The following is a 141,095-nucleotide window of genomic DNA, read 5'->3' as shown; positions in this document are numbered from 1 at the left end:
CCAGGTGAATTAAAGAATGTGGGAATGAAGTCCAGGAATTGGGCCTTTTTCACAAGGTCCCCAGGTGAATCTAACAGGCAGCCAGGGTTGAGAACTACTGCTGGCACTTAAGGTTGAGCTGCTCTGAAAAGCACCTACACCTCTGTGATTATCTCACCTCCGTTCCTTCACCCACAATACTCCCTACCTGGAGTGTACCTCTGCCCTGATATTTGCAAACTAATTCCTCTTTATCCCTTAAGACTTGGCTTAGGCAATGTTAATTCCAGGGAGCTCTCTCACACTCCCTCCCACAGGCTGGGATTGGTCCACTCTCCGGGCTCCCGTAATACCAAGTGCATATCTCTAACATTGTAGTAAGTATTATTGTGTACATAACATAATCGTTTCTCTCTGTCTCCTCCAAATAAGTTTTGAGCTCTTTAAAGGCAAAGACCACAGCTCATGCATCTTTGCATCCTTTGAGCTTAGCAGCATCTGGCATATAGTAAGTACTGAATGAATGATTGTTGATTGAATAAATGAAAAAAATGAATGGCTTGATCTTCTTGATAAAATAGTAGGTGAGTCACCTCCTAGAGTAAGAGGACTAGGGTGAAGTTAGAATATCGGAAAGAAGACAATATTTGGGACTACGGTTGTGGATCACCGAGAGACGAATGAAAGAACTGAATTTTGCAAATATATTAAAGTAAAATATGGGAATAAATTTCTTCACTGTAGTTAAAATATTGTCTTAACCATGCATCTATTCTATGTGAAAGGTACTATAGGTGCCGCAGGGCTATAATTAATTAGCTAAGACTCAAAGAAGGTTTAGTAACTGTTGTAATGGATTATCAGCCCTTTACACCTTAGTGTAAATAAAAGCTTTGAAGGTATGAGAAGGGTGCCATCTACTGAGAAAATGGAGCATAACAGAGAAGTGAAAGCTTCAGATCTCTCATTTTTAAATGTTCTTAGGAATTGTCCTACCTAATTTCTTGTTCTGTACACTGCATATTTCATCATTTTTTCTAGATTATTTTAAAAGAATTAATATTCAGGAACACTTTACATCTCCTCAATAATATTCCATGCCCATTTTTAAATACATCACACTTTGTTCATATCTTCCTTAAAATTTGTAGTGTTTTTTTAAGGTGTTTAGTTAAAATTTTAAAAATAAAAATTTGTGGATAGCACAGCTCCAAAGTTCAGACTGTCATTCATTAACAGACAAAAAAACTATCATTTGTTTTGTTAATAAATTCAGGGAGGGGGAAGAATCTTTGACATAAGGCAAGGGCCAGATATGTTCACATTACTTACTACAAAATGCAAACAATGTGCAATTAAATGCATTTTTGGAACCTTTGCAAGAAGGCATTCCTGGCATTGCAGTACGTGTGGTAGAGAGGATGAAATCCCGCGAACCACAGATGAAAAGAGGGCCACCTTAGTTCCCCCTGAGTTAGAGGGCTTGTTTGTTCCTGTGGGCATAGTATGGCTAATACTCTGTAAGTTGCATAAGGTGTTTTCTCAAGATCCTTCCTTGTACACAAGAGATTTTGTTATTATTTAGACACAAGGCTGAACCACACAGAGTTGGTTCCATGGCATTCCTACTGAGAATTCCTAAAAGTTCAAACATACGTAGAAATAGCATTTATTGAACAGTTTCTACATACCAGTCACTGAGCTTTTTATCTTATCGATGATGTACAATTTAATCAAAATATTCATATAACGTGGGTTTTCTTTTCTTTCTTTTTTTGGATAAGATTAACATTTATTTATTTTTTTTATTGAGGTAACAATGGTTTATAACATTATATAAATTTCAGGTGTACATCATTATACTTTGATTTCTGTGTAGACTACATCATGTTCACCACCCAAAGACCAATTACCATCCATCAGGAGGTAGGTTTTTTATCGAGTTTAATGATCAAGAAAAAGAGACTCAAAGCAACTGAAGAAACATACCTGAGCTCATATATCTGGTAAGTAGTTGAAATTCTGAGGCCAAACTCTGACTCAAAAACCTAATTTTTCTCCACGTGCCCAGGCTGCATTGCGAGGGAAAAGTAGCCAATCTAAACAAGAAAAATAGTTGTGGGCAGCATCAAAAGAGAAACCAATTCTTAGATTGGGGATATACAGCTGAGTGAACCCCCATTAATTCAAATTCTTTGCAATATCTATAGGGAAGTGTTTCTCAAAACGGTTGATTGGAATCTTCATCGCTCACTCTGTCCCCAGGAAAAAAGGGTGCTGCATGTCCAGTTGGATTTGGGAAATCCTGTATCCCCTCTTAAAGAGTCAAAATGTTCATTAGTATATTAAGAGCGCTGAGAGGTAAAAAATTCTGTTTCAATTGGTTTATCCAAGGATTCATGCAGAATTTTTCTCATAGCACATCTAACATCCCAGTGAACACTAGTTAGAAAATGCTGCCCTGGCCAGTAAGGAGTTGTTGATGAGTTTTAAGCAGGGCAGAGACATAGTTAGATGTGCATTTTTGACACAGGTTTCTGGCAGGTGGGGTTTGGGACTGGGAGAGACTGAATATGAAGGGCACCAGAACCTGAAATAAGGTATGTGGGAGAATAAGGATGGAGAAAGAGGGACAAAAAAGGAAAAATATTTAGGAAGTAAAATTAATAGGTCTTGGAAATGGATTAGATGTGGGAGAGAAGTAAATAAGTAACCTATAGATTTCTAGCTTGAGTGAGTGGATAGATGTTGTACCATATGAGACAGAGAAATTGGTTTAACTTTTTTAATTCAGTGCTTTCCAAATTTATTTATCCCTAACTTTTTTTTTTTTTTTCCTGAGATATCCAGTGGAACTGATGTCCTGCAGAACATGCTTTCAGAAACACTGCTATGAGGGTCTTGTGCATCAGAAAGGCAAGTGGCCCAGGAAATCTTTTCAACATCATCAAACTTCTATGGGGAAAATCCTAAGAAAAATTTTATGGAGACAAACGAATTTTGCTGTACAAATTAAAAGTATGAACTTGATTTAAGGAACTTATAAATCTAACTTAAGAGAAAACCTAACACATTTTTTTGTGCCATTCTAAGATCCAGAGCAAAGGGTTGGCAAACTATAGCTCTCAGGTCAAATCCAGCCCATCGCCTGTTTTTGTAAATAAAGTTATATTGGAACATAGCTATACTCACCTATTTACATATTGTCAATGGCTCCTTTCATGCAACAATGGCAGCATTGCGTACTTGCAACAGAGACTGAATGGCCTGTGAAGGGGAGGAAGACTATCCTCTACCCACTCTGGGTCCTTTCTAGTTGGGCTACAAATTAAATTGACGTGAGACCAAATAGTAGGAGAAAATCAACCAAAGCTTTATAACATGTATACATGGGAGAAACCAGGGAAACAGTTTCTTGACAAATGGTGGAGGTTTTTCACCTTAAATAGCATATTCAGGTAGACAAAGGAGGATGTTGGGGATAGAGGAGTCAGCCATGGGAGACCACCAGAAAGCAAGCAATCAAGAACATGCAGATTTAAGTCCTTGCCTTCTGCACTGATAAGAGTTTCTAGAAATAATGTCATCCCCCGCTCTTCCCAGTACAGAGAGGGAGATACCTTTACAAATGGAGATTTCTCTTACAAATGTAAATGGTTGGTAAACAGAACTTTGATAAGAATGGGCTTAGCAAGGACCCTCCCAGTCTATCCACACCCAGAGTTAAATTCGTTTAGGCAGTTAGTGGGGGAGGTCAAATGTCCATCTGAGAAAATAATCAAGGTAAAGAGATGTATTTTGAGGTGGCCAGTTTTAATCTCCCACATCTGCACAGACTAAAATATTTATTATCTGCCCCTTTACAGAAAAGTTGGTAAAAACTTGATCCAGTGAACTGTCAAGCACATGGTAGATACTGTAAAAAGTCCACAAATTGATATATTGAAATCCATGAATACGAACACCAATACATTTGTAACCCAAGTTTCCTCAAGCTACCCCAGCTGATGAGTACAAAGGAATCACAACAAAGAAACCCATAGTGTAGTTCTCTAGAGCCACACACCCCGCTTCCAGAAATTTAGGAACTCCAGCCCCAGCACATACCTACCAAAGTTTATGTACACTTGGCATCCGTCAGCTCTCCCACCACCACTCCTGACAATGCCTCCCATATCCCTGGCTCCCACTTCCCAGAGTGGGCTAGTCCAGGTACCAACACCACCTTGACGTTTATCAGCTAGCACTTGTGCTTCTTGGAGCCTTTACCACTTAGGAATGCATTCAGTGGCAAATGGCAGAAATTCCTACTATGTAGAGGTTTAGAAAAAAATAGGCATTTATTTATCCACTCAAAAAGAAATCCAGCAGTAAGTGTCTAGAGCTGGTTCCAAGCAGGAAGTATAGAGAAGGAGAAAGGGCAAAGGGCTGAAGAAGCACTCCAGCCAAAATTGTCTTTTTCAAAAACTTTCCTGGTAGCCCAAACTAATGGCTTCCACTTACATCTCACTACCCAGAACTAGCTCACATGGCAACCTCTTCATGCAAGCGCATCTGGAGAGGTGAGCTTTCCAGCCCCTATGGTAGAGAAAGGGAAAGGACATTGGGAGTGGTCTTTGGAGTAACCAAACTACAGTATCTGATCCACTGCCTTTGCTCTGTTCCATCCTCCAAAGTGCTCTCACCATTGTTTGTCCAAGGGAAGACAATGCCCCCATTCTTACTGGTGCGGCACATCAGTGGGGGCCCCACACAGTCCTGTTGGCCAAGTTCAGCATCTCAGAGAGACATGGAAGCTGTGGCCTTGTCTGAGTGTCACAGCCTCCTTTCCTCATAACATTGAGCGTGGGAAATAGCATGCTATGGAACAATCTGAGCAATGCCACCTTACTATACTGACTTTACCATGGTCTCCCCTCCTTTCTTATTCTAAAGCTCAAAAGAAACCCGTAAGCGTCCCAGGCCTCTTCAAGAAAACTCTTTCCACTGCCCTCCCTAATAACTCTTGTTAATCTCTGGGTCTTCCAGATGTCTCTGTTGGCTGAATCTATAGCGTGTACACAGCTCGGGATCCCACTCTGGGATCCTCACAAACGAAAAAGACAGCGTGAGAAAAAGTAAATGGAAATAGGGTTTCAGGAACACCAGAGCTCAGGTGGGGCTACAGAAGGGAATATTTGTGGACTACCTACTGCTTGCCACAAGCTTTAAGAAGTCTATATTTTAATTATAAAATACTAAATATTAAATATATTTAACATAATACAAAATGTTAAAGTCTATACTTTAATTATAAATATTTTATGTATTTAAAAACTAGACCAGGGCTAGCCCCGTGGCGTAGCAGTTAAGTGCACACATTCCACTGCTGGCAGCCCGGGTTCGGATCCTGGGCGCGCACCAACACACCTCTTGTCAGGCCATGCTGTGGCGGTGTCCCATATAAAGTGGAGCAAGATGGGCACGGATGTTAGCCCAGGGCCAGTCTTCCTCACAAAAAGAGGAGGATTGGCATGGATGTTGGCTCAGGGCTGATCTTTCTCACAAAATAAATAAATAAAAAATGAAAACTAGACCAGAAAGAAATTCTTGGAACATGGTGTCATGTTCATAAGTTCAGAAGTTTAATAAGAATCTGCACTTAAGGGGCAGGCTTGGTGGCATAGTGGTTAAGTTCGTGTGCTCCGCTTCGGCGGCCTGGGTTCGCCAGTTCGGATCATGGGTGCGGACCTACCCACCCCTCATCAAGCCATGCTGAGGCGGTCTCCTAAATAGAGCAACTAGAATGATGTAAAACTATGGCATACAGCTATCTACTTGGGCTTCGGGGAGGGAAAAAAAGGGAAAGGAGTAAAGGAGGAAGATTAGCAACAGATGTTAGCTCAGGGCCAATCTTCCTCAAAAGAAAAAAAACAACACTAAAAAAAAAAGAATGCATGAAAGGTAAATAAAAACAATCTGCTTTTAGATGGTTGGATGAATGGTTGGCTGGTTGACTATTATTTTTGGTTAAAGTCTATGCTAAAAATAATACAATACATTTAATATTTATTGAGTAGTCTAAAAAATAATCTTGCTTTAAGTCAATCAGACAGACTTTTTATTCTCCAAATTAAAGAAATTGTACTCAACTCAAATGCATCACAAAATGAATATTTACCCCTTTACTGAATACATCGCCTGGGTCTTGTGTGAACGTTAATTAGGAATCTATCCAACAGTATGACATAACAATAATTCATTTTGGTATAGGATATCCAAATCTAATTCGTGTGCATTATGTCATTTGACTTTCACAATTCTTGAGTCACTCTGTTTTCTCCAGATTGGCTCACCCGCCTCAGAAACATAAGGGCAAATTTAAGGGTACCAGTTGTAAGGGTCCCTGTATCTCCCAAATGTTTTTGCAACCTGCTCACTAATGCTGGACATCTTTCCATAAGAGATAAACCTTTCATTTCCCAATCAGATGTAAAACCAAGCAAAGTGTCCATGGGATAGAGAATATTTTATTCAATTTCACACACAGGTGTGGAGGCAATGCAGTGATTATTAGTTCAGGCTCTACACAGACAGGCCAACAATCCAACATGGGCGCAGCCATTAGTAAATAGGTTCTCTTATCTGTAAAATGTCATAATAATTACCTCTCTGCAATGTGGCTTTTTCCGGGACTAAATAAAATAATATTTACAGAGCACTTAGTGAGCCTGGTAGCTAGGAAGGTCTTAATAAATGTCAGTTGTTCTTGGACTCATGGGAAGAGAAGAGACAGTACAAAGGGCACTAAGTTACCTAAAGGGAGGAGAGACATAGTCCACAGAGGAGAAAAGAACACCAAAAGAACAGAGAAGTTCCTGTGGCACGTAATAGACAAACAGGCCAAACTTTCCGGTTTTGTACGTTGACCTGTGGGCCAGTCAGGGGCCCTAACTCTCTGGGGGAGGCAGTGCAGCAGTCCACCACCAGATGGCAGCATAGAGCCACTGCCATTTTCACCCTTGGGCGGCACCGCATCTTCATCACGCTGAACTACGTGCAACGTTCCAAAGATTTGGGTTCACAGCGATGGAAATAGGAATTATCCCAGCCAGACTCCCTCTATTGGACCATCTAAACCCTGAGCGCTGGTGTTCCTGAAATCCTATTTCCATCCACTTTTCCTCATTCCACCTTTTCTTCTTACCGTTCTTGGGAATGTGAATAACTAGTAAATCTGATTTACCACAAAAGAGAGTCATTCTACACCCAAAGTAGAGAATTGCAGGGTCCACTTTGCAGCAAGCATTTTAGCTGTTCTTTCTAAACCCATGGTGGTTCAGCTACGGCTAAAACTTTTATTAAAACAAAACACCCTTTGCCACGCTTAACAGCACCAGCAGTGATGGGCAAATCACATTCTGATGAGAGTAGTTCAAAAACAAAGAAATCCAATTGCTTTATTGCAGAAAAGTCAAGTATTATTCCATTAACCTCTTTAAGATCAATTTTCAGATACGGAATAGTTTCTAAATGGATTCATACAAATATAGTATATCTCATCCAAAAACCCAAAGTCTTTTTGAACTTTCGTTGTTGATGTAAAGAAGCAAGTCATTTTCTTTTATAGCCACAAACAGGAATAACACTGCAGTGATCAATCATTGGTTAAATACTATAGGACCTTCATTCTGAATCAATTCGTTTTTAACTAGGACCAAGTAAGTCATTCCAGGAGAGGGTCACAGGTATATATAATGTCCCCCAAATGCTATAATTTACATTTGATGCATAGATTTAGTTAACAGATGTGAAAAAGTATACATATGCAGAAGCTGAAAACAACCAGGTATTTCCGCTTAGATGAACATTCACTTTTATGTGAAATTTTCCCCTAATCTGCATTTTTATTTTAATAGAACTCAGCCTGGTATTGCAGATATACTCACATCCCTTGTTTCTGTAGGTATGCCTGACTTTAATGTGGATTAAATGTGAGCCCGTGTTAACTTTAAAAATATTTCCAAAATTGTTTTTTAATAATGACACTACATTGAGCTACAACAAAAATATCCACTATTTGAAATACGTAGTCTTACCCTAAAGTTAATATCACCAGTAATTAACTTTATCAGCAATATTAACAAACCACATTCTGTGTTTCCTAAGACGATGGCCTGAGAAGCCACAGTAGCTCTTACAAAGGACTCCTCCCAAAAAACATAACCTGAATCCAATCATGGGGAAATTAAGGAATATTCTACAAATGGGGAAATTAAGGAATATTCTACAAATAAAAAACCTGTACTCTTCAAAAATATCAGTCATGAAAGACAAAAGAAGGAGGAGAAACTGACCCAGATTAAAGGAAAACTAAGTGCAACATGATCCTGGATTGGACTCGGAACAGAAAGAAAAAATTGCTGTATAGGACATTATTGGGACAATTGGTGATATTTGCATAAGGTCTACAGATTAGATAATAATAATGTATCCATGTAAAGTTTCCTGATTTTGATAATTGTACATGGTTGTATAAGTGGATGTCCCTGTTCTTAAGAAGTATACACTTAAAGTATTTAGGGGAAAAAGCAATGTACTTTCAAGTGATCCAGAAAGAATACATAATTTTTATGTGTAGGGTGAGAGAGAGAAAAAGAATGTGCAAACACAGCATATATTAACAATTGGTGGATCTGAGTGGAGTATATCAAAATCTTTTAAACTATTCTTGTAACTTTTCTATAAGTTTGAAATTGCTTCAAAATAAAAGGTAATCCATTCAAAAAAGGTAGCCAGAAAGTCACTCCAGGCTAAAATCCAGTAAAGCAATTTTTACTTCATTCTTTCCTTAAGAAAACATGTACCAAGAAAAAAAGGAAAATTTAAAAAGAAAATAAAATCACCCACAAGCCAACTGCCTATCCTACAGATGTTCCCATGTCTACAGGTTTCCTCAGGCCTCCATCATGTCTTGACTTGAGGTTGGGCTCCTGCCTCTACCTGTCCCCCTCCCTGTCTATTCTCACCAGAGCAGCTAACATGTGCCTTTTGTGTTTGGTACTTTCAACGAAGTTTTACACATTCACCAAAACACCTCACAGAAGTAGAGATTTTGGCAAAATACACAATGAAGTGTCTGGCTGAATATTTTAGCATTTAAAGACATCTAAACTTTGTCTAATCCCATTAAAATCCTTACTACTCTCACTCATCCCTAGAGTTCACCTTCTGCCAAATTGAAAAGGAGACCAAATGCCCTCAACTTCACTTTTATTCTCCCCTCTCCACTCCTGTCTTTAGCAGGCTACCCAAGTGCTCTCTGACATTATGGCCCTCGACCTGGGCATTTCTGAGGCCAGGTGGCTGTATCCAAATCTCTCAGATCAGATCAGATTGGTCTCTGCCCTCTGGTCAAGCCAGAGCTTCCTGGGTCTCACTAAAACCTGCAGGTCAAGGGTTAGGCACCTGATACTTAGCATAACTCTGCCACTAACGAGCTGTAGGCCTTTGGCAAATTGTGTCATCTTTCCTGTTCTTAATGTTCAATTAAGTAAAACAGAGGCAGGATTAAATAATTTCTAAAATCACTTTTAGTCCTGAAAACTATGCTTCTATGGCCCAGAAAAATAGAAATAATCATCTAGAAAATCAGCAGCACAAAAATTTTGAAATACAACAGAATGTAAGATGATCGTGAATGTCATAAGTTTATTTTAGGGCTTAGATGCAGAGGGTAGACAAATAAGCCTCCCCTCACACAAACTGGTGGAATAGAATTAGGTAATTAGAGACTGCTCATTGTAGAATGAGATGATAAATGACTTAATAAAACAGTTGACCATGACTCTTACCAACTATGGATGAATGACACATCTCCAGTGCTGTAATTAAATATCTCTGAAACCAAATTCTAGCAGCGAGTAAGCTTTTCTTCCTTTATACTTTCTACAGCTTGGGAAGTAAAGTACAGCCAGTTTTTTAGGTTACCAGATCAATGGTTCTCAAAGCATGGTCTACAAGCCTAGCCTAGAGATCAGAGCATTTCAGAGCGAGAAGGGAAGGGTTGATGAACAACAAGTCCAGCTTTTTATTTAGTACATGAGGAAAGTAAAGACCAGGCCGGCTGAGTGACTCGTCAAAGGTCACACAGAATGGTGGCTCACTCTCAAAACACCTGACTGGGTGTCTCACTGCCACGCGTCCTCATCCATGGAACACTTCTAACCAGTCAGTATTGGCTGGTCTCTGGTGCTGTTATTGAGGCCATGGCCATACTTCACTTCAGGCATTGATTCATGTGCTTCATCCCTCTTCATCCTTCTGGGACTGCCTGTCAGCTTAGGTAGGTCAGGTACAAGGAGACCTTCTGTAGTATTGCAGTCATTTTCCCCGTCTGGGATGGGGTCCAAGAAGCACACCCCCTACCTCTCTGATATGGGTCCCTCTCTAAAGTGGGCCCCATGAATACCGTCATAGGCAACACTTCAGACTCTTCAGAAAACACATTCACGCGTTTTCTTTCTTACAACGGCAGTAAGAAAACACAGCTACATAGTGCTCCAGGGGCTTATGTCTCCATCAAAACATCCTCCAGAAATTTGGAAAATTAGAAAGCCATTGCCTTATAGCAAGTTTTGGGTGTTCTAAATTCAAACTAACATGCCAAAGAAAAAAGCCAATCCACTTATAGGAACACTCAACAACATGGCTCTTCTCCAGAAAGAGAAGATAGAGGTAAGAGGAACTCCATGGTAGAAGATAATTCCCTTCATTATAGCTATCGGCAACAATAAAGATAGCCTTCGTTACCTGAGATGGTCGTGGTGGTTTCCAATTTACCATGTGAAGGAACAGAACACACAAGCATCATGCCTTTAGCTTTGCAGCGAGCCTTCTACAGCGCTTCTTGGGTTAATCGCTAGACCGTGCCCAGGCTAGATGAGCTCGCCCTCCTCTGTGCAGGGACCACGCCAAAGCCTTGGGATCCAGAGAGAGAGCAGCAGAACCTGCTATCACACAATCCCTTGCAATATTTTCTCAGGAAAACAGATTTTTAAAATCAGGTAGAAAGCATCTTCAGGACAAACAAGAATGTAATTTCTTGAATCTCAAGGTCTCAGGCCTCTACACCGTCAATAAAAACATCCCTAATCATCTGGAAGGTTTTTTAAAATGTAACTCTACACTCAGCCAGGTCTCTCAAGCTCTTTTGTAATCCATAATATTCCAGAGGAATGAAAGTGATTCCTTGTCAATTCAAAAGTTTGAGAATTCCTAACCTAGAAATTTGAATTTAGAAGGACACCAGGTCTGGGCTCTCATTCTAGAGAATCTAGACCTACAATTTTTTTTTTTCCTGAGGAAGATTCACCCTGAGCTAACATCTGTTGCCAATCTTCCTCTTTTTTGCTTGAGGAAGATTTGCCCTGAGCTAACATCTGTCCCAATCTTCCTTATTTTGGCTATGGGTCGCTGCCACAGAATGGCTAACAAGTGGTATAAGTTCGCGCCCGGGATTGGAACCTGCGAACCCAGGCCGCTGAAGTGGAGTGCGCCAAACTTAACCACTACCCCATGGGCCAGCCACTAGACCTACAATTTAATTTGTGAGCTCATTCACAGGAAGAGAAATCGTGGCATTCAGTTTCCCTTTTTAGAAAATCAGACTGTCTGAATCTGAATCTTTGTTCTTTAACTTACTAGCCGTGAAACTTGGGTGAATCCCTTCACCTCTTCAAATCTCATTGAGATCATTTGTAAAAACAAGTTTGATAATAAACAATCAACACGTTTCAGCTGTTACGATGATTATTATTATAAGCAGCTGCTGACAAGGCAATGTCACATAACATTTAGGCTTGTGGGATCTGAAATCGTACTGCCTAAGTTAAAATCCTGGCTCCAACCCACACTAATTATGTGACTATGGGCAAATTATTTACCTCAAGTCGCAGGTTTTTCTTCTGTAATATGAGGATGAAGGTGGTCCTGAGGAATAAATGAGAAAGAAAAGCAATGTATCCACAGAAAGTGCACAGTACAGCGCTTGGTGCACAGTAAGAATTTTTAAAATATGAGTTATTGTTATATTAATGGAAATGTAGCAGCAGCAATGGCAGCAGGGGTAGTAACATTGCTTTATTTGGGAGACAACTTGTAATTATTAACAGTGGAATATCTCTGAAAAATGTCCTTGGCAGAATTAATGTTTCCATCTTTGACTGGAGTCATTACAAATACCTATCTTCTCTGAACAGTGCAAGGACCTTTGAAAGAATGTTCTGGATGAACTGGGAGTGCATGGCATCCAGTAATATTCTAGACGGGGAAACATTTTTTTCCCTTCTGAGCTGTTCCATTTGATTTATTAAAAATCTTTCTTGTGCTACTTTAATAGTTGGGATACTAATAAAAATAACAATTCCTGCCAATATTTCTAATATAAAAGTTTTCACTGGCCTAATATTATGAACTTGAAGTATTTACCTGAAGTCAGTTTATTCTCAGGAGGCACTGTTATATAATAGATGTGCACTGGATTTGCAGTTGGTACAAAACCAAACAAATTGTATGTTAAATGCTCCTCCGTCTACTGTCTTGGATAGAATACTGTGGCCCTGGACCATCACTGAATATTTTTTCATCTGTTTCCTCATCTATGAAAATAGGAACCTTAGTAGCTGCCCTGCCTGTTTTCCAAGGTTGTTATTGGAGATCAGATGAGGAAAAACTTGGATCGAATTGTAATTGAAGTCGTTGTACAAATTTAAGTTGTTCTTATTACAAAATGTGAGCTCACTCACCCACACAAACACAGTTCTTGGATTTTGTTTGTGCTAACTGAAAAACAACTTATTTGGTTGGTACATTTACCCCGTCGTCGGGGCCTGAATTTGGCTCTCAAAAAGGAGGGTCAGGCAGTTTCAGAATAGGCTTTAAGGTATTCAGAGGCAGATCTATCTTCTCTGGAAACAGGGAGGCCGTGCTTCTGCTGGAGGAGACTTTCACAGACTCCTTTAAGGAATTTTACCAGGCCTTCTCAGAGCTGTGCATGAGCCAAAATATATATTGACATGATAAACCACAATGGATTTAAGTGTTTAAAGTCAAAAATACACTTTTAAAAATAAGTACTTAAGTTGGCTGATTGAGCGATAATACCTGGATGCTGAATTGAATTTGTTTAGAATAAACCACAGAGTAAATTTTTTCTTAACATTTTGCACCGAAGCAAGGAACACCAAAGGGGAAAAACACAATTCCATGGAAAATTTCCTTATTTCTACATTATGGAACAATTGCAATTTGTAGCAGGGTTACATAGCTAAGCCAACAAACTCTGACAGTCTCTGTGAAAATGTTTAGGTTCAAATTAAAATTAAATATGCTTCCTATGCCCCTGGCTCTGTCTGCTTCTTTCTGTCTTACACTTGTCTCTTACACCTCCTGTAATCCCCTTTCTGATGTCCAGAAAATCTGCTCCAAAAGAATTCCCCAAACTTGAAAAAAAAATTGCAAAAAATGTTAGGTGACTATTTTGCATTTACAAGTTCTGTGTTTGCCTACTGGTGTCAAGAACAGATGCATACAGACTCTATTCTCTCGTCCTTTGATTATGTACAGTTCCTATTACACTTTCCAGTTGTCTGCATTGTTTTAATTTGGGTGGAATACAGTGTTGTGAAATATTTTGACTTGAGCAACTTGTTGTGTGGGTGGGATATCTAGGCTGTTCCGAAGTGTAGAGGTAATTTTGTCTCATTCAGTTCATTCTGGGAAACATCACTGCCTCCAGTATATTCTGAGAAGTGATGTATTATTTTATTATTTTGTGAGATTTCAAGCACCAACATGAAGCATCAGAGGGGAGAAGCCCTGTTTAACTAGATACGTTGTTCAGAGATTTTTTTTTTTCAGTGAGGAAGATTGGCCCCTGAGCTAACATCCATTGCCAATCTTCCTCTTTTTGCTGAGGAAGATTAGCCCTGAGCTAACAGCTGTGCCCATCGTCCTCTATTTTGTATGTGGGACACTGCCACAGCATGGCTTGATGAGTAGTGTGGGTCCGCACCCAGAATCCGAACCTGTGAACCCTGGGCCACTGAAGCGGAGCACGCCAACTCAACCACTATGCCACCGGGCCAGGACCCCAAAGAATTCTTGCTCATATCATTTCCTGCGATACGCAGACATCTGGTGCGATCACACTGGGGGTGGCCCTGGGAAGGTCTCAGAATTTTCCACCAGGGCTCTTGCTCTGCCACTTCTCCCAAACTGGTTCTCTAGTCAAGGGTGAGAATCGGAGAGCAGTACCCCACTGTGGATAAATGTATCGCGTAGATCAGAGGTTGACAAATTCTCCCTATGGCTTAGAAGGACCCTCCACATACTGAGACGTGGATTCATTAGGTTTGCTTGCCTCTGTCCGAGATGGAGATCCAGTAAACAATGTGTTATCATAACACGGCCTCGGGCAGCAAGGATAACGCACCCCACATTTCCTGAAAGGGGAAAAAGTGTTTCTTCCTTCTACCCGAGACTACATTACTCCAATCTCAAATTAGTATCTTCATCATTTTATTCTAGCCCCCTGATCAAAGCTCCGAGCTTGACCGTGAGTACACAGTGCAACGTCCTGGAGAAAAGTGAGAAACCGAGGCAATCTTCTAGGTGCTTGGCATCACATCAGCAGATCTTGGAATCCCCTGTGGGAAGGAATTTTTCTTCAAAGGTGTTTAGCATTCTTTAGATTCAAAATTAAAAGTGTTTTTGAATCCGAAAACTTCATGCACAGCCTTTGTTCACTTTATGTAGGACAACAGCACCTGCTCGCTCCTTGCTACACGTGGTTTTCAAGCCCATTGACTTACTCGTCCTGCCTTCCCTGTTGTCCTTCGCAGCCTGGGCCCTGGAAAGCGTTGACACTGCTTTGCAGTGGTGCATTTTCATTAGCTTGATAAATACGATTTCCAAGCTCTCTAAATGCCTACTTCTCTCTCACAGGGACACTCATGTGACCTCTTTTACTTTCACATCCTAAAACCCAGGAGATGGTCATTAGAAAAGCAAAGTCAGAATAGCAAGAAGCCAAGTCCCCATATGAGTGGTGGCCCCAACACTGCCAGGGAGGAATGAGCTTTGTTGCCCCTGACCCTTGCCACACTGGGTACATCCACACCCTCCCCTCCCTGATATTCCTTTACTCCTTGCCCCTCTTCTCTTGCCTTGAGGGCCCTTTTGTTCACAGCACTTACAACGTTTTAGTATGCTGTCTATCCGTTTATTGTGTTTATTGCTAATCATCTCTCTCTCTCTCCAATCACATACGTCCCATGAAGGCAGGGGTCTTTGCCTATTTTTTCACTAATGAATCTCAAATTCCAATGACAATGTAGCACATAGCAAGTATCGAATAAATATTTGTTCTACAAATGAATGAACGCTGAAAGACAGGTACTTCTCTAATGCTTAGGTCACAAAGCATCCCCTACTGACTGCTAAATCTTTTTCTTGCTTGTTTTCTTCATCTCTAGGAACAAAACTTGAGCAAAGTTTTAAACTTTGTCCATATATTTCTTCTACTCTCTTTCTTTATCTTCCTCCCACATTCCCCGTGGCCCAGAACTTTTACTTAATCTAAACACATCCACTTACTTGGTCACTCTGACTGATATTATTCAAAGGGCCCCACGTTTAATATAGAATGCACTCTCTCTCAGTTATTCACTCCTTCTAAGTAATCCATCCCATCATTTGTTTCATTGTTTAGAGAAGTATTCAGAACCTCAGAGCCATAAACATTTCAGGAGAAAGGTCTCCTGAAGGTCTTAAATTAACGTAATGTTCTGACTCTCTTTGTAAATATGCTTCTGTCTTCTTGAAGATAATTGAGTTGCTAAACCATACAATCTTATGCAGCTGGCCCTCCCGTAGAGATACCCAGATAGTAAAATTACTATAATTAGTTTTGTAATCACTCAGCACTAAAGAATTTTTACTCAAGACCAGGATGCTATTTTGAGAATATGAGGAGTTCAACAACATGGAAGTAGGTAGTATTGATCTATTATTCCAGCAAATGAAAAACAAAAGGTAAGATCCCTGATTTTCAAACTTTAAACCCCATTACCTGAGTGGAGATTGCATGAGTATCTTTTTACTTTGTCTTCTCCTCAAAAGCTGGGAATAGAGAATAAAAATAGCAAATATTTATTGGTGCTTCCTATGGTCCAGTCACTGTGCTAAGCTTTTTATAGACATCATCCTACTTAATGCCCACAACCACTCTCTGAGGTTGGCATTTTATAGTTGCAGAACTTGAAACTTTTATGTCTAATTAATTTACCCAAAGCCCACAGCTTAGGATAGCTTAGGACAGTTGGAAAGAAGTGGGGTTATAAATTTACTCAGTACAAAGCAGAGCCCACACCTGCTACCACCAACTGCACACCTCCCAAACTACACTTTATTTCCTCAGCTTTTCACCTTTCTATACACCCCCATACCAAAATAATAAGTCAATAAAGGGATTTTTAAAAAGAGATTATAGGTAACTGACCCAAACACTACTCTAAACACTCTTGTGCTAGATATCAGGCTGTCAGGGCTGGAGATGTACACCCCATGGTTAACAGGCCCACAGAAGAATTAACCAGTCTGGGTTTTGCTGTTGTTGTCATTGTTTGGTTGTATTTTCCAAGAGGTAGAGAAATGTAGTCTACTGGGTTGTGAAAGACCTTCTTCAAAAGTAGGAATTATATACAGAAGCTGTCAAGGGTTTGGAATGCTGTTCCACAAGATGACATATACATTTGAGGTGAAAGAAACAGGGAGACAAGATGACACTCCAGTTGCCAAGTATATGAGCTATAAAGTGGAAACACTCCCATCCCAGCCCACAATTCCCTTAGTCTTTAAGAAGCCTACATACATGTCAGGAAACTCTTCAGTACAACGAAATGACAAAACCAACCCTTTTGTCCAGGAAAAAAAATCCACTCTGCAGATAACCCAGGCCTTTTGCCTTACTCTTCTTGCTATCTCTTGACAAAGAGCGCTGTCATCTCTCACTAATGTCGCGTCTCACAATTACTTCAAGAGCAGAAGATGGAGACAGGGCTGACAGCACAGAATCAAACATTTTGAAAGACTTCTTCGAGTCAATGAAAAGTTTTGGTAGAGAATCAGTTATACAGTCAATGATGGTGATTAATTTGTAAATTTCCTCCTAAAGTCTCATTTCTCTCATTCACTTTTACATCCCCTATAGAAACTTTTATTTATGTACAGACTCAATATGTACTAAATGGTGAAATGAATGATAATTTGAATACTAGCCACAGTCAAGAGCTGCACAGGAAATGAAAGACGCTGAGAAGGCAGAGTCCACACAGAGGAAACGGGAGTGGGTCGGGGGAGGCAACATGGCAACCGCGCTCAATCGCAGGTTACTTAAGCTGCAAGAGTCTTAATCTTGCATCTGCAAGCCAGGAAGAATACCGACCTCACAGGGTTGGAGTGAGTTTTCAATATCATCATGTTTCTGATGACACCCTGTAAACCACAAGATGCTGTACAAATGTGAAGTATCATAATGGTCTCTGCTTTTGCAATTTAGTGCAGGACATGATACATACAACCTATGTATACAATGCAGGGACAAAATGATAGGCACCAACATATAATCATGGACAGGGTCAACTAGGGCTGCACTTAGCACTAAGGCACAGGGAAGGTGCAAAGAGGGGAAGCTATATGTGAGATTGAAGGGTCGCTTTGGGAATAGGAGTGTGAGGTAGAATTGAGGCACAAAGATTTTAGGGGTTGAAAAGAGGCTAGAGGTGACTCCTGAAGAGAATGGAGGACAGCTTTTGAAGACAAGAGAAAGGATAGGGCCCCTGTTCATGGGCAGAGGGACAAAATAACCTACAGTCAGTTTTATTTATACATGTCATGCCCTGAACATTGATGGATAATATTAAGTTTCTTCTGAGTGACTTGGTAAATATTTCCAGTTATTTTTATAATCCCCCCCAAAATGAATTTTTTTGTACTTATTCTTGCTTATTGGAGACTTCAGGTATATATGAAGCAACTACAATAGTGGTAGGGTGTAAGTGAGAAGAAAATGATAAGGAGAGAACATTATCGGCCAAATTATATAATAAAACTAGAAGTGAAGGAGTGAAATAAAACAATCAATTTGGCTTTTTGTAACCTCTTCTGGCAGAGATGGAGTTGGGGGGAGTTTTTTAGGGGGGACTTTGACGGAGGGGGTCAAGTGAGAAGGTTATAGTAGTGATATTACAGCTCTACCACAGTCGACCAAGAACTAGATAGGCTTTCACTTGCTACAAATAAATCCAGTATCTATTTTTATAAATGCCTTTCAAATATTAATATCTACTTGCACAACACGAGAAACCTTCTGTGGGTTCCACAACAACCTATAGGACAGTTAGAGCACTTTTTAAAATACATCTTCACAGTAGGAAAGGCTCTAAAAGATTAAGGAATTTAGGGCTAGCCCGGTGGCTTAGCGGTTGAGTGGGCGCGCTCTGCTGCTGGCAGCCCCGGTTGGGATCCCGGGGGCACACCCACGCACCGCCTCTCCAGCCATGCTGAGGCCGTGTCCCACATACAGGAACTAGAAGGATGTGCAACTATGACCTGCAACTATCTACTGGGGCTTTGGGGAAAAACAAAAAAAAAAGGAGGAGGATTGGCAATAAACGTTAGCTCAGAGCTGGTCTTCCTCAGCAAAAAGAGGAGGATGAGCACGGATGTTAGCTCAGGGCTGATCTTCCTCACAAAAAAAAAAAAAAAAGATTAAGCAATTTACTCAAGACTGTATAGGCAATAAGTGGCAGATCCAGAACTCAAACCCAGATATTTTGAATCCAAATGTAACGCTATTTCCATATCATGTCATGTTTTACTTTTATGTATCAAATGGAATTTTTTAGTTTAGGTTCTGGCGCTGGAACCTTTATTTTCATTGTGAATGATCTTTTAGTTTTTATTCTTCAGGACTCATTGCAATCCATAGCTAGTGCCCTGCACTCATGGACTCGATCTCCTCTTTTCCCTCAGAGTCTCATTGCCTCTGTCAGTTCCTCTCTCTTCCCCTCGCCTAAGCTTCCTTGCAACTTGCCCCCTTTCCCTCACCCCGACAAGACAGCAGTACGATGCTTTGAAATGATCCTTGCTTTATTTAGTTTCTTTGGGAGGACTCTTAGGACTGGCGAAGGAATCTGTTGGTCTCCAGCCAATTTATTTGTGGTCTCTAAACATAGTGATAAAAGAAACAGAAAAATTGAGTGCATAGACCTAGGTAACTTTTGTAGACTGGTGACAGTTTTTGTAGGCGAATAGATTTTTAAATGTAATTTAAGAGTTTCCCTAGAAGAAAGCAGGTGTTCCGAAACAGACTGCATTTAATAGTGCAACAGCTCCATCCAGTTGTCAGAAGAGCCCAGCTTCCCTGAGAGAAATCCGACGGGCGTGCGGAGCGTGAGGGAGCGGGCGGCAGACCGCACACTCACCGACAACAGAATCCTGTCACTGAAAATCCTTCCTGTGTGCATAACAGACAAGCAAAGCAAGTCCTCCTCTTTTAGTCTCCTTTTCAGAATAAAACCTTTGACACTTAAGCAACATTTTTCTTATTCTTTCTCTGCAAAATAAAAACAGAAGGTGAAAAATTAAAAGAATGTTTAGATGACTTTATTTGCCTAATTGTACCACATCCAACAACGTACCCGGCCACCCAGGGTACACAAAGTGAACGCCACGGCGGGAGACGGGAGGGGAATGGAGAGGAGGCGAGATGCGCTCTGACTAGGGGTACCAGAAGGGCTTCGGAGAGATCACATAGGAGCTGACCCTGAAAGGACAGGTGATACTTCCAGGGCAGCACTTGAGGGCGGGCCATCCAAGCTGAGGAAATAGCGTGTGTTCGGGGAATGGTGAGTGTGGCAGGAAGACACTGTACACGGAAGGGATACAGTCAGTTTACCTCTGTCTCCCTCACTGAAATGTAAGGTCCTTCAGGACAGAGCCTGGATCTTCCCAACTTCCTCAAGCCTGCACTCTTGTAAATGTCCCCAGATCTTAGAGGATCTTGTAAACCAAGGGAAGGAATTTGGACGTTTATCCTGAGGCAAAGGGCAGGTCTTGGGAATTTTAAGCAGGGAAATTACTGTATTTGCATTTTAGAAAGATTTCCCTGGCTGTGGTACAGAGAAGGAATCAGAGTTGGGCAAGAATTTATGGGGGAAAACAGTTCAGATAGTTGCTTGATCCAGGATCATTGTTATAACCTCTCAGTGGCAACACAAACTGGGTTTGACCCTCTCCATCTCAAAACCTGTTGTAGCTTTCCTTTATGTATAGAACCAAGTTTAAAGTCCCAAGCCCAGCATTCAAGGCCCTTCACAAAGTGAACTGTTCTTCCTGTCTAGCTGTTTCTCCTGCTACCTCCCTTCACATACTTTGGTTTCAGTCAGTAGGACCAGTCCCCAAATACACCAGGTGTACGTGCCTCTTTGTGTTTATTAAGGCTATTCACCCTCTTAGAAGTTCGCCCTTGTTCCTGCTTGGTGCTCACGTCATTCCCTTGTGCAGCGGAGAGCCCTGTGCAGGCTCTCTTCGAGAGCCAGATGGTGACATATTCACCCATGTTCTCCCACACCGGTTAGCCTAGCACTCTGCACATTATAGGCACTTGGCAAATATTTGTAGAGCAGAATTGAACTGTAATAGCAGTACTTGTCCCTGGATTCATTTAATATTTATTGAGCACCAGAAACCATAAACAAAAAGATTGATGCATTCAATTACATTAAAATGTAAAGCAGTGCACAGAAATAAAAACACAAAGTTAAAAGACAAACTAGGAAAAATATACAGAATACATGTGATGAGGGGTAATTTCCTTAGTATACAAAGTTCCCCAAATCTTTCATACCAATAATCTAAAAAAAATGGGCAAAGGAAATAAATATACCCATTCCATTTTTCACCCATCAATTTTAAGGATGAGTTTTCAAGTACCCAGTGAGACTGAGGGTGTAAAGAAAGAAATACTCACAGGCTTTGTCTATGGGAGTATAAATTGGCATGCTTGTCATGGAAGGGTGATTTGTCAATATCTACAAAATTTTAAATGCAGAAACCTTTAAGCTAGAAACTCCACTCTTAACAAATTTATCATATAGATAAAAACAGAATAAGCAAAGAGTCATACACATAAGGATGCTTGTTGCAACCTTGTTTCTAATAGCAAACCCATCAGTGGGAGACGGTTCAATGATGGTATAAATACACAATGGAAAACCATAGCCATTGAAAGAAATGGAATAAATCTACAGTCACTGATGGAGAATTATTCCAAACTATATCGCTAAGTGAAAAAAGGTACCTCCAGGTCATGTACTATGATCTTCCTTTTGTGCAAAACAAATATACAGATACGCTTGTATATGCATGGAAAACCTTGAAAACTCTTGACATTGGCTGCTTCTGGGCAGATTTATTTACATTGTATACCCTTTTGCATTGTTTGAACCTACGTGTTTCAATGTGTTCAATTTTAAAAGCCACCTCTCCCCAAACACATACACATTTGTTGATCATTTATTACACATTAGAATTTTACCAGGCATCATGGATATAACCATGAATGATATTGCTTATATCCCCCAGGAGCTTTCAAATAAGATACAGTGATTCTCAAAAGATTTGTTTTTACATACTATACATACAGTGTGCTACCCTCCCCCATCATGTGGAGAATCTGTAATGAGATGCTTCCTATGAGAGATGCACATGAACACAGTAAAATGCCTTCTACATACTACAAAAAAACTCTTACAACTCAGTAATAAAGATACACAACCCAATTTAAAAATGTGCAACAGATCTGAATGAACATTTCTCCAAAGAAGATATACAAGAAGCCAATATACACATAAAAATATGCTCAACATCATTAGCCATCAGGGAAATGCAAATCAAAACCACAAGGTGATACCAGCTCACACCCATTAGGATGGCTGTAATCAAAGGCAGATAGTAAGTGTTAACAATGATGTGGCGAAATTGGAACACTCATACATTGTAAAATGGTGCTGCCACTTTAAAAAATAGTTCCTCGAAAGGTTAAACATAGTTACCACACTACCCAGCAATTCAACTCCTAGGTATATATCCAAAAAGAAATGAACGCCCACATAAAAATTTGTACACAAATGTTCAAGAAACAGCATGGCGTGTAATAGCTCAAAGGTGGAAACAACCCAAATACCCAACCACCAACTGATGAATGAATGAATAAAAAGTGGTATATCCATACAATGGAATGATATTCAGCAATAAAAAGGAATGAAGTACTGATACACGCAACATGAACCTTGAGAACATTAGGCTAAATGAAAGAAGCCAGTTGCAAAAGACCACATATTGTATGAGTTCATTTATATAAATGCCCAGAACAGGCAATTCTAGAGACAAAAGTAGACTGGTAGTTGTCTAAGTGTTGGGGAGGTGGGGAGAAAGGGTGGTGTTAGGAGGAAATGGAGAATGTGTGCTAATGGACACAAGGTTTCTTTCTGGGGTGATGAGGGTGTTCTAAAATCAGTTGTGGTGATGGCTGCACAACTTTGTCAATATACTAAAAACCACTGTATTGTACATTTTAAATCGATGATCTATATGGTATATGAATTGTATCTCAACAAAGTTACTATTTAAAAAAAAAGCTAGGCCAGGAGTTACTGGATGAATGCTGATCTTGGTATGTACATTTAAAGAGGTGACAGTAAAATTCCAAGCACACTTACAAGTACTGAAATGCTTCTCACATAAGTATGTATTAATTTCTTGTCAGGTCCTATTTTAATCCACCATTTTTAGAGCGAGCAATACAAGTCAAAGAATTTCTGAAACGATCCATCTTTCATTCAAATAGAATCACAATTAATAATCAAGGTCATATGGCTTAAAAACGTCTGACCTGGGTTTGGGACTCAGACAAATGAGATGGATAGTCTGTTGTCAGCAGCCATTAAAATAATACTCTTGATCCAGGACCAGATGAAGAAAAGAGACACAAGCTATTTGTTTTCATTGATTTTCAAGTACATTAAATTTTATTCATGTCTTTTATAAAACTATTCTGTAAATGAAACAAACTGGATTTAAAAGGGTGGTGGGTATGAGAGCTGCTACACAACCCCCAATCACCATACTGAATATTCTTTTTTATTTCATAAAATGAGGTTAAGCTCTAGTTTCACCCTACTGTTGAGTCCACCTGCTGAACGACCATACCCTTCCTTGCCAGTATCATCCCGTGAATAGAAATAAAAGAACCGCTTCTAAGATTACCATGATTCAAGAACTAATACTATGCCTTCAGGTTATCCAAAATTTATGGATTTTAGTCACAGAATCCTTTAACTAAGTCTTTCCTTAGAGGAAGAAAATAAAGAAAACCAGTTCTTTTGCTGCCATTTATTTAAGACAACCTTCCCACACCCCTGCCCCACCACCTAGTGAATATACTAAGCTAATTAAACAAGGATAAGTGAGGTAAGGAAAGAGATCTCAGTAATGAGCCTGGGATTTGAGGTCCACTACACATCTACCTTCCCAGTCTTCTCTTCCTCCACTCCTCCACCCACCTTAAAGCCTAGGCGGAACAGTCTACAGACTACTCTCCCGAGGTGGCTCGAGCTTTCCTTCCACCATGTTGTTGCCCACATCATTTCCCTTCCTTAGGAACACTGCCTTCCTTTCACCCCCATTAAGTCCTTACTTGCTCACATCTTTTCTTTTGAGACCCAGCAGAACTCCTCATGTAGCCTTTCCCAACGCTCCCTTTCCTTCAGCAAGTAATATAAACTCAGTGACACAGCACAGCCAGCAGTGGCATACCCTCATCACGGCACTGAGAGCAAACACAAAGGACACAGGGCTAACGTAATTTTGTCTCCCCTGTAGAACTGAAGATCTGTCTGGGTAACGCCTGTAAGGTCTTAAAAGATTACAGTAATCGTTTATTTAAAATATTCATCTGCTTCTAAGTTAAATAAACAATTTTAATGCAAACATTCAATAGGGCATCTTTCCCATTGCTCCCAAGATTTCGTCTCTTTCTGCTGCTGTAGGCATAGATGGCTTCACTCCATTCTGTCTTCTCTGGACCATGATAGAATTCTGTGTGTAGGTATAAACAAAGAAGAAACCAAAATCAGCCATGTATTAAATTCTAATCATTTGCCAGCAATTTGCTATTGCTTCCTCAAAAAGGAAATTCTAAAAACCAAGTTTTAAAAAAACAAGAAACCTAATTCCAGGACTCCAGATAATGTTTTCAAACTATTAACAGTTAAATAGACGAGATTATTCCCATGGGAATATGTTAACAGTAATTGGGACGGGGATATATTGTTTAACTACAAGAGCATGAAAGTACAGTCCATCAAGAGGAGCCACTGAGTAACTGCTAAACAAAACCAACAGTTAATTTAGCAGAGGGAAAGGAAATAGCTGGATCCAGTGCTCAGAGAAACAGAAATTACAAAGTAATGTCTCAAGAAACATGGGACCATTTTAACTACCATGGATGGCAGTGGGAGAGGAGAAGGAAGAAATGAAAGCCCACTACAGGTTATGACACAGCAAGTTATCCATTCTGTTCACCTCCAGGAAAACTAAAATTATAACCAAGTTATTGTTTTAGGGCTGCAGATAGTTCTATACCCAGGAAGACCCAACTATGCTAGAACTGCACTCTTATACCTCGGAGTAGGATGAAGCAGCTAACAAGAGCTCTCAAGGATCCTTTAAGGCACACAGAGGATGAAGTGAAAAGTGAAGTTCCCTAGAGCCATCCCAAAGGAAGGATTGTGGGTACTGACTAATTTCAGGCTTCGGATTCAAGCCTAAGTTTTAACACAAAGCTAAACAAGCTAGGCTTACCCAGAATTTCCGGCAGTTTTTGTACTTCAAGAAGTAAGTGGAACAGCTTTCCTTGTCATAGTTATTTTCATTCATACATCTGGTAGAAGCATCAGATTCCTTAAATATGTAAGATAGACATCATTTAAGAGGTGGAATGAGATCTAAAAAAAAAACAAACTTCTGAAGCTATTTCCCCCCAAAGCAGATAATATGCAAGTTCCTTTTTGTTCATTTTAATGAACATATAATGAACAAAAATTGAATTATCTTTCCAACTACCCCAGCATTCATTCTCCTCAGTGCAGACATCTTCCTTTTCATAATCTGGGTCAGTTTTCTGAATATCTGATCCCAGGAATGTGAGCCGAAGCACTGAGATCATTTATCCCAGTAATCATGTAACAAAGAAGCTGAGGCAAGGTGCACTGTGCTCAAAATCATTGCTGCTCAATGAGAGTCAGGACCCGTCCCCAACTCACAGCGCAGCACGCCTGCTCCCCCAAGTTCTCACTGTGACTGCAATGTTTGATGTTAAGCTGGTTTCGAGATCCTCAGTAAGTCACTCATAACCGGTCTACATCAAGGCAACTTAAATTAACACCATTCATCTCCATGTAGTTTTGGCTATCATCCACTCCCTAACGCAAGTAAATACACTATTATGTAAGCCATTTTAATAGATATCACTAATACCACTTAAAAACCAAAGTGAGTAACACAGGGCTATGAGTTCAAAGGACGGTAGCTGCCATTGGGGAGTTAAATTTAACCTGTCTGAACTGGAAGTAGATTGGATAACAAACTTCAAAGGGAAAGGTATGATTCTGAGGGGTCATCTAAAGGAAAGCTTTAACTGGAGGGGTAAGTAATTTGCTTCATAGATCTAACATGGTCTACCTAAAGAGACTTAATAAAGCTGTCAAAAATGGATTTAATACACAGAACAAAGCTAAATTCCTATGACAAATATCTAATGAGCGTGTAAATTTGGAAAATGCATATAGGATCAGGGACAATAATTTTCATAGCACCAGTCAGATGACTGCACTGTTCAAGGGTGACAAAGCCACAAGTATTGATAGTCATACCAAATAAATGCCAATAAGAGCTTATTATTACAACAAAATATTTTGTTTATATTTGTGAAAACCTTTAGGCTTTAAATAGGCTAATTCTATTATGAGACCCTTATCCTCAGCCAAGTTGTCTCAAAGACATGATGAAATTATTGCTATTAAAACACAAATTTCAGTGACAGTTTAAAAATATCATACTTCCCAACTTGCCATGTTTCGACTAAAGATTTTCCTCAGCGATTCGTATGCCTGTCTAGTATTACAGTGACAACTAAATGCTTGCATATTATACAAATAAGGGAAACTTAAAAGAGGTGAATCTTTGTTAGCTAAATTATGAATATCTAAAAATGCTCTAGTGAAATAAGGATACGCTGGCCAGGAATATTTTTTGTAAGAAATAACTTTATTCAAGAACTGCAGAAAACAGATGACCACAAAATCAGAAGCAGCCTGTTTTTCCAACTTAACACTCATGAAAATTAAAAGTAAACCACCTTACCAACAAGCAAGGATTTATGTCAGGATCTCTCAGCTTCCGTGTGACCACGGGCATCCTAACAGTCTTCTTACTGCAGGCAGATGTTGGGGAAAAGAGTTATACAGTGCATGATAGAAAATAAATCAATAAATCTCATTAGCCCCCTAAGTACCTGAAAAATTAATTTTGGCATAATGATTATCTAGTGAGGAACTTCATGTTTCCTCTGTATTTTGAGAATAAAGACTCGGATGTGTTTTTCCTTTGCACTGCCATGGTCCCTCAGCACAAAGACCATATTTAATGCAGCTACTAAAATTTGATTATAATGTCCAGAAAGAAAGATAATTCAGCTATAATTCAGTTTTAGTTTATTCTTATTTCTAAAGGTCAAATACATTTAGTGCTAAAACAAAACCTAAGAAAACAGCATGCAGTCTAAGGATTACTTCCTTATTATCCATTGATTGGCATACAAAATAAGCGTGGAATAACTTAGTACAACCTAACTTGAGCAAAAACATTTGTTAACTAAAGTATCTGAATGCCTACTCTGTGGCCAGCACTGGGGTGGCCAATATACCAAATAACCAAGTTTTGCTTAGTTAACATTTCGAAAAGTTAAAAAAAAAAATTTGAAAGTTTACTTCCAGTGGCAGGTTCTATTTAATTGATACTTCCCTGGGTTGAAGGAAGTGAGGGAATGCTACCGTGGTTCATTAATCTTCCAACTCAAGCCTTATAGATATAGCTCTATAGAAGTCTTTATTGATTAAAGATGATCACAGTTCCCTAAAAGCCAATTAGTGATTCCAAGTCAAGTCATATACTCATACAATAGGTATGTCAACTACATCCCAGGACAACTGCTCTCTCTAACAGAGTTTAACTGAAATCAGTATGCATATTATCTTCAAAGACATGTCATAGAAAGGAACTAAAAGAGAAAATAAAAAAACCAAGAGTCAACTAACTGTTAATTATTTCAAAGTGATTTTTTTGTTTCTGTATTGCTATACAATTGATGAGCCACCCACAAATATTTTTAAATGGTCTGCACTAAGTTTGCGGAGTCGATTTAACTTGTACTCTCAAAGCCTGTTCTAGCTTAATCATCTTCCACCTGAAGAGGGAAGAAGCCAGCAAATAAGGTAGTGTGACCTACAAAATGCCACTGAATAAAAAACAGTATCAGTCAGTATAACTAGACAGAGGTCAGAACTTTTGTATGAAATGGTTTCTACTTTCCTTGCCCAAGATAGGACCATCAAAAAAGTATCAGTCACGTTAAAAGAAATAAAGTACAGGGCCAGCCCGTGGTGTAGTGGTTAAGTGCACACACTCCGCCGCTGGCAGCCGGGGTTCGGATCCCGGGAGCGCACTGATGCACCGCTTGTCAGGCCATGTTGGTGGCGGCGCCGCCCCACATAAAGTGGAGGAAGATCAGCTGGCTCAGGGTGAGTCTTCCTCAGCAGAGAGAGGAGGATTGGCATGGATGTTAGCTCGGGGCTGATCTCCTCACACACACACAAAAAAAGAAATAAAGTACATTCAGGAAAAACAATCAAATCCCACAAGCTCCTGAAAAGTGAAAGTATTCTCAGTCAAGAGTCACCTAGTTCAGTTTCTCTTATGGGAAAGATCAGGATGTTCAGGCTAAAGGAGATCCACCTTTGCAAAGACAGATGGAAAAAAGTTTAGGCATTCTGGAGTCCTTTAACTTTTAGCACCCACTAAGCAATCCTTTTATTTTATGATTTTTATTGAACAATATATGAATATACCTATCTAACAGAAACATCTTAACAAAAAGGAAATTCAAGATGCTATTTAATTCTAATCTAAAAGCTTCTTCCTCTCCTGAACACAATTCTTTTGCAGGCCTGACTTCTTCCTAAGAGAGATGATGGCACTCAGTAAACTCACAGTCTTCTCTTTCACATGTATCCTGTGATGTGAGAACACAGAATCCTGCTTAGCTGTTCACATTCCTTGCATATAATCTCAACAATGATCAGACACAGACAAAACTCAGGTTGCATGCCTTACATGAAAGTATTCTACTCTGCATTTTATTAGCATCATCAGCCACGAATTTTTGAAAAATAACACCTGTAACATCACATATACCCGAATCAGATTTGCAGCATGAGTTTATCCACATTTGATTTCCTTTCCCTTTCGGATTCTAAAAACAAGTCAGTCTAAGTTTGAATTTCCGAATGTCACCTTCTTCACATAAATCCTCACATATTAACTGGAAATGAAGAGGAAATGTCAATTTGCAGTGAGGACCGAGGCTGAAGGGCAAGATCGAGTGTTCCGCTAGAGAGGCCTTATCTACTACTTTCTGAAGGTACTAAACAAATATTACAAAGCTCTACTTGCAGAGGACGGCCAGGAAGCCTTGAAGGAAGGCCCGCAAAAGCACAGCACGTTTGAGAAACAACTCTAAAATCTCATCCAAAGGGCAAACTGCTTAAAAAAGTATTTCTTGATTTCCCATCCCGTTGTTCACGTCCTCACTCTCCAAGTAGCTTTGAAAGGGAAGGGGGAAGGGAACGTTACTGAACACGTCCGTGTCCACTTGCTGGTCAGAGCCGAGGCAGTCTGGGGCTCTCATAAAACGCAGATGCAACTATCGGGAAGCTGAAACACGTCATGCGAGAACCTCAAGCCCTTAACCCACTGCTGGGTGCAGAGAGGCAGGGTCAGGAAGTCAGGGTGGCACACCGGAGGGGTGCGGGGAAGCCCAGTGGAGAAACCGGAGAGATGCGAGTCCGAGGCCTGGCCGCCCGCCGCGATGCTGCCTGTCCGTCTAACGGTGGACGGCGGGCACAGGTGAACACACCTTGCTTCGACCTTCTGCGGTGCCAAGAGGATCGGGGGCGAAGAAAATGCAGGAAACTGGGTACGCGCAGGCAATTAGGCTTCAAAGGCTGGGAAGGAGAGTGAAGGAAGACGTAGGGGTGCCCTGGCAGAGGTCATCTTCCACGCCCCCGGCCCGAATAAACCCGTGTCGCGGGGAGGAGGAGCGACGGGAAGGGGCCCGCACGGAGACAAGGCCTGGTGGAAGCGACTCCACGCCGAAGAGGTGGATTCGGGCCCCGCGGCGGCCCGGCTGAGCCCCTCTCTTCCCGCAACCCCGCAGAAGCCGCTGAGGGAGGGGCGAGGGACCACTCACCTCCAGCGACCGCTTCTCCCGTGCCCAGGCCGTCTCCAGCTCCAAACACGTCAATGGCTCACGCAGCTGGACCTTAAGTAGCGCGCATCCCAACGTGCTGCCCCCGCTCCCCGGCGGCGGCCGGCCCAATCGGCGCGCACCGCCGCCAGACTGACAGCCGAGCTAGGCCTTGCGCGGCGGCGGCGGGCGGGTCTCGCCCCGCCCCCAGCTGGCGGGAGGAGGGCCGAGGCGAGAGGAGTGGGCGGAGCGGCGCGCGCGGCCACGCCCCCTCCCCCCGCCCCGCCGCGCCCCCCGCGCCGCGGCCCGCCTCTTAACACTTTGGCTTGACGGGCGGCGCTGCGGGCCAATCGACGGGCCCGTCCCTGGCGGCGGCCGCGCCTAGTGGCCGGCCCCGGGGCGGAGCGCGCGCGGGGGGCGGGCGCAGCGGCGGGCGGGGACCGGGGGCGGGCCGGCGGCAGGCGGGGGCGGCGGCCGAGGAGGCCGGGGGAGGCGGCGGTGGGCGCGACGTCGGCGGCGGCGGCGGCGGCGGCGGCGGCAGCTGCAAGTTGGGCTGCAGGGGCAGCGCATACACTACAATGGCTGCTGGAAAGAGGCGTAAGGAAACAATTTCCAGGCCCGCCGCGTCCAGCCCGAAATATGAGAAAAAAATTATTAGAAATTCCGCGGGCGGTGTAAAGGCGGCGGACGGGCCGGAGGGAGGATGTTAAAGCCCCGCGGTGAGTTCTCCCGGGGTCCGGGGCGGCGGAGAGGCGTTTAGCGGGAGAAATATCAGGGTTATTTAAATTATGGGACTAGCCGAGGGGGCAGAGGAGCAGCGGCGGCGGCAGGAGGAGGAAAAGTTTGTGCTACTCTCAGCCCCTGCTCAGGACCCCAGAGAGAAAAATAATAATAAAAAATAAAATAAAATAATTAAGCGGGGGTGTGAGGACTCCCGAAGTCGCTTCTGACAGGGCAGGGGGCGATGCGGCTGGAGACCCGAAGGTGAGGTCGGTGGGAAAAAAAAAAAACCCTTTATTCAGGGTCTGGAAAGTTTGAAAAGTTTTCCTCCTCCTCCTCCTCCTCCTCTCTGGTGCTGTGAATATTGTGACAGCGGCAGCGGCAGCAGCGAGAGCGGAAGACATTAGAGACCCGAAAAATAAGGGAAAAATTAATATAAATTCAGTTTTGAGAGTAAACTCTCCGCATTTTCCACCAAAACATCCCGGGGGAAGGTCGCTTCCCAAAGGGCCTGGCGGAAACCCGCAGTCGGCAATATTTGGGGGGCACTTTGAGTGACTTGGGGTAACTTTGCCCCTTTTTCAAAAGAGGTTTTTCTTTTTTGGAGAAATGAATTTGTTTTTGCCCTTTCCTCAGGTGGGCGAGTCGGGGTCGGGGTGCGGGGTCTGCGGGGAGGTGTGAGCCCTGGATGTGTGGCTGCGAGGGGGGGTAGGGGGAGGGGGTGCTAAATGAAAGCAGGAGATCTGCACAGAGCAGGGACAGCTTGTTGTCAGTATCATAAACAACCAAAATGGAGGGAGAACTCAGGCATATAACCAAATAAAAATTTTTAAAAAATCGCAAAAAATCCCTAAAAATCCGGGATGCTCCCCCTTTTCTCGCTAAAGGTAAAAGTATGAACCGCCTTTCCCCTGAAGTCCATTTTGACTTTGCAGGGACCAAGGAGTTAATATTTATTTATTTTTTAAAACTTTCGAAGGGCAAAAGCCTTTTATAACTCAACCGACAATGAGAAAACGTGAAAATCCGATGCAAGAGGAGGAGGGGGAGGGAGGGGGGAGGTGGTAGTGCAGAAACTGCTAAACTTATTGGTAATGTGGACTGATCTGAGATAAGATAAACACTATATTTGCTATTTTATAACTCTCTTTTAATGATCTTTGCGGTTTTTCTTTTTTTTTTTTTGGTGGAAAAAAAGTGATGCCATTTTCTTAATAGAGTTAATATGTGTGATTGGAAGAATAAACCTTTCCGGCTTTAGATTGCATTTTCGTCGCATTTATGCTTCAGGTTTTGTTAGTGGCTCCCTCCTTTCTTTAAAGTAGGCTCTACAGAGGAGGGGTAGAGAGGTGATGTTGCACAGAGAGGCTGGAGTGCAAGACTGGCGCACCTTTTGGGGAGGGGTGGGGAGTTGCTTGGTTTCTCCCTTCCTGACCCGTTTGCTTCACCTGTTCATCCTCAGTAAAGAATGTTAGGCTGACGTTTTCTGGTTTTACGTATATAAAAGGATGGTGCCTCTTGCATCACATTGAAGTTAATGGGAAAGTGCTGCTGATGTTGGTTCCACGTGGGATATGGGACAGAGCAGGGCATTTTAAAGGGACAGCTTCTCTTTTCTTAAGATTTTCATCACCTACACAGAATCACTGTCTGAGGACCAAAAGCAGAGGTGCTGGGAGGGTGTGGTGATGGAAGAGCCTTCTCTTTCCATTACTCAAGTGCACCCACCTTTAGGAGTGATGGAGGGAGAGGAGGAATAAACAAGCTCAACAGAAGATGGATATTGTGTAGATTAGTTTGTATCCAAGCTGTTCTTTTGTGTAACAAGCTCTCCCAGGAACTTTTCATGTTACATTGCTTTGCTTTGGAAGCTGATTTTGGAAGGAATTGTGGAAAAATGGAAATAGTTTAAGGTGTGTGGTGTAATGGTATAGCATTATTGAACAGTTATGAATTCTGTGCAGTGAGATCAAAGAGCTGTGTATGCCCATAATGTGATTTTACAGCCATTTTGTAAAAGCTGTAAAATACCTAATATTCAATTTGGCTTAAGGTACATTGAGGACTTCTGGTTGAAAACTGCAGACAGAGTGGTGCAGATTCTTTTACACTGTAAGCAGTAGGCATTTCTTTAAGGGGAAAAAAGCACATACACCAACACCATGGAAAAGTTTACGTATACCCATTTTTAAAGCCCATCCTATACATCTGCTGTAACTCTGTGCCTTTGAAATTAAAAGATTTTAAAATCCTGAGACCTATCAGTTTGCATCTTTTAAGTTGAATTTGTGTTATTTAATAGGAAATGTTTACTGATCATAAACTACTGTCAACTCTAATGGTTTAGATTTTCACAATATTTTCAAAGTTTAAAATATGTAAGTTGTTAGCTGTTCTCTATTTGAGATTAAGGTTAATTCTGAATAGGATTTACTTGTGTTCCATTTTCCACAGGTATATGGAGTTTCTGAAATAAATGCCTATTTTCCTTTGTTTTTTTGATTTATAGAAATGGATTAAAATTAGAGCTGGATTTTTAGACTTCTTATACAGAATATTTTCCTTGCCATACTGTACAAACATATTATTATTTTGAAATCTATTGTACGTTAACATGTGTGCACAGCTGAGCTCTTATCTGCACCTTCCTGTAAATACCTCCATAACAGCATTGTGGCGGTGTAGTGTTTGAGTACATCATCTCGTGGTTTCTGATTTTGGAAGCAATTACATCTTTCTAAGAACTCATTAAAAAAATTAATCCCATGAACCACTGTTAAATCAAAATTGATTGGAAAGTGATTAAACTATCAGTGGAGAAGAGAAACTTCCCCCCTCCCCAAAATAATCTTCTGTCCAGGTTTCAGAATGCCATTAATATTGATAAACCTTTAAAATTTATCTTACATTTTCATTCTATTTTGGCTCAAGACAGTTACATTGACTGTAAGTAGTCAGAATTAGGCTATGTGTTTAAAATAAATGAGACTTTTTAATCTTGAATAGCTGCCACTTTGACAAGCCAGAGATACTAATATCAATAAATTCAATTTCTGTAAAAGTGAAGGAAAAGTATTTCTTCCAGTTATATTAGACCCTTGAGTTGTTCAGGTTATTTGGACACTTCAAGTTATGATGAGGTTATTGTCAACATAAATAAAAGTGCTGGTATTGTGATTTTTTTTCTCTCTCACAAAGAGTGGTATAAAGCTTTCTTCATGTTTGGGTTTTAGACAACTAGGTACTTGTCTGAATTAGAAAATGCACTTTGAGTATACAAGTATAAAACCTATAATTCCTTAGAGAGTCTTATTTAGATAGGGCACAGCGCAATACCTGATTTGGATTGGTTGTATTGAGCTTTTTTTAATGCCTTAGAAATACTACCTGTTGAACCTCCTTTTTCTGAAGCTACTATTAAATTATACCAATTTACAGAAATAATCTAACGATATTGTGTACTCAAAATGTTTATTTCAGTTAAAATTAGAGAAACCTCATAGATTGAGATTTCTTACTTGAAATTTATATGCCTAATTTTGTTATTTGAAATTCTATAAGGAATTTAGCTGCTGTGGAAGATGATTTATAAATGTGAGCTAATACTGATAAAATTCTATATCTGTATATTTATTATAACCAAAATATTTTAATAAACACACATCTTACAGCTAAATAAATTAGTGAATTTGCTTTTATCAATATAGTTTAAAAATTTTAAAGGTACTCTTTGTTTTAATATCATACAAAGGTGAGATTTTTTTCCCATCATTTTTAACTTAATTCTGGTTGTTACTATATACATTTTGGTTAACTATTCTGGAAATTTTCCTTTCTAAGGTTTAAATTGTTATTTGCTAAATTAAATGTAATGCTCCTGTGTTTGAGATTTGAAAAGCCAGATAACTGAAACATATATCTATAGCTATCTTTGAAATTTTGTTTTAGTAATCATTTGCCTCTTGAGCTGTGTAATCAAAATATTGGTTCCTTGTAGGAATGTTTCAATATTTTTTATTTAGAATCCTGTTCTTTGGAAAATTAAGATATATGAAAAAATTACCTGTTACACATACATACACACGCGTGCACAGACACACACACAGACACACACACACACACAAAGGAAAAAAGAAATTTTACTGAATAACTTTACTTACACTGCCTGGAATACTTGTTGTTCTTGATGTGTTTCCAAGTGTATAGGAAATAAATATAAATTTTTTCTCTTTACGTTGATAACATCTTAGATTCTTTAGTTAAGTTATTTCAGTAAGGGAAGAGTTTCAGGAGAAGGAAAGAACAACTTAATCTGTTCAGCAGAATCCAAGATAGTGAATATGTTAAAGGTAAAAGGGCTATAAATTGTCCCTTGAGCCATTTTTTAAATGTTTTAAGAACCTGATAAACACCTTTTCTGAAACATCAAATACTTTGAAAATGTATCAGTCACTGCAGAAAAACAAAAGTGGACCTTTAATTTCTTTAATTTTAACAGGAATTAATATGGGCAGCATATTTAACCAATTAGTAAGTGTTTAGGTAGCCTTGGAAAAGTATTTACAAATAAGTTAAATGTGAGGCCAGGGTACATCAGATTGATGAACTGTAAAGTTAACTATGATTTTAGAATTCATGCATGGGAATTCTTTTCCATTTTATGATAAGACCACTTTGAAGATAACTAATTTTTACTTTTTGTGTTTATTTCAGTGCCTAATTGTTTTTGAAAGCCTGAACCTGACATCTGCTCTGTTACTACTTTTCATTTATAACAGGACAACTTTGATATCTCATTAGCAAATTTAACTTTTAAATTTAATTTGAGAAATTAAATGAGACTTTTTAGGTCATTATATTTTATAAAAGTATTGGTGTATATTAACATTTGAGGTTATGAGAAATATACATGTCTGAAAGCCTAGGAGAAATTATTATAAAGGCATAATTTGATTTTTACTTTTAAATCACTTGGCCTGCTGCCCAGTGGTTTGCATTCTACTCAGTGTGTACACCTGTCCCTGCCTCCTCTGTCCAGGGTGGTATTGACAAGGATAGGGTGGTATGAAACTACCAAGGATGCTTTGGTGTTTTTGTTTTCTGATTTTGTGTATGTCTTGGTGTTTGTTTTTGTTAAGGTATTAAGGTTTTTGCTCTTTTCTTTTTTTAATGCTTATCAGAAAACAAAAACCTATTTTTATAAAACAGGAATGATATCTCATTTTTTAAAAGTGAAGTAGTGTGATACTGCATTAAAATTGTTAGTATTTAAAAGTCCCTGGATGTCTTGTAAACAGAGTTACTGGAGGATCATGGTATTAAAACTAACCACAGTGTGTGTTGGGAATTTGAGATGACTACCTAAGAAATGTGTGTGCATGTGGAGAATGAGTGAACTTAGGCAGTTATGTCCTAGGTTAATAGGATAAGCAATTTGCTTGAAATGTTTCCTTGCATTTTCTTTTAAGTGAAAACTTTTCCTAATCTAAAAACATAGAAAACCCAGAAATGTGAGGGTGTTAAGAGGCAAAAACGTTCTTTTTGGATGCCTTTTAAAAATCAGAGTTTTAAATAATGAAAAGGTATAAAAATAACATAAGTATGGACTAAGATGTCCAAAATTGATGGGAAAGAATTAGGTAGATGAGAATTTTAGAATAAATTAATAATCATGGTAAATTTAAAGTTTGATTATGTGAATAAAGAATAACTAACTACAAAGCAAAAATAATAAATTTACCCCCCAAAATAAGAGTGATAATTGGGGGAATCTGTAAGAGAGTATTTTTAATACAAATTGCTGTTTTTATAATAACTTTTTAAAAATAGATTCCCTCAAAGCCTTTCCTCCAAACTTCTTAGATTTAAATTAAACTAAATTAAATTCTAAGAATAATTTGTAGTGGTTATTTGGAATTCTTTATTTTCAGATAAGGAAAAATGATTTTCTGCTACTTTTTAAAAGATTTTAAAGACTATTTTAAATGTGTACCTGAGTGAAGTGTTCTGAAAAATATCAGAACCTAATGAAAACTATTCTTCATTCTTCATCAGAAGGTTTAAAACTTTCTGTTAAGTTAATGAAATAAATTTTAAAACCTTAGTCTAAGAACAATGTACTTGGTGGACTTTTTTAGGGCAATTTAAATCATTTCTTACAGACTTAATAACATTTAAAAAGTCTTTCACAAGGTAATGATAAGAACATCCACCAACAAAGTGCTTAATTTCTGGAATGTTTTTAGGTGTATGCTGACAGTTAAAGGAATTTTCTTTCCCATTTATTAATTAGCAATTGATTTTCTGAAGGAGAATCTAGAGCTATTATAGTATTATGTTTGGGGGTAGAAGTTTCCTTTAGTTTAGAAAATATTTTGAGGGTAGAGGAGGCATCTTTTCTTAAAGGGCGACCAAATCCTGTGCAGACTGTAAATGATCTGCCATTGCAGAGTCTAGAACTCTACCTTTTTTGAGAGAGACTCATTTTAGACTTTCAGTTATTAAATATTTAAATTATCTCAAACCAATATTGGGGTGGCACAAGTGCATACTGATTATGATAGCCTATCTTTTAGTTTTTGAGTATGGGAATATTAATTCTCAGATTAAATCCTACAGCTAAAGGGCTACCATCTGACTTTTAAAAAATTATATCTTTTTAATCAGTAGTTAGACATTAGAGCCTTTAATGTTGAGATATTATTTTGGAGACTGTTAAACTAGAAATCAAGTAGAGAATGAAGAATTTAGCCCCTTTGGCTGAAAAGCAAAATTAGAAAATGTTTTAATCAATTTTGTTCACTTGAAGAACATTAGTAAAAAGTTGATTGAATTGTTGTGGATCAGGAGAATTTTAAAAAATTGAACCTGGAAGCTTAAGGTGGTTCAAATGTGCAGGTTCAAAATAGCACCAGTTGAATTTTAATCTGCTAGATTTTCTCAGTGGCTTGATTTTATTTTCTTGTATTGTCTTAATGCTGGAATTACACAGAGCCCACATCACTTTTCATCATATCCTAAAAGAGGTATAATAATAGGTTTTATTTTTATCAGCTTTAGGCAATGAAATAAAAATACTGTTTTATATAAGAGTACATTATCTTTCTCAGCTCCCTTTTGCATTTCCTAAATAGAATTTCTTTAACTATTCCCTTCCAAAGAAGGGAAATTAGCTTCTTTACTTTACAATTAAATTTGTTCTAAATTTGCAGTTTATGAGAGAGTTGTCACTTTATATATTTGGCTAAGATCTATTATAACCTTAAAAATAAATGTTAATATGATCAGCATATCTGATTGTAAGCTACATCTTAAACGTTAATTTACTTTCCTTGTACTTCTAAAATTATTTTCTAAATAAATCTGAGAAATTGTTTTTCAAATTTGTTGTCTGAGGTGATTTAATTGGGTAAAATTTCAATCTCAATAATGTTTCTCTTCTAATGTTAATAGTATTATTTGAAAGTCACAACTCAAATGCATAGGATTTCAGCACTAAAATAGAATGAGAAATATAATAAAATAGGTAGGTTAATTATACCAAGAGTGGTAGAAGCAGCCCTAGTAGTTCTTATTTGGAAGAGTTTAAAGTGTTTCAAAGAAAGAAAGTGCCTATGACTGTAGGGCACACCTCTAACAGCAGTGATATTTTATGCTTTTCTTTTTCTGCTTCATAAAATTTGAGCATCTTTAGGGCTACTGTCATGAAAACACATAACTGATTTCATTATGCCCTGTGTAAAGTACATTTATCAGATTTAGCTTTTAATGTAATTTGCTGTAGTTTAATTTTAAGAAAAAGGTACAAAACAGATATTCCTTAGCAATAATTTGGTGTCCATCAATTTTAGAAGATATTACATGTAAAATATATTATAATTGTTTACTCAAATCAAAATGAAAGTAAACTATCAAGTAATAGATTTAATTAGATAGAGAAGGAAGGTTTTAAATATTTAACTGGATAACTTGATGTACTACTGAAATATAGGGAGTTTTAATTGAACATTGTTTTTGTACATGAATCTAGTTTTGTATGCCTAGAAGTTTGTAAACAAAGGGAATACATATAAAAGTCTGGTAGTTTGTAGAAGTTCCTAAACATCTATCCTTTGACAATTAATGAAAATATATTTTTCAAATACGTGGGCAAAATTACTTTGAAGATCATAATATTTTCAATTATTGCAGTTACTTTTCAAAGAAAAATGGTAATGAATGAGTTATTACTGTTTTTATCTACATCAGTTGAATATCTATTGTATTTGAAATTTTTAATCATTAAGCATTTAATACTCTTAGGGGTATTCTAGGTTTTTTAAGTAGTGTTGCACATATTTTCCTTAAAAGCCTTTCTTTTTGGACATTATAACCTAATTAAGACAGTTATTTTAAAACTTTTAACTGCTTTTATTTCATAAGAGCATTCCTGTTTCCAGGATCATGTTATTCTTAAAAGAAATTCCTATCTTGAAGCACTTTTAATCATAGCTTGGGTTATCCTTTTAAATATCTACTAGACTTTTCTCGTTTCTTGAGGGTCGTCATTTATCGCTATGAACTTCCCTCTTAAAACTGCTTTTGCTGCATCCCATAAATTTTGGTATGTTCCATTTCCATTTTCCTTTGTCTCAAGGTATTTCTTGATTTCTTCTTTGACCCAATGGTTGTTCAGTAGCGTGTTGTTTAATCTCCACATGTTTGTGAATTTTCCCGTTTTCTTCATAGAATTAGTTTCTAGTTTCCTATCATTGTGGTTGGAAAAGATGCTTCATATGATTTCAGTCCTCTTCAATTTATTAAGACTTGTCTTGTGGCCTAACATATGATCTATCTTGGAAAGTGTTCTATGTGCACTTAAGAAGATTGGGTATTCTGTTGCTTTTGGATGGAATGCTCTGTACCTATCCATTAAGTCTATCTGGTTGTACATGTTATTTAAGGCCGATGTTTCCTTCTTGATTTTCTGTCTGGATGATCTGTCTATTGATGTTAAGTGGGGTATTAAAGTCCCCTACTATTATTGTATTGCTGTCTGTTTCTCCCTTTAGGTCTGTTAATATTTGCTTTATATATTAAAGTGCTCCTATGTTGGGTGCATAAATATTTACAAATGTTATATCTTCTTGTTCAAGTAAAACAACCTAACTTTACACCTCAAGGAACTAGAAAAAGAACAAATGAAGTCCAAAGTTAGTAGAAGGAAGAAAATAACAAAGATTAGAGCAGAAATAAATGAAATAGAGACTAAAAAGACAATAGAAGTGATCAATGAAACTAAGAACTGGTCTTTGAAAAGAGAAATAAAATTGATAAACCTTTAGCTAGACTTACCGAGAAAAAAAGAGAGAGGACTCAAATAAATAAAATCAGAAATGAAAGAGGACGTCTTACAAATGATACCACAGAAATACAAAGGATAAGAGACTACTATGAACAATCATATGCCAACAAATTGGACAAGCAAAAGAAATGGATAAGTTCTTAGAAACTTACAACCTAGACAGTATCATATGAAATAGAAAATCTAAATAGACCAATTTCTAGTAAGGAGATTGAGTCAGTAATCAAAAACTTCCCAACAAAGAAAAGTGCAGGACCAGATGGCTTCACTGGTGAATTCTACCAAACATTCAAAGAAGAATTAATACCAGTCCTTCTCAAACTCTTACAAAAAAATGAAAGAGGAGGGAACTTTTCCAAACTCAATTTACAAGGCCAGCATTACCCCGATACCAAAACCAGACAAGGATGCCACAAGAAAAGAAAATTACAGGCCAATATCCTTGATGAACCTAGATGCAACGATCCTCAACAATGTATTAGCGGACTGAATTCAGCAATACATTAAAAGGATTATACACCATGATCAAGTGGGATTTATTCCAGGGATGCAAGGATGGTTCAACATCAGCAAATCAGTGAATTTGATACATCACATTAACAAAAGGATAAAAATCATGATCTCTCAATAGATGCAGAAAAAACATCTGACAAAATTCGACATCCACTTATGATAAAAACTCTTAACAAGCGGATATAAAGGGAATGTACCTCAACATAATAAAGGCCATGTAGGACAAGCCCGCAGCTAACATCATCCTCAACAGGGAAAAGCCGAAAGCTTTTCCTGTAAGATAAGGAACATGACAAAGATGCCCACTTTCGCCACTTTTATTCAACGTAGTATTGGAAGTCCTAGCCAGAGCAATTAGGCAAGAAAAAGAAACATAGGCATACCTTGGAGATATTGTGGGTTTGGTTCCAGACCACCACAATAAAGCAAATACTGCAATAAATTGAGTCACACGAATTTTTTGCTTTTCTAGTGCAAATAAAAGTTATGTTTCCACTATACTGTACTCTACTGTATGCAATAATAGCATTATGTCTAAAAAACAAATGTACGTACCTTAATTTAAAAACACTTTATTCTAAAAATGTCATCATCTGAGCCTTCAATGAGTCATAATCTTTTTGCTAGTGGAGGGTCTTGTAAAAAATGCAGCATCTGTGAAGCACAATAAAGCAAAGCACAAAATAACAAGGTGTGCCTGGACACAAAAATCTGTTGCATTTCTGTACACTAATAATGAACTATCAGAGAAATTAAGAAAACAATCCTATTTACAATTGCATCAAAAAGAATAATACCTAGGAAGAAATTTAACCAAGGAAGTGAAAGACATGTATTTTGAAAACTACAAGACATAAAGAAATTGAAGAAGATGCAAATAAATGGAAAGATATTTTGTGCTTATGGATTGGAAGAATTAATATTGCTAAAATGTGCATACTACCCAAAGCAGTATACAGATTCAATGCAATCCCTATCAAAATTCCAAAGGCATTTTTTCCCAGAAATAGAACAATCCTAAAATTTTTATGAACCTGTACAAGACCCCACATAGCCAAAGCAATCTTGAGAAAGAAGAACAAAACTGGAGGCATCACACTCTCTGCTTTCAAGCTATGTTATGAGGCTATAGTAATTAAAACAGTATGGTATTGGCATAAAAACAGATACATAGATCAATGGAACAGAATAGAGAGCCCAGAAATAAACTCACACATATATTGGTCACTTAATTTATGAGAAAGGAGCCAAAAATATACAATGGGGAAAAGGACATCTCTTCAATAAATGGTACTGGGAAAACTGGACAGCCACATGCAACAGAATGAAACTGGATCACTATCTTACACTATACACAAAAATTAACTCAAAATGGCTTAAAGATTTGAACATAAGACCTGAAACCGTAAAATTCCTAGAAGAAAACATAGGCAGTAAGCTCCTTGACCTAGGTCTTGGTGATGATTTTTTGAATCTGACACCAAAAGCAAAAATGAACAAGTGGGACCACATCAAACTAAAAAGCTTCTGCACAGCAAAAGAAACCATCAACAAAATGAAAAGGCAACCTACTGAATGAGAGAAAAGATTTGCAAATCATATATCTGGTAAGAGGCTAATATCCAAAATATATAAAGATCTCATACAACTCAATAGCAAAAAAATAAGCAATCCAGTTGAAAAATGGGCAGAAGATCTGAATAGACATTTTTCCAAAGAAGATATATAGATGACCAACAAGTACATAGAAAGATGCTCTAAATCATTAATCAACAGGGAAATGCAAATAAAACCACAATGAGCTATCACCTCACACCTGTTAGAATGGCTATTATCAAAAAGGCTAGAAATTCCAAGTGTTGGCGAGGATGTGGAGAAAAGGAACTCGTGTGCACTGTTGGTGGGAATGTAAACTGGTGCAGCCAGTATGGAAAACAGTATAGAGGTTCCTCAAAAAATTAAAAGTAGAACTACCATATGTTCCAGCAATTCCGCTTCTGGGTATTTATCTAAAGAAAATGAAAACACTAACTCAAAAAAAAAATATGCACCTCCATGTTCATTGCAGCATTATTTACCAAGATATGGTAGTAGCCAAGTAGCATTAGTAGCCAAGTATGGACGTAGCCAAGATATGGAAACAACCTAAGTGTCCATCAATGGATGAATGGATAAAGAAACTGTGGTATATTATATGTAATGGAATATTAACAGCCATAAAAAAGAATGAAATCTTGCCATTTGTGACAGCATGGATGGACCTCAAGAACATTATGCTAAGTGAAATAAGTCAGAGAAAGACAGATACTGTATGATCTCTCTTGTGTGTGGAATCTATAAATAAATAAATAAATAAATAACAAGTTCATAGATACAGAGAATGATTGGTGTTCCAGAGGTGGGGGGTGGGAGGGTGGGAGAAATGGGTGGACTCTTTTTTGGTTTTTTGTTGTTTTAGTGTAAATAAATTGGAAAAAACAACAACATACACACAAACTCTCAAAAGTATATATATATGTACTAGAGATACAATTGCTCTACCTAAACATTGGGTCTGATGTGGTCCTTAAATTTAATCATACTCCGTTGACTTTATTAGGCAGTGCAGGAAGAGGAGGAGAAAGTAATTTGTTTTGAGACAAGTGCAATTGATCACATTCAGCTGCTGACTCATAAGAGCTTTTCTAAAATGCATGATACCTCTGCCAGAATTAAAAGGAATTTCTTAATTAAAACCAAAATACCCGTGTGTCTAAGCAGTGTTTTGATAATCAGATTTCAGGTACTCTTGTGTGCCGGCATTGGCCATTCCCAGTGTTCTGCTGTTTGCATGTGTTTTGCTCTCAGTGCTGCCACCCTGTGTATGGCAGTGCCTCTGTACTGTATGCACTAATTTTATGTGCTTTTTATCAAGCGATAATGTCCAAAACCACTTCTGGAAAATAAGCATACGTATTACAGTAAACTTTCTAAGATACTTTAGTATCCTCTGCTTCTGTGACTAATGCTGTACTAAATCTAGATTTTTAAAAGTTACACAGTTCAGAAGTATGGTATTCAACTGCCAAAAATGAAATTTGGGAATTTTTAAAGGTAAAGACCTTTATCTGTTTTATCTGTCACTTCACTAAAATAAGGTGGAATTGAACTAGTATTTTAAATATAGCTTGAAATTGATCAAATAAGAAAGCAGAGGTTTTGATCCTTTAAAGATGAGAGATATTTTAAGATTTTTTATTTTAGCCAAGTTTTAGTTAAAAGTTCTTCCTAGTAAAAGCAAAACCAAAAATGAACACAAAAAAGATACTGTTTCTGTTTAAAAGAAAAAGAAACTTAACTTGATTGGTTATTCCCTGAATGATTAGCCAACATGACTTTTAAATTATATCACCCAAAATATTTTGAGTATTAATCCTGTGCATCAACCATAAAATACTGTGGCTGGATAGCAGTCTTTGCATTTACCTGTATTATCTCATTTAATTTTCACAGCAATCTTGTGAGAGAGGAAGTACAGGCATAATGTGTATGCAGGGAGCAATAATGATTTCAGAAACTGGAATTCTGTTACTTTTATAAGGAAGTCTTTAGAATGGACAAGCCGTAGAAGCTAATTTTTTTTACATTAGTTTGCTAGTGTCAACCTAAATTATATCTATATTGAAGTTAATATATTTATTTAAAAGTCAATTTGTTGTAAAAATAAAATTTTCAGTCATAAAGTTGATACTGAGTAACTCAAGTTAGAAAATGCTACGTGTCTACTTATTTTTAAACTATACATAAGAAATTGGGGGAAAATTTGTAAATTTACTAAGTTAAAGGAGATTTTTAAAGATACAAACCTAAACCTTGTTTTACAGGATTTAATTATCTTAAATAGGTGTAGTTTTATCAATTTTTGCTTTAAAGTATATTTATAGCAATGCCATCTGATTTCAGAATAATGAGCATCTCTTTTTGAATTTTTGAATAGTTTTAGTTCAATAAACAATGTAATTCTATATCGTGACAATTGAAAATATTGTTTAGTTTGGTTAATTTTAAGATGTTAGGCTTCCAAGATAGAAATGTCACTGATGATCTTACCACTTGGGAGAATTGAAAGAATTTAATACAGTATATGATATCATCCCATTTACTCCAGAATTCCAAGTTAAGTTCAAAATCTCTGTTTTGTTATTCATGTACTTATCTCCATAGGTTTTGGGAATTTAGAGAGACACCCACATTTGACTGTGGATGCCTTTGGCTTTGTCCAGTCTCCCTGGAATGTTTTTCTCACATGCCTGTCCACATCTTACCTGTCCTTTAAGTCCCATCTCAAACCATCTTCTTTCTGAAGTTTCTTTATTCTTACTCCAAATAGGAGCCAGAAGTGGGGAAAGTACTTCCTGTCCCTCTTAGGATACTTAGATTTGCCTTCTGCTTTTTCCTTGTCTTTCTTTTATGTCTTTTGGATGATGGCTTGATGTATGAAAGAGATCACAAAGCAGTATACTTTAAAATGCCAAATGAATGGTACAGACAGTAAAAATTATAGGCATTCAAGGGAGGGAGAGGTGGAACTTGGGGTGGGCTTTGAACAAGGCATGAGTTAGGAATAGGCAGAAAGAAGGGAGGACGTTCAGGTGAAATGAATGGTTTCAGCAGAGATTAGGAGACAGAAATGTGCTTATGGTCCATGACCACCGAGAAGACCAGTCTGACTGGAGAGGATGGTTTGTTAGGGACCAGTGCAAGGTGAGACTAGAAAGGTATGCTGAGGCCTGATTGTGAACAACCTTGATTGTCAGCCTGAGGAATTTGCACTGTGCTGTAGATGGCATTGTAACTTTTTGAGCAGGGAAAGATGAGTTAGGAAAATTAAGTCAATTCAGTGTCCAGAGTAAATTGAGCCCATGGGTGTGAGACTAGAGTTACAGAAATGTTAATATAATCCAGATTTGAAGGGGTGGTCCACTGCTATGCAAATGACTCAGATCTTTATCACTAGACCCATTCTCACCAGCAAGTTCTAGACGTACATTTTCAAGGGCCTCTTTGATATAGCCACCTGGATGGATGATTGACACCTCAAACTCAGCATCCCTAAAACTAGCAATTCAGGGTTCAGTACTTTTATTAATGGCCTAACCTTCTTTCAGGCCCCTGATCCCAAAACCACCTTTTCTACATTCAGTTGGAACTTCTGTAGTAGGTTTAGTACTTCTATTGTAGGGATGTAAAACAAAGTGGACACATAGAGGAAGGAGTAGTTAATACCAATAAGTCAATTCCATTTGCCGAGGAGGTGGTCCTCCAGCAGGGAATGGGAGGGGAAAGCTAAGAACGAGGGAAGGATGAAGGTTCTCAGCAAATAGCCCATGCTGGCTCCTCTCCTGTAACTGAAATGTAGGATTTTAGGAGTGAGCAGAGTGATGGTAGATGAGGCTAGAAAGGGAGACTGGCGCCAGAAGGTATCACATCTTGAATACCACACTGAGGGTTTTTAAGCTGTTGAGAGGGCAACCCACTGAGATTCCGAGTTGGCTCTTGAGTGATATAAAGCCACTCTTTTAGCTGTGTCTCCATTCTCAGTCCTCTTGCTCAGTCCTCTCATCACTGATTCTCATCATTTAACCTTCTCCTCAAACCCTCCTTTCCATACCCTCTCACCAGATGAGTTATCTAGTCACAGAAAAGACTAGTTATCTAGTCAGCACAGCTCCCTGCCCGGCTCGTCTTTACCTCTTGTGTCTCCTGTCATGGTGGTCAGCCCTCCTGTGGGGAAGACAGGGCCTTCATCTTAGCCTCAGGGAGAGTCAGTCTGGTTGGGGAGGCTGGGCCCCATGGCCTCCAGAGGCATACATTGCAGTGGGGCTGCTGGAGGCAGCCGGTTACTCCCACCCACTCACCCCTCCCATCCTGGTATTTCCCATCTCTTCTTCACCACGTGCAAAGGATGCTCAAGTCTTCCTCTGTCAAAAGCAAAATATCATAGGGGCTGGCCTGGTGGTGTAGTGGTTAAGTTCGCATGCTCTGCTTCAGCAGCCTGGGGTTCGCAGGTTCAGATCCTGGGTGTGGACCTACACACTGCTTATCAAGCCATGCTGTGGCAGGCGTCCCACATATAAAGTAGAGAAAGATGGACACGGATGTTAGCCCAGGGCCAGTCTTCTTCAGCAAAAGGAGGAGGATTGGCAACAGATGTTAGCTCACCAAAAAAAAAAAAAAATCATAGAAGACCTTTGTCTTCATCCCACCCCCTCCTCATGTATCTTTCTTCCCATTGGTGCCAAACTCCCTGAAAGAGTGGTCTCTGTCCAGGTTATTTCCTTCATCTCCTCTTTCTCTTTAACCCGTCCTGCCCCACCATTTTGAGTCTGTGTTTGAAGAGAACGTCCATCAATAGCCCCCAGGTACCATATCTAGTGGCGTGTGTCCTTTTCATTCCCACTTGGCCTTCCTGCAGTATTTGATGCGTTTCTGAAAATTCCCTCCTCTCCTGCTCTTCTGGGCCTGCTTCTCTCCTTCTCTGGCACCTCCTTTGCACTTTCCTTTGATGATGCCGAATCTTCCGCCTGTCTCTAATCACCAACATTTTGGCATTTCCCAGGATTCCCTGGCCTCTCCCTCTCAGTGTTTGCTCTTCCTGAGCACTGGTTTCCACTCCTTTGCCTAGCAGTTCTGTTCTAAGAAAGCCTCGGTCTTTACCCCTCTTCTGGGCCTCCGTGCCTGTTTATCTGTTTACTCAGACATTTCTACATCTGTGTACAGAACACCTTTCCTCCCCTCTCTTATTCAGTCAGCAAACTTGAGAGTGCCTGCCATGGCCCAGGTACTCTGCCAGACACCAGGCCAGATTGAACGAAGGAGACAGACAGTAAACAGAGTTCTCCCAGCTCATGACAGGTGGTGTGAAGAAAATAAGAAGGAATACAAGGATGAAGAGTCTTAGGGGACTGGGGGAGAAAGGACCCTTAGAGATAGTGATGAGGGAAGACTTTCTGATAAAGGAAGCTTTATGTAGAGGCCTAACTGATGAGAAGGAGGAAGCCAGGAACAATCTGGGGAGGCACTGCCCAACAGAAGACCCTGACAGAGGAGGAGGCCAGCCAGGCAGAGGGAGCGAGGTAAGGGATGAGGCCAGAGAGCCACTCTGCTGGCCTGTCTTGTGCCCTCTTTGGGGATGGCCAGCCCAGACTGTGGTTAGAACTCCTGAGCGCAGCCTGGGTCACCCTTTTGCAGGCTGGCTGTCACCTTGGGCCTCATCCTCGTCCGTGACTGCCCTTTTCGTGTGGCGGAGGCCAGGGGTGCAGTGAAGTCATCCCTTCCCAGACATGGCACCCTTGAGAGTGCAGCTCCCTGGGACTAGTGATCTTCCAGCTCACACCTTTGTCACCTCCTCCCTCCCCTGCTCCTTTGGAGCTCAGTTGCTGGGCGTGTCCCTAGCCTGCCTGTCTCTCAGTTGGGGTGACACCTCTATGCTTGCACAGCCATCTCCACTCACTGCTCTGGGGCACTGCTCCCATCCTTTGCACATTCAGCTTCCTCGCTGGGCCAGGTCCTCAACTCCTGCCCTCTTTTTCTCTCTGGAACGGGGCATACAGTAAATATCCGGGGAGGAGTGCTCTGTTCTCAGGGGCAGACTGGAGGGTCGACAGTGGTGGAAGGAAGCTGGAGGAAGCCTGGAGCAGCAGTTAGGGGCTGTGTGATGAGAGTTGTCTAGGAGGGTGTCCTGGGAGAGTGTCAAGGAGAGGAATGGCAGGTGGCACTGACCCCATAGAGAAGTCAGCAAGAAGAGGCCTGGATTTGGCCTTCAGGAGTTGCAGCCAGCCTCCAGTTAACTGTGAAGTGCAAGAGAGTCAGGTTGGGAGCTAGGGAGGTGGCTCATTTCATCCCTGCTGCCCTTCCACCTACCCCACGCCCTCCTCCCTTCATGGCCTGAGCACTCCTCAGCACGTGTAGACCCCTCTCACCACGACCAGGCAGGCTGGCCCTCACCCACAGCAAGCCTTGCGGTGGGGCTGCGGAGACAAGTACACATACTCAAAGACAGACAGACACAGACAGCCATGCATGTGGTGGGGAGAGGATGCCCACACACCCATAGCACCCAGAGCCAGGAGAGACCCTGCAGTGGGGAGGGATACTCACATGGTCCCACAGGATGGGCTGGGGGGAGAAGCCAACACCTGGGTGAGGGGGAGAGCATGACACACATCTAGGAGGTGGAAGGTAGGAGAGACCAGAATGGGGAGGAGGAAACACATACCCAGAAGGCAGGGGCAGTAGACATACACATGCTGGAATGGGGTAGAGACACTCACCTTGGGACAGGAAGGAAACACACACACACCCAGAAGGTGGGAGAGTTGCACACACTCGCCCTGGGCACACTGGAATGGGGAGGGAGAGGCAGCTTCATACCTAGAAGGGGTAGACACACACAGGCCTCCAGAGAGTGGGAGAGACACCACATACACACACCCTCAGCAGGAGAGACCCGGACTCCCAGAGGGGAAGAGAAAGACACACACACACATTCCTAGAGGAGAGTAAGAGACACACACACCCAGAGTGGGGAGGGGAGACGCATACACACACACAGGGATATACGTAAACACATGTACCCAGAGGGAGAGAGAGGAGCGCACACACACATCAGGAGCAGGGAGAGAGATGTATACACTCCCAATTGGGAAAGCAAGACAGCAGAGAAACTCAGAAGGGAGTTGGCACATGTGTGCACACACATGTAGGTGGGGTGGGCGAGAGATACATACAGACACCCATATAGGAAGATGCACATACATCTACACACACCAGGAGGGGAAAGAGGCAGACATGCAGAACGGAGGGAGGCCTACACAGAGCAGAGCCATGAGCAAAGCGAGGGCTAGCTAGCAGGTGGGGCAGTGAGAGGAGACCCCGCACACAAAGCTCGGCCACACCTGTGGTGTCTGCACTTCCACACCAGGGACTCAGGGCTGGGAAATACTCGTGGTGCTTCTCAGTCCCGGGGAGTGATGTGTTCTGACACCCGTGTGGCTCTTCCCAGAGAGAGCATCTGTACGTGGAAGTTACCACCTGACCACTGAAGGTCCCTTACACCCCAGTCTATCCTCTTCACGTCACAGATCTCCAGACAGAAGTCATACTGCATTCCTTTTACCCTAATTAAAATACCAAAAGTTGTCATACGTTCACATAGAAGTTTTTTTTTCCTCTGAGTAGAATGTACATGTTAATCACAACCATCTTAAAAATCTGACAGTAGATTTAAGAATCCTCTGGTTTAACTGGCACCATAGGTTGTTACCTGAAACACTACGTTTAACCCACCACGCCTTTGGTTCCCCAGCATCCTTTTGCTTGGGATTCTCTTTCCCCACTTCTCACCAGCCAGCGTCCTTTCAGGCCCGACTCAGTCGTACTTCTGTGCCCCAAAGTCCCGTGTTAGTACCTGTATTCTAGCCCTGAGCACACCACCTGCTTTCACTTATGGTTTGGGATATCCTTCTCCCCCATCCGTGGAACTAGGTCTTATTTATCTTATATCACCCTTCACCTTCACACCGCAAGCACTAGGGAGGCTTTGTGAGACTTAAGCCTCCTGAGCTGTACCTGTTAAAACCGAGTCTGGGGTCCAGTCTTCTCACCTACCCAGAGCTCCTTGGGGGCTGGCTCCCTCCCAGCTCGCACTGTCTACTGTTCCCCCACGAGACGCCAGGCCCACCGAACTTCAGGACCCCTTGCATCCTTGGAGTTGGGCCAAGATCGCTTCAGGCAGGGGAACCTGCACACGCTTTCTCCAGCTGCTGGGAACAGACTTCGGGCCTCCTTGAGGCTGTCTCACCACCTTCAGCCTTCCCCAGACCTTGTAGCTGGCACCTCTGTCCTGGCTCCGCTAGCACGCTATTGCCGGCCTCTCTGGCCACGTGTCTCCCGGCATGTTCTCACCCCTGTGCTGCTCATCATAGGTGGTCCAAGGAGGGGGGTTAGCTTCTGTGGAGAGTGTGGTGGTAAGCCTGGCAGCACTATTGTGCACCCTGTGAATTGGAACAACAGTATCACCTGACATTATGAAGTTCTTACTCTGTGCTTGCTGTCCAGCACACTTACACATAGGGACTCCTTTCATCCTTGTAACAACTCCATAAGATGCCTGCTATGCTTATCCTCCATTCACAGAGGAAGAAAATGAGGCTCAGAGAAGTTAAGTAACTAAGTATTAAATGAGAGAATGCATGAAAAAAAGTCTCAGCTTAGTACCTGGTTCATGTATGGGCTCAGATGGTTTTTGTTTTCTAAACAACCCTGTCCACTCTGTTCTGTGACATTCTAGCTAGTATGATAACGATAATGATAGTTCTCCTGTAGAACTAGGATCTCTAAGAGTCTAATAGTCTATTAATAAACTAATATTAATCTATTAAGTAATTAATATTTCCCTTTTATATTCTACTCTAATATTTAATAAAATAGAAATAGCTAATGTTTATGTTCTAATACTAATCTTTTAATAGCTAATTGTCTAATAGAGATTCTAATTAGAATCTGTAATAGATGTTAGGTAACTTTGCCCCAAGTTCACTGAGAAAATTGAGTCTATCAGATATCCCTGTCAGCAGTCTGCTGCCTGACTGCCAACCTTATTTGCACCCTAACCCCTTATTTTCTTGGTAGCTGAGAAGCTCTGCTCTCCTGCTCAAGGCTCGCCATCTTTTTTCCTGTCCCATTGACTATGGGAATGTGTTCACCCATTGACACTTTTCTTCAGCCAGTGGAGATGTTCAGGATTCTGCAGACCAAAACAGTTCAAAGCCTTCACTTGACTCTGCCACCTCCATCCATCCATCCTCTTTCTCCTGCAGACGTTCACATCTTCACCTCCTTTCCCAAACCTCACCAATTCAGGCTTCCACATGAGTGCACACACACACCTACCCCATCACCAAGTCCAGCAGATGCTTTCCCCTGGTGCCTGGTCCGTCTGCTCTGTGACTAGGGGCCCTTCCAGTGTGGTGCGCCCATTGCCTCCATGAGCCACCATATTCATCCACCTCCCAGCCTGACACAGTTCTTTGATCTTGCTGGACTAATTTATTCTCCACCCTTATTAGAGTTAAAAATTACCCTGTCATTGTATGCTAAATGATGGTTGGAAAGCCTAAGTGTTAAAAACCCCTCTCCCAGAATGTTTATTTCTAAAAAATAATTTATATAATTGAAAGGCCATGATAGCTAAAGATGTTTGTTGCTGTGTTACTTTTACACCCTCTCAAACACTAAGCTTAAAGTAACTGCTTGGCTTCCGTAGAGTAGTGTAGATCGATTGATTGGCCTGTGATCTTTGTGGCAGGAGCAGAGTTTCAGGAATGACCGTGTGCATTCCGTAGTTCACAGAAATTATAAGCGTCATAAATTTCATGTAACTAATTCCCGACTTGGTCATTATCAACCAGTTTTTATCAAGCTCTCACAGTTGTAGTACATCCCGTAGTTTTACCGTGTAGGTTAAAGTGTAGTGCTGCCTTTGCAGATTTTTTCAAAAACTTTTTATTATAGAATATTTCAAAGATATGCAAAAGTAGAATAGTAGAATGCATCCTCATATACCCATAACGAGTTTCAACAGTTATCACCTCACTGGTCAATCTTATCTCGTGTCTCCCTAACCACACCCATCCCTTCTCCTGCAGATGATCTTGATGCAAAATTATTTCATGTCATTTGTATACTTTTTGGTATGTATTTCCAAAACGTACAGATTCTTTTTAAAGTATAATCGCGATATGATTATCACACCCCAAAAGAGCAATAATGCTTTAATATCATGAAGTATTTAGTGTTCACATCTCCACACTTGTCTCTTAATTTTTTTTTTTTTTTATAATTTGCATGATCCAAATCCAGTAAGGCCTGTACCTACAGTTGGTTGATATACCTCTTATGTCTTTTTTGACCTACAGGTTACCCCTTCCCTTTTTTCCCCCTTAAAATTTATTTGTTGAAGAAATGGGGTTTTTTGGTTTGATTTGGTTTTGGTTTTGCCCTGTAGAGTTGCCCACAAATCTGGATTTTGCTAATTGCATCCCTGTAGGATTGTTTGACGTGCTCCTGTGGCCCGTCATTTTATGTAAGATTCCGTTTCTGCTTTTTGCCTCTAAACATAATTAAGTCTTCTAGAAAGAAAAGTTGTAAAGATTGAATGTGGAAGAAGTAAATATGGAATTGAGTGCTATAAGCAAGAAGAATAATGCTGATATACATAGAGTGAATATAGATATATGCTATCTTATTTCTGGTGTAGTATTAATGTTCACCTCATTAAAAATGTGTTAAATACTAACATATTTCCTCCTGGTATTATTTTCTTTGAACCTTTGTAATACTTTTGTAAACTGAATTGGGATCTCTGTTTTGTATCCTACTTTTTGAAAACCCAACATTGCGTAAAGGTTATTTCCCATGTACTTTCATGTTACTTCTACATGTTCCTCAGCAGTTAGACTCTTTGGGAATGGGCACTATGGTTTAATTAGCCTTCCCCCGTTGTTGGCTGTGTAGCTTATTTCCAGTCTTTAAATCTCTATGTGCATCTGGGGTTATTTTCTTCAGATAAATTCTTAGGTGTGAAATGAGTGGAGAAAATGATAAATGCCTCCTTTTGCCTGGTAATTGCATGGCCAGTTTGACCTGTGGGAGGACTTCCAGTCACCAGTAGTATGTGGGAGTGCCCATTTCTTAACCCTCGCCAACGTGGGCCATGCCCACTTAAAGAACCCTTGCTACTGTCCATGTTTTTTGATTTCTCTTATATGGATTTGTCTTCTGCGTTTTCCTTCTTAGCAGTCACTTCCTGCTACAATTGTTATGTTTGCCTTTGACACCTGAGGCTGCTAAGCTTCCCTGCACCAGAAATCTCAGTAACCCACTTATCATTTTGCCTGAGAGATTGGCACTGAGGGAGGGAGGGCACGTGGCACTCACCTCCATAATAAAGAGCATGATGAGTATGTGTTTGTAACATCTGCTTTGGCTCTTCAGAACCTGTGTTCCTCCCAACTGCTTTTCCCCCTATATTTTAGATCACTGATGTTGCAGGATAAGTGAAAGATCATAGTAATACTACAAGTTCACGTTAAGGTGAGCAGAAAAACCTCAACTGCCAAATTTTGAATTAATTGGAATTTGCAAAGCAAATAAATTAAAGGAATAATTCATATTACCCGATAATTCCTTTTTTAAAAAATAAAGATTCAAATTGGCACCTCTTTTGGTACCTTTAAGTATTAACTATCTAAGGGGATGTCAGTTGAGAAATCTAAAGTATAAGGAATATTCAAATGTCATAATCAGAATTCTCTGAAATTACAATACATACTAAAAATACATCACCTTTGCATAATGCTTTGCAGCGTGTCATCGTCACTTGAAAGTGCTCACCTCTGTGAATGTGAACCCTAGAACGGGCCTTGCTGACAGCAGCCTTATGTCCTTGAACTCCCCTTGCTCCCTTGCTCCTGCTGAACCTGTTCTCCCTCTCACTGTTGACTCCTTCAGCGTCTCCTTTTCTCCTGGTCCGTCCATCCTCTTCTGGTTTCACTTGCTCCCTGCCACCACAGCTTGCTCTTGCTAGTGCTCCAGAACATTCCACCCCGTCGACTGCTCCCTGTACCCTTCTTACTATACTCCCCACCCTGGAAGAATCCTCTCTCCTTTTTCTTTTCTTGGGCTTCCAGATGACTGGAGACAGTCGTCTTACTAGGTAACTTAGAATTAGCATGTGTGAAGTAGGCCTGAAATGACAGCTGGAGTCCAAGGCTTTCGTGATTTGGTCCCAGGTCACTCTCCAGCTCTGCCTTGAGGATGTTCCCTCCCTTCCCATTTACACCCCATAGCACCAAACTACTTACATTCCTCAGGCACGGCAGTCTGGGTTTCATATGCCTGCCCTCACCCGTGCCATTTCCTCTGCTGGAATGTTCTTACCTCCTTTTGTTTCCTTGGCCAACACCTTTTCCTCCTTGAAAACTGTGCTCAGGTGTCACCTCCTCTGTGAAGCAACATTTAATTTCTGTCTTCTCTGTCCTTCGCCTGTGCCGTGTGTGGTCTTTGGTTCAGCGTCTGTGCACACCTGTCCTCCTTTCTTGTCCTCTGGGTCCCATACCCACTAATCCATTATCCTTTCTCTCAGCCTTTCTTTGTCTACCTGGTCCTTCCTATCAGCATGTAGACGTGCCAAACCTCTACCATCTTAAAAATAAGCAAACAAACAAACAACAAACGGTGACAAAAAGCTCTCTCCTTTCTCTGCCTTCCCCTTCAGCTGATCCCATTTCTCCAAAGAGTGACATGTACGTAGAGCCACAGATTTCTCACATCACGCTCCTTCGACCTCAGCATTCCATCCGCTTCATCCATCCCCTGAAATAGTTCTTTCCAACATTACTAAAAACCTACATGTCACTAAATCAAAACAGGGAGTAGGATTTAGTCCTTATCTTGAGCACTGTCTCCATGAAACAGTCTCCTCCTTTTGCTTTTATGCCAGCACAGCTTCCTGGTTTTCCCCCCTGTTCAGTGGCAATCCTTCTACTTGTCTGCTAGTCATCGTCCTCTGTCCATTCTGTGAATGGTAGCGTTCCTCCTTTGCCCCACTCCACGCTCCTTCCCCAGAACACCTGTGTGTGGTAAGTGGCCTCCCTCCTGCGTCTCAGCCACAGGCCATCTTCCCCTCTGGTCCTTATACTCTTTAAAACCTTTGCTGGTTCTCCCTTGTCTGTAAATCAGCCGCCATTCAAGGTCTTTGTGTTATTGGCTGTTCCTTAACATTAGTAAAACTCGTACTGAGTGCTGATCACTGTGGCATATGCTTTACATATGGTATCAGTTATTCCTCAAACAACCCTGTAGGATTTAATTATCTTACTTTTCAGCTGAGGAAACCCCAGCTGAAAAAAGGTAAGTCATTTACCCAAGGCTTCACAGCTGGTCCACTTGACGCCCATAATCACCAGACAAGATTGCTCCACCAACACAACTGAGTCTAACCTGGCCCACAAAACGGCCTTCTCCCTCTACTGTTCACCTTCCTAAAGCAGAAGCCTCCTGGTTTCACAGCCTCCTGGTCTACTTCCAGCCTTGCCTTGCTACAAGCTCATTGCCCACTCCTTTCCTTAAGGTACCATCAGCTCCAGCCAAGGAAGTAATAGCTATGCCTCCCATGGTCCACACACTCCTCAGGCCTGGCTCTAGGCCACACTCCCCACCTCTGTAGCCCCACTTGGCAGACCCACATCTTACCTCTCTCCACTCTCAGTTCAGTCAGCTCTTCCTTCCCAAATTCTCATCTCCAAAACTTGGAAGAATCTTTTCTTTCTAAGCATTCCCGTTGTTCTTAATCTATACTTATGGTGTTTTCCGCCTTCTATTTTGTGTTATCAGTAATTATAAATATCCTTTTGAGATACCTTCCCTACTGGATTACACACTTCTTGATGGTAGAACTGGTGACTGATTAATTTTTGTGTTTTCCATGATACCTTGATAGTTAAATAACAGAGATTTGTTTATCCAAAAGTTTGTTCTTATAGCCCATTCGAAAGCCTCTGTGCAGGTAGGGGGACTATATTTATCTTTAGAGGAAGACGAACTTTCTAGAGATGGCCACAAGATGGCACAGTGACTGCAGCATCCTGGTATCTGTTGAGGGTGGGCCAAGTCAAGAAAGAGAACAAGGTGTTTGTGTCTTGATTGCTGGATACTCAAGGAAGTCTAAGAGACTTTTCAAATTTAAAGTAGTCAATCAGTTCCTAATCATTTACAGAGGTAATCAGGTTGGGCAACTGTTTGCTTCTGCAGATCCATTTGGCCAACAGAATGGAAAGCTTTTCTCCTTCCCTTCTTCTCTTCCTCCTCCTATTCATTGAACAAATATTTGAGCACCTCCCTTTGCAGCCACTGTTCTAGAGATTAGGGATGCAGAAATGGACAATGAAAGGCAAGAGCTCTGCTCAGCTGGAGCTTGTTCTTCCACCTTCACTGGGACCCAACTGAAGATACTGGAGACAGACCCAAGAGTTTTCTGTTACTCCTGAAGTCAGTTTTTCCCATCTCCCCTAGCACGGATTGATCCGTGGTTTTATATCATCCAAATGGGTTTCAGTTTAAAAAACAAAAAGATCACCAGTCGGTGTATTGCTGTGACTTCATGTTGTATTGTCATGATTTTCTGTGGCCTTCCATCTTACTTCCCACTTCTCCCACTTAATCAAGAATTGCTTGTGTTCTCTTTACAGTGAGAGATATTGAGGTTCAGAAAGGCCAGAAAGCGTGTCCAGTATTGCATAGGTAAATACATGGAAAAATACATACTCAGATCTTTGTGTCATTCATCATATTATCAAGGTCAATGCCAGTAAAATTTTTTCATTATATGTTCATCACGATCAATGCCAGTAAAATTTTTAGAAACAAAAGAAGATAAGCAAGTCCAGTATTGTGGTAGGTACTTATAGATAAATTTGACATACACTGTGTTGTTGCTGAAGGTAATTGTTTGGTAGGTGGACCTAATATAAATTTATTTAGTTAAAATTACATCTAGTGTTTAGAAACATTTCTTCTGCAAGGGGTAAGCTAAGTATTACTTATGAAGTGTAAAAATAATATAAGTATGATCATTTAGAAACCTCAAAAATCACACATTGCTTGTTTGAAAACTGGGAGAAGTTACTATCTGTTAGAGCAGTCCCCTTTGTGGTATGAGTCTTGGTTGACTATTCATTTTTCTCTAGCATTGGATCCCCATCTCCTCCCTGTGCCCTCCCTGTGTACCTAATCCCTCCACCAGGCGGGCTCTGCAAGACGGGATTCAGTTCCACACCCTCTTGCCAACCCTTGCTTCAGTTTCAGTTCGGGATTAATGTGAGATGCTGTGTGAAAGAGATGTTCCCATGTTGAGTAATTCACAGTGTGGAGTTTTTGTTTACTGTGTACTTAGATAGAATACATTTTTTTCTAATATGTAGCTGTTTTCTCTGATTTTTATTAATTTTAAAATATTAGTCTTAATATTTTCACAGGTGCGTTATAATCTTTTACCACAGTTAAGCCACAGGCAGGGGTCAGTCCATCCCTGCATGGTCAGTAGTCACGTATTACCCAAATTACCGTTCAATTCAACACGCAAAATGACTGCTGGCTCCACAGGGACCGGTTTTATTTTAGCTGTGATTTGGGATTATCTTTGACCATGACCGCCATAAAATTTAAGGTGTGCCCCACCTGTGTCACAGAGATGAGATCAAAAGTATACTGCTTCACTGAATATCACTTTTAATATAAATCTGACATTACATATGAGTACGTAGTCTTCTTTACATTCCAATTGTTTGTACTTCAAAGATTCTGTTGGCTCTGATTCTATTTAGGAGCCTGTGACGGAAAAAAAAAAAGAACCCTTATTTTTAAGTGCACATCAGGCCATTTTCGGGCAGCACTCATTTCTGAGTAAGGCACTGAACATAATAGCTTTGCATTTTGAACCCTCAGAAGTATGCTAGAGACTTTACATGCATCACTGTTTAATTCTCACAGTATTGCAAGGTAAGTATTTATTCCCATCCTGCAGAGGAAAATGTTGAAGAGAGATTAAATTGTCCAAAGTTACACTTATGGTAAGGGTCAGGCAGGATTCAAACCCAGTTCTGATTCCCTAGGAACAAGTCCTTTGCCTCTATGCCACTGTTCCCTTGAACTGCTCTAGGCTCTATGAATCCATGTAAAGATTTGTGTTTTGAGGCCCTCTCCATGCCAGAGTTTTAAAGGAGCAGTGTAAAGACAATTGCCAGAACTGTACTGGTTAAGATTATGGAAAGATTCTGTAGGGGCTGGCCTGGTGGCATAGTGGTTAAGTTTGCATGCTCAGCTTCTGTGTCCCAGGGTTCATGGGTTCGGATCCCGGGCGTGGACCTACACACTGCTTGTCAAGCCATGCTGTGGTGGTGTCCCACATAGAAAATAGAGGAAGATTGGCACAGATGTTGGCTCAGGGCCAATCTTCCTCACCCCCCCCCCCCCCAAAAAAAGATTCTGTAACACATCTCCTTATGAAAGTGGGGAGTTGGGAAGCAAACTGGGGGGTGTGTCCTGCAGTGGAGAAAGGGCTGCCCCAGGTCCTGGATGAGGCTTCAAGAAAGAGGACCCTGAGGCCTCACAGTGACGGGTTTAAACTCCTTTTTGTTAATTATCTGTCAGCAAGCACTGCAAAGGCCTAAGTGAGTTCGTAATTGAGGAAGGTCAAATTTCTCTGAAAAAATGCTAACCTAAATAAAAATTGAAAAGAGTATCACCACTTAATTCTGTTTCAGAAAGCAACAAAAGCACACAAAGATTGGTTGTTTTCTGAATAATCTAAAAACATGGCTGGAGGTGGGAGGGGGGGTAGCAAATTGTGCAGGTACCTACATTTAGGATAATTTGCAAATTATCAGAATAATTTAAAAATTTTCAGCCCTTGGTAACATGACTTACACAAGGCTCCTCCACCCATCTCCAGTCTCATAGTTCCATTCTGTCTCTTTCACTCTTGGCCTGAAAAATAACAAATTGCCTGAAGTTACTAAGAGCCACCATACAGTTTCTGACTCTCTCTACCTGGATTACCTGCCCATGCTTGGCTACTACTTACTTAGTCTTTTGTTACCTTGGCTTAAGTGTTACTTCGGGGTTTTTTTTTTTTTTTTTTTAATTACTCAAAGGCCTACCAATTAGCATGGTACTTCTGTCTTTTAAGGCTACTACTAATTAACATATTTAAAAGGTCTGTACAGAGGCTGAATTGAAATGCTTCAGTGGGTTCTTCCTTTGGTATTTGATAAATGGAACCTATCCCAGAACTATTTATTATTTGTAGCTCTCAGTTCCAGTTAGAGTATATTCCTGGAGTCTTTAAATCATGTAGTATGATGTGCCAGTCTGGAAAGCAACAGGTGAACTTTACTGGCTTCCTCCAAGGGTGACAGCTGAGAATGTGGCTCTAAAAACTGCCTACACGTGTATCCTTTCTAGTAAGGACTGAATGTCACTCTTACATTTAAGCCAATATTCCTCTCATTTTTTTTCCCCCTCTGAGTGGGAAGGAAAGATTTTAGTCATTTTGAGTCAGTGCCCTTGTAAAGGATTTTAGTTTATCAGTTCGCAGAAGGTATTTTTTTTTTATTTGGCAAACTTCAGTAAATTCATATGAAGATTTGTTTCTCATCCTCCTTAATTTTGTTTTTCTCAATATGAATAGTTGGTCTTTTTCATAGCTTTATTGAGGTACAATTGATATTTAGCAAACTGCATACATTTAAAGTGTACAGTTGCCAAGTTGTGATGTATGCCTACATCCCTGAAACCATCACCACTACCAACATAGTGAACATAGCCATCATTCCCAGAAGCTTGCTCATGTCCTTTCATGAGGGATCCCTCCCAGTCTCACCCCGCCTCCAGATAACCAGTGAGCTGCTTCCTGTCACTATAGATTAGTTTGCATTGCCTAGAATTTTATGTAAATGGAATCATATAATATGTACTGTCTTTTCTGTCTGACTTCTTTCATTCAGCATAATTATTTTGAGGTTATCCACATTACCATGTGTATCAATAGTTCATTCCTTTTTACTGCTGATGAGTAGTCCATTATATGAATCTGCTACAACTTGTTTATCCATTCACACATTGATGGACATTTGGGTTGTATCTAGTTTTTTACTATTACAAATAAAGCTGTTATGAATATTCACGTACAAGTCTTTGTATAGACATATGTTTTCATATCTCTTGGGTAAATACTTCGGTGTGAAATGGCTGTGTCCATATGGTAGGCACATTTTTAACTTTTTCAGAAACTGCAAAACTTTTAAAAAGTAATTGTAACATTTTACCTTCTTGCGAGTGGCAGGAGTTCCATTTGCTTCACTTCCTCACCAGCACCTGATACAGTCAGATGGTCAATTTTTAAAATTTCAGTCATTCTAGTGGTAGATAGTGGTATCTCATTGTGGTATTAATTTGCATTTTACCTAATGACCAGTGATGTTGGGCATCTTTTAACGTGCTTATTTGCCATCTGTATATCTTCATCGATGAAATGTCTATTCAGCTATCTTGTGTATTTTTTAATTGTGTTCTTTTCTTATTGTTGAGTTTTTCAAGTTTTTTGTATATTCTGGACACAAGTTCTTTATCAGATATATGCTTTGCAGAGATTTTCTCTAGTATTCTAGTGGCTTGTCTTTTCATTCTCTTAACATTGTCTTTTGAACAGCAGTTTTAAATTTTGATGAAATCCAGTTTATCAGTTTGTTATTTTATGGGTTGTGTTTTCAGTGTTAGAGCCAAGAAATCTTTGACTAACTGAATGGCACAAGATTTTTGTCTGTGTTTTCTTCTAGAACTTTTATAATTTTAGGTTTTACATTTGTATCTATGATCCATTTAGAGTTAAGTTTGTATATGGTATGGATCCAAGTTCATTTTTTTTTTTTAATATGGACAACAAACTTTCCCAGCACCAATATTTGGAAAACCATTCTTTTTGGTAAAATGATTTTTTTCTAATTATAAAAGTAAGACATTTGTAAAATACAGAAGATATAAAGCCTATATCTTGCTTTTTTTTTTTTTTTTATAACTTACCTGGGTACCTTTAAGGGTATTGTGTGTAGGGGCATAATTCTAAGTGTTTACTTTACAAAATTTAGATTATAGTAATATTCTGTGTTCTGCTTTTAAAATTTTAGCATTGTGTCAGTGTTTTCCCATGTGATTTAATATTCTTTAAATGCATGATTTTAATGGCTGCATAGTTATTCTATCATATAGACATATCATACTTTACCCCTTTTATTAGACATTATCAATTTTTATTCTTAAAATATACTTTGAACATGCTTATATTTCAATCTTTGTTTCTCATCTTTTTTTTCTTTGCTTACATTTTTAGAAATAAAATATCAAGTAACGTACATGAACATTTAAAAACATACATATTTCCACAATGTATTCCAGAAAAGTTGCAACAGTTTACACCCACTCCACCAGCAATAACTAGGAAATTTCATTCTTTATGGCAAGTTTTGTTTATTTGTTATGGTAAAACCCTCAAAGATGCTCCTGGACACCCCTCTCTCATTCTCTGCAGTGTCTTTCTGACCTTCACTGCTGTCTTGCTCCTCCCTCCTTCTTACCCGACATGTGACCCTGCTACTTAGCACTGATGAAGTTGAGCGAACTCCTTGCATCCCTTGCCTCTTTGACCAAAAAACTTACCAGGATGAATATACTCCCTCCCAAGTTGGTAAAGAAGCCCCTTTTCTTAACTAAGATGAAAACCTCTCCCTTTTCTCAGGCTCCTATTATTCCTTGTCTCCTAGAACGATCCATTTGCTTCCCTGCCTCTTTATCCTCAGCACATAAACTTTCTCTTGTCTCTCCCTCCTGGCATCCTGAGTTCCCCTTTAGCTGACCACCCTACCTTTTTTCTTTTCTTTCGGTGCATAGCTCTTTGAAAGAAGCATCCTCTTTCTAGAAGTCATTTCCTGTCACTTAATTAGCAGTCCTCATTTATATGTTCCTCCCTCTTCCTCCTCCCCCCATTCTCTCACTCCCTCCCACCCCACCCTACCCCACCCCACCCCGCCCTCTTGCTGAAGTTCAGTGTCTTCATGCCTAAGTGGTGAACTCTGTGCAAGAATTGGGGGGTAGGTTTTCTAACTCTTATCTTTTTGTGAGTTTTGCCACCTTTTGCTTCCTTCTCCTTGAAGCTCTGTCTCTGCCCCTCCCTTCTTTAAGTTACTTGGTTTTGTCTTATAGTGGTGGCCATTAGGTTCCAACATGAGTTAACCAGTGATTTGGCGTGAATCTGTCTGTAAGAGAGTAAGCTATACAACTATCTTTGTCCACCTTCCTCTTACCTCCTTTGTTAATATTGTCGGGCACATAACTGACCTTTCTTCTAAGAAATGCTTGTTTTAGCTGGTTTTCAGCTTTCTGCTTTGGACTACTCCAGCACCTGTCTTCTGTTTCTCATTCGAACAAGCACTCCCTGTCCCCTTCTGCCCTCTCCTCTTTTTACTTGCCCCCCCCCCCGCCCCCACCCCAAGGACTTGTTCTTAGTGCTTTTGACCCATTCGGTGTTTTATAATTGTCCCACTTCTCATCATTAGTGCCTGAATGTACAGTGTCCTGGCCATTTGGGCCTCTGCACTTTTCTCATTTGAATCCTTACCATGTCTATAAACTACACTACACTCCAGCCAGAGGGTTGTCTTAGAATCTATAATAATCCGCAGTTCTAACCTTTGAGTTTTTCTGGCTAACCAGCGTGCCCTCCCCTCACATACACCCCTTTCCCCCCTTTTCTTTATTGTACATTCTTCAAGGCAAAAATCATCAAAAATCCATACTATACTTTTCCTTTTCTGACCTTCTGTGGTGCTTGCTTATACCATATATGTGCTTTACTGTTGAATTGTCCCTCTGATACTGCTTTACGGCAGCTTTTGTTTTATTTAAGTCATGTTGCTTAACTTGACGTAAGGTACCTATCTCATGGCCACAACTAGCTTGTGAGCTCCTAGAGAACAGGGGCTTTGTCTGTTTGCATCCCTGGTAATTCGAATTGGTGCCATATGTAATAGGTGTTGGTAATATTTATTACATCGGTGTCAGCTATTTATCTTAATAGAGTGGGAGCCACATACAGTCATGCGTTGATTAAGTGACAGGGATATATTCTGAGAAATTGCATCATCAGGCAGTTTCGTCGTTGTACGAACATCGTAGAGTGTATTTACACAAACCTAGAAGGTATAGCCTACTACACACCTAGGCTGTATGATAGTAATCCTATGGGACCACCGTCATATATGCAGTTCAGCATTGACCAAAACATCGTCATGCAGCACGTACCAGTATAATTGAGCATTGACTCTCTGGTCTAGGGAAGTGAAGCAGATGATTTCTGCATGGAACTCCTGGTATCCCTTTTCTCTCTTGGCTAATGCCCATAGAGGTAGGTCTTCATTACCTGCACCAACAGAATGAAACTGAGGATAACCCAAAACACTTGAATACAGTAGTCCCCCTTATCCACAGTCAACCATGATCAGAAAATATTAAATGGAAAATTCCAGAAATAATTCATAAGTTTTAAATTGTGCACTTTTTGGAGTAGCGTGATGAAATCTCGCTCTGTCCTTCCCGGGGACATGAATCATCCCTTCGTCCAGCGGATCCACGCTGTATACGCTGCCCACCCGTTAGTCACTTAGTAGCCGTCTTGGTTATCAGATCAACTGTCACGGTATCACAGTGCTTTTGTTCAAGTAACCCTTATTTTACTTACTAATGGCCCCAAAACGCAAGAGTAGTGATGCTGGCAAATTCGGATGTGCCCAAGAGAAGCCATGAAGTGCTTCCTTTAAGTGAAAAGGTGAAAATTTCTTACTTAATAAGGAAAGAAAAAAGTCATATGCTGAGGTTCTTAAGTTCTGGAATAAGAAAGAATCTTCTATCCATGAAATTGTGAAGAACAGGGCCGGCCCGGTGGCTTGGCGGTTAAGTGCGCGAGCTCTGCTACTGGCGGCCCGGGTTCGGATCCTGGGCGCGCACCGACGCACCGCTTCTCCAGCCATGCTGAGGCCGCGTCCCACATACAGCAACTAGAAGAATGTGCAACTATGACATACAACTATCTACTGGGGCTTTGGGGGAAAAAAAAGGAGGAGGATTGGCAATAGATGTTAGCTCAGAGCTGGTCTCCCTCAGCAAAAAGAGGAGGATTAGCAGGGATGTTAGCTCAGGGCTGATCTCCCTCACAAAAAAAAAAAATTGTGGAGAACGAAAAATAAATTCGTGCTAGTTTTTCTGCCGCACCTCAAATATGTATGTATAGGGAAAAACACGGTATACATAGGGTTCAGTACTATCCTTGGTCTCAGGCATCCACTGGGGGTCTTGGAACGTGTCCCCCACCGATAAGGGGAACTACTGTACCTCGAAATACATTTTGGTTTTTCTTTGCATGTTGTTGAAGATGGACTTGCCACCTGCGAATTCACTTTAAAATGAACAATGGTCTCGTCCTAAAGACTAGCTCAGGAGCTGAGCAGTTGTTGTCTCCTTGTTCCGCCTCTCCTTTAGGCGCTTGTGGTTCATACCCTTCCCTGTGAACACATGGCCTGAGGGAACCACTCCTCAGGCAGGATTTTGCCCTCAAAAGGTTTTTCTGAAAACCGTGTTACAGAGAAAACAGTGGATGTGTTTAGAGTATGAATGAAGAAAATAAGCAGCAATTTGGAGAAATGGCAGTAAACTTGGAATAATATTTTACCGAATAAAAATATGAACAATCTAGATAACTTAATTGTGATTCGGGGGAAAATATATAAATCAGGGATATTGATTTGTTTACTTCTCAATGTACTATAAATATTTTGTTTCACATTTGTTTCTAACAGAATTTGAGATAGATTTTCCAATAAAGATAAAGTATAAAGAATATGTTTAAGTGATAATGAATGAAAAACAGTTTGGTTCATATGCCATTAACCAGATTGGGTCTGACTTTTGGAATCCCAAACTAACTCTTCTTTTCTTTTTAGGTTGCCTCTTGGTGCTGCATTGGCCGTATTTGGCACCCAGAATGCTTCATTCTGTGATGGTCTATTAATAAGGTTACCTTGCTAGAGTTTGGAGCAGGGCCTCAGGTAGGTGGCTTTTATCATTATATGGCATGGCTTTCAAAGTGATCAATTATTCCAGTTTCTAAACAATATAAGATATAATATTAAAAGCTTTGAAAAGCATGCCACATAATAAGCATGCCACTTACTATTTTAAGGTCTATCAATATGTATTGTGTTCAGCAGGACTTTATTAATAGTTATGGTCTAATGGAAGGATTGGAATACTGGCAAGGAGCAGTCTTCCTTACTTTGTGCACAAAATGCATAGCTGCTGTAAAAGCTTGTTTGTTCATGTTCCCCAAATAGCCCACAGATGAACTCTTAAGCTCTTCCTTCTGTGAATCTTGCTCAGAGTGATAGACTATCCCATGTTACCACTACATCTCTTTCTGTCTACCGGGAAGGATCTGATTAACTATGGGCAGGTGGGGAGGGAGGCTAGCTCTGCTTGTTGGGATAGCTCAGATGCTAGAATAAGGAACTTAGTGGGACAACAGCAATTTGCTAGCCTTGTTGAACAGAGGACTCACGCAGGCATCTAGATTTCTCAACCTGTAGATCCAGCTCAGTGGCACAGAATCAAGGTATAGTGGTACTTGGAAATCCAGGCATACATGGATTTGGTGCCAGGTAAGTCTGTTGGCAGGACCTCAAACACAGGGTTGGGGTTTAGAGGCCAGGACCCTCAGCCCTAGGGTAGGAAGACTGGTTAAAACAAAGACGGCTGTGCCAAGTGCAGAGAAGGGACTCAAGCTCCTGAACTCCACCAATGGCACGCAGGCCCAGCCGTGGGGAGAGGAGGACGGAGGCTGAGAGCCTGGCAGCTTCTCCCCATATACATGAACAGAGCTTTATAATCAAATAAAAGGAACATAAATTAATCTGGCTAAAATTCTCTAATCACAGCAGTCTATGGAGATTAAGCATTAAAATCAAGTTAGCATAAATTTCTAGTCATTTGTATATTATAAATATTTTTTATATATTATATAAAAATATATATTTTTTATTTTATATGAAAAGGTGTTAATGGTTTTTTAGTGTTATGGGTTATGGATTTTTTTCTTTTTCTACTTTATTACAGTTTTAAAACTTTATTTAATGAAGCTATTTTTAAGTGGCCAGAAAAAGAAAAAATTTTTTATTTTACTTAGCCAACTACATTTACACAGATTTTCTCCTTTTTGATTTGTCTTGTATCTGTAATCATTCAAAAATTTTCTCTATTTTCAACATCATCCTCACATTTTAATTTCACATTGAAGAACATCCTCCTTAAAGATCTTGAATTTTACTCTGTTCCTTTTTCTTTTCCTTAAAGCTTCATTGGCTATTTCCAAATGATAAATCATAATCGGTACAGGTTACTTGTGCTTAGGGAGCTATGGAATAGAACATTTGAAAGCAGAAATGTTCTGAAATCCAGGCCTACTGAGTGCTGCCCAGGTGTGTCTCTGTGCCTGTCGAGTCACCTGGGGGCCTCTGAGTAGCATGTGCCCGAGTCTGCCTAGCTTTCAACACCCACTGACAGAAAGAGGGCACCTCCCGAGTGATTGTGATGCTCCCCAAGTTTCCACCCCTCCGCCAAAACAAACTAACAACTTCCCTCTATGGGGTTTGTCTTCTGAGCTTGCTTTAAGCTGATTTGAGATTTCAGGAATGCCAAAACATGTTTACCTGCTTGTTTTGATTCCTGAAATTCCTTAAAGGGACTATAGTTAAGTTCAGCACATATTTATCGAATGTCTACTACGTACCAGGGCACTGACCAGGTGCTGGGGCTATAAGGATGAATAATAGTCTGCCCTGTAGATGAATTTATGGTCCCAGGGGAGAGACAGTAATTTCAAGAAGAGCTTTACAGTCTGTGTTAGGGCTAAAAGGCTCAGAGAGGTAAAATTCTGCAGTTTATTCTTCCGCAAGTAAAATCAGTCAAGGAATGTAATTACTAAATCTCTTCTAATTGTGACAGCTAGGGAAGTGCACGGGCCCTCTGGAGGTGGAGGAGTCAGTGGCCACCCCTGACTTGACGGTTTTGCCTAGAACTGATTCTGTTTATTCAACGATGGAGGAATAGAGAGAAGTGGTTGTTTCCAGAAGTGGTTTTGTCCTGGACAGCCACATGGGCATAACTTAGGGAAGACAGAGCAGTGGCACGTATAGGGCCTTACCTGGATGTGGGTTCTATTTTCATTACATTGTTTCTGCTACTCAAGATTTTGCGCACACCCTTATCAACATTTATGCCTCATTGTTCCATAGCACAAGCCTATATTTAAAGTGACTTTACTTTGAGATGGCTTAAAACTAATTCTCTGCATGAGCTTTTATAACTAAGTAAAACTTTCTTCCCTCATCACTTTTGTTTTAATGTGTACAATTTCTGCCTTCCCATCTGAGTTTATAGACAGATCAGTACGAGTGCTTGGAGAGTTCAAACGTGAAACCTAGATGATGCTGTAGTTGTAATTTTAATAGCATTAACCATAAATGAATGGAAGCATGTCCTCCAAATGTTCGAGGTCCTTCAGTGTGCACATTTTTATAGTTGGTGTCAAGCATTTTTGTTGAAGCTCCCGGAATTGAAGGGGTCAGTGGTAATAAAAACATGAACAACTCATCACAGTTTGGGAGATACGCAATTTTCAGATTGAGCTGACCTATGAGTTACCTACTTTATAATCCTAGCCAGAGCACCAATATTTTGGAAATGCTTTATACCAAAAAACTAAACAAAATCGGGAAAACCTCTAAAAATAAAGTTTTGATTAAGTGGTCTCACTTTATATGCAGATATAATTGTGATTCTTTACTTTCTCCTGGGCATCATTGCTTCCCTTTTGCACAATTCCTCTCTCATCTCCTGTTTGCAAATACTGCCTAATTGCTCTATGTGAAGAAAATGAAAATACCCTGCTGTACCACCCATGTATATTTTTTAGTTTTTCACTTTGGTAAGAATATACAAATATATGGGGAAAAATCTCCCACACAATAGTTAAAATGAAATGCTAACTTCTAAGTTATGGATCATTAAAAGAGAGCTTTTAAAAGAGAAGAAAAACTTCTTAACCTAACATGATATTTTTGCTCCATAAAATAATTAACCAAGGAAAATATTGCTGAATTGTAAGATAAAATGTATTTGAATATTCCATCTTCATCAGATTCTCTATTTGTTCTCTCTGGGTGCTCTAGAAAACGAAATAAACAGCCATACCCAGGTTCAAGGTGGCCCAAAACGGAACATCCTAATTGTACAGATAAGAGAATTGACATTGAATTTGCTGGTTCCACTTTGGAATTCATTGACTTTTTCCTATTGGTTTTTAAAAACAAATGGGTCAGGGCCGGCCCTGTGGCTTAGTGGTTATGTGCTCTCGCTCCGCTACTGGCGGCCCAGGTGCGGATCCCGGGCACGCACTGACCCACCGCTTGTCGAACCATGCTGAGGCGGCGTCCCACATACAGCAACTAGCAGGATGTGCAGCTGTAACTTACAACTATCTACTGGGGCTTTGGGGAGAAAAAAAAAAAAGGAGGAGGATTGGCGATAGATGTTAGCTCAGGGCTGGTCTTCCTCAGCAAAAAGAGGAGGATTGGCATGGATGTTAGCTCAGGGCTGATCTTCCTCACAAAAAAACAACAAAAAAAACCCACAAATGGGTCTGCTACTTCCCTTCACTTCTCTGTTGGCTTTTATTATGTGTATATTAAATATGGGGCTTTCTAAATATCACTAAGGCTAAACTGTATGGTAAATTTCAAAAAAGGGTTGTCCTAGAACTGTATTTTAATAAATTGCTCAAAAGTTAAAAATATCAAATACAGTAATTCAAAAAAGGCATCCTTATTTTTAATTAATTTTAGTTAACTATGACATCTCCTATAGGAAAATAAATACTGTAATTTTCGGTATTCCGGGTATAAAATGAGTTATTTGGGAACCTAATTACAACTTAGGCGAGTCAGGCACCATCCAAGCCCTTTGTTATGTCTCCTTCTCAGTCGGCTCTCCTGCTCCTTTCTCTTCTTCTCTTAAGGCAGCAGCAGCCCCATGTAACCGTCCAGCCATTCTTCCTGCTCCATGCCAGGCATGGATACAGGTACCAGGCACATTTTCACTTTAGAAATTTTTATTAGGAATGAGGACCGAATTGATATTATCTACATATACTAATTGATTCCTTAGCAATAAGATCAATCAGAATGTTTTTCTGAAACAAGTATTTTAGACAGCTTTTTATTGCAGTTGCTATTGTTTTAATCTACGACTTTACAAATAGCTGCTAAGTTTCAAAAATACCTTTCTAGTGGCTTATTTAGTTTGTTGAACCAAATTGTATCCACGCTGTATTATTTTTTGCTTGAACATAGATATGTATATTCTGTCTTATGTCCACTATGGTGATTGAGCAAGCCTAAGTTCATTTTGTTGCTGGAAAGCACTTGCCCTGCTTTAATTATTTTTGTTCATTCTGCAAAAATTTTACTTCCTTTTATGGGAAACAGCAGTGAATAAAAAACTGACACAGCTCCTGCCCCAATGCTGCCTATAGTCTATTTTAAATTCTGTCTTAGGTTTTATAGTTGCAAGATATTTTTTTTCCTTTTATTATTCTTTAATAAGTGATTTTACAGACCTATAGAAATTGAATGCTGTAAAAATTTCCACGTTATCATACAGGATCAAAAAATGTTCTAAGTATGCTGTTGCCCTTACCTCAAAATTGACTGTCTTCAATTATGTTATCTTGTTAATAATTTCTTTCACATTTTTCAAAGCTCTATTCTGTTTTATACACATAAATTAAAGTATTAACTACTGGTAAGTTTCCTTTTGCTGCCTACCTATGTACTCCATATGAAAAACATGTTTTAAGCAAGTGTTGACATTTTCTGAATTGTTTACTAATGGCGTTTTATGATTAGCATAAGGGAGAATAAAAGTTTATCGATGGCATTTGCCCTTAATTAGCAAAGTATATATTTGACTTTTAACTTAAATATAAAAGAATTATTGATACAGGTAAGTGTTGTAAAAGTTCACAGCTGTTAGAGAAATGACTCTCAGAACTGTGGCGTTTGAAGCGTAGAAACAGTTGCAGTACATTTTCTTTAGCCGGCATCCTCATAGGAATTTAATAGACCTTCTGATGTAAGATTCATTTTTGCTTGTTATTTTTCTGTGTGAGTCACTGTTTTAGAATGTAAAACATAGGAAGATAGACCTGTGTGTGTGCACACACACACAATGTTCCCTTTAATTATTGTTTTTATGTATGCAAAGTTGCCCTAGAAGGAAACATCTGTTCTGGTACCAGCAAAAACTGGAAGGGTATTCTGAAGTGTTATTTCATCTTAGGGCTATTTGAAATGGGTATATGTACATTTTCTACCTGCTTCGAAATTCTTCAGATCAAGGAAAGAACTTGAACCATTTGAAAAGTAGTAACGTATCTTTGATATGTTAAAAGGAGTACAAATTTTGTTGCAGACTCTTCAGAATAGTAGTCACAATGCTTTTTAAAAGTTTTTCTTAATCCTATAAAAGAGAATACACAGATAATTTTAGTTGACATTTTAGTTAGGATTACGTAAATGCAAAAACTGTATTTTTTTTAATGTTTATTATATCAAGCCAAATAATAATGAACTCTAACAAGTTCCTGGTTTCCTTGGCTTTGGGAAATAATTAGCAGGCCTTTGAATTATTTGGTCACTGGTAAGAACTCAAAATAGGTTGAATTTAGGGAAATTAACCGTGACTTTGGAATTATATCTTATGATAAAATGAATGAAAATGATGGCTTTATTATTTTTTTCAGACTATAAATATGTAACAGGGTAATTTGTAGACTATTGTAATATTTAAAATCAAGATACATAATTTTAAACTATAATGAAATACTTTTGACTCTAAAGGATTTTTATTATAAATGCCGTTGAACAGTAAGCATAAATAAAATTTTTATGAATGTATTTGAGATGCAGTAAAATTTGTATTGGTCGGGAAAGGAAGGAAAAAATATGTAAATTTATTGTTTACTAGTCAACTTAGGTTTAAAATATTTTTTCTACCCAAATCACTATCTACTCAGACAGATATACCAGTTATTTTTTAACTGTTACTTAAATTATTTAAAATTTATTTTGCAAACTGTCTTTATTAAAAGAAGCTTTTTAAATCTTAAATTTGCTTCCTTTTAGGGATCATATTAGCAGCTCTGATAGAGAAAATAGGCACTGTCCCCTATTCTTGTCTTTGAAGTGCAATGACAGGATTTATCCACTTGTAAACTGGTTTGCCAACCTAGAATGCAGTAGAATAACAAATAGGAATTTCTTGAGCACGTATATGCTGTCAAGATGTTCAGCTTCTGTGGGCCTCTCACCTTAAAATGGCAATGATGATAAATGTGTCCACCTCTCAGGTCCATTGAATTCCAGGGAGGTAATAGAGATGAAAACACTCTACACTTGTAAGGTATTTATATTATTAAAATAACATAATACACAACACAAGCTTTCATATTCTTAATTACCCTACCAAAAATTCAGTATGTGCCCTGGGCAAGTAAGTATTTTCAAAGTTAATTTTATTGTTTTGCAATTATGATGTGCAGAATTCAGTTCTTCCATTTATGCATGTCCTGTGCTTTACAAAAGAATGGAGCTTTTGCTTTAACTTTTTAAATGTCTTTTATGAGTCTAAATTTTTATTTTTCTTGTCTTTTAAACTGTGAGAATAATGCTGCTTTCAAATGTACCCTTAGTATTTTTGTAATGATGCTTGAATGTCCTCTATTAAATATTTTATTTACACATCATCAAATTAAAAGTATGTGAAAATTTGATTTCAGGGAAAATTAATTAGATTTGTGTTTAGAACGTTAAGTAAAATTCTTTTCATTTAACCTGTCATTTGTGAATCCTTTTGTTACTGTATTTTAACTATTTGATTTATATCATCCCTTTCAAGGTGTTATAATCATGATTTCTGAACGTTCATCTTTAAAATATCCAGAGCTTACTAATCTCTCTGTGCCCTGTACTCTCTGTAATAGATAATTCTAGGTTTTTCTGCCTTTTGACCCTCATTCTTTTCACATTTACTTGTACAATCAAGAATTATTAACAGATTTTTTTTCTGTGTGTTAGTTTTACTGAAGATCATAGGCATTTTAAAAATATTTTAAGATTTTTTAACAATAATCTCTTAAAACCAAATGATACTTTCTTCCTGACACCCCCTTCTCTTGTAGCAAACCTATATTTAACTTCCCTTGCATGCTTTTGAAATCTAAAGAGCACAGAGTTATTGCTACATTTCATCAATCCTTGCAGCATCCTGAGAAATAAATTGGCAGGTATTGCAGGTGACAGAAGTGTAGCTCAGAGAAGCCCAAGTTGCACAAGGTGTGCAGTGTGGGCACATGAGGTGCTTTCATCAGGAGTCTGCTGTTCTTTGGTGAGGGTCCGGGTGCACTCTCTCCAAGAGAGAACTGAGTTTGTCTCTTCCATAACGTTATTAAGCTTAATGAAATTTCATTCAGTTTGGTTTACAAATAGTAACCCTAATATCCATTTCTCTCAGTAGGCAAGTTAGATTAAAAAAAATTAAATTGAATTTGGGAAAGAAGTGGGGAGTCATTCAGCATCACAAAATGCCATTTATATAGGTAATACTATTTTACTTTTTGTTTCTGCATTTATTTGGTCATGTAAATGTGCTTAGAACTAATAAAAATTTGCAACTGGTGAAATTAATGCATGACTCATCAGCAGAGTATGGAATGTAAGCATGTGCCATGAAATTGCAATTCTTTTATCCTTTATTTTCCATCGTTTACATACTGATTCCATGTAGAGTGTAGTCCATTCTTATTTTTTGTTTCATAGATTGGCCAAAATGGGAAGGATTGGATTCCGCTCTCTTCCACGAAGAGTCAATGGGACTGGCTAAGATCAAGGTCTGAGGCTTTTTCCATCTGTCATCAGGTATGCATTGAACAAAAATCACCACAGTTCTATGCATGTATCTTTAAAGTGTTTGATTGATATGCATATTATGAATGTGGACTTTTATTTGATGTTGAGCTCACAACCTTATATTTATCCTATAGTTTTAAATGCACCTATAACTAATTTGATTTTTGTAATATATTGAGATAAAAAGATATTATTAGCCATGAAAAAATTTCAGCTGGTCTTAGAAAAGTGTAATATTTGAAATCTGCAATTCTTCATTGCTCAGTATGTACATCAAAAGCTAACATAATTCATTTGTTACTCCATATTGAGTATCACCAATTTTAATATAATCAAAAGTTTGTATATTGTTTTATGGTGCACTTTTAATATATTTTTTTCTATAATTTAGACGTTATCATTTTTCTCAACTTGAATTTTCTGCCCATTATGGTTGTATCTCATAACACAATAATGACACATGACCAGTCTTTGAAATATTTTCAAATATTAGTTATATTCAAGGATTTAGATACTTTGCATTCCATGTTGATTTTACAGTTGAAAAATTTATCAGCTTATTTCCCACAGTGTTCTAAACAGGTGCATAAAAGCATCATGTTAGGAAATGAATTAGTCAGAATTACTCTTTTTTCCTGCCTTCGAAGAATGCTTTATACCAATTTGCAGTGTCATTACTGGTTACAGCAGAATAGTTGTTGAGATATTTCTGAGAGAGGCAGAGAAGCTGTCTCTTGAATGAGAATATAACAGGAAAAAAACAAGTACTTGAGGTTCTGAAAATCTAAAACCACAGGGAACACATTGTGTTAGCATTAGTAACGTCAGTTGCATTAATTGTGTTAATGTCACTTTTAAACTGCAAAGGAGTCTTAGACAATTTGAACGGCGTGAAGGAAGGCCTTGCCTGTATGTCCCTACTGGTGAAGAAAGGAAACATGAACCCAACAATGATTAACTTACCCATATGCTTTACATTTTAATCAAAGGAGTGGATAATTGCTCTATCTTGCCTGTTTCATAACAGCCTCTACATTAAAATACAATAGGACCTATTGTAATATACACAATTTTACGAAAATGTGGGTTAAATTTAGAGCTCCTGCAAAGGTGTACCTGGAATCTGCGAAAGTCAGTATCATACCTCTAGCTTGTGAAGGCAAGTGTCAGTCTGATGCCAAAACACAAGTGATTTAAGAAATTGGTTTTCGTTTTTTTCTGAATATATAACAGGATGAAAAATCCAATTGATTAGTAGTTGATAACAGTCATTTAGCCACAGTTTTCAATTTAAAAATCAGATCTTTTTAAAAGAGGTTGCAGGTATAATCATTTCTGTGTCTCTTAAAAGTACATTGCTAGACTAGCATTCATGATCCTTGAAGAATCGTTTAACTCTTATATCACTTGGATCTTTGAGGAGTTGGTTTCTTACTCTGAGAAATACAGTTGATAATATTTACTATCTGTTGTCCACGAGTTTTCAAAGGTTTCAATCAATTTAAGAATTTTTGTTTAACCAGACATACTCTTTGCCGTACAATATGTACATTTCATTCTTTCTCAAAGCGCCGATAATGAATTGAGACTCTGACACACCTTTTCACAACCTGAAACACCTCTATAATGTTTCCTTGCACAGGTATTGTGCTCCAAGCCAAAAGTCCCATTGGTGTGCTGCACACGGGTTACAGGTGTGTCCGAGACTGATCCCCTTAGCTCTTGGGGAGGCCTGATGACTGGCTCTAACCTCAGTGTGCCCAACAAACAGAATCATTTTCTATGATGTGGAAAATGGTGAGGAAAATTACTTCAACCACATCCTTCCCCCAAATGACAAGGAGCCATGATCCTCACCTAATATAACATCAAAAGGTTTTACCATTTCAGGGATACATATTTGATATGAAGATAAGCCATTTGTACTCTTGACTCAGAAACCCCTCTGCGTGTGATGACACTGCTGTAAAGAGTAAATTTTCACTTTGGGTGGTGCATTCAACTCTTTCAGGCCTCTGGTGTCTGTGCATTAAGTATTCTTCCATGGATTAAGGGTTCACAAGGTGCCTAAAAGAGTGTTCAGTTGCCTCTCTATATTGTCTTATAATACAGAGTGTGACTAGAGCCAGCTTGCACAAATTAAAATGATTTTTAGACATTAAAATATTTGAGGGAACATTTTTATGTTCTAGGTCAGATTTATGTTCTCCAGTCTCTTGTAAAAAATGAAGCTTATAATTCCACTTTTAGTGTCATGTTTTGTTGCTTCCTGAGAGCTCCCAAAGTCACTGCTGCTTTCCCTAAGTACAACATTTGTCAGGTGGAATTTCAGTGGATGTGTGAACTGTTCATTCTGAGCAATGCATTAATATGTATTTTGACAAATATAAAGAAACCTACAGATATTACATTAGACCAGCTGAATCCATTTTATGGTTTCTTTTTTAATTCAAAAGCATCACATAGCAAATAAAATTTTTAAAAATTAAATTTAGTTACAAACTAGTTGTTTCTTATTTTTTTTTCCAGTCCCTTTTTGCTTTCTTTTACGACCACATGAAACTTGAGAAGCCACCTAAAGCTAAATCATTTAGTGGAGTTGGGCAGTTCCCAAGTGTCCAACAAGAAGGCCTGGTTTAGGCTGCGATGGCCACTGTCATTCCTGGTGATTTGTCAGAAGTAAGAGATACCCAGAAAGTCCCTTCAGGGAAACGTAAGCGTGGTGAAACCAAACCAAGAAAAAACTTTCCTTGCCAACTGTGTGACAAGGCCTTTAACAGTGTTGAGAAATTAAAGGTTCACTCCTACTCTCACACAGGAGAGAGGCCCTACAAGTGCATACAACAAGACTGCACCAAGGCCTTTGTTTCTAAGTACAAATTACAAAGGTATTAAACTCTATTTGTCTTTCAGATTATATTTTCTATTATGTTGGCCATTTGAAGCCATTGTAAACGTATATATTTGTATACACATTTTTTAGCTGATTTGCAGAGAGGAAATGTTAAGTAGATTAGACATTGGCTAGTTTTAGTATTCTAAATCACATACTTTTACGTGTTAGTGTCTTTGGATTTTTTAAAATGAAATGTGTAATGAGAGTAGAATTTCCATTTGTACAAAGAAATTACAAGAAAAGGGTATGGACATTTACGTGAGTATGCTCAGTCTTGCTCATTTGCTTTTGTAATAATAGCTAAAAACCAGCGAAAATTGAAGTGGCAACTTAAATGGCTCAAGTTCTGCAGTATTTAGGTATAATAACTATCCTTGTAGTGTGTATTAAGTTAAAAAGTGTCCATTATTAGGGAAATTCTGTTTTAGCATAGTAGTTTAGCTTCCATTTGAAAAGTGAATACATACCATTTTTGTCACGATACTTACAGAATATGTCTGTGTTTAAAGGCACATGGCTACTCATTCTCCTGAGAAAACCCACAAGTGTAATTATTGTGAGAAAATGTTTCACCGAAAAGATCATCTGAAGAATCACCTACATACACATGACCCTAACAAAGAGACGTTTAAGTGTGAAGAATGTGGCAAGAACTACAATACCAAGCTTGGGTTCAAACGTCACTTGGCGTTGCATGCTGCAACAAGTGGTGACCTCACCTGCAAGGTCTGTTTGCAGACTTTCGAAAGCACAGGAGTGCTTCTGGAGCACCTTAAATCTCATGCAGGCAAGTCGTCCGGTGGGGTTAAAGAAAAAAAGCACCAGTGCGAGCATTGTGATCGCCGTTTCTACACCCGGAAAGACGTCCGGAGACACATGGTGGTGCACACTGGAAGAAAGGACTTCCTCTGTCAGTATTGTGCACAGAGATTTGGGCGAAAGGATCACCTGACTCGACATATGAAGAAGAGTCACAATCAAGAACTTCTGAAGGTCAAAACAGAACCAGTGGATTTTCTGGACCCATTTACCTGCAATGTTTCTGTGCCTATAAAAGATGAGCTCCTTCCGGTGATGTCCTTACCTTCCAGTGAACTGTTATCAAAGCCATTCACAAACACTTTGCAGTTAAACCTCTATAACACTCCATTTCAGTCCATGCAGAGCTCGGGATCTGCCCACCAAATGATCACAACTTTACCTTTGGGAATGACGTGCCCAATAGATATGGATGCTGTTCATCCTTCTCACCACCTTTCTTTCAAATACCCATTCAGTTCTACCTCATATGCAATTTCTATTCCTGAAAAAGAACAGCCATTAAAGGGGGAAATTGAGAGTTATCTGATGGAGCTGCAAGGTGGCGTGCCCTCTTCGTCCCAGGATTCTCAAGCATCGTCATCTAAACTAGGGTTGGATCCTCAACTTGGGTCCCTAGATGATGGTGCAGGGGAACTCTCCCTGTCAAAAAGCTCTATTTCTATCAGTGACCCCCTAAACACACCAGCATTGGATTTTTCTCAGTTGTTTAATTTCATCCCATTAAATGGTCCTCCCTATAACCCTATATCAGTGGGGAGCCTGGGAATGAGCTATTCCCAAGAAGAGGCACATTCTTCTGTGTCTCAGCTCCCCCAACAAACACAGGATCTGCAGGATCCTGCAAACACTATAGGTCTTGGGTCTCTGCACTCGCTGTCGGCAGCTTTCACCAGTAGTTTAAGTACAAGCACCACCCTACCCCGTTTCCATCAGGCTTTCCAGTAGGGTTCCAAGACGTGGGTTCATTACAGAAATGTATGTGTAGCCCTGCCTTAGGTGCCCGTTTTTATTTTAGTGCCTACTTTAACAGTATAAAAATTTCTGCTTCTGTATAGTACCAATTTTCATTAAGCCAGTATAAAATAGAAACTAGCTTTTTAAATGAGCTTTGGAACCATTTGTGTTCAGTTATGTTTACCTGGGTATTTTGTCCTGATTCACTGCCAATTGTCATATTTTAAGATTACTTTTCATATAGGAAAGCCGCTATTTTTAGTAAAGTCTTACAAATCTCATGTTCAAATTACTTTTAAACCTTAAAATTTTCATTTTTGTCCAGTAACAATGGCTCTACCTTTTGACATTTGGCTCATTAAAAAATTTTGCAATAGAGTATAAATTTTCTAAACTGTATATGAATAACCTGAGAGTTTTAAATTTTTACTAGCCTCTAAATGGATTCATAGTCAAATGTTTCAAACGCATTAAGAATCCAGTTTGGAGAGAGAACAGATGTTGCTTAGATATACCATAATTTCAAGTCAGTATATTTTGAAGACTTGCTATTGTCTGGCTCAAGTGTTTGCATCTTTATTATGCACATATAAGGAAAACAAAACCTAAACACACAGCACCAGTATTTATAGCAGAAAGAGACTCCTACTGAGGTGACACGGCATTCCATATTACTTAATAGTGGGCCTTAAATTAGTACAGAGGATAATTTGCCACGTTTCAAACTTCTTAACTTGCTCTCTTTCCATTTAATAATGCTGTGATAGTGTATGGCATCAGAGTCTTCAGAGTCAGTATATAGATAGATCTCTTTAATCTTTTCCACCTTTCATGGCCAGAGGGTGGGTCAAGTGCCGCCAGCAATTCTCTTTTGATTGTCAGTCCACAGTTAGTCCAGAATCTAGAGCCTTTGTGGCACACAGGTGTTAGGTGTGTGCGTCCCCGAGTGGACTGTCTCAGCGTATGTGGTGTCATAGACTCCTAAGCAGGAAGATAACATGTGAAGCACACTGTTGAGCCTGGGGACTTGTCTAGAGATCACATCCCCTGTTGCCAGGGTTGGAAACCAGACTCTAGGAGTAAGGTAAAAGCATATCGCTTACATCACTTCTTGCTGAATTTGATACAGTTTTCTTTCCTTTAAGAGCCAAAAGCAGAAAACAGAACAACAGTCCTGCCCCCATGGTATCTTTCTTATTCAGTGTTAATTCATCTTTTCTTTCCGTTTTCGGATGGAGACTTTAAAGTTAAATGCATTAGAAAACTATTTAAGGAATGACCACAAAGTTTTAAGTGACTAAAAATATATACAGTAAAACCCCACTTTTACACGTCTCTGGGAAATGGGGAGAATGTTGCAAATAAGTTGAATTTGTAGATGGGGGAAAAAAGAAAAGCAAAACAAGCACTATCTTAGTTAATGTGAAAATAACAATCAAGAATATTGTGTTCACTGAATAAAATAGTTATTATGGGCTTTCCTCATGTTAGACAACCACCATAATCTTCTCAAAGGTCAAATTATATTTTTTAAGTATTAGTTGGGACATCAACCTAAGAAACTTATCTATTAAGCACTTGTTAACACCTTATTTTGGGACCCTGTCTGTTGGGGCGGGTATGAGGGGAGAAGGTTTATAGAAGAGTATATATCTCTTTAAAAAAAAAAAAAAAGAAAAATATTTCCGAGCACTCATTAGCCCTGTATGGAAGCTTCTTCGCTTTTTTATAGGGCCAGTTATCACTGCAGATTGCAATGTTTACCAAGAATTTCTAAAAATGAGTGCAGATTACTGAATATAATAATACATTATTTAAAATATTTGGGAATAGTATAATTTGTGCAGAAATGTAAATTGTGATAATGTAAGTGGGGGTTTCACTATATATATTATATATGTATGTACACACACACACACACACATCGCACTTCATAGATTCAGAGTTGCTCTCTTAAGGAGCTTTGGCTCCTGATATTTTATTATGCTCCTATTTTTTTTTAAATCTTAGGAGCAGTAGTTTTTATACTTATGTATTTAAATTTTATTATTAAAAATTACATTTTATAAAAAAGTGTGTTCCAAAGGCATTAAAATTATATATGTTAATAAGGAAATACATTTTAAAATTTTTCAAACTGCTCCTAAGCTTTTGATTAGGAGGATATTTGCTCGGAAAGTAGGCTGTTAGCTCTGCTTTATTAACTGCTTCCTTTAGTTTCTATGAAACAGATTGCTTACCTAAATCATTAGTTGAATGATTAGTGTTCAATATTGCTTTAATCACCATTAAAAAAAAAAAAAGAAATTTGGTGACAGAGCACAGATAAATAGAAAACCTATTTTTAAATAGAAATCACAAATACGAGTGTGGAAGCACTACTTTATTTTGTCTAAAATTTGCTTAAGGAGAAGTCAATTTAAGGAACTGAGACGTCGGCCTTAGTAGGCTGTATTTCACTACTAATAAAAAATTAAAAAGGGAGTATCAGGATTTATTAAAGAAAGCATTTTGGAAATGGGGAATGGCGCCATATACGTATATATATTTTTAGCCTAATTCTCGCCCTGCATGGAATTCAGATACATGGAGGCACATCTTTCAGGGCACCAGTGTTAAAATTGTGGATCTTCATTTTCATATGTACACCTCTTTGCCTGTTGCTGCCCCACTGACTTGAAATAACACTTCCAAGTAAGAGGGAATTCAGCTAATTTGTCTTTAAAATTGACTGTAGTGGTCACTAAACCCTTTTTGAGAGAATTTCTATTAAACATGAGGCAAACTCACTTATTTTAATTGCACAATGATCTAACAAGGATGTAACACAGAACTGGCTCTTTTTTTTTTTTTCTAGAAAAAAGTTGACATTTGTTTTTATGTCAAACGGATGTGATTTAAAATAATTATTGCCAATACTGTTTTCATTCTCCAGCAGCCAGAATCATCATCCTTGAAATGTGTAGTAGTGCCTTTGCTTGGTTAAAAAAAAAAAAAAAAGGGATTATCATTAAGTAAAAATATTTCAGTTTAGAGTTTGGACCTCAGACAAGATATTGAACCTCATTCAGTTTGAACTTCCACATGTGTGTACAAATTAGATCACCAGACACAGAAGCATGAGTATGGAAGGATCTTGGCACTGTAAGCAATATTATCCATTGATGTATGCAAATATCACCTTTATAGTTATTGATCACTGTTAAAATTTGCATTTTAAAATCTTATTACCAAGTTCATTTTTTCAAAACTTCAGTTGTCCTGGCTGATCATGCACCACTCTTTGTGCAACTGTTTAATTTCATTTAGAGTTTCTTCCAAGCTATGTATTTTTGCCTACTTGTTGCTCATCCTTTATTATTCGTAGTCATTTGTGGAATATAGTGATATATTGTGTTAATTTGGACAGTAGCGGTTTTTAAAAACCATATACTGACTGAAACATGAGCCAGAGCTGATTGCTTTATTAAGCTAATAATGAATGTTAAAAAGTACATATTTTCAGGATCATTCATTTAGTAAGCAATACACATATATAGGCCAATATTTTTTTAAAAAATAGAGCTTGGTCAACCTCTATACTACACATATTACAAGATATAGCACTTTCAAAATGAATCTAAACCTTTACAGAAACTTTCTTATAGGTTATGCCTTTTATTTTAAGACTTATTATAATGTGTTTCAAGTGCCATTAGATGATATATATGTAGGCCTTTGATATATAATGCTTTGTGTTCAAAAATGGTAGTTGGTATTTTAAACAGGTACATTTTTACAGTGTTTTCTTATCAATTTGCTGTTATTGCACAGAATCAGTGTGTCTTTTCATAAGGTTTTACAATGGTTTATTTTTTTACAAGGTTTACGTGTCTCAAAACACACTGTCTTCCCAGTATGTAAATTAAAAAATACCAGTTCACCCAAGTTGCTTCTAGCCTACTGAGATCCATGTGACATTGGAGGAGATCTTTTAAATGTTGAGTATTCTTCATTAGCAATGGCAGACTGTTATCTCCGACAAATGAGTGCCTAAGTTGACTTTGTCTTGTTTTTCTCACACTGTGTCAGCAGCCATGTCTACAACACAGGTAGTCTGTTGTGATCGCATAGATCCATATAAGTTGTGTTGTATAGTTTTGTACTGAAAACCCATACAGAGCTCCTTTTTGATCATATAAAACAAGATGATACTACCAAGATTGGTGAAGGCATGCTTAGATTACCCCAGGCCCTTCTACAACCTTATCGACCCTCTGAGGATGGAAGGCAGTGTCTTTTGATAAGTTATCTAGCTCTAGAAATGACAGAACTATTGCTAATGTATAGAACACTTCATTGTATAAGCTTCAGTGGTACAGATGAACCAGAATGAATGTTTATCTTCTCAGAAACACTCCTTCAATATTATGTTGGATCATGCTGCTAATGTAACTTGGGATACAACTCTTCATGGTGCTACAAACTTCTCTGTCTCGTTCAGTCGTATTTTTTTATCCATAGGAGAAAAGGACTACATTAGGTGTAAAGGTGTACAATATATTTTTATACTGTGACTTAATTTGTCATTAACAAACTTTTACACCACCCACCACAATGTATTCATATGCACTTGCAAAAGGAAATCTTGGACATGCAAATGTTACCAGAACAAACCCAGCTTTTGTCCACAAGGTGACTGTAACGCAGAAGGAGCAGAGGGCTTTATAATATGGTGTGGAGTGAAGAACATGCTGTCTGTTACTAACAGCCCTCTGAATTTAACAAAAACTGGGAATCCATTATAAAATGGATTGCATCATGCCTGAACATAAGCTGGACTGCTGAAATTGTATTTTTAGCTGATGAAAACGTGTTTGGACTAGTACTCTAAAAATGTTCTAATGATAAAGTTTTGAGTCAAAATAGAAAAGAAAAAAATCTGCATTCCAGGCTGAATTTTGTATATTTTTATTGCATTTAAAATCGCTGTTCTGTGATATTGGGAAATCAAGTGGCTTATCATGTATATCATGTACTTAAAATGTATTCACAAACTACTGTTGTATTTGTATAAAATATAGACAAAGACCGTATTTTCTGTGTGTGTATAAGCTCTGTAAAATAGCAATCACATTATGAAGCTGCAGTGATACTACAGTTTAAACATCCACATCCAAAGAAGCAGGCTATTTATTGTCCAGTTACCCAGATATAAAATATTAATTTGCTGCTAATTAAACAATAGTACTGCAGCTTCTTGTGGCCTACAGTGTTATGTTTGCTGTAAGAAAAAGATATGTGAACTCCACAAAATATATGAATAAAATTATAGAACGGCTTTAGATAATGTAGATCTTCCTGAAATTTTAATAGATGATAAATTTCTATTTGGTATAACATTTTTTTCTTCACTTTGAATTTTAAATATTTTCTCATTTGATAAATATAAGATTCTACTATCTGGCTCTAGGACAATACTTTGTTGTTGAAATGTAAAGTTCTAGGGTTTCTTTTTTCTTGTTTTGTTTTAAAACTTTTGTACCTTTAAAGGAAGGATAGAAATTGTAAATAAAAAAGTGAAAACATGATGCATCAAAACTTAATCCAGGTGAGAATTCAAAAAAGAACTCCAAAAAGGCTATTAGAATGTATAAATTGATCATGTTTCTTGTTCCTGTGAGATAAAATTGGCATTAAGTATTCCTTTAACGCTCTTGTCTGTCAATACTATAAATTACCCTTTTAGAAGTTCCCCTGGGCTATTTGTCTAAAATTTGCTGAAAACCCTCCCTTGACAATTCATCTGGACCAAAACAGTGAGCACACACATATCATTTCATCTAAAACTCATCAGTTAAACAGTAATGCAGCTTCAAAAAGATACATTAATTCTGAAAATTCAGTTAATAATCTGTCCAGGAACCAACATAGAAATAGTGTTTTATGCGTCTCATAGCACCTCTTTCGTATGATAGGGAAAATTCCTACTTCACCTTTGGCTTTCCTGTTTTAGGGCTGTCCTACTTTCAGGAAGGTAAAGAAAAGGAATGGTGATTACAATGTCAGCAGTTCCTCTCTCCACGTGCTTAATTCCAGCAAATCTAAAAACATTTCTTTGTTAATTCTTAGCATTAACACTAAATACATTTTTATTTAAATTCATGCATATGAAATATTCCAAGGACTGTTTATAGAAGGAATATCTTTTTTGCCTTTTATAGTTAGAATACTTTGAAGAGTATGTTTGGGATTAATTCACTTAAGGTATAATCTCCCTTATGGAAAAGTAATTAGAAATGCAGTTTGTTTATTGCATCATAGACCCAGTGGGGCTAAAAGACTTGCATGTTATTGTTAAATGGAAAGTCCATATTGACAGTTTACCATTAAGGGGAAGAAAAAGCTCCATCTGGCTATAGATAGCTTGAGTTTCACCATCACTTTTCCTTAATTGAACATTTATTCAACCAACATTTCTTAAGCCAAAGGCACATTTTGTGCTACTAGACTTCTTTGGTGTTCCAAAGAAGTCAGCTTTATGGGAAGAAGGATCTTTCCTGATCAAGCATCTTCTGAGTGAAGATGGCAGCATCCGTGCAACTGCAGGAAAGCCTAAATATTGTATTGAGCCGTTCCCACTTACACTTTTTTGTAGATCAGAAATGGTCAAATATTAGCAATTTCAGCCTAAAACTAAAATAAACCATCAAAATTCAGAATGTCTTGACTTCACCCACGTTCTGTTCAACACACGGGTCAATAATCTTTGTACTCTGAAGATGTTTGACTCTTGGCTAGTGTGATAGTTAATTTTATGTGTCAAATTGGCTGGGCCACAGTACCCAGAATAGATGTCTAGTCTAGTCAAACACCAGTCTAGATGTTGCTATGGAGGTATTTTTTAGATGTTATTAACATTTACCATCAGTTGACATTAAAAAAACAGATTACCCTCCATAATGTGGATGGGCTTCATCCAATCAGTTGAAGGCCTTAAGAGAAAAAATTGAGTTCTCCCCAGCAAGAGGGAATTCTGCCTCCAGACTGCCTTCGGACTCAAGCTGTAACATCACCTCTTTGCTGGGTGTCCCGCCTGCTGGCCTGCCCTGCAGATTTTGGACTTGTCAACCTCCACGATCACGTGAGCCAGTTTCTTAGAATAAATCTCTCTCTATATATATTTATATACACATCCTATTGGTTCTGTTCCTCTGGAGAACCCTGACTACAGCTAGTTTCGGTTGTCATTCTGTAGAGGTGCTGGTTTACCTTGAAGGAAGTGGAAACAGTTTCTCTCTGATATACTGTTATGGCAGAAAACATAAATTCCCAGGTTCTGACTGCTTTAGAAATGAAACAGAAAAAGAGCACAGTGCTTAATGGAGATTGTATCCATAAAGGAGTTCTCAGTACTGTTGTATCCATACAGGAGTTTTCTGTACTGTTATTTAGGCTGCCTTTGTTGCAGATGAAAATGGATTTCTCCTAATGAACAAGTTTTCTTTTTAAAAAATGTAAACAGTCTAATCTTGCTTTACTCAATAGAGGCATACTTGAAATGTAAACCAATGTTTATTATAAATGGTCAAGTGGAAAGGTTTGTAAATTGAATCTTTTTTGAAAACAGGCAGATAGTCCTTTTATAATAATACTAACGTCAAATCCCTGGGATTCTGAGGTATGGAAGTTTTCTGTTTTATAATAGAATTTTTGGAAAGGCTTAACTTTCGGTTTATTCTATTTGTAATTAGAGAACTTTAATCTTTTTCTTGAGGCTCCTTTGAAAGTGGTGTTGGTGTAGTCAGCAGTCTTGTTGGAATGATGTTGGTAAACTGCTCTGTTTTTAAAAATAATAAATGATCTGTTATTAGTATTTACACACACACAGCTGATGACATTTCTAAGAAGTCTCCTGTAACCAGATTGTCATGCCCTAGGAATGTTCATTGTGTAAGTAGGTTAATAGCCTAAGCCATGCCCTATTTAAGATTTTAAGGTATGTCAGCATTTCCCACCCCAGCATTAATGCTGATCAATGGCTGTAACAAATATACACCCTTATAAGCATCCTGAAGACCATTTTGTTTAAAAACTTCAGGCAGATGAGTTCAATTCATTCCCAGTTTTCTAAGTTAAATTACCTTTTGCAGTGGTAAAGTGCTAGTTGCTGTTGTATTTTCTTTCATAAATTCTTTCATATAATACTTCCATATTTATTCCAAAATTGTACGTGTACTAAGGGAGCTTCAGATTAGTACTAGTCAGTGATTTGAAGGACCCTGACAATTCTCTTCCAATCTTAACAATGTCTGCCCATTTTCCCCTCTTCCTAGTATTTCCACATGAAGTTACTCACTGTTCCTTGTGCGGATCCATCCCTTTGCCTTCAGTTGTCCTGTTCTCCATCCCTGGAATGCTTGCTTTCTCTGGTCCTCCCCATGAATTCCACATGCCAAAATCTGACCCATCCTCCAGCCCTTTCTTAATAGCTCTTCCATTCAGAATACCGTCTGTGGTCTCACCCACTGAAAGGTAACTTATTTTCCCTATGAACATTTATTACAGCTTATTAGATCTTCTCCAAGATGTGTGTATTTTTTTTTAACTCTTCTAAGCACCTGAGGGCAAAACCCTGTCCACATAGTTTGCACATGGCATATATTTGTTGACTAAAGGGCAAGGATGGCTCTTACCTTTCTCAACCAGCTTAATAATTAGGACACATTTTTTTTTCAAATGCCCTTTCAAAGAGCTTCTGCATGGCAAAGGAAACCAGGAACAAAACGAAAAGACAACCCACCAACTGGGAGGAAATATTTGCAAGTCATATATCCAACAAGGGGTTAATCTCCAAAATATATAAAGAACTCATAGAATTCAACAACAAAAAAACAACCTGATCAAAAAATGGGCAGAGGATATGAATGGACATTTTTCCAAAGAAGATATTCAGATGGCCAATAGGCACATGAAAGATGTTCAACATCACTAATCATCAGGGAAGTGCAAATCAAAACTACAACGAGATATCACCTTACACCTGTTAGAATGGCTATAATTACCAAAACAAGAAACAACAAGTGTTGGAGAGGATGTGGAGAAAAGGGAACCCTCATACACCGCTGGGGGGAATGCAAACTGGTGCAGCCACTATGGAAAACAGTATGGAGATTGCTCAAAAAATTAAAGAAATATTATATAACCTAGTTATTCCACTACTGAGTATTTATCCAAAGAACCTGAAATCAACAATTCAGAGACCTACGCACCCCTATGTTTATTGCATCATTATTCACAATAGCCAAGATGTGGAAGCAACCCAAGTGCCCATCGACTGATGAATGTATATGTATACAATGGAATACTACTCAGCTATAAAAAAAAAAAAAAAAAGACAAAATCATCCCATTTGCAACAATATGGATAGACCTTGAGGGTATTATGTTGAGTGAAATAAGCCAGACAAAGACAAACACTGTATGATTTCACTCATGTGTGGAAGATGAACAAATACATGGACAAAGAGAACAGATTAGTGGTCACCAGAGGGGAAGGGGATTGAGGGTGGGCATAAGGGGTGAAGGGACACATATATGGTGACTGACAAATAATAATGTACAACTGAAATTTCACAATTTTATAAACTATTATGACCTCAATAAAATTTAAAAAATACCTTTTCAAAATTTGACCCTAGAAAATTTTGTAAATAATAATTTTAACACTTGGATTATCTTTTTTCTACAGAAAAGTTTATTTGAAACACTAAAGATTGTGTGATCACATTTAAAACTTCCATTTTGTTCTGCCCTTTTGCATCAAAATAAGCAGATTCAACAATAGTGTACTACTACTTCGGGAGTAAACCACTTGAAATGCTTTCACTAAAATGGACCAAAACTAGAGGAACTTTGAGAATTCTCATTCTTATAACTTAGTACTTCAAAAGCTCGATCATGGAGTCTTTAGCTCTGTCTAAAATTTTAGAAGTTGAGTGACTATTTAGATATAGGCATCAGTAGGCAGGGTTCTTAAGATTTTATTTTATCAAATACTATGGTAAGTTCTCATAACAGAAATAATCATTTTGAAATTTCCTGAGATCTTATTTAAATTTTAATTTGCCTTTTCTCCTTAGCAATTAGGCCAGTGAATAAAAAGCCACTGAAGGAGACCTTGTTGTTTGCTTATTCTACGTAGACAGTGAAAATTTTGCTTAAAAAAAGAAAATCAAAACCAAACTTTGAAACTAACACAGACGTTTTACAGGTGAGTCCAGGGAGTTAAGGCTGTCCAGGGCCACACAGCCAAGACAGGGCTGAGGTCTCCTGACATCATCCTGAGCTCTTTCTCTGTTCAGGTGTCTGAAGTTTTCCCACTGGAACCAGCCCTATTTGAAGGAAGAGGCATAAGTTAAGATGCAAAGCTACAGGTAGAAATTTCTTAAAAGTCTCATGCTTTACCTTAAAATTTCAGATTCTGGGAAGATAACGAAAATCACTTGTCTTTGCCTCCCTTGTCAGTACTATTCCTGTCCTGAGTTTACAGATGAAGAAACTATGGCTCAGAGAGATTGTGACTTGCTAGGAAGTGAAGGGATTTAAAACATGTTATGTGACTCCTGGGCCTGTGCCAATGTCCAGGCATCCAGAAGGAGAGAAGAAAATAGAGATTGAGTCTTGGGGAGATGATACTCCCAAAATAACATGAGAAGTTTTTCCTGAGCTAAGGTAAGATCCAAGACCTGAGATCAAAAGTGGTTCAACATTTGCCAGACAGATTGCCAAAAAAGGTCTGTTCCACCAAGACCAGGAAAATACAACAAATATTTTCACATCAAACAACCTAGCAGCAAAATATATGGAACAATAACTTAGAAATACTAGGAGAATTTGGTTAATCTTGGTTAAGAAAATTTGGGGAATTATGAAGATAAGTGAAAAAAAGAAAAAATACATAGGTCCCAGATACCTACATTTGAAAGAGAATCAGAACTAACATCTGACTTACCTGAAAACACTGAGTAATAGAAGTCAGTAGAGCCGTAGCCAACCAAGTTGTCAAACAGATGTTCAAGCAAAATACAAGTTCTGACATGTAAGGATTCAGAAAGTAAATTATATTCTTTAAAAAATTACAAATAACCAAGAGAAGCAAAAATTGAGTCAATATGAACATCTCAAGAAAGCAGAAGATAAATAAGGAAGGGGTGAACAATAATGCTAGTAACTCTTGGTTAAATCTAAAGTATTGATCATTGGCTAGTGAAAAAGTATTTTTGAAAGAGATAACTCCTAATGTAATGCAGAAATCCTCAAATGGGTATTGGGTAATCATAAAAGTGGCTGGGGCTTACATGTCAAGTTCTGATCCCACACAATCAGACACAAGAAGAATAAAATAACTGGAGACTTCTACGTGAAGCCATAGGTGCTATGGAGTGAGATTTGGAAAATCCAGTTTTGTTGGGGAAATATTTAGAGCAAAATCAATACTGGAGAAGCTCCACTTTTTAAAGAAACCTGAAGAGACCCTCACTCTGTTTGGAGAAAGGGGAGAGGCAGTAATGGCTTACCCTTTAGGCATCAAGACTAAATTGCAGGGTTGGGACCAAATATAGCCATTCAGATTTGGGTGATGGGATTTGATGCAAGTATGACTCAGCAGCCCCAGCCCAAGCATGATTCCCTGACAAACAGGATCTGTTCATTCATTCATTCTACAAACACTGGGCACCTGCTCTGCACCAGGCATCATTCCAAGTGCTGGAAATACAGTATTGAAGAAGACAAAGTTCTTGTTCCCCGGGAGCCAGCTTACATTCTGTTGGAGTGTGTTCCCAGGGACTGCAAGTAAGCAGGTTTCCTGCTCCTGGTCAGAATGCTCACCAAATATACTCAGGATCCTGCTGAGAAACTGCACTTGTTTGCTTCCAGTATGTGGGATTGGGTCTCAAAAGTGGACAGCTATGCCCACCAAACCATACTCAGTCTCCAATTCCCCCCCACCACCGCCTTCAGAGCAGGAAAACTCTTTGAATGGGTGAAATGGAGAGGCTGTGGTTGTGAAGAGGTTACACTCAGGATGAACATTAGAGGATGAGCTGGAGGGGGAGCTACCCCACTCCTCCATACTCCTCCTTCCCACCCAACCCCAAGCAAAAGATCTTGATAGGGTTCCAGCTTCCAAACTCCTGCACTGTTTGGTGCAAGTGTAACTTTGAAAGAGACCAGTAACAGGGCCAAGCATGACCAAGCCCAGGGTGTGAACATCAGAAGCAACCCTGAGACAGCATGAGTGCAGGGGCAGCCGTGGGAAAGGAAGCTATAGTAAAGCATATAGCATACGTGGAAATTAGGAAACTGTGAATGTTGAGTATGTATTTTCAAAACTTTCGTGAGACGTAAAAATTGATTGTGTATTGAGTCACAAAAAACCAAACAATAAATTCCCCCCAAAATAGTAATTCTAATTGTAAATAATTTCTAATTATCGGTGAAGATGAGCATTTTTATACATATTTATTCTTCTGTAAGTTGCTATTTATATGCGTTTATTTTTCCAAATGGATATTACTCTCCTATTGTCACTTTCTTCATTATTAGGATCTTGAAATATCCAAGGGATCTGGGGGGCATAAAAGGAATGCATATTACTATTGGTGCAATTTCTCAGCTAAATATATAAGGATGTTCAACAAAAACTTCCAAACATTACTAACACAACTCATCAAAACTTATTAATTATATCTAATACATTAACATTAATCATTGATTACAAACATTTAAATAAATTTACTTAAACATTTAATAAGAATGCCAGTGATGGGCAACATTTTTGTTTCCAGATGTTGACAACTGTGAACAATGCTTTAGTAAGCATTCATGATAACAGGTCTTTATTAATTGACCCATGGGATCACAGATTCTCAGAAGTGGAATTCCTGGGTTGAAGAATATTTGATATGTTAGTTTTAAGGGATGTTGCCAGATTGCTTTCCAAGAACATTATGGTATTAGGAATGTAATGCTTCACATTCCTATAGCAATATGTAAAAACACTATCCCCCACCTCCTGAACCAGTAAGTAATAGGCATTACATTTCTTTTTAGTTTTGCCTGTCTGATGGGAGTAGAGATATTTCAATTGTTACTTTAATTTGCATTTCCCTGACTTCCTAGTAAATTTGAACATCTTTGCATTTATTTGGTGGCCATTTGTAATTTCTCTTCTGTGACTTGCCTATTTATATACTTTGCTCATTTCCACTAGATGTTTGTTTTGGGTCAATTTGTAAGTTTTCTTTGTATAATAGAGAAATTAATCATTTGTCATCTGCATTACAAGCTTTCTTAGCAATATCATTTTTTCATGCCTTTGGTATCAAAAGATATCATAGAAACCATTTTTAAAGTTTTAAGTTTTTATATAGTCATACGTGACTAAATTTTCTTCTATGGCTCTAGATTTCCAGGCTTTATCATATGGGATGGATTCTCAGGTATAGAATTACTTGGTTGAAGAGTATCTGTATCACCCTTACTTCCCAGATTTTCTTATAAGATTTTTATTGTTCTAATTTTATATTTAAATTTCAATGTGTTTGTTTTTATATCAGATGTAAGATGCTGATAAAATTTTATCAGAAAATTACCAGAAAAGTGGATGGTTGTGCTGGCATCATGGTATTCACTAGTCTATCCTCATTGATCTTCCACACTTGTCATATACTCCCTTCTCATGTAAACTGGGATCTAATGCTAAATTCTCTCCTCTATTCCACTGATCTATTTGTCCATTAGGACACCAATACTGTATTGATTTGCTCAAGGTGACTTTAGGGTAGGTTCTGATAACTAGTATGGCAAATCTCCCCTCTACCCTTTATGAGCTATCCTCATAGGCATTTGTTCAACATAAGAACTTTAAGAATATTTTATTCAATTATGGGAAAAAACCCTGTTTTTTTCCCTAATTCGATTCTAACTGGAAATTGTGTTATATTTAGATGTTAATCTTGAGAGAAGTGACATAATATGGAAAATCTATACAGCCAAGAACATAGGAGACCTTTCCATTTTTTAAGATTTTGTTTAATGTCTTTTAATATTACAGATTCTTAATATTGGCCCTCGGTCTTTTTTGTTAAAAATTTCCCTGTGTAATTTAAAATTTGTCTTCCCATTTCACATCTAGATTTTTATTGCTAGAACATAAAGTGGTTGATTTATTTTAACATTTCTTTCCTATGTACTTAACCAGATTTGCACAATTATCCTTATTCGTTGTTTGTTTGTTTTTTCCCCCCGCTATTCTCTTGGGCTTACTAGAGTCTACATTCATATCATCAGCAAAAAAGGTAATGTTCTTGTTTTATTACATTCTAAAATGTTCAAGAAAATATTAAAAAATAATGGTGATAGGCATTGCTTTCTCATTCCTGGTGTTAACTGCAATGTCTAGTGATTTGATAGTTAAGATATTTGCTGATAGTTCTGTGGAACTCCAGGCATTTCTCCTATAAACTGATCTATTCCTGAAGAACCTTATGTTCTGTAAACACCGCGCACGACAACTACGGGGTTTACCAGCGGGGAGAGCCCAAACGAGCAGAGGCGGCCCACCGGGGCCAACTGCTCAGAGGGGCGCGCTGGGACAGCGGACTGCGGGGCCGTGGGCATGGCCGGGGCAGAGCAGGGCGGTCTCCCCCGCCCCCTGCCTCCCTCCGCCACCCGCCACCCGCAGCCCTGGAGGTCCCCCAGCCCTACGGCCCTGTAGCGGAGCCGGAGGAGTGCAGCCCCTGCGCGAGCGCGGCGGGAGCTCGGCCCCGGGGCATTCAGGTATCCTCTCCGCCTCGTGCCAGGCTCCCAGCGCGTGGCCACCTCCTCTGCCAAGGAACTCACTCTCCTTCGGGCCCCTGACCGCAGGTCAGCCTGTCCCCACCATCTTTCTTAGAGTCCGCGCGCCCACTTCCCTGAGCACGTGGCTCTCGGCTGCACCTGGCTTCGGGCTCCGCGCCAAGGAGCCTGGCGGGGCCGGACGCTGGCCCTGCGGCTCCGGCGGTGAGGGGCGAAGGTCCGCGGGCCAGGTGAGGGCGCTTCCCGGACTAGGCGGCCCGCATCATCCCGCTCCTGTTACAGAAACTCCCACCCAGCAGAACAGACGGTCCTCTTTATTCGGTTTAAGAATTAACAAGTTTGTGGTATATCATAATATACACCTGAAATTTACAGAATGTTATAAGCCAAGATGACCTCAATAAAATAGTTGAAAGAAAAAAAAAAGTTTGGCTGCTGAATTCTAGGAAATGCCTTCTCAGCATCTGTTGATAAATCCATATGGGTTTTCTTCTTTAGTTTATTGATACGTTTTCATCTTATATTAAAATACCTTTATATTCCTGGAATAATCCCTGCTTAGAGATTGATACGTTACCGGATTCTATTTGCCAATATTTTGATAAACTTTTGACTCCATATTAGTATGTGAGATTGGTACACAGTTTCCTTTTTACTGAATTTATTAGCTATGGGAATTCTGATTGTTCTGGCTTCAGAAAGACTGAGGGAGAGGAGAATGGGGGCTCACCTTTCCCCCATCCTAGAATAACTGAACTGTCAGGAATTCAACGCTGATCTCTGAAACGTGGGTGCGGCTGAGGCCCCCTTTCCTCTGGTCAGTGTCTGCTGACCTTCCCGTCTTCACTGGGGCAGTTGCTCACTTCAGATGCTCTGGTAGTTCTTGGATCATTCTGGTGGTTGGAATTGCCAGGAAATCATGCATTTCCTGTACGTTTTCACATTTGCTCCCATAGGATTTGCACGGCGCGGTTCTCTTATCATGCGTTTTGTCTCCACTGAAGGTCCTGGAAGTTTGCCAGCCTCCCTTCTGTCCTCTTACTCTAGCCTCGCCAGGTTGACACCTCAGAAACCATCACAGTCCATTTGTGATGTTGTCAACCTGTCTTTGCTTGCTTTAATTGTGTATGTGTGTGTGATAACTTACAGTTGGCTTTTAATTTTTCACCTAATCTAACAGTCTTTGTCTTTTAATGGGTTAGTTCAGTTCATATTTAGACTGTGATATTTGATTTTATTCCTTCTATCTTACTCTGTATTTATTACTTTCTTTAAAGAATGTTTGTCTTCTACTTTTATCTTATTTTTGTGAGTTTGATGTTATTAATTCCACTTCTTCCCCTTGTTAATTTTCATGTTCCTTTGTATGTTTTCATCCCATTAATCATTGCTGTTCATTTTCCCTGCTTTAGTCATCAGTCACTCATAACTTTCCTTTTATTTGTAGACAAAAATACCAACTGTTTTCCCCCTCTGAGCCCCTCTTCGCAACACTGATTCTTCCCTACTCACCTCTTCTACTTGGCGCAGAAGGAATCTTTTACCTCCCCCACCTGCACGTCCCCCACTACACTACCCAGACAACTCCAGTATTTTGCAAGCATGGTTTAGCATTTATTATTTTCCATAACTCTGTGTGACCATCTAGTGAAATGTTTTATTCCAATAGTATATTTCTAAGTTCTAGAATTTTCATTTGGTTCTTTTTATAATTTCTCTTTCTCTACTGAGATTTCCTATTTGTTCATACAGTGAGCATATTTACTTTTATGTCTTTGAGCTTAGTTTCCAAATCCTTTTCTGCTAATTCTAGTGACTGCTCTTTCTCAGAATCAGCCTCCATCGATCACCTTTTCTTTTGTCTATGGCTCACATGTTCCTGTTTCTTTGTATTTCTAGTAATTTTTGTGATTTTGTTATGTTTCTCTAAAGAGTAAGGGGTTTGTTTGTTTGTTTGAGCCTTGTCTCCCCTCTAGTGGGCTGCAGCTGATACAGAGGTTCTTTTAGCCTACGTCGGGCTGCTTGGGACCTGCCAACACATGGGTGCATCAGGGGTTAGAAGTCTGGACAAAGTTAATATGCAGAATTTGGCTCCTGCTCTATGGCTCTCTCCTTTCTAGGATTCTCTCCCTTCACTTTCCAGCTGCTTTTTTCCCTCCAAACTCTGCTGTCTGGTTTTAAAGTCAGTGAGACTGCAGAGTTTTATCTGAGTTTTAGTTGCCTTTGGGAGTGTAATAAACTTAGAAAGTGAATTTTATTTGCCTTGGTTTATAATACCTGCATCTAAAAACACCGTAAAATCTGAAATCTTAGGAAAGGTTCCTCAATTTTTATGGGTGTGTTTCTTTGGTTTGCTGTTTATGGCCTTTGCCTACAAAAAGAAGGGTTGTTCTTTTTTCTGTGTAATCTGTCTAGATAGCAAAGATTCTGTGCACTTACTAGATCATAGGATGTCTATGATTAACTTCTAAGAAACTTGCATGCTGTCTTCCAAAATGGCTGTAGCATATTTTTCATTTCCATGAATAATGAAGGGGAGTTACTGTTACCCTCCATCCTCTCAGTGTTTTGGTATTGTAGGATTTTTGGATTTTAGCTGGTATCTCATTGTTTTAATTTTCATTTCCCAGTGACGAATGATGCTGAGAACCTTTCATATGCTTATTTGCCAACTGTATGTCATCTTTAGTAAAATGTCTGTTCAGATCCTTTGCCATTTTTTTAATTGGACTTTTCATTTTTTTATTAGATTGATCATTTTCTTATTGTTGTATTTTAAGAGTTTTTAATATATTTTGGATATGAATCCTTTATCAGATATGTGATTGGCATATATTTTCTCTCAGTCTGTGACTTGTCTTTTAATTGTTTTAACCATGTCTTTCAAAGAGCAAAAGCTTTCTGTTTTTGTAAAGTCCAATTTATGTATTTTTCTCATGGGTTTTACTTATGGGGTTGTATCTAAAAACCCACCACCAAGCCTAAGGTCATGCAGGTTTTCTCCTACATTTCTTCTAGAAATTGTATAGTGTTGTTTTACATGTAGGTCTGTGGTCCATTTTTATTTGATTTTTGTATAAGGTATGATATATGTGTTGAGATCCTTTTGTTTTGTTTTGTTTTGCAAATGGACGTCCAGCTGTTCTAGCACCACTTGTTTACTTCCGGCCTCTCTCTTCTGTTCTGTTGACCTGTGTGTCTGTCTTTTTACCGGTGTCACACTGTCATAATCACTGTCGTCTTGAAGTCAGGAAATGTGTTTTCCAAGTATATTTTTCTTTTTCAGAGTTATCTTGGCTATTTTTGCATACATTATATGGATTGTATACGTTGTAGAATCAGCTTGTTGATATCTTCTACAAAGTTTTCTTGGATTTTGATTGTCTGTGCTGAATATTTCAATCAAACTGGGAAGAATTGACATCTTTCAAGTATTGAGTCTTCTAATCCATGAACCAGGGCATAGATGTATTCATCTAGATCTTTGATTTCTTTCATTGATTGTGAGGTATTGTCCTTTTTTAATATATTGCTGGATTTGATTTGCTAATATTTTCTTAGGGATTTTTGTGTCTGTGTTCATGAGAGATATTGGCTTGAAGTTTTCTTTTCTTGTGGATATATGAGAAAAAGTGTATATGTGTATATATATGTCTATATACATATGTGTATATAGATCTAGATATAGATAGATATTTCCATCAGTTTACAGTTTTGCACCAAAAAATTTCAACCCAACAACTTAGAGTTCAGTCTAGTCTTCCCCCTTCCCATAGGTTAACTCCCTTCTCTAACAGTGAAAAACCAAGCTCTCATTATCTAAAATATGTCTACTTACCCCATTATGGAATATGCATAAAGTAGTTTCATAATTGCTAACCCATACCTGCTAACTAGGGCACAATATTTGTTTACAGTTCTTTCAGTCTTTAGCCTGAGGGCATATAGTCAAAATATTGTGTTCAAAGTTATCTCATCCCCTTTCAGTGTGGTCGTGTTATCTGTTTAAAATATATCTAGGTTCATTTATTTCTGTGTTCTACTTTTTTTTATTCCCCACCCTTATTAATGTTTTTTCCTTAAGTATGTGAAACATTAACATGGTTCTAAAATTCGGAACATATAAAAAGTAAATCAAAGAAATGCCCTTCTCTCATCACTTCTATCCTATTCTAGCACCCTTATGCTGTCGAGTCAGTTCCCACGCATTAGCCTCAGTAAACAATCGCATTACTTTCTGGTTTATTCTTCCTGTTTCTTTTCTTTTTCTTTCTTTCTTTCTTGCTTGCTTGCTTGCTTTCTCTCTTTCTCTCTCTCTTTTCTCTTCTTTCTTCACAAACAAGCAGACGTGTGTATTTTCTTCTCTCTCCTTTCTTACACTAAAGGTGTATTGTAGATATATACTATTCTAGATTTTTCTTTTTCAATTAACAATACATCCTGGATATCACTCCATTTCAGTTCATAGAAATCTTCTTTATTATTTATTTTGCTACATAGTATTACTTTGTGTGGATATAGTATAGCTTATTTAACCATTCTCCTATGTATGGGCACTTGGATTGTTTCCTGTATTTTTCAATTACAAATAATGTTGCAATTAATAAGTTTGTGCATCTGCATTTTCATATTGCAAAGGTATATCTTCAGGGTAAATTCTAGAAGTTGATTGATGGCTCAAAAGGTAAGTGCATATGTAGTTTTGTTGATATTGCAAATTCCTCTCCAAAACAGTTGTACCAATGTGTATTCCCATCTATGTGGCTTCTAAGAAGACATTTTTATGCTTTTCACCAACATCTTTAGTTGTTTTCATGGAAAAGTTGGTCTGAATAAACTATTTCACCATTACAGAGAACCGGAAATCCCTTGTGCATCACTCTTAAATATAAAATGACAGTCAATGACCATTAGATATTTCAGACAACACCCCATGTGAAAGAGACAGACACCAAAATGGCAAAAAAGAAAAAGGAAACTCAGATGAAACAAAGGCAATGAGGAACAGAAAATAATATTTTTAATCCCCTAATTAATACTCTCAGAGGTATAAGAAAAGATATTTTGTCCAAAAGCCAAAACACAAAAGACATTAAAAAAAAACTGTGTGTGTAATATAGAGATAGAGGTATAGATATATAAATATACACATGTGCATGTACACACACACGCTCACAAGTGTGTTTCGTAATGGCCTTCCCAGAGGGCTTAGAAGCAGTGACACCTAGTAGCAGTGAGCACACTAATAGCCAGATTTTGACTGATTTCTATTTATTCATTTATTTTTTTATTGCGGTCACATTGGTTTATAATATTATATAAATTTCAGGTGTACATCACTATATTTTGACTTCTGTATATACTGCATTGTGTTCACCACCAAAAGTTTAGTTGCCGTCCGTTACCATACACATGCGCCTCTTTACCCCTTTCGTCCTCCTCCTGATGCCTTCCCCTGGTAACCACCAATCTGTTTTCCATATCTATGTATTTGTTGTTTTGTTTATCTTCCACATATGAATAAAGGCATATGGTAATTGTCTTTCTCTGTCTGACGTTTTTTGCTTAGTATTATACCCTCAAGGTCCATCCATGTTGTCATGAATGGCAAGATTTTGCCTTTTGTATGGGTCAGTAGTATTCCATTGTATATGTATATGCCCATCTTCTTTATCCATTTGTCCGTTGATGGGCACTTAGGTTTCTCTCAAGTCTTGGCTATTGTGAATAATGCTGCGATGAACACAGGAGTGCATGTATCTTTTCAAATTAGTGTTTTTGTGTTCTTTGGGTAAATACCCGGAAGTGGAATAGCTGGATCATATGGTAGTTCTATTAATTTTTTGAGAAATCTCCATACTGTTTTCTATAGTGGCTGTACCAATTTATATTCCCACCAGCAGCATATGAGGGTTCCTTTTTCTCCACGTCCTCTCCAACACTTCTTATTTCTTGTCTTTTTAAGAATAGCCATTCTGAAGGGCATGAGGTGATATCTCATTGTAGTTTTGATTTGCATTTCTCTAATAATTAGTGATGTTGAACATCTTTTCATGGGCCTGTTGGCCATCTGTATATCTTCTTTGGAAAAATGTCTGTTCATATCCTCTGCCCATTTTTTAATTGGGTGGTTTGTCTTTTTGTTGTTGAGTTATATGAGTTCTTTGTATATTATGGATATTAATCCATTTTCAGATATATGATTTGCAAATATCTGCTCCCAATCGTTATATTGTCCTTTTCACTTGTTGATGGTTTCCTTTGCCATGCACAGGCTTTTAAGTCTGATCTAGTCCCATTTGTTTATTTTTCCTTTTGTCTTCCTTGCCTGAGGAGACGTGATATTCAAAAAGATACTGCTAAGACTGATGTCACAGAGTGTACTGCCTATGTTTCCTTCTAGGAGTTTTATGGTTTCAGGTCTTACATTCAAGTCTTTAATCCATTTTGAGTTCATTTTTGTGTATGATGTAAGATAATGGTCTACTTTCATTCTTTTGCATGTGACTGTCCAGTTTTCCCAACACCATTTATTAAAGAGACTTTCCTTTCTCCTTTGTATGTTCATAGTTCCTTTGTCAAAGATTAGCTGTCCGTAGATGTGTGGTTTCTTTTCTGGTCTCTCAGTTCTGTTCCATTGATCTGTGTATCTGTTTTTATGCCAGTACCATGCTGTTTTGATTACTACAGCTTTGTAGTATATTTTGAAATCAGGGAGTGTAATACCTCCAGCTTTGTTCTTTTTCCTCAGGATTGCTTTGGCTATTCAGGGTCTTTTGTCATTCCATTTAAATTTTAGGATTCTTTGTTCTATTTCTGTGAAAAATGTTGCTGGGATTCTGATTGAGATTGCATTGAATTGGTAGATTGCTGTAGGAAGTATGGGCATTTTAACTATGTTAATTCTTCCAATCCATGAGCACAGAATATCTCTCCATTTCTTTGTTTTTTTCAATTTCTTTCAACATGTCTTCTAGTTTCAGTGTACATATCTTTTTACCTCCTTGGTTAAATTTATTCCTAGGTATTTTATTCTTTTTGTTGTGATTATAAATGGGATTATATTCTTGAATTCTCTTTCTGCTACTTTATTGTTTGTGTGTAGAAATGCAAGTGATTTTTGTATGTTGGTTTTATACCCTGCAACTTTACTGTATTCATTTATTATTTCTAATACTTTCTTGGTAGATTCTTTAGGGTTTTCTATATGTAGAATCATGTTATCCACAAATAGTGACAGTTTTACTTCTTTCTTTCCAATTTGGATCCCTTTTATTTCTTTTTCTTTCCTAATTGCTCTGGCTAGGACTTCCAGTACTATGTTGAATAAGAGTGATGAGAGTGGGCTTCCTTGTCTTGTTCCTGTTCCTGTAATAGCTTTCAGTTTTTCACTGTTGAGTATGATATCAGCTCTTGGTTTGTCTTGTGTGGCCTTTATTATGTTGAGGTACTTTTCTTCTATACCCATTTTATTCAGAGTTTTTATCATAAATGGATGTTCAATCTTGTCAAATGCTTTCTCTGCATCTGTTGAGATGATCTTGTGATTTTTGTTCTTCATTTTGTTAATGTGGTGTATCACATTCACTGATTTGCAGATGTTGAACCATCCCTGTGTCCTTGGAATAAATCCCACAAATACCCTTGATTGTGGTATATGATACTTTTAATGTATTGCTGTATTCAATTTGCTAATATATTGTTGAGGATTTTTCCATTTATGTCCATCAGTAATATTGGCCTATAATTTTCCTTTTTTGTGTTGTCTGTGTCTGGCTTTGGTATCAGAGTTGGCCTCATAAAATGAGTTAGGAAGTGTCCTGTCCTCTTCAATTTTTTGGAAGAGTTTGAGAAGGATAGGTATTAAATCTTCTTTGAGCATTTGGTAGAAATCACCGGAGAAGCCATCTGGTCCTGAAATTTTGTTTTGAGGGAGGTTTTTGATTACTATCTCTTTACTTGTGATTGGTCTGTTCAGATTGTTTATTTCTTCTTGATTCAATTTTGGGAGTTTGTATGATTCTAATAATTTATACATTTCTTCTAGGTTATCCAATTTGTTGACATATAGGTTTTCATAGTATTCTCTTATAATCCTTTGTATTTCTGTGGTATCAATTCTAATTTCTCCTCTTTCATTTCTGATTTTACTTATTTGATCCTTCTCTCCTTTTTTCTTACTAGTCTAGCTAAGGGTTTTTCAATTTTGTTTATCTTTTCAAAGAACCAGCCTTTAGTTTCATTGATCCTTTCTGTTGTAATTTTAGTCTCTATTTCATTTATTTCTGCTCTAATTTTTATTATTTCCTTCCTTCTACTGACTTTAGGCTTCATGTGTTCTTTTTTTCCTAGTTCTTTTAGGTGCAGTGTTAGATTGTGTAATTGAGAATTTTCTTGTTTCTTGAGGTAGGCCTGTATTACTATATACTTCCCTCTTAGTACTGCTTTTGCTGCATCCTATATGTTTTGGTATATTTTCATTTGTCTCCAGGTATTTTAAGATTTATTCTTTTGATTTCTTCATTGATCCAATAGTTGTTCAGTAGCATGTTGTTTAGTCTCCACATATTTGTGGCTTTTCCAGCTTTCTTCTTGTGGTTGATTTCTAGTTTCATAGCATTGTGGTCAGAAAAGATTCTTGAGATGATTTCAATCTTCTTAAATTTATTGAGAATTGTTTTGTTTCCCAACGTATGATCTATCTTTGAGAATGTTCCATGTGCACTTGAGAAGAATGTGTATTCTGCTGCTTTGGGATGGAATGTCCTATATATATGTCTATTAAGTCCATCTGGTCTAGTGTTTCGTTTAAGGCCAATGTTTCCTTGTTTACTCTGTCTGGATGATCTATCCATTGATGTTAGTGGAGTGTTAAGGTCCCCTAATATTATTGTGTTGCTGTCAATTTCTCCCTTTAGGTCTGTTAATAGTTGCTTTTTATACTTTGGTGCTCCTATGTTAGGTACATATATATTAATAAATGTTATGTCTTTTTGGTGGAATGTTCCTTTTATCATCGTATAATGTCCATCTTTGTCTCTTGTTCTCTTTTTTGTCTTGAAGTCTATTTTGTCTGCTATAAATATGGCTACATCTGCTTTCTTTTGCTTGCCATTTGCTTGGAGTGTCATCTTCCATCCCTTCACTTTGAGCCTGTGTTTGTTTTTAGAGCTGAGATGGGTCTCCTGGAGGCAGCGTGTTGTTGGATCTTGTTTTTTTTTATTTTTATTTTTTTTATTTTTTGAGGAAGATTGGCCCTGAGCTAACATCTGTTGCCAATCTTCCTCTTTTTCTTCTTTTTTCTCCCCAAAACCCCCGTACATAGTTGTATATCCTCATTGTAGGTCCTTCTAGTTCTGCTATGTGGGATGCCACCTCGGCATGTCTTGATGAGTGATGAGTATGTCCATGCCCAAGATCCGAACCAGCAAACCCCGGGCCGCCAAAGCAGAATGCACGAACTTAACTGCTACGCCACCGGGCCGGCCCCGGATCTTGTTTTCCATCCAGCCGCTCTGTGTCTTTTGATTGGTAAATTCCATCCGTTTACATTTAGGGTGATTATTAATATATGAGGGCTTAATACTGCCATTTTATCTTTTGTTTTCTGGTTGTTCTATGTTTCCATTGTTTTTTTCCTTGTGTTTCTGTCTATCATTTCAGTTTGGTGGTTTTCTGTGATGTGTTTCTCAGTTTCCTCTCTTTTTTTATATTTTGTGACTCTGTTCTGATTTTTTGTTTTGTGGTTACCATGAGGTTTATATAAAAATTCTCATAGATGAGACAGTCCTTTTTCTGCTGATAGCATTTTGTTTCCATTAGCCTATGTGGATTTTGTCCCATTCCTCTTCCTCTTCTATATTTTTGTTGTCAAAAGTTATTCCTTTTTGTATTATGAGTTTGTTACCAAATTGAAGTGGTTGTAGTTATTTTTGATACTTTCCCTTTAGCCTTTATGTTATAATTAAGTGTTTACTAACCTATTCTGACATATAGTTGCAATTTTCTGATTCTGTCTGTCTATATATCTCTTTGCTCAAAGATTTGTATATTTTTGCCTTTTTGTTTCAGGCAGGAGGGCTCCTTTCAACACTTCTTGTAAGGCAGATCTGGTGGTGATGAACTCCCTCAGCTTTTGTTTGACTGAGAAAGCCTTTATTTCTCCTTCATGTCTGAAGGATAACTTTGGCTGACAGTTTTTATCTTTCAATATTTTGAATATATCATTCCACTCTCTCTTAGCCTATAGAGTTTCTGCTGAGAAATCCTCTGATAACCTTATGGGAGTTCTTTTGTAAGTTATTTTCTTCTCTCTGGCCACCTTTAATATTCTTTCTTTGTCATTGACTTTTGATAGTTTTAATATAATGTGCCTTGGAGAAAGTCTTTTTTTGTTGAGAAAATTTGGTATTCCACTAGCTTCATGTACTTGTATATCCAGTTCCTTCTCCAGGTTTGGGAAGTTCTCAGCTATTATTTCTTTAAATAAGCTCTCTGCTCCTTTCTCCCTCTCCTCTCCTTTTGAGATACCCCAACATTTATCCTTATGTTGTTTTTCCTAACTGAGTCAGATATTTCTCATAGAATTTCTCCATTTTTTAGAAAATCTTAGATCTCTCTCCTCTTCCACCTGAATTATTTCTAGATTTCTATCTTCAAGCCTGCTAATTCTCTCTTCCATATGGTCTGCTCTATTTCCTATGCTTTCTAATTTTTTTATCTCATTAATTGTGTTCTTCAGTTCCAGAATTTGTTTATTTGTGTTTTAGAGTTTCAGTCTCTTTGGTGAAGTACTCCTTCTGTTCATTAATTTTATTCCTAATTCATTGAACTATCTTTCTGAGTTTTCTTGTAACTCATTGAGTTTCTTCATGACAGTAATTTTGAATTTTCTGTCAGTGAGATCAAAGTCTTCTCTGACTTCAAGTTTGGTTTCTGGAGAGTTGTCATTTTCTTTCTTTGCTACCATGTTACTGGTTCTTAATGGTGCTTGAGGAGTTGTTCCTCTGCTGGTGCATTTATGGTAGTAAACACGTTTCTTATTTGGGTTTCTTATGTGATTCTGAGCTGCTTCTGGTGTATTTGAGAGCCTGTGCTTTCCACCCTCCACTGCCTCTGCCAGAGATGTCATCAGTGCCCTCCTTGTGCTGTTTGTGCCTCTGAGGTTGCTGGTGCCTTGCTGCTTACAATGTCACTGCAGTCTCAGGTGTCACCACTGGGATCACCAGGCTGCGAGCACTTCTGCTGCTTGTGGGTTCACCTGGGTCTCGTGTTCCCCCATTGGCTCCCCATGGGCTCTCCGTGGGCTTGGGTACTACTGGTGCCCCATTACCATCTGAGCTGCTGCTCCTAGGTTATCTGGGGGTGCTGACAGCCCCACTGCTGGGGGTGCTATGTCACAGGTGCCACCACCACTGCCATGGGCCCAGGGTCTTATATACAGTCCCCACTGCTGGTAGGGCTGGTGTCAGGGGTGCCTCTGCTGGGGACTGGGTCACAAATACTGTTGTGGCTCCCGTGCTTTTGAAGCATCTGGTCGCAGGCACCACCCACCACTGCTGGGGGTGGGGGAGGGGCTGAGTCGCGAGTGCCGTTGCTGCTCGTATAGCCTCTGGTTTTCAGCGCTGGCACCACTGTGCTTTTCAAAACCTCAGGTAAGCAGCACCTGCTGTTGCTGGGGGGTGTGGTATGCATGTCTTGGGTGCAGCCCCTGCTGCTGTCAGAGTCACCACTGCCTGGGGCAGGGGGGTCACTGGCACCACTGCATTACTTAAAGCCTCAGGTCTCGAGGGCCCCCTGCCACTGCTGGCAGAGTGATGGGGGCTGAGCCACTCTGCTATTGCTGCTTCTGCATCCTCTGGTCTCTGGCACTGTTGCACTTTTTTTTTTTTTTTTTTTGGTGAGGAAGATCAGCCCTGAGCTAACATCCATGCCAATCCTCCTCTTTTTGCTGAGGAAGACCGGCCCTGAGCTAACATCTATTGCCAATCCTCCTCCTTTTTTCCCCCCTTTTTTCCCTCTCCAAAACCCCATTAGATAGTTGTATGTCATAGTTGCACATCCTGCTAGTTGCTGTATGTGGGATGCAGCCTCAGCATGGCCGGACAAGCAGTGCCTCGGTGCGTGCCTGGGATCCGAACCCGGGCCGCCAGTAGCGGAGCGCACACACTTAACAAGTGCCCCTGTTGCACTTTTTGAAACCTCAGGTCAGGGGCACCCACTGCTGCTGCCAGGGGTGTCCGTTCTTGGTTGCTACCCCCGTTGCTGGAAGGGCTGGTGTCAGATGTACCACCACTGGGGGACGGGAGGGTGCTGCGTCACAGGTATCTTGCAGTTCCTAGAGTCTCCAGATCTTGATTTTTAAGTACCACTCTCCACTAAAAGTTTCAGGGCTTCCAGTAAAAGTTTTGGAAGCTTCTGGGACTGGGAGCAAGGAAAGTACAAGACAGACCTTGAACATCTTGTTGTACCAGAAAGTAAGGAAGTGTTCAAAGAATGATAGGGAACATGTGAAAAATGACACAGGAGCCAACTTGAAGGGACACCGTGGGCCAATTTGGGAAAATTTGGGCAAAAATAAATAATGACAGTGACAGATTATAACCCATGGAATAAAACAAGAATATATGAGGCCATGGTGATAAAGTGAATAAACATAAGTAAAGAAGTAGGATTCCAACTAATAACTGTAGAAAGAATGATGGAATTAGAAAACTATGAATTGGCAGCTATCATAGTGATAATTACTTCAGACAAGAATCATCAATGGATGCAGTCTAGTGGGCTAAGCTATGATGAGAAGCAGGATATTTATATAGGATTAAAGTATCTTCCCACAAAGTACTTATTAATTACAAAAAGAGAAATCCAGTGGACACTAATTTAAACAATTGATTAAGTTAACCTTATCAGTCATGGGACAAATCAACAGTCTGTACTTCCTGATATGCTACACTGAGAAGAACACAACAGCACTTTACTTCACTGGTATTCCTGCCAAAAATGCATAACCTGAATTTAGTCATGAGCAAATATCAGACAAACCAAAATTGAGGGATATTCTACAAAGTGCTCTTCAAAAATGTCCAAGTCATGAAAGACAAAGAAAGATTGAGAAACTGTTTCAGATTAAAGGAAACTAGAGACTTGGTAAATGTATTAGTTTCCTATTGCTGCTGTAATGAATTGCCACAAAATGAGAGAGGAAAGAGATAAGCTCAAGAAAGATCTACATGGATCCAAGACTTCCTGGCTCAAAATAAAACTGTCCTTATTCCTATCTTTTTCCAAGATATTCAATTTGAAAAAGAGTTGCAGAAAAAGATAAATCCAAAGTAGGAGTATAAGTCTTTTGTTAATTTCTCAGAAAGCTCTAAGACAGTGCCTTGGAGAACCACTCATCTAGAAAAAAGGCCCTCAGATAATCTTAATGGCATGCCTCAAAGATCTTCTGCATTAAACAAAAGAGCTTCTAAGAATCTTAAGTTTGTTGTCCCTAAGTAGCCTGACTGGAAGCCCACTCAATGAGACTTGTGGATGTAGTGTGTTTTAATGGAGTGGATTTGTAAATTGATTCATAGGAAACTCACACTGTTTTTAAAGGAATTATATCAGCATGGAATGACAAGGACAGAGAAAGTACAAAATGAAGAAGAATCTTAGGTGCACGTTTCACAAATCCTTTCCATTAAACAGTAGGGCTTCTAAGAATCTTAAGTTTATTGTCTCTGAGCAGCCTCACTTGAATCCCAGTCAATGAGACTTTTGGGCGTAGATTTTTATAAGTTGATTCATAAGAAACCCACAAAATTTTTAAAGGAATTGTATGAATATGGACTAAAAGGTACATATACAGTACAAATGAAGACGACTTTTTACCCTCAAACCTCTTTGGACAGGAAGCAGGCTGCAAGAACTCCTCAGCTGCCAACATGGCTATATTTTATAGAAAAAGAAGGCTAACTCAGAAGGCAGAACCAAGAACCCAGAGGATGAACCAAGAGCCATGGTGAATCATCCCAGACAGTGGGCTGAGCCCTAATCAAGGCAATGTGTGCCCAGCTGGATTTCAGAATTGTGTAGACTAGTGATTCCTGTGTGTCTCCTATTTTTCCCCTTTACAAATTAGAGTTGTTCTCTCATATGGTAGTTATTCTGTGCCTGTCTCACCATTGTATGTTGGATGTTTGGGATACAGCTCATTGATCTCTTTAGTTCACAGATCTCAGATTGAGAGGAGCTGTACTTGAGGAGCTATATCAAGGAACTGCATTTGAGACACCATCCCCAAGGAGCCTCATCCACATCTGGACCAGATTTAGATAATAAGATTCTGGACCTCAATCTGACTCTGATGCTGTAATAGATGAAACTTTTAGGGATACTGGGTAATTTGCATGTGGGAGAAAAGTAATTTGAGGCCAGAGAGCAGACTGTGGCAGATTTAAAACATGTCCACAAAATCTTTGACATTCCTCCCATCAAATGATGGGCTCTCATTCCCCTTCCCTTGCATATGGACTGACCTCAGAGACTCACTTCAAAGAAATAGAATGCAACATAAATGCTACTGTGAGAACTATGGGGCTAGGCCATAACAATGATGCAGCTTTCCCTCAACTAAGACTCTCTCTTAAGACACACACCTTGGGTGTCCTGAGCTGACTTTTAGAAGTTCAGCTGTCTAGAAGCTGCCATGCAGAAAAGACTGCATGAAGAAAGAGAAGCATGAGGAGCCCTAGTTGTTCCAGCTCCCAACTGTTTGATTATCCCCAACCCAGATGCCTGACACAAGAGTGAGGGAACCTCCAGGTGACGCCAGCCCCCAGTTTTCCAGCCACATGCTGGCCCCTCTGAGCCCTGCCCAATTGCAGATTCATGGGGAAAACAAATACATTGTCACTGCTGTTGTTTTAAGCCACTGCGTTTTGGGATGCAATAAATAACTAGAACAACTTTTTGATCATCAGATACATTTATTTTAAGTCTTTGTCAGACTGTTCCATGAAAATAATTTCATTTCTTTCTTTCTTGGTATTAGATTTCTTTATATGTTTTATAATTTTGATTAACAGTTTCATTTTGAATGAGATATTTGAGGTTGGTTTGTTTTTCTCTATTTCTCACTGTGTGTCAGTTTTGTAGTTGTCTTCATCCAGGCCCCCCTTCCCTCTGGCCCCTGGCCTGCAACATATCTTAAAACATCTCATTAGGCTCCTGTCACATGGTGATTGTCACAGGCTCATCCCTTGAGCTTGATTCAGTTCCTGGCTCCGAAGGTGGTTGTGCTCTCCCACCCCACTAGGCTACCCACTTCCATAAACCCATAGCCCTAGATGGTGGACAGCAGCAGCCTTTACAGAGGAGGAGGCAGCTCACCTCCAGCTCCTGACTTCAAGCAGGAGCCTGGCTTTTATTCCCCCATATAAGTATAACACTTTCAGTTTAGTTTCCCTTTACCAGGATCTAAACAGCTGGCGGCCACAGCCAGCCTCTGGATCCAAAACCCAGATAACACGTGGCTTCAGCCCCACTCACTGCTTTGCACTTCTGTACTGCATGTGGTTTCTAGAGATCTTTATTTTGTTTTTGAGCCAGATCGTGTCTTTTTTCCTATTTTGGTGTTATCTATCCTTGTTATGTGTTTAGGGCAGACAGAGTGTATCAAAGTGTGGCATCGCTGCACCATATTGACTGGTGGTCCCCTTCCTCTTCCTTCAAGGATTGCTGGACCTGGGAGTTAGATCTTTTACTGTTGTAATCGTTCAAGTCAGGCACTTGTTCATCACACGAGGACACTTGTTGTAGAAATTAAATAAAGGCCTTACTTAGCTCCTCTAGTTCATACTTAAGAACTGCATAAATAATTAACCCAGCCCAAGATGTCTGTGGGACAAATATTCCTGCTTACTATCTCTGCCCTGCCATCTGTTATTGTAAATACACCACTTAAAGTGCCACCATCTGGCCTTGACCACTTACCACCATTGAGATTAGAGAGCCCATTTCAACTACAGCATCTTATACTAGAATTCCTGGCTTAGAGAGGACAGCCAGTAAAGCACTTTCTAAAGATTCTAGCACTTCCCTTACTAGCTTGACACGTTCTCCAGCCTTGTTCCAACATGCAAGAATTCAGAAAATGTAAGCCCTGTGTAACCTATCTGAGAAAAACACTTGAAGAAGTCCTCTAAATCTCCAACATTCAAACCAGAGCAGGACATGAAAAGGAAAGGAAGGAGTGGCGAACAGTAGGTCGTGTTATATCTCCATATTAATAGATGATGAGAATGTAATTTGGAGTTTGTAATATAAGTTAGGTAAGTATTCTTGAAAAAGAAGAATAATTTTAGCTTATAACTAAATGTTTTAAACTGTTTCAACAAGGCTCAGAAGTTTGGCAAGGGAAGCACTAGAAAGATTCTCCAGGTTTTGTTGGTGGGAAGAGGTTAGGCAACTGTCTTGGGGGAAGGGAGTATATTTATTGTTTTACTCTAGACAATGGAAAAACATTTTAATTATGATTTCAGTATCAGGATGGTAATAGCTAGGAGCACTGAAAAGGACAGTAGCTCTGAAACTAGTGAGGGGAAAAAGGGGAATAAACAGAAAGTTGACCACATCGGTAAGAGTAAGGAAAGGAAAAAAGAAGAAGAAAGTCATATAAACAGTAAATATTAAAATAAGATGGAAAAAATAATTTTATCCTTACTACCTTAAGTGTGAATTGTGTGAATCCCTAAACAAAAGATTTTTTTTTAAAGAAAATATTTTCTATTAAAACATAAGAGAAACAGCTAAAGCTTTTTTTGTATAATAATGATGATACATGAGTTTGATTATGAGCGTTGGGAAAGGAAAAGCTAAATGAAACTTTTCAAATGAAAAGTGAAGCAGAAGTTCCAAACTAATAAGTGAACAAAAGAGAATTAACCTTAAGTTCATAACACTTGCAAAAATGAGGTAATTAGATAAAAGCAAACACCAAGTAAAATGTATACTAAACATAAACATAAAGTTGGAATATCAGTTGTGAACGTGAATGTAGTAAATGGGTTACATTCTCCTGTGAAAAGACATACACTCTCACAATGGAATTTTTAAAGTTGATACATGTTGTTTACAACAAACACACTTAAACCCAAGGGATAAAGTAAGATTAAAAATAAATGGATCCTTCCTTCCTTCTTTCCTTCCTTCCTTCTTTCCTTCCTTCCTTCCCTCCTTCCTTCCTTATTTATTTATTTATTTGTTTGTTTGTTTGCTGAGGAAGATTAGCAGTATCTTTGCCCATCATCCTCTATTTTGTATGTGGGCCACCAACACAGCATGGCCACTGACAAACAAGTGGTGTACGTCCATACCCAGGTCCCAAACCCAGGGCGCCCACGTGGAGCGTGCTGAACTTAACCACTAGACCACCGAGGCTGGCCCTGGATCTTCTTTTTTAACATCCAAAAGGATGTAAAGAAACTAAGAAGGACTTTGATGATGTAGAAAGAAGGGGCTGCTGGCAAGATAGAAACATGGCAAAGAAAGAAAGGACAGACGTTTTCAGTCTATAATTTTACCTTCTTTCAACTACATGGGAACCAGTGGAAGCTGTGCTCAGAGGTGTTTTGTCATGTGACTGCTTGTGATTATGACTTTATTGTGATTCAAGAACAATTTTTAAATCCTGGCATCCCACATTTAACCCTCTACCTAAGTATTCCTTGTTTGATGTTTCACAGTAGCTGGCTTTCTTGAAACTCTGCATATGTTTTTAGTCAGTAGTAGGAACATAAAAGTAAAGTGAACATATTTTTTAATTAACTTTTTGTTGAGGTAAAATTGGTTTATAACATTATATAAATTTCAGGTGTACATTATTATATTTCGATTTCTATGTAAACTACATTATGTTCACTCCCCAAAGTCTAATTGCCATCCCTCATTGTACACATGCACCCCTTTGCCCTTTTCGTCTTCACCCCTCCCCCTTTCCCCCGGGGTAACCACCAATCTATTCTCTGTATCTATGTGTTTATTTGTTATTGTTGCTTTTATTTTCCACATATGAGTGAGATCATATGGTATTTGGCTTTCTCTGTCTGACAAATTTTGCTTAGTATAATGCCCTAAAGGTCAATCTATGTTGTCGCAAATGGCAAGATTTCATCTTTTTATGGCTGAGTAGTAGTCCATTGTATATATATACCACATTTTCTTTATCCATTCATCCACTGATGGGCACTTAGGTTGCTTCCCAGTCTTGGCTATTGTGAATAATGCTGCAATGAACACAGGGGTGCATGTATCTTTTCAAATTAATGTTTTCATGATTTTTGATACATACCCAGAAGTGGAATAGCTGGATCATATGGTAGTTCTATTTTAATTTTTTGAGAAATCTCCGTACTGTTTTCCATAGTGGCTGCACCAATTTACATTGCCACCAGCAGCGTATGAGGGTTCCTTTTTCTCCACATCCTCTAGAACACTTGTTATTTCTTGTATTTTGTGTGTGTGTGTGTGAGGAAGATCAGCCCTGAGCTAACATCCATGCCAATCCTCCTCTTTTTGCTGAGGAAGACCGGCTCTGAGCTAACATCTATTGCCAATCCTCCTCCTTTTTCTTGTTCCCTTTTTCTCCCCAAAGCCCCAGTAGACAGTTGTATGTCATAGTTGCACATCCTTCTAGTTGCTGTATGTGGGACACCGCCTTAGCATGGCCAGACAAGTGGTGCATTGGTGTGCGCCCGGGATCTGAACCCGCGCTGCCAGTAGTGGAGCACACGCACTTAACCGCTAAGCCATGGGGCTGGTCCCCTCTTGTCTTTTTAATAATAGCCATTCTGATGGGCATGAGGTGATATCTCATTGTAGTTTTGATTTGTATTTCCTTAATAATTTAGTGATATTGAACATTTTTTCATGTTCCTATTGGCCATCTGTATATCTTCTTTGGAAAAATGTCTATTCATATCCTCTGCCCATTCTTTGATTGTGTTGTTTCTTGTTTTATTGTTGAGTTGTATGAGTTGTTTATATATTTTGGATATTAACCCCTTATGAGATATATGATTTGCAAATATCTTCTCCCAATTGTTAGGTTGTGTTTTCACTTGTTGATGGTTTCCTTTGCTATGCACAAGCTTTTAAGTTTGATCTAGTCCCATTTGTTTATTTTTTCTTTCGTCTCCCTTGCCTGAGGAGACATGATATTCAAAAAGATACTGCTAAGACCTATGTCAAAGGGTGTACTGCCTATGTTTTCTTCTAGGATTTTTATGGTTTCAGGTCTTACATGCAAGTCTTTAATCCATTTTGAGTTCATTTTTGTGTATGTTGTAAGATAATGGTCTACTTTCATTCTTTTACATGTGGCTGTCCAGTTTTCCCAACACTATTTATTAAAGAGACTTTCCTTTCTCCATTGTATCTTCTTGGCTCCTTTGTCAAAAATTAGCTGTCCATAGATGTGTGGTTTTTTTCCTGGTCTCTCAGTTCGGTTCCATTGATCCGTGTCTGTCTTTGTGCCAGTACGTTGGTGTTTTGATTACTGTAGCTTTGTAGTATATTTTGAAATCAGGGAGTGTAATACCTCCAGCTTTGCTCTTTTTCCTCAGGATTACTTTGGCTATTCATGATGTTTTATTGTTCCATATAAATTTTAGGATTCTTTGTTTTATTTACATGAAAAATGTTGCTGGGACTTTGATAGAGATTGCATTGAATCTGGAGATTACTTTAGGAAGTGTCTCCTCCTCTTCAATATTTTGAAAGAGTTTGAGAAGTAGGGTATTAAATCTTCTTTGAATGTTCGGTAGAATTCACCCAGGAAGCCACCTGGTCCTGGACTTTGTTTTGGGTGAGGTTTTTGATTACTGTTTCAATCTCCTTACTAGTGATGGTCTATTCAGATTCTGTCTTTTCTTGATTCCGTTTTAGAAGGTTGTATAATTCTAAGAATTTATCCATTTCTTCTAGATTATCCAATTTGTTGGCATTTAGTTTTTCATAGTATTCTCTTATAATCCTTTGTATTTCTGTGGTATCCATTGTAATTTCTCCTCTTATTTCTGATTTTATTTATTTGAGCCTTCTTTCTTTTTTTCTTGGTGAGTCTAGCTAAAGGTTTGTCAATTTTGTTTATCTTTTCAAAGAACCAGCTCTTAGTTTCATTGATCTTTTCTATTGTCTTTTTAGGCTCTATTTCATTTATTTCTGCTCAATTTTTGTTATTTCCTTCCTTCTACTGGTTTTGGGCTTTGTTTGTTCTTCTTTTTCTAGTTCCTTTATGTGTATTGTTAGATTGTTTACTTGAGATTTTTCTTATTTTTTGATGTAGGCCTATATTGCTGTAAACCTCCCTATTTGTACTGTTTTTGCTGTGTCCCATAGACTTTGGTGTATTGTATTTTCATTTTTCTCCAGGTATTTTTTGATTTCTCCTTTGATTTCTTCATTGACCCAATAGTTGTTCAGTAGCATTTTCTTTAATGTCCACATATTAGTGACTTTTCAAGTTTTCTTCTTGTAGTTGATTTCTTGTATTGTACCATTGTGATCAGAAAAAGTGCTTGATATTATTTCAGTCTTCTTAAATTTATTGAGACTTGTTTTGTGGCCTAATACGTGGTCTATCCAGGAGAATATTCCATGTGCATTTGAAAAGAATGTGTATTCTGCAGTTTTGGTTTGTTTTTTATAATATTATATTGAGATTCAGGAAGCTTGCCTTTTTTTTTTTGGTGAGGAACATTAGCTCTGAGCTAACATCTGCTGCCAATCCTCCTCTTTTTGCTGAGGAAGATTGGCCCTGGGCTAACATCCGTGACCATCTTTCTCTACTTTATATGTGGGACACCTGCCACAGCATGGCTTGATAAGCGGTGCATAGGTCCATGCCCAGGATCTGAACCTGTGAACCTGGGGCCACCAAAGTGGAGTGTGCAAACTTAACCACTATGCCACTGGGCCCACCCCTATTCTGCAGTTTTTTGGTGGAATGTTTTATATATGTATATATTAAGTCCATCTGGTCTAATGTGTTATTTAAGGCCAATGTTTTCTTGTTTATCTTCTGTTTGGATGATCTATCCGTTGATGTAATTGGAGTGTTCAAGTCCCCTACTATTATTGTATTACTGTCAATTTCTCCATTTATGTCTGTTAATATGTGCTTTATGTATTTAGGTGTTCCTATGTTGAGCTTATAGATATTTACAAGTGTTATATCCTCTTGTTGAATTGTTTCCTTTATCATTATGTAATGCTCTTCTTTGTCTCTTGTTACAGTTTTTCTTTTAAAGTCTGTTTTGTGTTGTGTGATAAATATTGCTACTCCAACTTTCTGTTCATTTCCATTTTCATGGAATATCTTTTCCCATCCCTTCACTTTCAGTTTGTGAGTGTCGTTAGGTCTGAAGTGTGTCTTTTGTATGCAGCATATATATGGGTCTTGTTTTTTTATCCATTCAGCCAGGCTTTGTCTTTTGATTGGAGCATTTAGTGCATTTACAGTCAAAGAAACTATTCACAAGTATGTTCTTATTGCCATTTTGTTACTTCTTTTTCTGCATATTTTTGTAGTTCTTCTCTGTTTCTTTCTTCTTCTCTTGCTCTCTTCTCTTGTAATTTGATGGCTTTCTTTAGTGTTATGTTTGGGTTTCTTTCTCTTTATTGTTTTTGTATTTATTATAATTTTTGGTTTGTGGTTATCATGAGGTTCATATATAATAATCTACGTAAAGAGCAATCTATATTAAGTTGATAGTCTCTTAAGTTTGACCTCTTACTAAAAGCACTACCCTTTTACTCTCCCCCTCACGTTTTATGTTTTTGATATTATATTTTACCTCTTTTATTTTTGTGTATCCCTTATCCTCTTATCATGGTTATAGATGATTTTACTCTCACACTACCTTTTTGGTGGTTGATCTACTACCTTTCCTGTATATTTCCCTTTATCAGTGATATTTTTTCTTTGATAATTTTCTTATTCTTACTTGTGGCCTTTTCTTTTCCACTTAAGTAAGTCCCTTTAACATTTCTTTTAAGGCCAGTTTAGTGGTGATGAAGTCCATTAGTTTTTGCTTGTCTTGAAAACTCTTTATCTCTCCTTCCATTCTGAGTGATAACTTTGCTGGATAGATTATTCTTGTTGTAGAGTTTTTCCTTTCAGCACTTTAAATATATCGTGCCACTTCTTTCTAGACTGTAAGGTTTCTGCTGAGAAGTCAGCTAATAGACTTATGGAGTTTCCTTTGTATGTAACTTATTGCCTTTCTCTTGCAGCTTGTGGGGTTCTCTCTTTATCTTTGATTCTTGACATTTTAATTGTAATGTGTCTTGGTATGGGCCTCTTGAGTTCCTCTTGTTTGGTATTCTCTGTGCTTCCTGTACCTGGTTGTCTGTTTCCTTCTCCAGGTTAGGGAAGTTTCCAGTTATTATTTCTTCAAATAAGTTCTCTGTCCCTTTGTCTCTCTCTCCTTCTTCTGGAACACCTGTAATGCAGATGTTAGTACACTTGATGTTGTCCCAGAGGTCCCTTAGACTGTCTTCATTCTTTTTAATTCTCTTTTCTTTTTTCTGTTCAGACTGGGTGATCTCCTGTGCTCTTTTGTCCAGCTCGCTGATCGATTCTTCTGTGTCATCTACTCTGCTCTTGATTCCCTCTAGTGAATTTTTCATTTCCATTATTGTATTCTTTAGCTCTCATTGATTCTTTTTTATACTTTCTAATTCTTTGTTGAAGTTCTCACTGTGTTCATCTATTCTTCTTCCTGTATCAGTGAACATCCTTATAACTATTAGTTTGTACTCTTTATCAGGTAGATTGTTTATCTCTGTTTGTTTAGTTCTTTTTCTAAGGATTTGTCCTTTGTCTCCTCATTTGCCTATTTCTTTGTGCTTATTTCTATGTTTCTATGTATTAGGTAGATCAGCTACTTTTCTTGATCTTGGAGATGTGGCCTTAGGTAAGAGATGCCTTGTTGGGTCCAGCAGCATGCTCTCCTCTCATCATCCATGCCAAATGCTCTAGGGGTGTCCCCTCTGTGGGGTGCATGTGCCCTTCTATTGTGGTGGGGTTGCTCTGCTGTGGGTACACAGGTAGGCTAGGCTGGCCCACAGGCCTGCCTGGTTGTCAGGCTCAGCCATGTGTGGCTGCTACGGGCAATTTACCATGCAGGGCAAGCCCCCAGCATGGCTGGCTGCACGGTCTAATAGCACACAACTACTGCAGTTTTGCTAGTAAGTAAGTCAGGCCCCCAGTGTGGCTGGTTGCTAGGCTCAGGGGCACACAATTGCTGCAGGTCTCTGGTGTGGCTCCCTGTGGTGCTTGGCTGCCTCTGCCTTGGTGAGTGGGGCAGGCTTCAGGTGAGGCTAGCTGCACAGCTGTTGTCAGCTCGCTTTTGGGCAGGGCCGAACTTTGGCAAGAACTGGCTAAGCTGCCCTGTGGTACACAGCTGCCTCAGGAGCTCTTATGGGTAGGGTAGGCCTCAGGGGCAGCAGTGCACAATCATTTCAGGTGTTGGTAGGCAGGGCAGATCCCCTGTGTGGCTGTTTGCAATGCCAAGTGGCACAAGTCTGCTGCAGGCCCACAAGTCCACTGCAGGCTTGCTGGTGGGCAGCGCCATCCCTGGGCAGGCTGCCTGCAGCCTGGCTGTGCCCCATTGCCTCGGATGCTCTAGTGGGTGGGGCAGACCCCTGCACTAACAGGTTAGAGGAAGGATTCCAGTAGCACCTGCCAGCGCCTATGTCAGCACACCTGAACTAGGTCACAGTAGTGGCTGCTGCCAGTGTCTCAGTCCTTGGGGCGTGGGCCCAGCCACCTCCTGCCTCTCCAGGATGTGCTCTGAGCTTAGTAATTGAATCTCTTTTGCTAATGGACTGTACTTTTCTATCTGGTGTTTTTGTGCTGGTTTCCAGGTTATTCCAGGAGTGAGTCCATGGATAGGCCCTTTAAGAGCAGGTTTTTCTTTCTCTGAAGTTCTATAGTTTTCCTGGGCATATTCCCCCTTGGTTTCCAAAGCCAGCGAAGTCAGGTATTGAATCTCTTGTGCTGGGTCTAAGGACTGGGGTACCTAATGTGGAGCTCAAATCCCCCATTCCTCTGGGAAAAGCTCTGTACCTTTGATACTGCTCCCAGCAGTGAAGCACTGCAGCTAGGGTGTGGTTTTTACCTCAGCAGGGCTGTATCTCTGCCTCTCACCCCTGTCTGTGTCGTCCCTTGTTGTGGAGGCTCCTTTTATCCAGCTTCCAGATCTCTCTCAGAGGAAATTGTTCCACAGGTAGTTGTAGATTTGCTGTGTCCGTGGGAGGAGATGAGTTCAGGATCCTCCTACACCACCATCTTCCAAACTCGCTCAACATAGTTTTTGTTCAATAATTTATGGGTTCCAAAATAGTAATGATATAAATATTCTTACTGGTATTGGCAGTGAAAATCAGCAGGTACATGGTACAGTTATCCATATATGTTGGAATAGTAGAGACAGTTTACTGGCTAATGATTAGATTGCTTAGACTGATAATCAGGGTGGATAGGTAGAAAGATAAAAAGATGATTGTTGATAGATAGATAGATAAATAAAGTGCATCTGATCTTCCCAGTAATGTACAATCGAAGTCAGACAGCAACAACTTAGGCATATTAGTAGGCCCAGTAGCAGGAGGAATAAGACTACTCAGATGTATAGTTCTTCATGGTTACAAACATACAAACACTCTCCCAGCCATTATCTTCTTCCCTTCTCACAAAAGGCAAGGCATGTTGTATTATCTTCATTTTACAGATTAGAGAAGTAAGGCTTAGGAAAAAAAAATGGATGAGAAGTAGATACTAAACAAATATAAGCAAAAAAGACATCACAAGTAGCATTATTAATATCAGAACACATCAATTTATGATTAAAATATTCAAAAAGGAAAAAGAAGAACACAAAGTAATATTAAATGCACAATTTTTAAAATAAGATATAATAGTTATAAACTGTTGCACCGAAAAGCTTGGCAGCTAAATATATAAATGGAAACTATTAGAAATGCAAGAACTTAGTTCTAAAAATTCTATTAGAATGAGAGAGTTTCCTAATTCTTTCAGAATTAGATAAATATAAAAGACAAAAATAAGAAAGGACATAAAATCAAGTATAATTGAACTTGATGTACATATTAAATAAAACTTTGTCATTTGAAAAAGGAATACATACATACACATATGTATGTCCAGGTATTACAAAATTTTTTATGCATTTGGTCACAAAATGTAAATACATTTTTAAAAGGATAAATTTTAGGGCCACATTCTCTTAATAAAATTAGAAGTAAGTAATAAAAACTTGACCTTAAAAATATGTAACTACTTGAATACTAAGAAACATCACCCTAAATATACCTTGGATTAATGGAGAAATCCAAGCTGAAATTACAAACTACTTAAAAAGGCCATAAAAAGGAGAATGCATCATATCAAAACCTCTGAATCAAAGTTTAAATTGTACTGGAAAAGTATTTGGCACTTGAAATTTCTTCATTAATAAGGAAAAAGACAGAAAATAAAGGGACTTCACGTTTTTCTATGGGGGAAACAAAGTTGTCCTCCAAAATCCATTATTTCCATAATCCAATAGTAGCTGGGCACATAGCATGTCTAGCTGGTGCCCAACTGCACTACATTCCCCAGACTCCCTTGCAGTTAGATGTGGTCATGTGACTAAGTTCTCACCAATAAAATATGAGGGGAAGTGTTATGTGCCATGTCTAAGGCATGCCTTCTCCACTGTGTCTTTCTTTCCCCTCTCGACTAGTTGGAACGAGAGCACGGTGGTGACTCAAATTTGATTATGCACACAGGACATTGCCTTAGAGCATTGTCAACAAACTTTTTCTGAAAAAGGCCAGCAAGAAAATACTTTAGGTTTTGTGGGCCATCTGGTCTCCATCATAACTACTCAATTCTGCCATTGTAGCCCAGGAGCAGCCATAAGCAAAATGTAAGTAAATCAGCGTGGTTGTGTTACAATAAAATTTCATTTTCAAAAACAGGTAACAGGCAAGATTGTCCCTCATGTTGTGGTAAGCTGACTCCTGCCCTAGAGAATGGCAGAGTTTTCCCACTTGTTTGTGTTCCTGGAACACAGGAACTTTATGGAACAGACCACCTACTCATCCAGCACTGTTCATGAAAGAGAAACAGCAAACAAGTTTTGGGATCCCCTTGTTAAAGCAATTTAGCCTTCATCCTCCCTAATACATCAGCTTAAAAAATTAGAAAAAATGAACAATAAGATAAGTCAGAAGAAAGTAAATAGATAAAATAACTTAAAGGTGAATTCAGTGAGGTAAAAATTAGGAAAGGTAAATACAAAATTAATGCTTTGCAACAACAAAAAAATCAATAAGGTAGATAAACCCTTGGTGATCCTTGCTAAAGAAAAAAAGAGATACATAGATAAAGAAGAGAGTAAAAGAATTATAAGACTACTGCATCTACATCTATTAAAATTATTTTGAAAATTTAGAGAAAATGGATGGTTTTGTAACAAAATATTAATTACCAAGACTCAAGAAGGAGTGGAATATTGGACTAAATCAAATACAGTAGACAAGAATGGAAAATTGATTAAAACTCTATTATTTGAAAAAACCAACACCCATGGATAAAACTCATAGCTGAGTTCCATCTAAACTTGTAAGAGCATGTATTTATTCATTCTATAAATATTCACTGAGTGCTTACCACCTGCCGGGCACAATTCTGGCCAGGGTGAAAAAGCAGTGAACAAAACATAGTCCCCACCCACATGGAGATTACATTTTACTGGAGGAAGACAGACAATAAATAAACACATAAATAAATACCTGATGCGTATCGTGATGATAAATGCTGTGGAGAAAAGCAAAGCAGGATGTGGGAAATAGTGCGTACTCCTAATGATAGTGAGTTTCCCTAATGGCACATTTTGCATGTGATTATTTGTCATCTGCATATCCTCTAAAGTGAAATGTCTCTTGTTTTTTGCCCACTTTTTAATTGGAATGCTTGGTTTTTTAACTGCTGAGTTTTGAGAGTTCTTGATATATTCCAGATATATCCAGATACTCCTTTGTTGGGTATGTGGTTTGCAAATGTTTTCTCCTAATCTGTAGCTTGTATTTTCATCCTCTTGTCAGGGTCTTTTGCAAAAGCAAAAGTTTTAAATTTTTATGAAGTCTAATTTATCAAATTTTCCTTTTATGGGTTATGCTTTTGGTGTCCAGTCTAAGAATTTTTGGCATAACCTTAGAACTTGAAGATTTCTCATATGTCTTTTCCTGAAAGTTCTATAATTTTATGTTTTACATTTAAGTCCTTGATCCATTTTGAGTTAATTTTTGTGTAAACTGTGAAACTTAGGAAAATGGTTTTCTGTTTGTTTGGTTTTGATTTTTTGCCCATAGATGTCTAATTGCTCCAGCAATCATTTATTGAAAAGGTTATCTTTCCTCTTTTGAATTGACTTTGAATCTTTGTCAAAAATCTATTGGGTATATTTGTGTGGATCAATCTCTGCATTCTCTATTCTGTTCCATTGATCTATATGTTTATCCCTCCACCAATACTGCACAGTCTTAATTACTGCAGCTATATAATCAGTCTTGAAATGGAGTAGACTAATTCCTCCCATTTCATTCTTTTTTTCCCTAAATTGTTTCAACTCATCTAGTTTCTTTGCATTTCCATATAAAATTAAGAACACTCTTTATATCTATAAAAAGATCTTGCTGGGAATTTGATAGGAATTGTGTTAAACTTGAATGTCAATTTGAGGGGAATTGACATCTTTACTATGTTGTCTTCCAATACAAGAACATACTATATCTCTCCATTTATGTAGGTCTTCTTTTATTTCTTTTATCAAGGTTTTGTAGTTTTCAACGTACAAATCCTGTACATATTTTGTTAGATTTACATGTAAGTATTTCTTTCTTTTTTTTCTTTTTTTTTGAGTGATTGTAAATGGGATTGTATTTTTAATTTTGGTGTGCATGTGTTCATTGATAGTATGTAGAAATACAATTGATTTTTGTATGTTTATCTTGTATCCTGTGACCTTGTTGAACTCACTTATTAGTTCTAGGGTTTTGGTTCTTTTTTGTAAACTTTTGGAGATTTTCTACATAGATAATAAGCATGTCATCAGCAAAAAGAAACAATTTTATTTCTTCTTTTCTGATCTCTATGACTTTTCCTTTTTTTTTTCTTGCCTTATTACACTGGCAAGAATTTCCAGCACTATGTTGAATAAGAGTAGTGAGAGCAGACATCCTTGCCTTGTTCTCAATCTTGGAGGAAATGCATTCAGCCTTTCATCATTAAGTATACTATTAAGTGTGGGTTTTTATAAATGCCCTTTATTAAGTTGAGGAACTTCCCCTCTATTCTTAGTTTGTAAAGAGTTTTATCATGAATGAGTGTTGATTTTTCTCAGATGTTTTTTCTGCCTCAATTAATATGCTGATGTGATTTCCTATTTAGCCTTTTTAATATGGTGGATTACATAATTTTATTTTCACATATTGACCTAGCCTTACATTCCTTGAATAAACAGCATTTGGTCATGGTGTACAATTTTTTTTATATGTTGCTGAGTTCTATTTGTTAATATTTTGTTGAGGATTTTTGCATTAATATTCATGAGGAATATTGGTCTGTAGTTTGCTTTTCTTGTACTGTCTTTGGTTTTGGTATCAAAGTAATGCTAACTTCATAAAGTGAATTGGAAACTGTTCCTCTTCCGTTTTCTGGAATAGATTATGTGAAATTGGTGCTAATTTTTATTTAAACCTTTGGGAGAATTTGGTTTCCAGTGAAACCATCTGGGCCTCAAGATTTCTTTGGGGAGTTTTATATTAAGAATTTAATTTCCTTTATACTTACAGAGCAATTCAAATTGTGTATTTCATATTGGGTGAATTATGGTAGTTTGTGGTTTTTGAGGAATTGGTCTATTTCATCTAATTTACCAAATTTATATGTATAGAGTCGTTTGTAGTATCTTTTATTATCTTTTTTATGTTTCCAGGGTCTGCAGTAATATTCCCTATTTCAATCTTGGTATTGGTAATTTGTGTCTTCTCTTTTCTATGTCAGTCTTGTTAGAGGTTTGTCAATTTTGTTGATCTTTTCAAAGAGCTAGATTTTAGTCCATTGATTTTCTCTATTGATTTTCTGTTTACAATTTCATTGTTTTCTAATCTCTATTATTTCCTTCTTAAGCATCTTTTGGGTTTATTTTGCTCTTCTTTTTCTAAGTTCTTGATGTGGGAGCATAGACTATTGACCTGAGACTTTTTTTCTTTCCTAATGTGAACATTTAGTGTTACGAATTTCCTTTTTAGCACTGCTTTAGCTATGTGTCACAAATTTTGATATGCTGTATGCATATCAATTCAGTGTTGGTTTTTTTTTTTTTTCCTTTGAGATTTCCTCTTTGACATGGATTATTTTGAAGCGTGTTATTTAGTTGACAAGTGTTTGGAGATTTTTCTGTTATATTTCTGTTATTCTCTTCTAGTTTAATTCTATTGTGATCAGAGAACACACTCTGTTTGGTTTCAATTCCTTTACATTTGTTGAGGTTTGCTTTGTGGATATGGACTTCTTGATATATTCCACGGACATTTGAAGAGAATGTGTATGCTGCTGTTGTTAGGCGGAATATTCTATCAATGTCAATTTGCTACAATAAATAATGGAGTACAAAGAAACATGTTGAACTATACCATAAGTGTGCAATCAGTAAAATCCAGACTGGGGAAAGTCTACAGATAAAATGGCCCACATGCTTCAACAGATAAATTGTAAATAAGAGAAAGGGATGGAGAGGGAATCTGTAAATTGAATGCCTTAAAATACACATCAGGGTAAACGTAATGTGTGATAGTAACCATAGTGTCAAGGGATGGACACATAGGTGATAAAACCATTGGAAAAAAAAAGACACAAGGAAATAATTACTATGAAATTCAGAGTAGTGCTTACTTTTGGAGAGAGAGGGCTGTGATGGGATACATGTAGGGGTTACTGGGGTGGCTGGAAAAGTTTTATTTATTAGCTTGTGGTTTTATTTCTTGACTTAGGTGGTAGTTACAAGCAGTAGTGTGCTGGTATTTAACAACTGGCTCTCCAGGGGGAAAAGAAAGCCCTGTCTTGTAGCATTTCCTGATTTCCATCATATAAATACTACCACCATGACCAATTTCAAGCTACCAACATGATGTCATTGTGTGTCATTGACAATGACTGTGTGAGCCAACTCCAGCACAACACTGGAAGGGTGTGTTCCTTATAATAATTCACTGAGCTGTACATTCATTTTTTATTTTACAGTTAAAAAGATAAAAAATAAATTTTAAAAAAATGAATAGCTACATGGCTGATTCTAGAACTGGGGCAGGAAATATATAAAATAAGCCTAGAGCATCTTTTAGTGTCAGAAAGTAAGAAAGTACTCAAAAATAGAAATGAAAACCCATAATGATGGGAGTATGTCAAAGGGACACAGTAGCCAGTCAAAGAGTTCCCAATGGCCAAAGCTGGAACCATTTTACTAACAAGATAAATATCTTTATTTGGATTGTATTGTATTATAACCCAAAATATAATGTAAATATCCATGACTGCTACTGATATGAATAAATGATTGAAGAAATAAATGAATGAGAGAGAATAGACACATCTCTTGTGCAGAAGAATCCAAATAATTTATGTATATATTCCAACTTCGTAACTCCCTGGCCCTGAAGTAAGACCTGAGCATAGTGACTTCTTTCCAAAGGGTAAAGTGTGGAAATGGGGGTAAAAATAGTGACTTTACAGTCGAGAAACCTGACAAACACTACCTCAGCCAAGAGATCAAGGTCAACGTTGATAGAGATAAGTCATATTGATATTACGCACCATTGATATGATGTGGTAAAAATGGCACTTTACTTCTGTGGTCTTCCTTACAAAAAACCTATAACCCCAGTCTATTCATGAGCAAAATATTAGGCAAATCCCCAACGAGGGACATTCTACAAAATACTTGACCAATACTCCTAAAAACTGTCAAGGTCATCAAAAACAGGGAAAGTCTGAGAAACTGCCATGGCCAAGAGGAGCCTGAGGAGACATGATGACTACATGGAATGTATCCTGGATGGGGTCCTGGAACAGAAAAAAGAGATCAGGTAAAACTAAGAACATCTGAATAAAGGATGGACTGTTGTTAATAATGTGTCAATACTGGTCATTAAATGTGCCAGGATAATGTAAGCTGTTAGTAATAGGGGAAACTGGGTGGGTTATATGGGAATTCTCTGTACTATCTTATAAATTTTCTGTAAATCTAAAACTGTTCTAAAATAAAAAGTATATTTAAAACTCTGTATTTACTTCACCTCTTTTCTTTGTGAAAAGCACACAGTCAGGTTAACTTATCTCACCTAAAATTTATGACCCCAAACCTCAAATGGGTCCTTGGTGTTGTCTGGCACTCTTACTACCTCGTCCTCATCAATTTACTCTCCCATTCTCCAAGCCACATCTCCTCTCTCCTCACATCTCCTCCCCAGCCCAGTCCCAGCTGGTGGTCTTGCTTCTTATTTTGCCAAGAAAATAAAAGCAAACAGAAGAGAATTTCCACCTCTTTTGACCACCAAATCTAACCATCTACCCAAATCTGCACTATGCCTTCCTTCCTGTTAAACTAAATGAACTATCCACCTGCCTAAGACCAGCTACTCCATTTCTGCAGTGGATCCCATCCCCTCACCTCCCCACAATCATTACTTTTTCTCCTTTCGTAAGATCATTACCATCAGCATGCAAACAGACTGTAATATCTTGATCCCATATTCTCCTCCAGCTTCCCCCCCATTTTTCTATTCTTCCTTACAGCAAAATGCCCTAAAAGAGTTGTCTATACTTGCTATCACCATTGTTTTAAAATATAGTGTATTAATAGAAAACTTGAGGTAGAGGAAGGCTGACAGATCAGGAGATGACAGCCATTGAAAAGACAGTTTGTTACTCACAGTTCTCAAGAGGTGGGAAGAATGCCACACCATTGGGGGGGCCACAAGGGAGCACCAGGTCAGTCAGGAGGCAGAAGGAAAGGGAGCAACTGTGAGCAAGAGGCTTTATTGTGGTTTCCATGGGAAGGAACAGGTGGGGGAGAAGAAGACTTAGGGTTGGCCAGTTTGAATTCTTCCAGTGGGCTCTAGGGCACAAGGGCTGTCTGTAGGTGTCTGTAGCTGGCCCTGGGTGATTAGAGCAGGTGGAGAGCGGCCTAGAGTGTGAGAGTTGGGGTGTGGGCTCTGGATTGGTTGGTTTGTGTTTGAAAAGTGTGCTCAAGGGTAAGTTGTTTACTATCTCTAGGAAATGGCTAACCCTGGGAGGGGCAGACCTTCCAGAGTCAGCAAGGCCCCAGATATCCAAGCATCAGAATACAGAAAATAAGAGACAGGGTTAATACAGCCATTTCCTCTCCTGTTTTGAACACACTCAAATCAGGCCTTCTTCCCTACCACTATTGGCTTCCTCATTCTTGTAATGATACCTTGTTCGTCTTGGCTCTCTTCTTACCTCATTGTTCACTCCTCACTTTCCTTTGATGGATCCTCCTCCTCAGCCCAACCTCTAAAGGTTGAAATACACTGAGGTTTAATGCTGTTCTCCTTTCTGTCTTCACCAGCAACTCATAAAGTGTGATACATGGACCGCTGCAGTCTCTGAGGGTCCCTCTCAGGAACTCCATGAGATCCAAACTGTATTTGCCTTTTTTGCTCTGTTTATATTTGCGTTTATGGTGCAAAAGCAAAGGTGGGTCAAACTGCTGGTGCCTTAGCATGGCTCAGGCAGGAGCATCAAACTGCACTAGTAGGTACTGTTTTCTTCACCACCCTCCCCCCCAAAAAAGGCAGTTTCACTTATGAATGTTTCTGATAAAGTACTAAAAAGTTTGGCCTTCATGAAATCTCAACCCTTGAATACATATTATTCTAATACTCTGTGTGATGAAATGGGATGCGTGCTGAAGGCACTGCTGCTGTACACTAATGTACGCTTGTTGTCCTCAGGTAAAGCACTTGTGCAACTGTTAAAGTTTCAAGCTGGACCAGCCTCTTTTTTCATGGAACACCATTTTACTGGAAAGAACAGACAATCTGTGGTTATTCAGAATTGGGTATTTGCCAGACATTTTCTCAAAAACTGAATGAAGTGAGCCTGTCACTTCTAAAAAACAACTGACAATATTTGTGGCTTATGATAAAATTTGCTTTCAAGAGAAAATTAAAATTCCAGAAAACTTTTATCTACCACCTTGATTTGGTGGCTTCCCAGTGCTTTTCTGATGAGATCGGTGGTGATATTAACAAATGTGAATTTTTGGTATTGTATAATGAAATATGTCAACATTTGGAAGGTTTGCAAAACTCTGAACTAATATTTTTCAAATGACCAATGTTACAAAATCATGCCTTGGTAAAAGATCCATTCAATGTTCAAGAGAAACCAATGGGTTTTAATGTAATAGGTACAAAAAGTACATTGATACGGTTTCAAATTCCACATGGCAACTAACATTTAAGAAACTCCCATTTGCCAAGTTGAGTATAGTATCAAAGTAGAATACCTTCAATTATTTGAAAACATAAATAAAAAATACAACTGTGCATATCTCCTGAGACTAGTTTTCTTTCAATATTTCAACCAAAACAACATATCATGACAGATTGAATGTAAAAGCAGATATGAGAATCTGGTTGTCTTCTATTAAGCCAGACGTTTAAATAAATGTATTTGCAAAAGTGTAAAACGGTGCCACTCTTCTCACTAGATTTTTTTGCTTTGCAAAATAGTAGTTTTTTATTAAAATGTGTGTTAACATGTAATGGATTTATGATTATTTTAAAATAAATAAATATTTTTAAATTTTTTCAGTTTTAATTTCTGATAGGGCAAATATCAGTAGTTTTAACCCACATAAATCAATGTACTTTGGGTGTGCTCATTAATTTTTAAGGATGTAAAGACACTCCTATCTTACACCACTCACAAAAATTAACACGAAATGGATTAAAGACTTATTTGTCTAAGACCAGAAACCATAAAACTCCTAGAAGAAAACATAGGAAGAAAGCTCCTTGATATGGGTCTTGGCAATGATTTTTTAGATATGATACCTAAAGCACAAGCAACAAAATAAAAAATAAACAAGTGGGACTACATCAAACTAAAAAGCTTCTGCACAGCAAAAGAAACACTCAACAAAATGAAAAGACAACCTATGGAATGGGAAAAAATATTTGCAAACCATATATCTGATAAGGGGTTAATATCTAAAATATGTAAAGAACTCATACAACTCAATATCAAAAAAACCCAAATAATCCAATTAAAAAATGGGCAAAGGACTTGAATAGACATATTTCCAAAGAAGATATTTGAATGGCCAACAGGTACATGAAAAGATGCTGAATATCACTAATTTTTAGGGAAATGCAAATCAAAACCACAACGAGATATCACCTCAGACCTGTTAGAATGGCTAGCACCAAAAAGATGAGATAACAAATGCTGGTGAGGATGTGGAGAAAAGGGAACCCTTGTGCACTGTTGGTGGGAATGTAAACTGGTGCAGCCACTGTGGAAAACAGTATGGAGGTTCTTCAAAAGAAATTAAAAATATAACTACCATCTCATCCAGCAATTCCACTTCTGGGAATATATCTGAAGGAAATAAAAACATTATGTAAAAGAGATACCTGCACCCCATGTTCACTGCAGCATTATTTACAATAACCAAGACATGAAAATGACCTAAGTGTCCATTGATGGATGAATGGATAAAGAGGATGTGGTATATATACATATACAATGGAATATTATTCAACCATATAAAAGGAGGGAATCCTGCCATTTGCAACCATATGGATGGACCTTGAGGGCATTCTGCTAAGTGAAATAAGTCAGACAGAAAAAGACAAATGCTGTATAATCTAACTTATATGTGGAATCCAAAAAATAAAAAAATCAAAATACCAAACTCATAGAAAAAGAGATCAGATTTGTGGTTACCAAAACCTGGGAGTTGGGGGAAATTGGATGCAAACTTCCAGTTATAGGATAAATAAGTACTAAGGATATAATATACAACATGATGACTATAGTTAACACTGCAATATGGCGTAGATGAAAGTTAAGCGAGTAAATCCTGAGTTCTCATCACAAGGAAAAACATTTTTTTCTTTTTTTTTTTTTGTATCTATATGAGATGATGGATGTTAGCTAAACTTATTGTGGTGATCATTTTATGATACATGTATGTCAAATCATTATTCTGTACACCTTAAACTTATACACTGCTGTATGTCAATTATATCAATAAAATGGAGGGGAAAGTAGATACTGGGAAAGAAAGAAAGACGGTTTAAATAAATTATGATACATCCGTATAATTGATAATACGTGGATAAAAACCAATGAGTAGCTATCTGTGCACTGATATGGAAAGTCCTCGAAGATGTATTGTAAGTAAAAAATCACGTTCAGAACAATGTGCATAATGTGGCACCTTTTGTGTACAAATAGAGAAAAATAAGAATCTTTATCTATGTTTACTTGGGTATACATAAAGAAGCTCTGAAAAGATACATAAGAATCTCATAACAATAATTTCCATGGTGAGGAGGAAGGAGGGGACAGAGGAGCAGGCAGGGAGGGAGGGAGGCTTTCACTGTGCACCATTTTATACTTATATTACCTACTGGAAAGTTAAATGAATAAAGCTTTTATATTATTGGGGGGAAAAAAGAATGTAAAGAGATCCTGAACCCAAAAATTTCAAGAACCGCTGATCTCACTTACACAAATCTGCTGTGAACCAGGAGATGGTACACCAGAGTCTGCCGCCATCTCACATAAGAAAAGCAGAAGAATTCTATTCGTTTTAGGGTGAGAAATCTCCTACCTCTCAGGGTGATGTCCTCAAAGAAAGAAACAGTGGACTAGGTACACATCCACACCACCACCAACAACAAAAATTAGCAAAATAATGAGCAGGCCGTTGTGATAGGCCATTATAACAACCTGCGTAACCCCTAAACCCTGCAAAGAACACAGAGATAATGCTTCAGCTTTTCCTTCCTTAATCTTGCCTTCCCTTCCCCTCCTTTCCTCCCAGAAACTTCTCCCTTTCTTCCCCTATCGGGCACAAACTAGCCAAGATATCCCAGGCTCTGGCTCCAGCTCGCATGTGATGGGAAAGCTCCGGGTCAGCTTTCTGGGGTCTGGGAATCCAAACGTGTCCAACACTGCCGACCGCCATCCAGCCTTCTGGCTGATGGGGCCACGTGCTCAGGGAGGCCTCTCCTGGCCTCCTCGCCTAGGCCAGGTCAGCCCCCGCGGCATTCTCAGGGCACTGCGCCCTCAGTTCACGGCCTTTTGCGTGTCCCATCTGCTCGTGTGCTTAGTGGATGGGAAGCCTGGCTCTGCTTTGTACATTGTGCTCTGTGAAGTCAAAGTTCACGTCGTTTTTTCATCCCCACTCTTTTCCAGCTGGACCTAGAACAACAAAGTTCTAAAATGCTTCTAACCCCCTGGGAGTGCCTCGTGGGCTCGGCAGCTCTGGGTGTGGGGCTCCTCTGATTCAGAGCCAGTTTGGGGTTATTAGAATGCCCTCCCAATTGGCTCCTTTCCTCCATGCTTGCTAGCATCCAATCCATTCTCCAATTGCTACCAAAATAAACTTTCTAAAAATGCAATTTTGATCATGGCCTCGAAGACCCTTCAGTGGCTTCATGCTTTGAGGCAAATGCTGAGGAGCCGTGACCTGGCCCAGCCTGCAGACACTGCGGCAGCCCTGACTGGGCAGCATGCTTCCATTTGGGCCTGTCCCGAAGCAGCTGGATGCCATGTTCCCAAAGCCGGCGCCCCAAATGCACAGCAGACGCCTCCCGCAAGTCTATGCTAAGCCAGCGGCATGCCGATGCCGCCAGCCAGTGAGCAGCACTCCCGGACTGCTTTGCCTAGACTGGGACAGGAGTTCATGGTCTTCTGGCTGGAAAAGACCTGTTCTGTTTTGCCTCCTGACACCTCATTCAAAGAGCTTCCCTAGACTCTATAATGGATCGCCTTCTCTGCTTGGCACTGAAACCTTGCACTCGGGGCTTAATCTGGTTTCTAATAGTCTCTACTTCTTACTTAATAATTTCAAATCTTTAAAATGGCTTAAAAGGCCCTGCACAATCCTATCTCTACCTCTTTTCTAATCTCAATTCCAAAAACTCTCCCCAGGTTTCAGGATTTTCTCCAGCAGAATACTTCTGTCGGTTCCTGGAACCAACATACTCTTTCTCTTGTATGAGTCTTCACAAATAGCATTTATTCAGCCCAAAATGTTTGTACCAGTCTTCCCTATTTACCCTCAAGTTTTCTGGTTAAATGTCATTTCTTCCCTGGTGCCCGCCCGAACACCTAATCTAGGTCCAGCTTTCCTGCTGTATGCTCCCACAGCGCCCTATGCTTCTCTCTGACGCTGATGAGGACAAACGTGGAAGCTGGCTACTGTGGGTCCATGCTGGAAGATGCACTCAAAGGCAGACTCTGTGGGCTGCGTAACCACACCCCATTCCCAACCATCTTGCCTGCCTCTGCTCCAGAAGGAGAAAAAAGCTATGTACTTGTTTTTTGTTTTTTGTTGTCTTGCAGCTAATGGTAGACAGGTGACCCAATTGTGGTAAATGAGAGGGATGTAAGGATCAACTGCTGGGCTACTTCTGGGAAAGCTCTGGCTTTCCTAGTGAAATGAACAGACGTGGCTGGCTCTGCCCTCACCCTCCAGCATCCTGCCCCGGAGCTAGCTGTGATGCCTGAAGCTGCACAGACAACTCCCAAGCATGGAGTGGCACACTAACATGACGCTAAGTCCTCCGACAGCTCTGAGCACCTCCTTCTATGCTTCATGTTATGTGAAATAATTGCCTTCATTACTTAAACCAGTGTTAGCTATTCTCTTACTTGCAATAGAAAGCATTCCATGCTGATACATGACCTCACACATCTGGGAACAGATAGGTAATGACCCTCAAAAGGACAGGAATTCTAATTTGGGAGTCACACAATTCTAATTGAGTGAATTCGATTTCTCTTCATTCTCCTTCCTCGTCTTAGTTCAGAACAGCTCCTAGAGGACCCTGCAAAGCTGATATCCATATGGGTAATAAGGACTAATACAGTCAGGTGGGCTAAATTCAGAATTTGCACTCAACAAGACAGTGCCCTGAGTGTCCTGCATGGTCCTCTCCCCATCTTACCCCAAAGGGTCCAAGAGCCCATGGTGCGGAACAGAGCTTGCCCCCAGGAGTGTGTGCTGCTGTGTTCGTAGTGTCACAGCCTTCACGTGATGAATCCAAGTGAAGTTCTGAGTGGTTTAAAAATTGGAGAATAATCCTTGTTAAGCCCTTTGTAATTGCTATTAAATCATAAATTTCCTGTAATTAATAGAACTACGGACCAGTTGTTGATGGAGGCATTTTTTCAGGGTCAGTCAGTGGAGGAACACTAACACCCCATGCATCGCATAGGTGTTTGACAGAATCTGTTTTTGCCTAGAGACAGCTGTGTGCCTGCTCTGTCCACCAGGGATCAAGCTCCTCAGTCTTTGTGCTCCTTGTACCAAACCAACAATTCTAGATAGTGAATAACCCCAATTACTTTTCCATTAACTGCTGGAATTTGGCAGATGCCCCAGAAATACCTTGGTATGTTCATTCAAAATTTAAAACCACAGAGGATGCATGAAGGCTTTGCCCTCCTCTGCCCAATGTACTTGTTAATACCTACTCATCAAGTCCAGTACTGAGAACTAACAAATAGGTACAATGGATTAATCTATTTTAGGCTCCTATTCTGAGTGCAAGGGTCTACACACATTCATCATTTTCCTGATTTCTTCCTCGTCACTACAGTGCAGAGTGAGGACGATGAATAAGATCTCTAAGTTTTACATGTCACATCAATTGATCACTCTTTAATAAGATTTTATGAGTTCTAGATTTAATAATCTTTCCTAGACCTCTCGAAATGTCTACAAAAATTCAGTTCAAACAATTGTTGTACAACATGGAGAAGACATACGTTCTATTCATGAGGGAGAAGACGATCCTCCTGGCTTAAGAGTTTTGTTTACAGTCTCCTTCTACTCCTCAGAACCAGAGATTTTCTAAAATTGAAGCTCTTGGATTTGAGTTTCTGCTCAGCTTCTAACTTCCCATAGGCATTTGTTTTCAGAACAGGAAGAGACTGGATTGCCAGATATTTGGCACCTGCCTGCTGGCCACAGCATTGACCTACCTCTATTAAAGGTTGAGGATTGGAGCCAGCACTATTCAAATGCCTCCTTGGCCAGATGAGCAATTGTGGCATTATCTCCTTGCTGATCCATATTATCCCTTTAGGAAATTCCAATCTAATTACATAATCCAGCAGTTAGGCCACTGTGACCCAACACTTCCAATTTCTGTAATGAGAGTACTGGGATGCTTCTTATAAAATGAACACTGGCCTCTTAAGAACACTCTCTATAACCACTGAATTTCAAATTTCCTGTTTTCCCAGCGACCTCCATTGGGAGCCCCAGCACCATGAATAGACACCAGCCTAAGCAACCTGCCTAAGCCTACTGTGTCAGCTCCAGGAGAAAATTCAGCTCCTGGGCACCTGGGTCATTTCCCCACCTGTTCCTAGTAGCTCCAGCCTTCTAAGGTATAGGTAGCTGTCTCCTGCTCCAACTAGACATGTAAAGGTGGAGCCCTGCACAGCAGAGTCCTGAGAACTCCGTGCAGTCGGCTCTCATTGTGGGCAAGGGCGCCAGCCATGGAGGAGTCTCCCCCACTCTACCTTCTGAAGGCCTGTAGATGTGCTGTCACAATACTGTGGAGGAATCCACTCTAAAACTACTAATGCATAAACTGTGTTTCAAATCTAGAGATAGATACAGTATAGAGATAGAGATAAACACCAAGTTTCTCCTTAAGAACAGTTAGAATTTGAAGTATCCTAATCAGGAATTCACATCCAGAGTTAGAGAACTAGCATATCAAAATTATGATGGAAATATACATCAAAAGGTTTGTTAAGGAATATAAGAAAAGAAATCATTGGTGAAATGGATGTCTTCAAGACATGTGCCTAGTTATAGATTCTATGGACACCATGAGACTTTGAGTGTACAGAATTCAGATAACCCAGCAGCCAAAGGCTGTTGCCAGTGCTCAAGAATCCCCACACTTCCAGAAGATTTGGTGGAATGACCTGACAACCAGGGGTGAAGAACACGTGTCTTCCAAAGAGTGAATCTGTCATGCAGGGTGTCCAGGGGACACTGTGAGGCACTGCCCACAGCCCACTTCAGAACTCAGGACCGTTTTCCAGGTGTCAGAGTGCTGCCAGCAGAGCCCTCCACTGCTAGCCTTCTTTTAGAAGTGCCTCTGTGGAAGTGCCCTCTTGCCCACGGTCACACCCTCTTCTGCAGGGGCAATCCTCATTCAGTAACTGGTCAGTGTAGGTGTACAAATTCCCAGCCCCCTTGTCTCAACTTGGGACACTTCTGAAGGACCATCCCAGCTCCAGAGGAACCATGTGACTGCCTCATAGCCCAACTTATCTCTCTGTGCAATCCTGCTTCCATGGGCCCCAAGCTCACTCCATAACGAACACCCTTCATGATAATCTCCATGTCAGACTGTTTCCCAGGAAACCCAACCTGCTCAGTTGAGTCAGTAGTGGCATATTGACCCTGGACCACCCCTACATGCTGACACTTAGAACCCCTGGTAAGAGAGAGAGACAGATGGGTTCCGGTAAAAGGTAGCAGAGCAATTGTCAAAACTTTCACCTGTGATGAACTGGGATGGGATGGTACTGTATATCCTGCCAGGTGTCCTGTCAGAAATATAGGGTACATAGTAACTATAAGAATAGTAGATAGTAACTATAAGAATAGTAGAATCAGGTGGCGGTTGCTAAATGCAGTGGACTCTGACAAAAGATGCAAATCTCGGAGTGATTAATCAGCAATTGAATACTGACGGTGAAGGCCAGAGGGCTTCTTCAGTAGCATAAAAGACACTCATGTCCTAGACCAAGAAGGACATCGAATATACCTACTGCAAATATCCTTTTTCCCACTCTATGGCTAGCCTTTGTATTTTCTTAATAGTTATATCTTTTGAATTGATTCATGATTTCCATGTCCTAAGAGATCTTTGCCTAGCCTAAGTTTGTGAAGATTTTATCCTACACTTTCTTATAAAAATTTTATGGTTTTAGTTGGTTTACGGTTTTTTGGTTAAAATTTTATGGTTAAAATTTTATGGTTTATGTTGAGGTCTATGATTCATTTTCATTTAATTTTTGTGGATGGTGTAAAATAAAGACCAAAGTTACATTTTCTCTATATGGATATCCAGTTGTCCTAACATTGTTTTTCAAAAGACTATCTTTTCCACCTTTGAATTACCTTGGCTACTTTGTCAAAAATCAATTGACCGTACACATGTAGATCTCTTTCTGAGCTTGTTATTATGTTCCATGGATCCATATGTCCATCCGTATGCCAGTACTACAGTCAGGATTACTTACTTGAAATTAGATAGTGTTAATTGTCCAACTTTGTTCTTCTCTTTCAAAGTTATGTTGGCGGGCCAGCCCCGTGGCTTAGTGGTTAAGTGCGCGCGCTTCGCTACTGGCGGCACAGGTTCGGATCCGGGCGCCCACCGACGCACCGCTTCTCCGGCCATGCTGAGGCCGCGTCCCACATACAGCAACTAGAAGGACGTGCAACTATGACATACAACTATCTGCTGGGGCTTTGGGGAAAAAAAAAGGAGGAAGATTGGCAATAGATGTTAGCTCAGAGCCAGTCTTCCTCAGCAAAAAGAGGAGGATTAGCATGGATGTTAGCTCAGGGCTGATCTTCCTCACAAAAATAAATAAATTAAACAAATAAATAAATAAATAAAAATAAACATTTAAAAAAAAAGTTATGTTGGCTACTCTAGATCTTTTGCATTTCTATATATACTTTTTTAAATCAGATGATCAATTTCTAAAAACAACTGCTAGGAATTTGATTAGTATTGCATGGAATCTATATAAAAAATTAACAACGATTGACATCTTAGTGTTTAGTCTTCCAATCACTGAACACAGTACCCCTCTCCATTTATTTAGGTCTCCTTTAATTTTTCTAAGCAATGTATTGTAGTTTTTAGTGTGCAGATCTTACGAACATTTTGTTAAATTTATCCTGTTCACATGTTTTCTGATGCTATTATTGTAAAATAGTTGCTAGTATATTGACCTTGTATCCTGCCACCTTGCTAAATCATTTATTATTTCTAGTAGATGTTTTTTGTAGATTCTTTAAGATTTTCTCTATATATGATCATTTAATCTGAAAATAAAGTCTTACTTCTTTCTTTCCAATCTGTACGCCTCTTTTCTTTTTCTTGCCTTGTTTTGCACTGCCTAGGACCTCCAGTATAAAGCTGATTTAAGAACCGAAAGAGGACGTCCTTACCGTGTTCTCAGTCTTAAGGGGAAAGAATTCCGTCTTGTCCTATAAAGTATGACGTTGGGTCCAGGTGTTTTGTAAATGCCTTTTATCAGGTTGAGGAAGTTCTCTTTTATTATTAGTTTGCTGAGGCTTATTATTATAAATTGGTTTAACTGTTACCACATGTGTTTTTTGCATTTATTAAAATAACTACAGGTTTTTCTGCTTTATTCATGTATCTTAGTGACTTATATTGGTTGACCTTTTAAAGTTAAAGCAGCCTTAGATTCCTGCGACAAGCCTCACTTTATACTATAGTCTCTTTTTTACATATGGTTGAATTTAATTTGCTAATATTTTGTTAAGAAATTTTGTGTTATGTTCATAAGAGCCATTGCTCTGTAGTCTTCTTCTCTGCCTTCTTTGCAATGTCTTTGTTTGGTTTTGGTATCAGAATGATTCTGTCCTCAAAATGAGTTGGAAAATGTTTCCTCCTTGTCTATTTTCCGAAAGACTGTGTGTCAGATTGGTATTATTTTTTTCCTTAAATGTTTGATACAATTTATCAGTAAAGCCATGTGGTCCTAGAGTTTTCTTTATGGGAAGATCTTTAATTACAAATAAAAATTCTTTCATAAGTATAGGGTTATTCAAGTTTTTTATTTCTTCTTGAGTCATTTTTGGTAATTTTTTTTCCTACAGGAATGAGTCCATTTTACTTAAATTGTCAAATATATTAGCATAAATTTGTTAAAAATATTTCCCTAATATCCTTTTAAGGTCTTTAGGCTGCATAGTGATATGCCCTTGTTCAGTCTTAATACTGGTAATTTGTGTCTACTCTCTATTTTTCTTGATCAGTCTAGCTTCAGGTTTATCAACTTTACTGATTTTTTAAAATAAAACCCCTTTTGGTTTCATTGATTTTTTTGTTTTATTAATTTATAATCTTTATTATTTCCTTCCAATAAGATGGAAGGTTAGATAAGTAATTTTAGACCTTTTGTTCTAATATAAACATTTTAAAGCAATAACTTCTTCTCTAAGCACAGCAGTAGCTGCATACCAAAAAATCTGATGTGTTGAGTTTTAATTTTCATTCAGTTAAAATTATTTTATAATTTCCTTGTGATTTCTTTTTGGACTTAGGGATTATTTAGAAGTATGTTGTTTAATTTCCAAATATTTAGGAATCTTCCAGATATCTTTCTTTTATTGATTTTTAGTTTAACTTCACTGTGATGTGAAAAAATAAGCTATGTGATATTAATCCTTTTATATTTATTGTTTTATCACGTGTTTTATGGCTTGTTTTGATGAATGTTCCACGCACACTTGAAAATAATGTGTATTTTGGCAGTTTTGGGGTCAACTTTGTTGAGAGTTGTGATGGTAATTCTACGTGTCAACTTGGCGGGGCCATGGTGCCCAGATATTTGGCCAAACATTATTCTGGATGTTTCTGTGAGGTTTTATTGGGTTTTTTTTTGAGGAAGTTTGGCCCTGAGCTAACATCTGTTGCCAATTTTCCTATTTTTTTCCTTTTTTCTCCCTAAAGCCCCCAGTACATAGTTGTATATCCTAATTGTAGGTCCTTCTAGTTCTTCTATGTTGGACGCCGCCTCAGCATGGCTTAATGAGCGGTGAGTAGATCTGCGCCCAGGATCCGAACCGGTGAACCCTGGGCAACTGAAGCGGAATGTGTGAACTTAACCACTACGCCACCAGGCTGGCCCCTGTGAGGTATTTTTTGAATGAGATTAACATTTAAGTTGATAGACTTTGAATGAAGCAGATTACCCTCCATAACGTGGGTGAGCCTCGTCCAGTCAGTTGAAGGCCTGAAGAGAACAAAGACTGACCTCCTCCAAGCAAGAAGGAATTCTTCCAACAGATGGTCTCTGGACTCGAACAGCAACTCTTCCCTGGGTCTTCAGCCAGCCAACCTATCCTGAAGATTTTGGACTTGCCAAGCTTCCTAGACAGACAGACAGATAGATAGACAGACAGACAGAGAGGTAGATAGATGATAGATAGATAAATAGATAGATAGATAGATAGATAGATAGACAGACAAATAGCTAGGTAGATAGACAGACAGACATCCTCTTGGTTCTGTTTCTCTGGAGAACTCTGACTAATACAAGAGTGCTGGTCGGTTCTGTACACTTGATAATTTTTTGTCTGTTTGTTTTATCAATCACTGAGAAGAGTGCTGATCTCTTCAACTACAATTATGGATAGTCTGTTTCTGTCAGTTTGGTCTTTTTTGCTTTGTTAATTTTGAAGCTCTATCATAGTCATTTGGAATTATTATGTTCTCTTGATTCCTTTACCATTTTGAAATGTCCTTCTTAATTTCTGTTTATAATTCCTTATTTTAAAGTCTAGTTTTTGGGGCCGCCTGGTGGCGCAGCGGTTAAGTGTGCGTGCTCTGCTTCGGCAGCCTGGGGTTCGCAGGTTCGGATCCCGGGTGCGCACTGACGCACCGCTTGTTAAGCCATGTTGCGGCAGCGTCCCGTATAAAGTAGAGGAAGATGGGCACAGATGTTAGCCCAGGGCTAGTCTTCCTCAAGAAAAAAGGGGAGGATTGGCATCAGATGTTAGCTCAAGGCTAGTCCTCCTCACAAAAAACAAAAAAGTCTACTTTTTCCTATTAATAATATAGCCAGTCTAGCATTCTTTTCATTAGTCCTTACATAGTATTTAGTTTTCCATCTTTGTACTTTTATATCATATGTATCTTTATAGTTAAACTAGATTTCTTGTAGACAACATATAGTTTGGTCTTGCTATTTTATTCAGTCTGACCATCTGTACCTTTTAATCGGAGTTTTTCACACCATTTACTTTTCTTTTGGTAAGTTGCCAGTCCTCCTTTTTTTTTTGTGAGGAAGATTAGTCCTGAGCTAACATCTGCTGCCAATCCTCTTATTGCTGAGGAAGACTGGCCCTGGGCTAACATCCATGCCCATCTTCCTCTACTGTATATGGGACGCCACCACAGCATGGCTTGACAAGCAGTGCGTTGGTCTGCGCCTGGGATCCAAACCCAGGCTACCAAAGCAGATCATGTGCTACATTACTTAATGTACTTAACTGCTACATTAACCACTAACCACTTACCATTGATAGAATTGAGTTTAAATTTGTCATCTTACTATTTGCTTTCTATGCCATTTCTATATTTTGTTCCTTTTTTCCTGTCTTCTTTTGGGTTAAGTTTTAAGATATTTTTTTAATCTCCACTATTGGCTTATTAGCTATGCCTCTTTGTTTTATTGTTTTAGTGGTTCCTCTAAAGTTTCAATATATATCCTTAACTTATTGTAATCTACCTTCATATAATATATCACTTCAGCTAGAATGTGAATCTTACAACATGCTTCCGTCTCCCCTTCCTCTTTTTCGTGTCATTGTTTTCATGCTTTCTACTTCTACATATGTTCTAAACAACAATGAAGCATTATTATTATTATCCTAAATATTCAATTGTCTTTTAAAGAAACTTTTTTAAATGAGAAGAATCTTTTACATTTAGCCACATATTTACCATTTCCAATAATCTTTATTCCTTGGTATATGTCCAGGTTTCCATCTGGTATCATTTTCCTTTTGCTTAATGTACTTCCTTTAACACTTTTTGATAGTGCAGGTCTCCAGAAAACAAATTCTCTCTGCTTTTGTTTGCCTGAAAAAGTCTATTTTATCTTCATTTTTGAGCAATATTTTTGCTAGATAAAGATTAATAGATTGATGCCTATTATTTCTCTTTCAGTAAAGATTGTTCTTTTATCTTCTAGATTGCATACTTTCTGATGAGAAGTCTGTTAAAGCATAAGAATATTATATTAATTATAACAAACTTTACTGCAGCCCCAGCTGAAATTTTGATTGCAGTGTTTTGAGAGCCTCTAAGTCAGAGGGACCAGCTAGACTTTACTTAGATTCCTGACTGCACAGAAACTATGCAATAATACATCTGAGACATAAACCCCACTAAGTTTGGGGGTAATTTGTTATGCAATAATACATATCTAATTCAGAGAATATCCTAAAAACTTCCACAAATCAAAAATTAGTTACATGCAAAGCACCCAGGAGAAAGCATTGGCCATCTCAACAAAATTATGCTTTCAAAATTGTGAGGGAAAATGTATTTCAATATATAATTTGGACCATCCAAATTATTAATCCAATGTCAGAGTAAAATACATTACCAGATATCTAGGGACTGAAAAAATTATCTCCCATGTACTCTTTCTCAGGAAGTTACTGGAGGATGTATTCTGCCAAAACAAGAAAATAAACCACACAAGAGGAAGGCACGGAATTCAAGAAAAAGTGGATCCAAACCAAGATCCATCTCTCTTACCAAATCTTTGCCCTGCCTTGTTCTACATTCACTTCTCAGGTAAGCACTCTCCTAAAGGGACTATTTCTTCATTGCTCCTGAAACTGAGACTCCTTGAACCAATCATTTTGGCTAAAAGAAAGAGAATATGATGACTAGGTAGACCTTGAAGAGCCTCATAAATGAAAAGAACCCCCTTACCCACTGGAACTTATGGAGAAGTGAATGTCCAAAATGACTGAATTGTTGCTAACATGCCAAGCGGGCCAGACAGACCTCGTGATTACCCTGTGATAGTTTCCCCCTCCCCAAGAGTAGTAGACAAATTGATTTATCATGGTCCTGAAAAAAAGGAAACTATCCTTGAACAGTTAGATTGGGTGGAGAGCACATGTGGAAGGAACTGTTAGGACAGCAAGGCAAGAGTCTTTGGATTCCTCTATCACAACCACAAGCAAACCATAAATGTGCAATTGCACGAGGTCTTAGAGGACTGAAAATCATCACAGCTGAATACAGGAATTACATAACTAGGGTAGTTGACACTTCCATGTCCCCCTTATTTCCCTGTTTTTTGCCAGATAGGTTGCCTGGTGAGTGTAGAGGACATTTGTCACCTTTTGGTTACACAATATCCAGTCCTTCCTAACAACACAGTTTCTTTTTGAGAAATTACATCTCCCCCAGTGTTTCCTGGTCTGGTTAAATAGTATATCCAGGTGGCTGCTTCCCACAAGAGAAGCCAAAGGGCCATGTTCTACCTTTCCCCATGCTGGCACAACCAGGAGGATAGAAGATCGAACAAAACTCACCTGTGGGCTGCTCTGTCCTAAGATTAAAGAAATGACTGAGAGACATTCAGTCCAGTGGTGGGATCCTGGCCATACTTTTCTGCCTAGACTGCTATAGTGGCTCATGCTTCCTAGTTCTGTAGAAATGCCTTGGTTCTTGCCCACTTCTAAGCACGGTTCTTCAGGCTCCCATTGAGGCTGTGATCCTGCAAAATCTTTCCAATAAATTTCTCTTGGCATTTGCTTAAGTTGGTTTCTACTGCTTTTTGGAACCTAAGAACCTTAACTAATATAGTGGTTAACTGTGGATTATAGGAAATTGAATGAGGCTGTTCCTGCTGTGTTGATGCTATGCCTAATTTTCTATCTATATTGAAAGATTACCCTAAATCCCCCTAATTTTTGTAAGCCTTTATGAATCAGGCTAATGCAGTCTTCTCTCTCCCTGTAACACCACTAACAAGCAATAATAATTTGATGTGTACCATCCCCAGTTTGTGTCATAATGTAATGCAATGGAATTTAGACTTATGGGCTAAACCAGATTCAAATATTATAATTACCCATTACATTGATAATATATTGATTAGGGGGGATACAAACATGGAGGACAGAGTGTTCGTTAATTATGCAAGAAACAAACCAACAGTAGAGAAGTGTAAGTTAAAAGCTCTGGAAACATAGAATTGAACAAGGGCCGATACAACCTAAAACCAAAAGCCATTAAAAATGAAGATTTATAGTAATATCATATCTTCTAGTATGCTGCCCTGACCCTGCTTCTTTTCACTCTAGCTATTGCTGTTCAGAGTTGGAACCACGATTCTACTTCGTGGTTCTACTGGATCAACACTCTTGCTATTGTGCTAACTCAACACTACTCCTTCTGGTGGAAAAAT

The 141,095-nt window shown here is 38.8% G+C and overlaps 2 protein-coding genes across 7 annotated transcripts; one reads left to right on the top strand and one right to left on the bottom strand.

Moving 5' to 3' along the window:
- Positions 1-23,992: 23,992 nt before the first annotated feature.
- Positions 23,993-29,753, bottom strand: CHCHD7 (coiled-coil-helix-coiled-coil-helix domain containing 7). Of its 3 annotated transcripts, XM_058528730.1 has the most exons (5): positions 29,336-29,623; positions 28,615-28,741; positions 26,506-26,575; positions 24,946-25,044; positions 23,993-24,180 (listed from the first exon to the last, which is right to left on the bottom strand). In XM_058528730.1, the coding sequence occupies exons 3-5, from the start codon at positions 26,557-26,559 to the stop codon at positions 24,076-24,078; spliced, it is 258 nt and encodes an 85-aa protein (XP_058384713.1). In that variant the 5' UTR covers positions 26,560-26,575; positions 28,615-28,741; positions 29,336-29,623; the 3' UTR covers positions 23,993-24,075. The 3 variants fall into 3 exon arrangements, with proteins under 3 accessions (XP_058384713.1, XP_058384714.1, XP_058384715.1); XM_058528731.1 differs by lacking the exons at positions 28,615-28,741; positions 29,336-29,623 and adding an exon at positions 29,669-29,753; XM_058528732.1 differs by lacking the exon at positions 28,615-28,741 and having other exon boundaries at positions 29,336-29,624.
- A 476-nt stretch (positions 29,754-30,229) lies between these two features.
- Positions 30,230-83,085, top strand: PLAG1 (PLAG1 zinc finger). 4 transcript variants are annotated; one of them, XM_058528727.1, is made up of 5 exons: positions 30,230-30,384; positions 64,889-64,993; positions 72,875-72,973; positions 75,494-75,852; positions 76,370-83,085. In XM_058528727.1, exons 4-5 carry the CDS (start codon positions 75,611-75,613, stop codon positions 77,625-77,627), a joined length of 1,500 nt encoding a protein of 499 aa, XP_058384710.1. In that variant the 5' UTR covers positions 30,230-30,384; positions 64,889-64,993; positions 72,875-72,973; positions 75,494-75,610; the 3' UTR covers positions 77,628-83,085. The 4 variants fall into 4 exon arrangements, with proteins under 4 accessions (XP_058384710.1, XP_058384709.1, XP_058384711.1 ...); XM_058528726.1 differs by lacking the exon at positions 64,889-64,993; XM_058528728.1 differs by lacking the exons at positions 64,889-64,993; positions 75,494-75,852.
- Positions 83,086-141,095: the final 58,010 nt, after the last annotated feature.

The sequence above is a fragment of the Diceros bicornis genome, chromosome 33, assembly GCF_020826845.1.
Source record: "Diceros bicornis minor isolate mBicDic1 chromosome 33, mDicBic1.mat.cur, whole genome shotgun sequence".
In the NCBI taxonomy this organism is placed as follows: domain Eukaryota; kingdom Metazoa; phylum Chordata; class Mammalia; order Perissodactyla; family Rhinocerotidae; genus Diceros; species Diceros bicornis.
This window is presented reverse-complemented; position numbering and strand designations above follow the sequence as displayed.

Excerpts from the sequence above, each read along its gene's own strand:
- CHCHD7 (XM_058528731.1), bottom strand. The coding sequence starts at position 26,559 with ATGCCCGTGGTCACACGGAAGCTGAGAGATCCTGACATAAATCCTTGC. Across the intron at positions 25,045-26,505 it reads ACATAAATCCTTGCTTGTTG|GAATCTGATGCTTCTACCAG; the intron begins GTAAGGTGGTTT and ends TACATATTTAAG. Across the intron at positions 24,181-24,945 it reads AAAACTGCCGGAAATTCTGG|AATTCTATCATGGTCCAGAG; the intron begins GTAAGCCTAGCT and ends ACCTACACACAG.
- PLAG1 (XM_058528726.1), top strand. The coding sequence starts at position 75,611 with ATGGCCACTGTCATTCCTGGTGATTTGTCAGAAGTAAGAGATACCCAG. Across the intron at positions 75,853-76,369 it reads TCTAAGTACAAATTACAAAG|GCACATGGCTACTCATTCTC; the intron begins GTATTAAACTCT and ends CTGTGTTTAAAG.